This window comes from Tympanuchus pallidicinctus, unplaced genomic scaffold (genome assembly GCF_026119805.1).
Source record: "Tympanuchus pallidicinctus isolate F22 unplaced genomic scaffold, pur_lepc_1.0 scaffold2, whole genome shotgun sequence".
Taxonomy (NCBI): Eukaryota; Metazoa; Chordata; class Aves; order Galliformes; family Phasianidae; genus Tympanuchus; species Tympanuchus pallidicinctus.
In genome coordinates this window covers 4,539,085-4,640,190 of record NW_026294721.1, presented here as the reverse complement: position 1 = coordinate 4,640,190, position 101,106 = coordinate 4,539,085, and the positions used below count along the sequence as shown (strand labels likewise).

At 43.3% G+C, this 101,106-nt stretch overlaps 2 protein-coding genes and 1 long non-coding RNA gene across 4 annotated transcripts; all 3 read left to right on the top strand.

Annotated features, from left to right (window-relative positions):
• Positions 1-1,646: 1,646 nt before the first annotated feature.
• RPIA (ribose 5-phosphate isomerase A) lies at positions 1,647-16,676 on the top strand. Its single transcript, XM_052683047.1, has 9 exons — positions 1,647-1,861; positions 4,765-4,825; positions 6,466-6,521; positions 9,121-9,180; positions 10,049-10,113; positions 10,223-10,291; positions 10,783-10,924; positions 12,216-12,315; positions 15,480-16,676. The coding sequence occupies exons 1-9, from the start codon at positions 1,676-1,678 to the stop codon at positions 15,575-15,577; spliced, it is 837 nt and encodes a 278-aa protein (XP_052539007.1). The 5' UTR covers positions 1,647-1,675; the 3' UTR covers positions 15,578-16,676.
• A 7,635-nt stretch (positions 16,677-24,311) lies between these two features.
• Positions 24,312-29,313, top strand: LOC128080662 (uncharacterized). Its single transcript, XR_008206842.1, has 3 exons — positions 24,312-26,900; positions 27,078-27,396; positions 28,632-29,313. It is a non-coding gene; the product is annotated as an uncharacterized LOC128080662 (long non-coding RNA).
• Positions 29,314-30,346: 1,033 nt separating this feature from the next.
• Positions 30,347-45,533, top strand: SUCLG1 (succinate-CoA ligase GDP/ADP-forming subunit alpha). 2 transcript variants are annotated; one of them, XM_052683044.1, is made up of 9 exons: positions 30,347-30,488; positions 36,464-36,567; positions 37,473-37,589; positions 38,119-38,331; positions 38,418-38,475; positions 40,862-40,945; positions 41,779-41,930; positions 42,372-42,560; positions 43,227-45,533. In XM_052683044.1, the coding sequence occupies exons 1-9, from the start codon at positions 30,437-30,439 to the stop codon at positions 43,251-43,253; spliced, it is 996 nt and encodes a 331-aa protein (XP_052539004.1). In that variant the 5' UTR covers positions 30,347-30,436; the 3' UTR covers positions 43,254-45,533. The 2 variants fall into 2 exon arrangements, with proteins under 2 accessions (XP_052539004.1, XP_052539003.1); XM_052683043.1 differs by having other exon boundaries at positions 30,384-30,575.
• Positions 45,534-101,106: the final 55,573 nt, after the last annotated feature.

Genomic DNA, 101,106 nt, shown 5'->3' with positions numbered 1-101,106 from the left:
TCTTCTCTTTTTGTCAACCACAAGCTGTTATCTCAGCTACTGTGTAATTTCCTAACATGTAATTTCAGCCTCAGAGGCAGGATTTAGCACTTGGAATCATACAGCCATTCTCCCAGCCTGGTAGTCCATGCTTCTCTGCTCTTCAGTGTGGCATTTTGCTAGGGTTAACATCCTGTTGGACAAGGAAAACAACTGTTCAAACAAAGCAGGTTCAAGCATCTGCCTCTGTGTTGAAGCAGAGATGAGTTTGGCTCCCAGAGAGGCTTTGACAAGGGACGAACACGGGCTTGTACAAAATGATTTTGAGCCATTTGCAGATAGAGCTGGTTGTCAGTCGACTTAAGGGAAATCTACTTCTCAAAGGTCTTTTTTGAGCATAAGCAATTCTCAGCACCATACGTTAAATATTCTGGGAAAGATTGCCTCGTGCTCACTGGATTTATAACTCACTGGGATAAAATGACCAGGAAAGTTCGTTGCCAGCTAACAAACCTCCAAACCACCCTGCAGCAGTCACATGCCCTTAATAGCAAGTCACCTGCTCTGTACAGAAAGGTAAGGCTTTAATTCACCCAGATAAGCCTGGGTAATGATAATAGAGGCTTTGTTGAAAGAACACCCCATTGTTCAAAGACTGGTGTGCCTGCCCAGGGAAAACAAAAGGAAATGTTTCTAGCCTTTAAAAATCACAGCAGAATTGAAGAGGTTGGCAACAAAACAAGTCAGTCATGCATAGAATTTTTTTTTTTTAAGTCAACAGCAGCTTTTCTGTTGTGCAAATAAAAAAGAGATCGTTTTCTGCTCATTGTGCTCTGACCTTGTACCTGCAACTCCCATGATTACGGCACAGAGAAGGTTTTTTTTAATACTGAGATGCCTGCGCTTGGTCTTAACTCGGCTGCCGGGTTTGAAAACGCTGCTGCAAGTGCATCTGAAGGTTGATCTGCATCCCTGATATTTTCTCAGGAACTGTTTCAGCAGATGCCATCCTAAAAGCAGAAAAAAATTGGGTTTATGTGCTCCCTGACAGAAGACTTCCATCAGGTTTTATACTGTCTTGTGAGTTCTGCTTGGTCACTGCCTAAGTTTTTTTATGATATGGGTGGTGAGGCACTGGCACAGGTTGTCCAGAGATGTGGTGGTGCAGATCCCTTGCAGACACCCCAGGTCAGGCTGGACGGGGCTCTGAGCACCTGATGGAGCTGTAGGTGTCCCTGTTCATTGAAGGGAGGTTGGACTCGATGGCCTTTCAGGTCCCTTCCAACATCTCTCCTGTAGGGAGTGTCCTTTAGGCACTGGAAGGCCGCTGTGAAGTCTCTCCTTCAGGCTGAACACCCCCAGCCTGTCTCCATAGCAGAGGCACTCCATCCTCTGCACGTTCTCACGCCCTCCTCTGGATCCTCTCCGTGTCCTTGAGGCGCTGCGGGCCCAGGAGGAAACGCTTCCACGCGCCCTACAGGAGAGCCCCGACCCCCGCCTCAGTGACAAACCGCCGTACAGCGCTCTGTCATGCATTGTGGGAGCTGTAGTTCGCGGCTCGCCGCACTACAAGTCCCAGCCTCCCGAAAGAGGAGGAGGAGAACGGCGAGGAGGAGGAGGAGGAGTGGAAGTGAGCCGGCTCGGCCCAGGCCTGCAGCCCGCACGGGAGAGCCCCCCGGGGGCGGGCCGCGGCGGCATGCGGCTCCCCGTCCGGCTCGGCCCGCTCCGCAGCACGCCCCTGGCTGCCCGGCCGCCGGGGAGGGGCAGGGCCAGGGCCAGGGCCGGCGGGCGGAGAGCCTTCAGCCGCGGGCGGCCCGGCGGCACCATGGCTGAGGAGGCCAAGAGGCTGGCAGCCTGCGCGGCGGTGGACAAGCACGTCCAGGTGAGGCACCCGGGGCTTCTCATCGCCTGCCTTCCCTGCTTCGCACGAGTTAGGAGCCTGGTCTTGCCTCATAACTTTCCCTTTGCTCACCGCTGCGAGATGGGCTGGGGGAAAAGCTCGGGCTAAAGCGCCTGTCCCAAAGCTTGGGGTGCTCTGAGCCCTGATCAGGGGTGCTCCCAGTCCTCTGCCGGGCTGTGAGCGTTCCCTCCGTGCTCAGGTAGGGCTGGAGCTGCACAGGCTGATGGTGAGCACTTGGAGGGTCAGTGGTTAAAGCTGAGCGGTGGTTTATCTTGGTGTTTGCTGTGCAAGCTATGTTGCAACAGCAGTGATGGAAGAGCATCAAGGAGCCCGATGTGAGCATTTAGGGGAAAAAACCCTCTTCCTTCCTGCTGCCCCCAGACCCAGTTGACATTAGGCTCCGTGCTGTCCCGTAAATATTTCACTTATTTTACAGCCTTTCCTTCCTCCTGCAAAGCTGTCTGGGTGACGGGAGCCTGGTGTGCATCAGCTCCTGGCTGAAAGCAAACCTTGGAGTTGTACAATTAGGGTTTTGCAGCAAAATGCAACTCCTAAATCTGGGCTTTTGTGCTATTCTGTGGTTAAGCAAACTTATGGTGATGTTTCTGTCTGCATCCCAACTGATTAAAGTTGAGGGTCTGGTTAACGATTCAGTAAAACAGGCAGCAGTGGAAGTAGCACTGCAATATTTGCTGTGTGAGTTGGTATGAAGCAGTGGTGGAGAAGCAAGTTTGGAGTCCCTGCTGAACAGCTGGAAACTCAGCTATTGCAGAAAATCTGCCTCCTCTTCAACTAATATCAGGAGGGTGCAGCTGCTTTTTGCAACAGCTTTGTGCGCAGCCGTTGCTATCACTGTTAGCAGAAGGAGCTTTAATCTTCAAAAATGCTGACTTTAGAAGCACAGCTGCAGACTCCTTTTGGAATATGCTGCTGCGTTCAGGCTTGGTTGTGCAGGACAAGTCTCATTCTCCACTCCTATGTTGGGGCTGTTACCCTTGCTTGCACCCATCCCAAAGAGCAGCTCCTTGGGCAGCCCATGGCAGAACTTGTGAGGAACTGGGAGGATTAGCAGAGGAGAGTTTTTTGTCTCCCTTTTAAAATTTAATTAAAGGTAGGTATAACTTCCACAGTGGACTGAAGATACCTAAGAGGAAAATGAGGCTCTCACTGTCCCTTTAAGGCACTTCAAGAAGCTGTCCCAGCCCTTGGAGTTGAGGGCATGGAGTCCAAACTGCCTCATACATGGCCAAAAATGAGCCTCGCTCCTCTCCTCTTGCAGCTGCTGCGCTTGGCTCTGGCAACTGAAACCCAGAAACACTGGGTGCTATAGGCTTTCTCCCATAGTAGTGCTGCTGGCAGTGTTGCAAGCATATGGCCGTGACCTGTTCCTTTCCCCTTTTGCAGAGTCACGCTGGTTAGGAAGGGCTGGACCTGTTCTATGCTGGGTTTCTGAGAACTGTTTTATTTTTTTCTAAGCTTTCAACGTGCAGAAGAGAGGGAAATCATTAATCCTGGGGGACTGCAATGTCCTGAGCTCCACCTTTCCAGGCAGGCTCATGTCTCAGTAACATTTCAGTTGATTGAAATGCTGTAGCTGTGGCACTGTCCACAACTTGTTGCACATGGAGGATAGTTCCTAAGCTGCTTAACATCCAAGAAGTGACACTCAGCAGCTGTGTGCCTGTGCCTGCAACTCCAGCTGGGTTGAAATTGAGCATCTGAAGTCTCTGTAGCAATATTGTGTCTCCTTAAGTCAATTTCAGCTTTGGATCCCATCCAGAGAAGGGGCAATTAAATGAAAATGAGTGTACAAGAGGCAGCAGGTAGCTCTGGCTGGATGGGAGGTTGAGAGGATAATAACTGCAGACTTATATAGAGCATCCTCTTGGGAAGTAATAAATCCATGCACCCTCAGCCTGTGGCATGCTTTAGAAGCGTGTGTGTGGTGTGGATGAGGCCACAGTGATCTGTAAGCCAGACCAGAAGCAGAGAAAGCCTAGGGCTGAGCTGTGATCCTCTCCAGCACACGCTGCCAGGCTCACCCATCTTTCAAGTGTCGCTGGACTCTCTTGCAGCCACTTACACGCTTCTAGAGGATGGTGTTCATTATCCTCTAGGAACCACTACTCTCTTCTTTGCACCTGTACTGTTTGCTAACCATACTTTTGGCAACAGCCCGGCACTATTACTATGTGGCTTCTTTGGGAGATGTTATCTTGAGGTTGTTTCAGCTTTTTCCTCTGTGGGTTGTGTGGATTTCCTGGCTTTCCAACAGGAGCACTCTGGATGGAGTGCTGTGTTGCCTGCCGTTGTGCCGCAGACCTGATGGTTTCCTATCGCCTGCTTTCAGAAGGAAAAGGCTTGTCTTCTGCCAGGGCTGGGGCTTGTTTCAAAGTTGCTGCTGGCTAGCAACACTCAAAGACTGAGCTGCTAGTTCCCGTGCAAATGTGGTGATGTGGAAGTTGTGGAAGTGGTTCTCAGTCTTCTTCCTCTGCACTGGGTTTTTGTGGGGGAGGAAAAGCCCCGCTTTCTTTTTACAGCCCTCATCACAATTCCTCAAGGATTAGTTGGAATTCAAACTCTGATTAGTGGTGCTGAGGCTGCCAGTAACAAGCAGGGAGAATGCATTGAATGCCTCAAGAGCCAGAGCACAATGATGTTTAGTGACCACGTGTCCTTTAAGGAGTGGGTGAGTTGCTTAAAATCTCATAGCCACCCTCTCCTAGAGGAAGCAGCTGCCCTGCCATGCTGGAGAGAGTTCCCTTCCACGTCTGAAGCATGCTAACACGCGGTGTCCCCTTGCATGTAGCCAAAATACAGAGTCTGTTGGGAAAAGCAGAAGAAGCCCTGTTAACAGCTCTCCTCTGTCTCTCTTTGATTTGCAGAACAACCAAGTTCTTGGCATCGGGAGTGGTTCTACAATTGTCCATGCAGTGCATCGATTAGGTAGGATGCTCCCCTGCTGCAGGAAGTCCTCTTGTCCAGCTGCCCTCGGCTAATTGAAAACCAACCCTAAATGATCAGGACTGGGAGCTCATGCTTTAGGGGTATTCACCCACTGCTTTGTCCTTGAAGCTGAAGGTTCGTGGTCCAAATTGATTGCATATGGAGACATGAGCAGGGATTGGTTTCCTTGACTTTGCTTGGCAGGGCTGAGCATTGCCACCTGCTCTCCCTGGAGGGCCAAGGAATGAACTTTATTGGCACCCATCGCAAACTGGAGCTAAAAATCTCCCTTTTCGTTCCAGCTCTGCCATGTCTTGACTTGCTTTGTGGCTTTGGGCCATGCAGCTGCTCTGCTTCTGTTAACCCATTTGTATGCAGCTCATGCTGCTTGCTTACATCCTCAGTATTCACACTGAGGGTCCTGCTGAGGCGTAAGCAGAACAAGGGTTGAAATCTGGCTGCGTCTTTTTTATACCCTGCAGCTGGGTTGATCTGCTGGCCCTGGGGGACTAGTTAGCTCAAGGTGTCTTTCAGAACATTTCAGCCTCTTCGCAAAATATTCAAGAGAGGGAAATGCAATTTTGCAAAGCGAATGTGAAGATAATTATCATCAAGCCTCATTACAGAGGGTATTGAAATCTAAAGTTTCTTTTCAGCCTTGGGGCTCCTGCTTAGAAGCAGAGCTCAGAGTGTCCTACCTGCATGACCCCAGCTTCTTGGGTAGAGCTGGCCCAGAGCAGGGCTTAGAGTAGAGCAAACATGGGATCAGGGTGGGACCTGCTTGCTTGCACCCACATCACCCCACGCACAGATTTGTCTGGGAGGTGGCTTGAGAGCTGCCATTCAGCAGTCTGGGTTTGGCTCAGTGTTACAACCATTCCCCACTTCAACACTGGATCCATCTCTAAACAAATGCAACTTTTTGAGTCTACTGAGATTGGAGTTCTGACAGCACACAGCTCTGTGTATTACATTTTAACCCTGGCAGCGGGGTTGCCTTGAAGTTTACAGCCCACCTCTTTGCTCTGTTGCTGACTCTCAGGCTTTTGGCTCAACCCTAAGTATTATATTTGCTAAAATAACATTTTGTCCATAATTATATCTTAGTAATAGATTTTAGTCATTTGAGGTTAACCCGAGGGAGGAAATATTTCCTCCCATTTAGTGCAATATTTTATTAGTCATTTGCCTGCTATATATTTAAACGTTTCATAAGAAGTGGACATGATGTCCCCAAGGCAACAAGCCAGAAAACTTCTCAGACAGCTGCTGCAGCTCTGTTTACAAGGAGCACAGCAAAACCTGTCTAATGGAGCGCGAGTGGGAGTGGGGCTGAGTTCCCAGGTGATGTTTTGCTGACGAAGCACAACCCTTGCTCTATTGCTGGAGACACGAAGGTTAATGGCTGTGTGTCAGGGGCTGGGTTTTGATGGGTGTTCAAACATCTCTGTGAAAAAGGAGCCTTAGCTTTGCAGGGTGGCACCTGTTTGTGCTTTGAGCGTGACTGAGTTATTTGCAAGCCAAGCAAGTAATTGCAGTGATTCAGAGTGGCTGTTCTGAACTGAGATTTCTTAAAGAGAAAGCTGGTGTGATTTTTATTCTGCAGTGAACAAACTGAGTCTTCTGCTTTCTTCATACAGCTGAGCGGGTTAAACAAGAGAACCTGACAATTGTCTGCATCCCTACGTCTTTCCAGGTAAGCTCCTTCCTTCTTGGTTTTATTCCAGCCCGGGTGCTCACATACACGGTCATTCCTTTGACAGTGGTGAACCAAGCACATAATGCAAAAATCTCCTTTGATTCCATATCAGGCCCTGAAAGCTGTACAAATCTTGGTGCAAGCTTTTGTGTTTCCAAGAGGAGCTTGACTGAGTACATCAGCTGGGTTTTGCAAAACATTGCAGAGGAGACATCAGCTTAATTTTTCCTTCGCAGTGCAACTTTTGCAGAGATCAGTTCTTACCAACCTAGTTGTTGAGAAAGATGGCAGGGAGAGGGAAAATGTGGCTCAGTGGTAAAACATAGAGCTGCTCAGAAAGCTTTTGAGCTGCTTCCATGCCTTCAGGCAAATGGCTTTGCTCTCTCTGCCACATTTCCCTGAGGTGGAAATGTGCTGCTGATAAGCAGCTGTGCACCTTGTTCCCTTAGGGTAGGGAAAGGTGACATCACCAGCTGGCAGGACAGAGACTACCTGCAGGGTTTCAAGGCTAGATAACAGTGCCCCACTCAGTGAATTGGGCATTTATCCTTTTCTTGGTCCTGGTGTGGATTCTAGGGTTGTACCTTTGTCCACTGGAGGACTTACCATTACTTCTGTTTCATACATACACTACAGTGGCAATCTCTCTTCAATCTGTCTAAAGTGATCCCCACCTGGGGATGTCACCTGCCATTTGAACCTAGGGAAGCTCCTTTGAGTTCAGTTGTTAGGTCTTACAGAAAATATTGATAAAGATCACACGGTGAGTGTGGGCTGGAGTCTGCCTTGCCTTGAAGTATTCATGTAACATCAGAATTTCTTAGCGGTGAAACAACATGGTTGGTGGTAAAGGGTGAGCACAAATCCCCCCAGCATGGGGCTGATTCTTATCTTGTGCAGCCTCTTAGACCTCACAGAATCTTTAAGGTTGTAAAAGGCCACTGAGATCACATAGTTCAACCTCTACCAGTTAGGAGCAAAGCATTCCCAAGTCAGCAAAACAGCATCTTATTTTCGCTGTGTACAGGTGTAAATGGCTGCCTGAGGTCACTGGCAAGGAAGAATTGCTTTCAGTGGGCTTTTATTCTTCTCCCTTCCCTGTTGTAAGGTTGGGTTATCCCATCACCAGCACTAAAGCTAGTGTCAGGGTAAGTATCCATCCCTTGGCTTTTGCGTTGTTTCTTCTTTTCACCTGGATGCCTGCCGAGAGCATGGAGCGAAGCCAGTCTTGGCAACGACCTGTCACTCATCTAATCCCAAAAGGACCCACCCTTCCAGCCAGCTAATGTGCCTTGGACTGCATTGGATTCCCAGTGCTGGGCAGTGAGGTTAACCTGGTCCTTGTGGGTAGGCCAGCGCTGTGCAGTTTCTGCCGCTTTGTCCCCTACTGTGGGAGCTCTGCTTTTGATTCCTGCCAGTCTGCTCTCATCACTTTGCAAGCAGAGAGCCTGAAGAGAGCCACCTCGTTTCCACACTATTGACTCTGAGCCTGTTAAGGGTCCAGCCTGCATGTACAGCACAGCATTTTTCAGTGCTTTCAGTTCCCAGATCTTTGAAATCTTTGTACATGAACACCATATTGTGAATGTAAACCCACTGATGGCAGTCTTTTCTATTTTGTGAGCTCTTACAGGGCAAGTCTAGTGCATAGTATGATCTAGAGCCCACAGCCCACAGGTTTTAAAACTGCATGCTAAGGAGTGCTACTGTAATGTAAAAGATTGGGGTTGTATCTCACTGCTGGGACTACTCCTGGCTAATTCTTGTAATTGTTTCCAGGATGCCAATATGTATAGCTGGTGCACTTTGTTAGCAGGTAAAGCTTGGGATGAATTCTAAGCTGTGACACACGTTTCTCTGAATAGCCAAAGTTCAGTCTTGAAAAGAGTTTCGTGCAAGGTCAAACACAGGCAATGATTTGTGAGATGTAAAATTTAACTCATTTCAGGTTCTGTAAGCTTGAACTTCCGCTTAAGAAGCCAATGAATGGACCAAAGGGAGCATAACTGCAGGTTCTTTGTGTTCTATTGCTTCTAGAGGGAAACTCACAGCTACTTTGAAAAAAAATAGATCACAGCCACCAAAGAGCTATTTCAGGAGGTGTTCCACACTTTTTCTATGAGTTATGCTTTTCTTTTTTGCTTTTCTGTTGTTTGTTTCTTTTCAATATGAAAAACATTTTCATTGTTAGTCCCATATGATATAAATATTTCGTTTTCCTGCTCCGATTTTTCAGCCAAAGGAAATCAGAGGGAACTTGAGAATCCCATACCTGCCTTCATGCTTAAATACAGGTGTCTCCCACCAGGCTGATAGCCCCAAGCTGTTCAGTATGGAGAGACCTGGATGCAGCCCCATCCCTTTGCACCATCTAAGCATTTCAGTTCAAATCAGCATTATTTTGATGAAAAAATTCTGGTCTGGAAGCATCATTTCCTCCATGCCATACATTTCTGCTGCTGACTGCAGCCCCTCAGCGAGCTCAGGATGCAGCACTGCAGCCCCCATCCATGTGGCAGCAAGGAGAACGACACGACGAGTCTGATTTCCTTTCCTGCTGCTGGTAAATAGTGTTTGCTGTGTTCTTGGTGCACAGGCCCGTCAGCTGATCCTGCAGAATGGCTTAACACTAAGTGACCTGGACCGACATCCAGAGGTAAGTGGGACTGCAGGATTGAGACCTTACTGACCTCCCTCTAACCCAGTCCTTCATAAAGCTCCAGGCTCATCTGTCCTTGCTGAGGATAAAAACTGCAGAACGTGAGAGAACTGTTTTTTGTTTTTTTTTCTCCTGAATGTAGTTTCCTCAAAGCTGTGGTCTGGCTGAAAAACTGGTTTATGGTGACTTGTAGGACCCAGGCCAGCACAGAGCAGGGACAGGAGACTGTCCTCCTCCATTTTCCACAAAACAAAAATCACTGAATTGTAGAATTATAAAGTATTCTGAGTTGGAAGGGACATACAAGGACCATAGGGTCCAACCCCTGGCTCCACACAGCACCACTCAAAATCCAAACCCAAATCCTTCTTTTGGAGGCTCTCTAATATTCATATCCTTCTTATATTGTGGTGCCCCAAACTGCACACACCTCGCAGTGAGGTGAGGCTGCAGATGCTCTAAAATCCCAACTGCTGATCCCGTGAGGTGACCAAGAAGGGCAGTGCTCATCTCTGGGTGGTCACTTAAAATGACAAGTAGGGTGCTAAGCTAGTGGCCTTCTCTTCCAGCCTGGGGCTTGCTGGCAGGGGATATTGCATTGCTGAAGTGTTGTCACAAGCATTTTTGCCGGGAAACCCCAGCTGTCATGCAGATCCTTAGCTGAGAAAACTGGAGGCTGAAGAGACTTGCCTTGCAGGCCAACAGTTGGTTTTGTTTTGTTTCTTTTCTCAATTTTTGCATGCTTGTGGTTGAACTGGGGCTGGTTTCCTTGGGTGGCTGAGCAGACACTCATCTCTGGTTGGGCTGGCATAAACTCCAGTGAACCGGGTGAGGTGTTCATACTGAGTTTCTTGTCTTCCTACAGCTTGATGTTGCCATTGATGGAGCGGATGAAGTGGACTCTGATCTTAACCTGATCAAAGGAGGCGGGTGAGCCTTGCTGTCTGTATGTCTGTATGTGGCACAGGTGCTGGGTGTCCTTGAGCTGCACTGAGGAGCAGGCTAATGTTTAGTTGGTTTTTTTTTTCTTCCCTTGCAGTGGTTGCTTGACACAGGAGAAGATAGTTGCAGGATATGCAAAATGCTTCATTGTTATTGCTGATTACAGGTAAAATATTAGTATTCTTTGTGTGGAAATATTTGGATGGCCCTGTGTTAGACTGCTACAATCCTAGTGTGTCAGGGGAGCAAGAATTGGTGGAAATGAGCTTAACTCCCAGTGCTTCAGCAATTGAATTTGGTTTTTTTTTCCTTAATTGTCATCTCAGCAGGCCTGCTTAGAAGTCAGTAGAGCTTGGGGGAAAAAGGCTGCTCTGCTTTTTCTGAGCATAGTGATTGTCAGCATGGAATAAATTTACCCTTCTGTGCGTGCAGCTGCAGGGCTGTAGAAAACTTCCATCCTGCTTGTCCAAAATGTGTCGAAACAGGGCTTATGAGCAGAGCTTCGTGCACTAAGCTGATTCTTCCTACGTGAGTGCACGTGCAAACTGATTGCCATGCCCTCCAGGGCCTTACACCTGAGGGATTTGTGAGAAAGAATGTGATAAGTGCATTGTTAATGGTGGTGACAATTAACACTGATCCCTCCTCAAACCTCAGGAAAAAATCAGAGAGCCTTGGGGAGCAATGGAAGAAGGGAATCCCTATTGAAGTCATCCCCATGGCTTACGTCCCTGTCACCAGAGCCCTGACCAAAAACTTTGGAGGTGCTGCAGAGCTGCGGATGGCTGTTAGCAAAGCAGTGAGTGTCCCTGATCCCTCTGTGGCCAACAAAGCCACCTGAGTGTGGCCAAGATCTTTCATCTGATCAAATCTGTTTCCTTTAATTGTACTTAATGAACTGTGCGTTTAGATGTTGGGGTTGCTTGTGTAAGTCTTATGTCTCCCAGAGCAAGCAGCTGTGAACAGTGAGAATAAGGTGGCTGTTCTGTGTCTGAGGGCTGCTCTGTGTCTCTCCTTGGCCACAACCAACCTGCCATCCAGAGCACAGGTTGCTGTTTTTGTGGAAACACTCTCTGTCCTGCTGGGTCCTCCATCTCACAAATGCTCAAGTTGTTGCTCTGCAAGAATGTTTAAGGCTGGAGGGCAGTCTGTGCTGCCAAAGTGTATTGAGTTAGGTGGGCAGCTCTTGGAGACCCCAAGCTGCTGTGTGACACACAGAGCAAGAGTGGACTAAAAACTGAGCCTGCTTTGTCTCCACTGTCCTATTCTGGCTTGAACAGTGGTGCTTGACCAATGCATGTGGCAAAGGAAGAGAGGACTGTCTCCAGTTAGAGCTGGAGCTAACACCTGAAGGCTGAGCACTTTTAATAAGTTTAATCCCTTGGCCCAAGAGGTTGAGGAGCTATATTTAGGAGCCTGAGAAGAGAAAGCCACTTGTCTTCCATGAGCTCAAGACCAGCCTTGCCTGGGGAATGCAGATCCCAGTGCTCCAGCATGAACTGTATCCTTGGAGATTCTGTCTCATGCTGTGGTCTTACCCCCTGGTCCTTCCCAGCATGTGTGGTTTACAAACCCTGCTCGGGGTTCCTGAAACTCCTTATTCTCAGCCCCAGCTGTCTCATCTTTGTTAAAAGGACTCAACTTTGGGACTTGAGAGAGTGTTGGGCACATCTGAGGCACCAAAGGCCATCAGTCCTTCATCTCCAAAACCTCCCTGTGAAATGCAACAGCCCACCCTTATCACGAGGGTGCAGAAGTCTTGTTTGGGCTTCAGTTGCCTGTAGTTGCCTGCTAAGGACATATCTCTAGTGAATCTTGTGAAAAGGATCCTCTATCCTCTATTGATGAAATCATATCAATTTTTCCAGCTTTTGTGTGATTATCTGTGAACTGTAGGCAGAAGAACAAGGAAGGCACAGCTGCCTTGGGCAACGGGTTACAGGGTTATTGTTTGTATGGAGCAGTGGACTGTGCCCTTATTTACTCAAATGATGACCTTCTCTACACTGTTGCAGCAGGGACGGCTCCCGGTGTAAGGCTGTGCTTGGTACAACAGGAGCTTGTGGTGCTGACATAGGTTTGCTTCCCAGGGTCCCGTGGTGACAGACAATGGGAACTTCATCCTGGACTGGAAGTTTGACAAGGTTCACGAGTGGAGCAAAGTGAACACTGCCATAAAAATGATACCAGGTAATGTCTGTGATGTTAAAGACCAAAAACTGGCTAAGGCTTGGTCTGTACTAGAAATCCCTGACCTTGGGAGCTAGGAGCATGAGACTGTTTCTGTTGTTCATGAGCTGTTTCTGGATCATTAAGCCCAAGGGTGGTGACACTTCAGCAAAGCAACATACAGAGGCTTGCTCAGTCCCATCTGTATGTCTTGGCTGGATATTTTGGTGAAAGTCTGCTCTTGAATCTGGTTGGCTTTTGAGTGCATCTTAAATATTTTGAGTTTATCTCATATAGCTGTCTGCCCACTACTGTGCACAGCAGAGCTACCATTAGCTTTACTGCTTTTTGTGTCTTACCAGAGCAGGAGCAGAGTGGGATCCTTTTGCACAAACCTCCATGTCTGCACAAAGCAGCACCACGATTAGACTACAGCTTTGGGCAGAAGCCTTGGGTTTAGGCTGAGTGAAGTGTCTGTCCCTGATTACTTCAAGTGGCTTCTGTTTATTAGCTTTGCTTCCTTCAGTGCTTATTAGAAGGCTGATTTGCTGAAAACATACCCATTTCCTTTTGTCTGGATCTAGGAGCAAACTGCTGGTGTGTTACCTCTGCCTTGGCTTGTCCTGATGCCTTTGCAGTCTGAATAATTACCTGGCACTTGCTCACAGCCGACAGTAGATGGCAGGTTAAGACCTTTGGCAAGAGCTGATCTAAACAAACCAGTGTCTGATGTAAATAGACTGGTGGCACTGCTAGTGTGGGCTGTCCTGGTGCAGTGCTCTCTGTACCCTAATGCAGTTTCAGTCCATGGCTGCACAAACATGTTTTGTTAGAGTTCTTTCTGTGCACAAGAGAAACGGTGGCTGGTTCTGCAGAAACAAAACACAGAGTCTTTTCATGGCCTCCTTCTTGCATCTCTCATCCAAGAGAGATGAAGGGGAAAGAGACAGACTGGAGGTGGTTTCAGCATGCTGTGGTCTGACCATGAGCTCGTAAGTGAGCCTGCTAAGAGGAAAAAAGCATCTTCCCTACCCAGAAGTGGAAGAGCAGAATTGTTAAAGTCTGGATATACTGGTGATAGCAGGGCTCTGTGCACTTTACATATGGTTGCTTTGTCCTACTTTTTTTTTCTTCAGCCTTCTTGGAGTGTGTTCATCTGGTAGGAATTGGGTTTGAGGCTTGGCTGTGCAAGCAACCAATATGAGTGTTTACATACAGGTCCTGGATTGCAGCAGGAGTTGTTGGTGAAATGAGGGCTTGCCCAGCATACTTGGTGCTGGCTCTGAGTGTTGGTGGCCTCTGCCTCTGGGGGCCTTGGAAAGCTGAGTGCCACGTGTGTCAGCAGGCTGCCACCTGAAAGGACTCTGAGGGCTGTAGAGCTGTGCATCACTGTGAATTGCAAACATTAGAGTTGTTTAAGGATTTCATGAGCCTCAAAATAGAGGTAATGACATCCCCAGGCCATTTTTTCCTCTGTGTAAGGAAAGACCAACTGCATGAGCAACACTTTGATGCTCTTTTTTTCCCCTCTTCTTTGGTCAAAAACATAGAACCATGACAGGCTTCAAACCCATTTTGCCCTTAACTCCTCTTAATGTGATTAACTTCTCATGGGCTTTTCTGCAGTCCTAATATCTATGGTATCAAAGCCTTAATGGTATCAAAGCCTTAATCAATATGAGAAGCAGGATATTCTCCCCTCTGCCAGAGGAAGTTTCAGCGTGATTCATAGAATCATTAAGGTTGGAAAAGACCTCTAAGATCATCTAATCCACCCATCAACCCATCCCCACCATGCCCACTAACCATGTATTTCAGTGCTACATCTCCATAGCTCTTGAACATCTCCAGGGACAGTGACTCCAGACCACTTCCCTGGGCAGGCTACTCCAATGCATCACCACTCTTTCAGAGAATAATTTTTTCCAGATCTCTCCTAAGGAGTCTGGATGGGAGCAAAGCCTGCAGGTTTTATACAAACCCATGCAGCTGGCTCATGTTTTCCGTCTGCTTGGTTTGGAAGCTGCTAGCCTGGGTGCTTACAGGATCTGACTGTGGCTCAGTGACCATTGTGAGGTTAAGAGCATCCCATAATTATGTAATTAAATTCAACCAAAAGTACATCTGCTAATGGGCCACAAATTGCAGAGGTAGTATCAGATCTGCTTTGTCTTAACATTGTTCCTTACTCTGTGGAGAGTTTCCTCTGGAGTCAGCAGCAAGGAAAAGACTTCCCAGATGCTCCCTGTGTGGCTGATGAAAGATCACCCATGTCGGACACCTCTCAGAAGATTCCAGCACTGGGGTGGTTCTGGCACTAATTGATAGAATTGTAGAACAGCCTGGGTTGAAAAGGACCACAATGCTCATCCAGTTCCAACCCCCTGCTATGTGCAGGTCACCAACCAGCAGACCAGGCTGCCCAGAGCCACATCCAGCCTGGCCTTGGATGCCTCCAGGGATGGGGCATCCACAGCCTCCTTGGGCAACCTGTTCCAGTGCCTCACCACCCTGTGTGTGAAAAACTTCCTCCTAATATCTGACCTAAACCTCCTCTGTCTCAGTTTAAAACCATTCCCCCTTGTCCTATCACTATCCACCCTCGTAAACAGCCATTCCCCGTCCTATTTAGAAGCTCCCTTCAAGTACTGGAAGGCCACAGTGAGCCTTCTCTTCTCCAAGCTAAACAAGCCCAGTTCCCTCAACCTTTCCTCACAGGAGAGCTGCTCCAGCCCGCTGACCATCTTAGTGCCCTCCTCTGGACCCGCTGCAAAAGCTCCACATCTTCCTGTACTGTGGGCCCCAGGCCTGGACTCAGCACTGCAGATGGGGCCTCACAAGAGCCGAGTAGAGGGGGACAATCACCTCCCTCTCCCTGCTGACCCCCCCTTTTTTAATGCAGCCCAGAACACAGTTGGCCTTCTGGGCTGCAAGCACACACTGCTGGCTCATGTCCAGCTTCTGATCTGCCAGGACCCCCAGGTCCTTCTCCACATGGCTGCTCTCAAGGAGATCCGTATAAATACCTGCGATTGCCCCAATTGACCCAATTGCAGCGCCCTGCACTTGGCCTTATTGAACCTCATTAGATTCTCACTGGAGGCCCACTTCGCCAGCCTGTCCATTTCCCTCTGGGTGGCTTAATTGTCTCATTGACGAATTGGCTGATGAACTCTTGTTCCCAGGCGTGGTGGAGACGGGGCTGTTCATCGACATGGCGGAGGTGGTGTACTTCGGCATGGAGGACGGCTCGGTCAGCGTGCGGGAGAAGCAGCCTCGCTGATGGCGGCGGTTCGGCCCGCTCCGCTTTGCCTTCGGCCAGTTTGATTCAGCTGTCGTAACGGTGCCAACCTGACGTTATGCCTTAACGAGCAGCGGTTGTCGCAGGAGGTGGACGGGGAGTCGGTCAGAATCCGCTGATGTGATACTGAATGTCTTTTTAAAAAAACAACACAAAAAAGAGATGCTCTATTTCCAGATATATATATTTTTACTTTACAAGAATGTTGTCCTTTTTTTAAAGAATCAGTTAAACGAATTGCTTTAACATTTTTATTTTATTTTCTAAGAAATATTTACCAAAAAAAAAAAAAGAATACTTTTTGAATTCTGTTGTTGTTTTCTGTTTTTCCTTTTTTTGAACTGAACTTGAACCTTCCTGGTCGCTCTTAGTGCTCGGTGATTGGTGTTACTGTCCTAATAAATCATCCTTAACCACTCTGGCTGGGAGGATGATGTACATAATGGGAGCACATCCAGTTGGGACCGACTGATGCCTTATTTGGAACCTTTTTGGTTCAGTATTTTATGCCTTTTATTTTTCTATACCACTGTTTTTTAATAGTTGAGGATGTCTAGTTAATCCTCTGTGCATATGACAAATCTCTGAGCCTAAGGACATTGCATCCCTGTGTCTGGGACATTAAAAGGGGCCTTTTTGGGGCCTCTGTATGGAAGAGATGTTCATCCTTTGAGCCAAATTCTGTTCTACAACTGCTTTGATCTAGTACCTCTGATTAAAGTCTGTTCCAGTAGCTGGAGATATTCGGGATTTCATCCTTGTATAATGAGAGCAGAACTGGGCACTTGATGAAGTTTACAAAAGCACATTTGAGCATTTTAGGGCAGTGTTCAGTGGCAAATTATTTGGTTTAGAATGAAGGTTAATTATCACCTCTCACAGCTGGTTGATTTGTAGAAGGGTAGAGTGGAATGCAAGGGAAAACCGAGTCTTCCTGCCTAAGTTTACCATATGTAGCAGGAGAGAGACACTCGTTCAGTATCTTGTTCTCTGTGTATAGGTGCTTTGCATGATTCTGGTATCAAAATGCAAGCCCTCTTTTTGTGTAATAGACACTGAAATAAAGAGCTGTTATAACAGATGTTCATCTTAAGGTGACTATTTTGGGAACAATACAAAATACTTGTTGAGACTAACTTGTGCTCTGATTCCACTAAAAGCTTCTGTCTGCTTTTTCCCGTTACATGGGCACTGCATCCAGACCCTGTTGCATTTGATTTCTTTTCGCTTAAGGTAAATACACTACTTTATTTTACATTAACCAGATTCTCTAACCATCACTTGTTAGTTACAGCACTTGCCATTCACCTTTCTTAAATCTGATGTCTGAAACCTGTGTGTGTAAAATAATTTTGTCTTTCTTTAAATTTTGCCTTTTCTGGACATCCATTCTGTTAATTCTGAAGCACTTCACAGTGACCAAACTGGCTACCATCCAGCCAACAACTTGCTGGAAGTGCTGAAGTTTCTCTTCTCACAAATCTGATGCTGCTGAAGCTGTTCACAAAATCACAACTCTGTCTGGATTGCCCTGGGCTGTTTTCAGATAGTCTTGGACTCCTAATGTAATTCTAGATAAACAGAGAGCAATCAAGCAAAACTTTGTGCGGAAGCTTCTTCTCACACAGCACGCTTCTGAAAATGAGATTAGCAGGAGGAGTGTTGCTGTTGACTCTCTGAAGTCAGGCAGCCCCTTCTCAAAAAGCCAATGAAACCATTACCGCACCATTTCTTTCTGGCCTCAGACCAAATATGATCTCATCCAGCTCTGTGCTTTGCAGGGGCTCGTTAAATCTAAGCCTGAGCACGGCAGGTTTAATTCTTCAGCTTCTCTGGGTGCTTAAGATGCTTGTGGCACAGCCTGGTACTTCTGTGACAGCTTTCTCTGCTGGGGGAACTTTGAGCAGAGAGGCTGCATGTGCATTTCAGTGTACCACAGGGTTAGAATTAAAACGTCTGCAGTGCTGGAGAAAGATTGGTGTCTGAACTGGTTCTGGAGGTTTTGTGCAGATTTTGGCGCAAATTCCCTTCTCATCAACACAAGGCAATGGAACAGCTGCCCAGAGAGGTTGTGGAAGCCCTGTCCCTGGAGGTGTTCAAGGCCAGGTTGGATGGGGCCCTGGGCAGCCTGGTCTGGTATTAATTGTAGAGGTTGGAGGCCCTGCATGTGGCAGGGGGTTGGAGATTCATGATCCTTGAGGTCCCTTCCAACCCTGGCCATTCTGTGATTCTGTGATGCCTGGTGGGGCTTTGGGCATCCTGATCTGGTGGGAGGTGTCCCTGCCTATGACAAGGAGTTGGAGTTGAATGGCATTTAAAGTCCTTTCCCACTCTTCCCTGACACAACTCCATGCCATTCTCTGTTCTTGTTACCAGAAAACACCTCACTTCTAGGCTGTCCTGAGGCCTCCCCTCAGCCTCCTCTTCTTCAGACTGAACAAACCAAGGGATCTCAGCTGCTCTTCATACACATTACCTTCTAGGACCTTCACCATTTCCGCAACTCTCCTTTGGATGCTCTCTAGTGGTTTTATATCCTTATATTGTGTCCCCAAACCTGTTCACGATGAGGTGAGACCACACAAATGTAGCATAGCATAATCCCTTCCCTTGCTTTCCTTTCAGTTGTGTTTGCTGCATTTGATTTTAACATCTCTGGTTTTGATTTGACTTCAGCTTTTTAAGCTGCTTTCCAAAACAGCCTCAAGAAGCCTGTAGTAACAAGGCTGCCGCGTCTGCTCAGGAAGAAGAGCAGTGACATATTTGTTGAAGATGACATTGCAAAACAAATCCAAAACAAATGGCAAGAGATGTCCTTCCAGTGCCCAAGGCAGGGGAGCTGTGACTATTTAGGGTGCGATATCGCAGCATTCCCTGTTACCTTTCCCTGTTACCCAATGCTTTTCATGGTGAGAGGTTGCAATCCATCCCTGCACGCAAACCCTGGCATTGCTTTCTGCACTGTGGGTAATGCACAGCTGATTGGCCACTTGCACTGAATTATGGATTAGCTTGGCCTTGGAGAAAACAAATATGTCTAGGAAGATCAACAGCAGCAGTAAAATTAATGAGGAAGAGGGGAAATAAAGCACTAGTATCATTCAAAAAGAAAAATAAGAACAGCAACACAGATACAATAGTAGAGTGCTTCAGGTAGGACTGAATTAACCTTTGGTTAGTAGGTTATCTAATTAAGCTGAATTAACTAAGGAGAAATAAATTAAGAGTTTAGTTAAAGTGATTCACCTTGTTCCATGTTATCAAACAAGTTTTACCACCGGTCAGGTTTTTATTATTGTCTCTGTGGGTCTCGTTTTATGATCTAATTATTGTACTGTGGAACCTGACATAGAAGGAAACTGAAATAATTGAGCAGGCAGCACAGAGTATGTCTGCTCCATGTATTAAAACAAATGATTCTAACCCAAGTGATAAAGAGAACATGAGCACATTATAACCAGTAAGAAAAATGAGCTGTAATGAGTATTAATCAGGTATAATGAGAATTAATATCCTTTAAACATATAGTCAGAACCATCTCGCAAACGAGGAAAGACTTCTCTTTGCTCATCTGCATGTAATCAGTAAGTCTGGAGGAGCTGTTAATATCCAGTTCAACTTGGGATGTTGAATTAGGAATATTCTTTAATCACTCCAAATTCAGAGTTAATCTAATGCTATATCTGTAAAAATGTGCACATAAACTTGGTCATGCATAAAAATATCACAGAAGCCAAAGTATCTGCAACTGGGATCATCCCTTTTTTGTACACCAACACCAACCTCCTCGTTCCCTCATGGTACTCTTCCAGTGCAAGGCTGATTTAAAAAAAAAAAAAGCTAACATCAAACATCAAAATTGGTAATTAAGCATAAATTCCCCTAAAACATTTTCAAAGCCTTAATTTCAGTAGCTCGTAAGATATGCTACAGTGCAGAGTCTTCTGCTAATCAGGTTCTAATAAAGCATCCAGTTTAATTCCAACATAACGTATTTGGAAATGACAAATTAAATTGAAAAGCACCACTGTAGATGCAGACAATACACTGTGACACTTGTCTTACTACCTTAATTCCTTGCTTGAAAAAGGAGCTTTGCCTTCCTCTTACCCTTAATGGAGTGCAGCTTTTCAGAGAGGATCTTTCCATTTTCTTCTTGAGTTTATGTATGGTTTAGTGAGGATTGGACCAGTCTAGCAAGGAATCCAATCTGTCAGCTCCTTACCAAAATCTTGTACACCCAAATTCTTGTATAATTGAAGAGCAAGTTGTTATTTAACATTTTTCTCTGCTGAGATGGTAAGAAGTCCAACTGCCCCAAGCCTGTAGCACTGCATGGGGTTGTTGTGACCAAAGTGCAGGACCCAGCACTTGGTCTTGTTGAATCTCATATAACTGGCCTATCCAGATCCCTGTGTAGGGCATTCCTACCTGCAGACAGATTTCCTCCCAAGTTGGTGCCATCTGCAATCTTAATTAGACAATCTCAATCCCCTCATGCAGATCATCAACAAATATATTAAACAGGACCAGCCTCAGTACTGAACCCTCAGGATCACCACTCATGACAAGTCACCAGGGTATGGAAGAAAGGGCAGAGCATGTAATTTGGCCCAAAGTCTTCCACAGCTTTGGTAGAGCTGTGATGTGTTCTTCAGTTCTGTAATACAAGCCCTTCCTTACTAAGTGTGCAGTGTTCCTACTTTAAAACTTGCTGTTTTAAATCCTCCAGGTTTGGGATATTTTAGTTATAAAGGGACAAATAAGCCTCTTTAAGTCAGCGGCTGCTTAGAAGACTTCGACATTTCTGGATTAAATAAATTCTGGACCACATACTAAAAAAGAGGGAAAAGAAATCTGATTACTTTTCTGGTTTTCATTTGGTACTGCAAGAGAAATAAATAAGATGTGGTCAATGTGAGAGAGCCCATTCTGCAGGTGCTCTGTGGAGGATAGCAATGCTTTTCCTGAGTGAAATGCATTCAGTGGAGACATTCATGCCCCAAGGCCTACATTTATTGCTCGAAGAATACAGACAATATTTTAGGGATGTCATTATTTACAGGATCAATATTGCTATTTAGCCAGACAGCTGCGAGGCGTGGGCAAATACCATCTGCTCTAATACATTTCTCTGTCTATCGATCTCTCTCTGTGTGCGTTTTGCTGATCAAATAGAGAAAGCAGGAACAGGAGCAACTTATTCCTAGTTTTACTGCATCAGTAATAGCATTTGTCCATACAACTTGCCAATCGAAAGCTACGTGTGCAGCCTGAGCAAGCATGGAGCCCTATGGAAAGAGCTAAATCAGCTCATCCCATCTATTACAGACAGGACCTGACCCCTCCTGGCACACCTGCCCCAGTCCCAGAGCCCAAACCTTATCATACTGCTCTTCAGGATACAGGAAATCTTTACAGTTCATGCTACTGTTTGAATGGGTGGTAGGGATGTTTGAGTTTCCTCCTGCAGAGCTCTCATCCATCCAGCTCAGTAGAAATCTGTTAGGGTGGTTAACTCTCAGCCATCTCAACAGCTAGTGGCAGGAAACTGAACTGGAGTCAGTGGCACAGCTATTTGTTTTAGAAAAACATCACTAGGATAAAGCAAGATTAAAAAAAAACAACACAAACCCCTCAACTTATGCTGTATGATAGAATCAGAGAATCAGAGAATCAGAGAATGGCCTGGGTTGAAAAGGATCTCAAAAATCATCTAGTTTCAACCCTCCTGCCATGGGCAAGGTTGCCAACCACCACACCAGGCTGCCCAGAGCAGCCTGTATATTATATACATATATAAAGTCTTATACCAAGCTAGTAAAGTCTCAGTTTTTCATTTGAACTTGGACTTTCTCAGCTCTAGAGCTCCTAGAACTTGTTCCACTTGTTGCAGGATGTGTGCTTACAACTGAAAAAAAATAAAATAAAAAAATTACTTTGGAATCTGTCATTTATGCCTCTGTAAATGCGTCTCATTAGACCTGATGACCGGGTTTGAAGACCCAAAAGAACGACACAACACAGTGGATGCAGTGCATTAGGGATCACAGATGGCTTCTAAACTGTTTTTAATCTAAATTCTATCTCTTCTCAGTGGGAAATTGGCAGCCCAATGAGATGCCAATGGACCCTGGGCAACCTGGTCTGGTGGCTGGTAACTCTACCCACAGCAGTGGGGTTGGGACTCGATGATCTTTAAAGACCCCTCCAACCCAAGTCTTTCTATGATTCTGTGGGTCTCACACAGCCTTAAAGACCCTGCAGGCCAGGGTTAACTGCCATCCTTTATTGGGTGCACATCAGGGCCAGCAACGCTTTCTGGATAGAAATACTGTCCTGAAAATATAAAGAGTTACATTTGAAATACATTTCATGTTTAAAGAAAAAAAAAAAAAAAAAGATTTTTCAGAATTCAATAATGAGAAACTTTCCAGAAAATATTTTGAAACATTATTGGCCTCTTTTTTTCCCTCTCATAGGGAATATATTTTGTTTCTGATATTCCTTATACGTGTACTGGTGGCATTTCACTAGTTAGTGCTGCTCCCAATCCCCGCAGCATCAACAGAAGGGATGTTCAAAGACAGGAAGAACTCATTTTTGTCCTTCCCCAGGAAGGCAACTCTCTGTAGCACTGAGGCTGATCTGAGAAGACCTGGGCAGGTTGTTTACCTTGTAATGGCACCAAGAGCTTATTTCTAACACTCGCATTGATTTTACCTGATGCTGTCGGGGCTCTCTCACAGCAGTGATGCTGCAGATCGGCGTTCAGGTTAAAACTGCGCTGGTGTTTCACTCAGCAGCAGAACTCCTAATGATCTTGAAGCAGATAGATTTTCCCCAGCACTTACCCTATCCACAGCAGCATCTGGTCATAAAAAGGACAGTAACTCCATGCACCTGCAGTACACACACACAGTCCATCCATGTGAGTACAGAAGTGAAGTACAGGCGTTCATTTTTCCCACCCACTTCCATCTGCATTTTCCAAACATTACGGTCAGAGTCATCTCACTTATGGCTCTGCAAGACAAATAAGCCTGTTGGTTTTTAGGAGCATTATTGTACAGTTATTTTACCATAAGGATAGTAATGGCACTGGCACGGATTGCCCAGAGGAGTGGTGGATGCTCCGTCCTCGGACACACTCAAGGTCAGGCCGGACGGAGCTCTGAGCACCTGATGGAGCTGTGTGTGTCCCTGTTCATTGCAAGGGAGTTGGACCAGATGGTCTTTAAAGGTCCCTTCCAGCTCAAACTGTGACTGTGTGATTTTGGGGTGTTGATGCTGCTGCAGTGTCACATAGCTGCTTGGAGCCAGGATGAGCTCAGTGGGGCTTCCTGGCAGGGAACAGGGATAAATAACAAGGACACGTCAAGGAATAATTAGAGAAATGGATAAATTAACGTGAACAGATCACTGCCCATTGCTAAAACTTCAGAAAACAACACTGGATGCAACCCTTCCCAAAACCATCAATAAAATAAAATCTTTATGCAGGCAATTCAAGTTTTATATCTTTAGAATAGCTCTGTATTTTTATCATAGCACAAATGGTAACCAAATGTGATACTTTCCACATATATGAAGGCAACATCCAAATCTTTGATGAACACACGTGCCTACTTGCTCAAGATACCAAAATTCTTTAAGACAGCTTAAATAAAACATCTTAAAATAATGAATACAGTGGGAATATGACTGAAGTCCATCAAATCATTGATAAAGGGAAAGAAAATATTTAACTTTCTCATGGCCTTCCTCTTGTAAGTACATATTTGTAATTGACTTGTCATCATTGACTAATTATACTTATGAATATGACAGCTATCCGAGATACGATTACAGCCATGCTCTCCTTCACACAGTATTGTTAATTTACTTGTTTCTCTGCAGACCATTAAGATGATGCATACATCTGTGCATCAGCTATTCATTTTAGCTATTGCTTAGCTATGCACCAGCTATTTATTTTAACTATTGCTTAGCTATGCATCAGCTGTTATCTTAATTAGCTATTTTAAATCTTAGTTAATGGACATCTAATTTTTTCCCTCATCTTGGGTACTTAGCCTTAAAAGCCACATCCAAAAGACCATGACATCAACCTAGTTACTCCAGTCTAACCAAGCAGGAACAATAAATTATATACAAAAGAATAAAAAGAGCAATTTGGGGCACTGCCATCTGTTCCAATTTGCCACACGGCACTCATGGGCACAGTGGATGGTAAAAAAGGAGGAACAGCGTTGGGAGAATCACTGCAGAAGGCACAAATTTCCTATTGCTGCATGAGGATATTCAACCCAAATCATATTTTGTCATCTGGGTATGTCCAGTTGGGAATGTAGGATGAGCAGTGTGGCCCTCCTCAAGACATGAGCTTGGGTGATTGCAAACCTGTGAATAATTCCATTGATTCTGTACAGAATTAGTATTGACATTGAAGAATTAAGATAGGGGGACACAAAGTTCCTGCACCTTTCCATTTCATTTTAGGGATGGAATTAAACTGGGTTTTCCTTCAATTAATGCTTGCCTTGGAAGCAGTGTAGCGGAGTCTGCAAGACCATGTTGGTGCATGAAGAGTTTCTATGCTGATGGATGGAGTGAGAAATAATGAGAGTTCAGAGCAACCCCAGGGTTGTGTGGCTCTGCAGATGTGAGCTGTGTACATCTGGTTTGCAGACAACTCATCAGCAGTGGACTGCAAAGGAGATGTCTGCACATTATCACAGTGGACAGGTGGGAGCTTTCCTGCCTTATGCAGAAACAGAATTTAACATTAAAATGTTAAATTTTAACATTTTGTGGGATTGGGAATGGAGAAGGCATGCAAGATTTAGTGGACATGGTAGTGATGGGTTGGGGTTGGATTAGATGATCTTGGAGGTCTTTTCCAATCTTAATGGTTGTATGATTCTATTTAGATCAGCATGTGAACAAAGATACAATGCTGTGAACACGATGGAAAGCTGAAGCTGTGGAAAGCTATGGATGCTGTGAAAGGCTGTTTTGTGGGTAGGGGTTTGACCTGGGAGCTGGGCTGTTATGGGGATTAAGCACATCATAGCTCATTAGTATGAGTTCTCACCAAGTCTGGGCAGCCTGATCTAGTGGTTGGGACTGGGCTGGAACTGCATGGGCTTTAAGGTCCCTTCCAACCTTACCCATTTTATGATATGATTAACAAGAGCCCGTTAGAGGGCTAGAGAGCACAGGCATGGCAGCTTCCTTCCAGGACTGAATTCCCACTGCTGTCAGTAGCCAGTACCAAGTGCAGTGGGGAAAATGAGCTCATTTGTTTCTTTTCAAAGAAAAAACAACAACAACAAAAATTCAAATCCTTTGGAAGTTTCCAAGTGAAAAATTCCTGGCTTTGATTAAAGACACCTCGTGATGTGCTCTCAGATCTGGAAGAGAGGAGGGAGGCAGCCTTAATGCTTTGTCCATTCAGAGCTGGATTTACACTGACGTTTAAGTGTATACTTTTTAGTCAACTTGTAGATATTTCTTTAAATGGTGTTTGAATGGAGTTCACACACCTGCTCTGCTGAAAGACTCCCAGCTCTTTTCTGTAGTGCACCTTCCAACCACTCACTGGTGGTGAGGCACACCTGGAGACTTTCAAGGTGATGCTGGATAAGGTCTTGGGCAACCTGGTGTCCTTGTTCATTGCAGGGGAATTGGACTAAATGGCCTTAAGAGGTACCTTCCAACTCCAAAGATTCTACATTTGTCCCTCTCTCTCTGTAAGCATTCCTTAGAGAATTTGCTGAGCTACAGAGCCACAGTGCAGAAAGAAGGAAGCCACATCAGGAAGAAAGTTCCCCATCACCTTTATCTTGAACATTGCTGGCTGCGAGACCAAAAATCCATGCCAGAGACTGTGTGGTTTGTTAGGATGGAGTTGGAGATGAGAAATCGCTGTTAGGTTGTTGTTTCCTCCATCAGTTTCTTCCAGATGTAAATAGGGAACCTTGCTGCAGTTGCTGGTTATGATGCCAATCCTCTGACTATTGATTTCTGTGGGATGATGAGACCAATTCCCATTAAGACCTAGAAGTAGGAGTTGTGTGATGACACCATGCTGTCCCTACTTGGAAAATACATCCTCCATCTGACCCATAGACTCATCTGGCAGCTCTGACAAGAGATAGCAGTGAGAGCATGGTGTGTACTGAATCATAGAACCATTAGAGTTGGAAGAGGCCTTTAAAGATCATCTGGTCCAACTCCCCTGCAATGAACCTACATCTACAGCTTTGGGTGTAGATGGCAGGTAGGTGCTCAGAGCCCCATCCAGCCCAACCTTGAGTGTTCCAGGGATGGAAGAGTGTTGACTTTTGTTTCAAAGATAAAATTTAGAGGCTGCTTTTGAAGCAAACCATATCCTGCCAGATGCTGCTTTGCTCCAGGAGACAGGGATGCTGTTTGCAGAGGTGCCAGGTGGGGTGTCCATGGGTGATGGGCCTTCCCACAGCCTAGTAGCAGCTCCCTACAGAACAGGAGATTTGCAGCCTAGGTGGGACAAGGTTAAAGTGATGACACATGGCCATAGAAGCGAGCTCATCCTGGAAATTGTCTTTAGCTATTTCCTGAACCACATCTGACTTCTCTTAATTTTTTTTCCCACTGTTCTTATTCTTTCCCCCTTGTTTTCATTTTTGCTTTCCCCTTCAGGGAATGCTTTCATAGCAATTTCACAGGAATTCGGTTTTGGTTTTGTTTGTAACATAAGTGTTGCCAGTGGAGTGAAAACAGAATCCACAGGCGCAATTATTGGTCACAACAGAGTGAATAAAGGAATTAATTCTCTCCAGCATTGTTATGACTTTCACGTGCACAGCGATGGCACAGGCTGCTGCTCTAACTGCGGTGTCTTCAGGAGAAGGAAAATTCTCTGAAGGTTTGTGGGAGATAATTAGTTTGAACCAGCCTCCAGAAAAGATGTATCCTCCTTTGGGAACCTCAGAGCTAAACGCAGCGAATGAACAGGTTCCTATGGGTGACATGAGAGGAGACAGACATCGGGCTGCTCTAAGGAGGGAGGAAGAATACTCTTTCCCTGCCATTCACTTGGCTTCTTTGTGATGCAGTTATTTGCCTTTCTGCCATGAATAGGGCAGGGATGCAGCCAATCTCTGCAGCAGAGTGGCACTAAAATTAGCTGCCTTTGACAGAAAATGCCCTGAGTTTGGCGTCGTTATGTTTGCTTGATGTTTTTGTTATTTCTTAAATATTTCAGCAGGAGGAAGCAGGTCTTCATGAGCTCCAACTGGCAAGCATCAGCAGCACCAAGGTAAATGCTATTGGTTAATCCCAGAAAAAGTGTAGAAAAGTGACTTTTTTCCAACAGTGAAATTATCAGCATAGAGAAGGTCATATCTTTGTGGTCACTTTGATTTCCTGCCTTTAGCAAAGCTTTTTGTGCCCTTCCAATGTCCCCTTCTCCTCCCTGACTCTCTGCTTCCTGCAGGTTCCCTTCAAGCCCGACCAGTCTGAGGATTTCAGCAGGACATGAGGTCATTACTCAAGAAAAGTCAGTCCTAAAGCATCTTCCAACAATGGCCTGAGGAGAGGAGCCTGGTTCTGCTTTGCTGCACAGTCCTTGCTTTCACTCTTCAGCCAAACTTGTAACAGCCCTGGGAGAAGAGTTAAACAATGAAGCAGCTGTGACATCTAGTGGCACTTGTGGCTAATTCAACTCAGACAAAAATACCCACTCTGAATATGACCATATGTATATTTGACAATCAAAATTTCATGCCCAGCCTGCAATTTCCTCTATGATGGAGGTATGGGAAAAGTAAAAATAATCATTTTTGGTCGGTGCAGGTGTAGGGTTGTTCAGCCATCCATTGCTTTTCTGCCACAACTGGTGACGAAAGGTTTCTCAGAATACCAAAGTAGAAGAAAATGCTTTAAAGGAGGGATTTGAATGTCATTCTGTGGGTTTCCACAAGTGCCAAAACAACTATAGGAGTGAACAGGGAAAAAATGATGGGGATGGGCTGATGGTTGGCAGGAACTGCTGTTCTGTCTCTGCTGATGGCACCAACAAGGTCTCCCAGGGCACAAGAGCTGGGACAGCACATGTGTACTCATCTGGCACATAGGACCTGAATTTCCTCCCTAGCTGCATGCCATTTGGACAGCAAAGGCTCATGTCCAGTGCCTAAATATAGCTGCTGAGTGCTGTCTGTTATGCCCTATGGTACCCGAGGCACCTGCAGAAGGCTGGCTGGTTGAGTATAGGACTTAAGGGAAAACCAGGCCTTCCTGGAGGGGCAGGGAGAAGCTGAAGGGGTGATGAGAGGTGGCTTGAATTGTAATAGATGCCAGTCCACAAGCAGCTTAAATGCTCCCTGTGTTGTCTGCAACAATCTCATAAAACAAGTCATCAGGAAATCCAGGAGAGGAGATACACGGATTCTTGCATGGAAATGTGCATATGGGAAATAGGATGCTGTGTGTGCTAGGAGTGAGTTACCTGTGGGAATGGAGAAGGTGAGCTTGGCAGGCACTTTCTGTACCCATCTCAGGTTCATGGGAAAGAGAGAGTTTGATGCAGGTGACAATTCTATCCAGGTGCTTCTGAGTGCCAGTGCTTGGAGCACAGTCTGTGTATATGCCATGGAAGTAATCATAGAATGGTTTGGATTGGAGGAGGCCTTTAAGAGCATCTCTTGCCAACCCTCCGCTATAGGCAGGGAGACCTCCTTCTAGACTAGGTTGCTCACAGCTCCATCCAGCCTGGCCTTGAGTGCTTTCAGTGAGGGGACATTCACAACCTCACTGGTCTCAAAATAAAAAATTATTTCCTAATATCTAGTCTACATCTACCCTCTTCCAGTTTAAAATACCAGACTTAGGCTCTGGAGTGCAGACAGGACACCCTGCAAAACGCAGATGTGGCTTTTCTACCCCTGGTGCTAGGAAGTCCAGATGTTTAAGGGTGATTTATTTACACTGCACATTTTGTCAGATGATGGAAACAAACAAAGCATTAGCATTGCCTTTTCTTACACAGAAGAAGCCTTGGCTGGGAGAAATTGGCTGATTTCTGTGATGGCCCCAAGGAAGCGCATAGTCCCTAAGCTCCAAATTCCCACAACCAGAAGGTAAGCAAAGGAAAGAAAAACATTTTACCATTAGTTTTAAGGGAGTATCAAAAGAAGTTTAATTTTATGCTTGCAGCGAATTCTTTTCATCTAAAGATCTAGGAAAGGCAAAATGTGAGCAGGCAGTGTGATTTTATCTTATGCTCCTGCTGGAGTTCCCAGGTAAGTAAACATTAACATGACACTCTATTCCTTTCGGTTGTTGTTGTTTTTCCTATCTGAAGGTCGAGCCCTCTGCAGACATACTGGGCAGAAAGTCCTGTGTTTAACCTCATGAAGATCTGCTTTCAAACAAGATCAAAGCCCAGCTCTAAGTAAATGAGCAAAAAGATGTTTTCACTGGGATTCGGCTGTTTCTGGACGTGTGATTTCCACAAGGTTCAGCTCCAAAATCCGCATTGCTCTTAAAACAAGGTTGCACGCTTAAAAATGTATTAGGAAGACCCACCCCTTCTGCAGTGGCTGAAAAGCATTGTTCAGAGATTAAATCCCATGGCTTTTTTCCAACCCTTTGGCTGCCCCACACTGAGACAGAATTCAGTCTGTCCCAAGCGGTGCAGGGGAACTCCTGTGCCACCTGAGTGCTGCTCACTGCTGTATTGTTTCTCCCTGGGTTGAATGGATTCTTTCTACTTAGCTGATTGAATCAGTTAAATTAGCGTTGGCAGAACAGAGCGTTCTCTGCTAGGAACAAAGTCACTGCATTAAACCAACCCAAAACAGGCTTATTTCTTCTTATGTTCAAGTGAGTGGAGCTGGCTTCTGTCCCACAACACTTGTATTAGGCGGTAATGACTTGTGTCAACATGAGGGAATTGGGATTGTTCAGTTTGGAGAAGAGCGGGCTCAGGGGAGGCCCTATGGCTCTGTACTGCTCCCTGAGAGGAGATTGTAGTGAGCTGGGGATCCCAGGTAACAGTGACAGGACGAGAGGCAACGGCCTTAAGTTGTGCCGGGGGAGGTTTAGGTTGGATATTATGAAAAATATCAGAAAGAGTGGTAGTGCATTGGCACAGGCTGCCCAAAGGAGGGGAATCAACTCTTGAAAGGGTTGACAACTACAGCACAAGGGGAAATGGTTTCAAGTTGAGGGAGGGAAGGTTTAGGTTGGATGTCAGGGGGAAGTTCTTTACAGAGAGTGGTGAGGTGCTGGAACAGCTGCCCAGAGAGGCTGTGGATGCCCCGTCCATCCCTGGAGGTGTTCAAGGCCAGGTTGGATGGGGTCCTGGGCAAGCTGGTCTAGCATTAAATGTGGAGGTTGGTGGCCCTGTGTGTGGCAGGGGGGTGGAGATTCACAATCTTTGAGGTCCCTTTCAACCCTGGCCATTCTGTGATTCAGAGAGGTCCTGGGCTCGCTGTCCCTGGAGGTGGTTCAGGAACTGTGTAGAGGTGGAACTGAAGGACACGGTTAGTGGGCGCGGTGGGGATGGGCTGGATTTGGACTTGGTGACCTCAGAGGAGCTCTCAGTGTTCCCCCCAGCGGCGGGCGGGTAGCCAGGGCTCAGCGCTCACACAGGCGAGGCGCTGCGGACTATAGCCCCCACAATCCCCCGCGGGGCTTTCCCGCCCCTGAGCTCCCTTCTGATTGGCTGACACCGTGCGGAGGACCTTCCCCTTGAGCCAATCGCAACGCGGGGCTGCCCGGCGGCGCGCCGGTGGGGCAGTGCTCAGGCGCCGCGTAGGGCCGCCGTGGCGGTGTCATTGCGAGGGGACGATGTCTCACTGCAGCGCCGCGGCCGCCCGCCTCCTGGGCCGCTTCCTCCGCCGTGAGTACCGGCCCTCGTCCCTCCACGGCGTTCCGGGGTCTTCCGCGCTGCTTGGCAACCGGCTCCCCCCGCGGCCGCTGCTCCGGGGTAGGCCGCGGGGCCTGCGCTGAAGGGGAGCCCGGCCACCTCCTCCTCTTCCTCCTCCTCTTCCCGCCGCCTCGCAAGGTCACCCGGGGAGGGGAGAGCGGGGCTGAGCGCTCTGAGGAGAACCCGCGCCTCGGGGAGCTGAGGTTCCTCTGGATGGAGAAGCCGCTGCGCTCTGGGGTGGCTTTTTCTGTGGTGTGACCGTGGTGGATAGGAGCCACGTCGGGCTTTTTGGGGGCAGCGAGTAGAGCTGAAGTCTTAGTGATACGTTATCCCTTTTGGAAAGGGCGAACACGAGGACAGGCTGAGGGAGCTGGGCTTGTTCAGCCAGGAGAATTGAAGGCTGCGGGGTGACCTCATTGCAGCCTTTCAGTACCTGAAGGGAGCCTGCAAACGGGGGGAATCAACTCTTTGAAAGGGTTGATAACTGCAGGACAAGGGGAAGTGGTTTTAAGTTCAAGGAGGGTAGATTTAGGTTGGATGTCAGGGGGAAGTTCTTTACAGAGAGAGTGGTGAGGTGCTGGAACAGCTGCACAGAGAGGCTGTGGATGCCCCGTCCCTGGAGGTGTTCAAGGCCAGGTTGGATGGGGCCTTGGGCAGTCTGGTCTAGCATTAAATGGGGAGGTTGGTGGCCCTGTGTGTGGCAGGGGGTTGGAGATTCACAATCCTTGAGGTCCCTTCCAACCCTGGCCATTCTGTGAACACTGATTGTGGAGCTCACCTGCTGGTTCCACACAGCACCACCCAAAACTCAAACCTTTACGTATTCACTGGGAGACCACAAGCAATCTGAGGCTAAATTTTCAGCTTGTAAGCCTTTATATGCATTGCTTTGAAGATTGTAGTAAATAAATAATTAAAAAAAACCCCAACTTTATTTTTCTTTCTTTGTGCTTATTTTGGGCAGTTAATGCTGCATCCTCTATTGGAGTCAGTATGGGCATGTCAAAGCACAGGAGTTGTTTCTTGGAATCTTAAGCTGAGGATTTGATGTGTTAGCCTTGCATCTTGCAGCTGGCAACAAATGAGCAAAATTAAGCTTAATTGTTTTCAGTGAAACTCCTTGCAAGAAAAGCTTTATGCTTTTAATGTCCCTGACCCTGGAGGCATTCAAGGCCAGGCTGGATGTGGCTCTGGGCAGCCTAGTCTGCTGGTTGGTGACCCTGCACACAGCAGGGGGATTTAAACTGGATGATCATTGTGGTCCTTTTCAACCCAGGGCATTCTTTGATTAACTTGTGGGTCAGGGACTCCTAATGTGATTCTGCAGTGCTTTAGGCTGTGGTGCTGTGGCACACTCACCCTCCTGCAAGTGTCCTTTCCTGCTTCATGTCCCCTATAAGCACTAGTAGAGAGCTGTGTTGCCTCAGCACAGTGTCTCTGTCTATCAGTTGAACTCTTTGAGCTCACTCCTGTGAGTCCAAGAGAATTGGTTCTGTTGGTGGATGGACGTATAGCATCTCTGTTGTGGGTTAATTTGTACTCCAGCAAAGCTAATTTTTTACAGATTTTTATGTCTTTGAAACCCCACTTCATTCCCTTTACAAACAGCAGTCAAACAGATTGAAGGAAGAGTGCTTATGGTTCTTTTTGGGTCGTTAAGGGGAGAGGTGGACTGAGTGGTTCAAGAGGTGTTCTGCTTGCAACGGTTTATAGACTCTTTTAAAGAAACTTCTGAGAGATCAAATATTCCTTCATTGAAACATTTTTCTGGTTCATTGCTCTTAAATGTTAAAAGTCTGCTGGAACCTTAAATTTGGGATGTTACGTTGGGTGTGATTGAAGCCTTTGGAAAGCTCTTAGATTAAATCATGGAAGTAGATTAGGGGCATAGCTCTGGCAAAGATTGCTGTAGAAGTAATGATGCAAATGGAGGATTTGTTGGGTGTTTCAGTGTGAGCAGCACTGGGAGAGGGGCTCCCAGCCCTTCAGCTGCATGCATTCTCAGTGAAGTATATATGGGAAAAAGGTTGTTGTCTTGGAAGAACAGGAGTGCCTATTTTCTCCTTAAACTCCTTAGATTTGGAAGGAAGCTTCACTCTATGACTCCATGGCCCAGTGCAGCCATTATTGTTCTTTGCAGTGAGTGGGGATTTTTGGTTAGGGAACAAATAAGTGTTGAAAGAAATAGAAATTCTTCTAAGTGTTGCTTTCCCATTAGTCCTACTTCTGTGTAATGTGGTGGGTGTAGCATAGTCATCACATCTGTCCTTCTATAGACTGGTTAACTTATTTCTTAAACTCTTACGCTGTGTTCATAGATGGGGATTTCCATAATTAACAGGAACTTGGCAAGAGGAGAGTGAGGGAAGAGAAACTGAGGAACAGTAGCTAGAAATCCTGTCCTGAGCACATAATTCTCTTTCAGACAAGGAGAAAGATATTCTGAGCAATCCCTTGATTACGTGGGATCTCCTTGTCAGTAAGGATCATCTTGTGCAAGTGCAATTGCCACCTTGAAGGCTGAATTCTGCAGACTGATTTGAGAGAAGATGAATAATTGTTCCAAATGTGCACATGTGAATATGGCCTAATAATGATGGTCTAAACCTAAGGAAGGACTGGGACGAGAACTTGTGCCAAATGTCAAACTTCCACTCAGTGAGCTTGGAAATTTCAATGCAGCACTTTGGTCTTCACTCAACTTTTGTTGTTTCTTTTTTTATTTTTGTTTTTTTTCCCCATGTATTTTCTGTGTTGTAAGAAGCTACTCAGAACTGCTGCAGTTCTGTCCTCTTCCAGCAGAAAAACTTGGGTATTTCCACTGGTGCTCTTTGGACTTGACTCCTTTCTCTGACTTTGCCCTGAAGTCCATTCTTCCCATTTGTACTGGAGCCTATTTATTTTCTAAGGCTTTCTTTTCTTACATAGGAAATAGAAAGGAATATCTTGCTTTATCTTTAAGCTCCTAGGGCATTTCAAGAAGTGATAGAGGGAGAATTTCATTTACTGCTTGTCAGTCTCCTGGCAGTGGAACTACCTGCTCAGGTCCTTCTGGAAAGGAATCTTTGTTTCTTTCCCTTGTTTTCATGTTGTGCTATTCTGTGAGCACCTTCAGATCCTTCCTTGCCTTCCAAACTTCTTTTTTTTTTGGTCCAAGATAAATGTGGGCAAGAGAGAAGCACTCTGATTTGGATTCCTCTCTATAGCTTTAGGGAATCTTGTGAGAAGTCCTGAAAATAACAAGTTTCCAACTCCATGAAGTTTGAGTTGGGAAGGGATTGAGCCCTGCTATCTGTACTGCTGGGGTAAGCTGTACAAAGGTGACTTGGGCTCTATTGCTTTAAATCAGATCTATTTGTTTTCCTTAAATACAAATGCAAACTATCAAAAACCAAAAATTATGTGGCAGAAGCCAAAGGGATTGCCTGAGGAAGGTTACCTGGCACCGTGTTCTGCTTTTCTGAGGGTGCACTACAGGCCTTCATTGAGCACAGTGATATTAGTGTTATTAGACCTCTGATCTGACAAAATACAGCATTTTCACTGTGCTTCTGATTGGATCTGGGTTTGCAAAGTCTTGTTCTTGTGCTCTGTGGCTTGACACAAAGCCTGCACTATTGCAGCTTGGCCTGTAAGTTAGAGCTGTACATTAAAATAGGGTCAGTGATGAGGTTAGCTTTTAGTGGCTTGTTGCTGAAGCTTTGCAAGCAGAAGAGCAAATAATTTCTTGTCCTGTCTTCCTGAAGGCACATGGATTACACTGTGGAACCCTGATTTGTTCTAACAGAAGCAATTCCTTGAACAACAGTTGGAAGCTGTGAAACAAGATGAGCTGGTGAATGAAAGTCTAGCTGCAAATTGAGACTTGGCTTCTATTTCTGACTCTTACCTGCTGTGAACTTGGGTGTGCCGTTTCCATTTCCACCTGTTTTCTTCTCATCTCTTGTCTGTTAAATCTCTTGCTGTTTGCACCCAGGACTTGCAGCCTGTGCCATGTACAGCAAAACTGCATTTCCAGCCGTACTTCTGCTGCTCTGACTGTGCTGGTGGCCAGGGAGAAAGTTTTCTACTTCAGATGAGGTCACAGTGGGAAATAGAGAGCTGTATCATGCCAGCTGTAAGGGATAATAAAAATCTCTCATCCTAATCTATCCCAGAAAGCACAAAGGGTTTTTTTTTTCCTTCTTCTTTTCTTTCAAAACATATTGCTCTGCAGACACGTGTATATGCTGAGCTGCCTCTACCAGAAGTCATAGAGTCACAGAAGGGCCTGGGTTGAAAAGGACCACAATACTCATCCAATTCCAACCCCCTGCTATGTGCAGGGTCACCAACCAGCAGACCAGGCTGCCCAGAGCCACATCCAGCCTGGCCTTGAATGCCTGCAGGGATGGGGCATCCACAGCCTCCTTGGGCAACCTGTTCCAGTGCCTCACCACCCTGTGTGTGAAAAACTTCCTCCTAATATCTGACCTAAACCTCCCCTGTCTCAGTTTAAAACCATTCCCCCTTGTCCTATCACTATCCAGACCTAGTCAGCAAACTGCTCACACTCATAGCCAGATTTTTCTAAGCCAGCTGTATTTTCTCTAAACCAAGGTTACTTTGTCATTTATGAGGTATTTTCAAGACTAAATCCATAAAAAGTTTTGGAATTTAAGCAGTTTTTCAGTTATCGGTGCAGAAGAATAAATCTTTTCCAAGCTATCAAAGTGTGAAAAAGAAAAGACTTGAAAGCTTCTTATCCTTGAAAAATATATCCATGTATATGCCTGAAAGCTGAGAATTGGTCAAGTTAAGGTTTTGAAAACGTTTTTGTGAAAGGTTGTAAATATCTGAAAATGGATATGGGATGGACAGCTGATCTTGGCACTGTGGACGTGCTTTTATGGTATGGAGAAAGAAGGTCCTGCTAACAGTCACCTCATTCCTGCATCAGCAGTTTATATTGAAAAATATTCTTTCTGTGTAATAGCTTTTGCTTGCTTTAAGAAAACCTGGGATTTTGGGTCTCCTTTATCACTTTGCAGAAATGTGTAGAGGATGGGGATGAATTCATTTGTGAATGAAAGCAGTAGATAAGATGCTGGCATCTACTGTTCGTCCTGACTGGGGTTCTGATGTTCAGTGTGCTGTATGTGCATGGTCTGACCCTCAGCAAACTGGGTAAATTACCGATGTGTAATATCGTAGAAAAACAAGTCGTTACCACTTAAGAACTTCCAGAGCTGCTTTTAAAAGCAATTGGATGAATTCATCTTAAAAAAGGGTTGACCAGCATGGAGAGAGAGGTGATTGTCCCCCTCTATGCAGCTCTTGTGAGGCCCCATCTGCAGTGCTGCGTCCAGGCCTGGGGCCCTCAGTGAGGAAGGACGTGGAGCTCTTGGAGCGGGTCCAGGAGGGCACTAAGATGGTCAGAGGGTTGGAGCAGCTCTCCTGTGAGGAAAGGTTGAGGGAACTGGGCTTGTTTAGCTTGGAGAAGAGAAGGCTCTGGGGAGACCTCATTGTGGCCTTCCAGTACTTGAAGGGAGATTATAAGCAGGAAGGGGAACAGCTGTTTATGAGGGAGGATAGTGAAAGGACAAGAGGGAATGGTTTTAAACTGAGGCAGGGGAGGTTTAGGTCAGATATTAGGAGGAAGTTTTTCACACACAGGGTGGTGAGGCACTGGAACAGGTTGCCCAAGGAGGCTGTGGATGCCCCATCCCTGCAGGCATCCAAGGCCAGGCTGGATGTGGCTCTGGGCAGCCTGGTCTGCTGGTTGGTGACCCTGCACACAGCAGGGGGTTGGAACTGGATGACCTTTGTGGTCCTTTTCAACCCAGGCTGTTCTATGATTCTATGAAAACATAAATGTGTATGTACTTATTTGATAGGACATTTTTTAACGTGGAGCATAACGAGGCAGTGGATTAATGGTTTGCTTTCTCTTTTCTGCCTTTCTCTAGTGCACCAGAATGGAGTACGACACTGCTCTTACTCAGCATCAAGGAAAAATCTGTATATTAACAAAGGCACAAAGGTTATCTGTCAAGGTTTTACAGGCAAGCAGGTACGTGTATGTGCAATATTTCTATCACCCTTCTGGTGCAGAAAATTATTTGGCCATGAAATATAGCAATGCATAAGAGATATTATAGTTTGTTCTTTGTTGATAGGAAGCAAAGCTTTGTTGAAGAGATCCCTTTGGCTGTGTAGTTCTCCACTCTCCAAGTCCAAATAGCATTTTTCTTAATATCAATAAACTATAGATTTTTGTTTTTCAGTGTGCAAACTTAAAACTTTGTTTTTGAGTCAACTGTGTTGTGATTCCTGACTTGATTTTATGTTTCATTTTTATTTTTGTAGTTGGCTTTGCTCTTAAGCCTTAAGCCCTGTACAATTGAAAGGGCTTCTTTGTAAAGGGAGACTTGCTCCCTTTACAAGCTTTAAAAGCTACTTTTGTGAGACCTTACAGCTTTGAAAGTGATCTTTCACGAATGCCTTTGAACGTTGATGCCCACAGGAAAAAAAAATTGCTTTAATTTCAATCTCACATTCACTCTTTTACACATTTAAAAGGAGAGAAGACTGCTTTTTGCTTAATCTGTCTCCTGGTTATGGATGAGAATGGTAATTTCTTTGAATTTATCAGCTGCCATAATGGATGTGGAAAATAAAACATGGCTGCTACGTCTGCAGGTGTGTCAGCAACACAGGACAAATTGCTCTTCGGTGTGCCTCAGTTTAAAAGAAACAAAAGCCAAATACAAACTGATAGCATATTCTGAATTGATTTAAAACAAGTTGATGCACTCTTCAGAATAGCCGATTGTTTACTGGGGGTGAAATCACCTCATTGTAAATTGAGGTGCAATAAATTGTCTTCAGAATTATAGATGTCATCAGAATTGGGGTTTTTTTCCACATTTTATTTGTTGTTATATGCATTTTATCTTTGTTCTTTTTCTCTCATAGGGCACCTTTCACAGCCAACAGGCATTGGAGTACGGCACCAATCTAGTTGGAGGAGTTTCTCCAGGGAAAGGTGGAAAAACACATCTGGGTCTGCCTGTGTTTAATTCTGTGAAGGAGGTAATTTGTAGCAGTGACTGAAGGAGCAGACAGTTCAGTCCAAGAGCTAATGCTGCTGAATGCTTCCATTCCTCATAGTGAAGAGACAGATTTGAACCTTGGATGTCACTATGCAAGCAAGGAAATAGAAGCCTTGTGAGAGAGGCTTTCTGTGTGGTCTAGCATGAATCTGCCTTCCACTCTGATCTTCACACTCAGCAATGCAAATATCTTTTCTTTGCAGTAGGCTTACGTTTTATGCCTGTAGCTGTTTCCTGATCGATTTTGGTTTGTGTGATGAAGTTGTGGCCAAGTATTATCTAACAGTGTTTTTAGGGGAGGTCTTTCTCAGATAGTGCTTAGGTTTCAGTTCCCTGTGCTCTGTATGTCCATCTTCAGTGAATTTAACACTTGCACGTTTATGGTAAACTGTTACATATCTATCTATTTCACTTTTGCCTGTAGAGGACATACTTCAAGTGACTAGTAATCAGATGCTCTCTTTGGGCTCATTAAACGCTTGATACCTTTTTTATTATTGTCCTTGTAGGCCAAAGAACAGACTGGTGCTTCTGCCACGGTTATATATGTACCTCCTCCATTTGCTGCTGCTGCAATCAATGAAGCAATCGATGCAGAAATGCCCCTGGTTGTTTGCATTACTGAAGGGATTCCCCAGCAGGACATGGTTCGGGTTAAGCACAGACTGCTTCGCCAGAATAAGACTCGACTTGTGGGCCCAAACTGCCCTGGGGTCATCAATGTAAGTGAATTCTGAATTTGCTCCAAGGCTGAACCATTCTTAGTGATGGTTTGAATGCTTGATTTGTCTTCTTATTCTTTCTTTAGCCAGGAGAGTGTAAAATCGGTATCATGCCTGGTCACATTCACAAAAAAGGAAGAATTGGTGAGTTTTTGAATATTTATGCATCATCTAAAAGTAACGTTTGGTGCCCTAGTGTTCTTATCCACGAGGCTAACCTCATCCTACCCAGAAGACACTTAATATGCTGTGTAACACTTTGTCCTTCAGTTTGTAAGTTAGCTTTCTCATAAATCCTGAAGGCCAAAGACTTAATGATAGAGTTTGTTTCCTTAACACGATTATTCGAGCGTACTTCCAAAGAGAAGAGTTTACAAAGAACTTTCTAACCTGGGAATTCAGGCAGTAGTACCGTGGTGAGTGGAACTGACAAGCACACCCACTTCTCAGACAGGGGAGCTGAGATCAGAGAGGCAGAGAATGGTTCATAACCATGCATTAGTTACAAACCCTTTAGCATGCAAGCGTTGTATGCTGATTTCTAGTGTTCTTTGTCTTAAACTATAGAAATAAGAATAGATTGTAACTCCTGCATTGCATTATTTAAAAGGTGCTCCAAGACATACGTTGCTATCTTAATAAATAGAGCTTCAGAAACATTGCAAGCAGCATACACTGCCATTATCTGTCAGTGAGGTATTTTGTTTATCTTAAACACAGCACCTTTTAATGTTTGTAATTTTTCTGGTGGAAAAACATGTTTGCTGTGAGGAAAGCTGTTCACTGTACTGGAACTAACAGTACTCAGGGCAGTTTTTCTAACACAGAATCATAGAATGGCCTGAGTTGAAAAGGAGCACAGTAATCATCTAGTTTCAACCCCCTTGCTCAATGTGTGCAGGGTCGCCAACCATTAGTTTGACCACTTCTGACAATGGAATAAGCTGTACCTGGTGATGCTGGAATGGAGGAAGCATTAGCACTTGTGTCAAACTGGAAATAGAAAAATCAGACCACTGCAGTTATTTCCCTTCTAGATAACATTAAGCCATTGCTCTATGACTGTAACAGTGACAGTTGATATTGTCATTCAGGCTTTCTTCTGAATCAAAGTTCTTTTAAGATCTTGAGTGTCTGCTGGAGTCACAGGACCATGGAATCTGAATGAATGAATCTTTTGCACATCAAGTGCAAAAGGATGTTTTAAATCCTGATATCCTACTGCTGCTAGAAACGTTTTTGATAGTGATCCATGAGCCAGGGAGTAAAGATGTGAACTTTGCCACCTTCCCAACTTCATTTGACACTCACATTTGATGGAATGCTCCTCAGCCTTCTCTTGCTCTGAGGCATCCAAGAATCATTTGATAATCTTGGGATGTGAGCTTTGAAAACAGCCTCAAATTTTGGTCTGTAGTATCTGAATCTGAAACATAGGAAGTTCTTTGTGGGCTGTAGTAAGAAATAAACCCACTTCTTTGCTGGTAGACATCTGCACTCTTCTATGGTATAAAGAGCAGACAAAGTTAAATGTTAGTCTAATAGTGCATTTTGCCTTCTGTTTCTGGAATATGCTAATTACATTGCTTGTTAAGTGGCTTGAAATAGATGGAAGATAATGTCTGTTTTTCTTGAAAAGCTTCCTTCTTGTAGTGTTAACAAAAATCTTGACTTTAAAAAATGGATAAAAGGCATGCAAGTATTTTGTCCCCAACCTATGATTCAGTGCTTAACTTTGGCTGCAGAAAATGTAGTTAGGTCTGGCTGGGTTTGTGGTCTCTTGTAATACTGTAATATAAACATTAAATATGTACTGTAGAACAATCAGTTGCATCAGCAAGTATCTGAGGAATGGTAACTCTTTTATGTCATAGAATGGCCAGAGTTGGAAGGGACCTCAAGGATCATGAAGCTCCAACCCCCTGCCACACGCAGGGCCACCAACCTCCACATTTAATACTGGACCAGGCTGCCCAGGGCCCCATCGTGGAACACCTCCAGGGATGAGGCATCCACGACCTCTCTGGGCAACTGTTCCAGCACCTCACCACTCTCTCTGTGAAGAAATTCCCCTTGAAATCCAACCTAAATCTTCCTCCTTCAATGTAAAACCATTTCCCCTTGTCTTGCTATCACCTACCCTTTCAATGTAGCGTCTTTGGGTTCTGGAAGAACCTAATTGAGTTGCAACCCTGTTTTGAATTCAAGGTGTAAGCTACTTGTTTACAGGACAAGGTATATATTCTGTTTCCAACTTTCTTTCCTGATAAAGTGGTAGTGTGAAGAATGGCATCTCAGCCAACATTACTGCTTTGCTGGGCAGCTTTGATCTCTTTATAATTAAGTGTCAAAAATGCCAATCAAGAAATAGTACAAACGTAATCTTTTATAGAGTTTTCATGTTTTGGCAATGATAGCTGAAAAACCTGACATCTTGTGTTCAGTTCAGTAAGGTGATTTTGTTGAATTTAAGAACAGCTGCCTGTAGTCATGCACTCAGTGTCAAGTTTATCTCTCTTTGTTCCCAAAGGCATTGTGTCAAGATCTGGAACCCTGACCTATGAAGCTGTTCATCAGACAACGCAAGTTGGATTGGGGCAGTCCTTCTGTGTTGGTAGGTTTCCTCAGAAGCAGCCTGTAGACTCACTGGGTTTTTCTTCACAGGAACACATCCAAAATAATTTTCTGCAAGCCGAGAAATTGTTGGGTGGCTTATCATTATGCTGAGAAATGAGATCTCTATCTGTTGCGAAGATATAATCCTTTTCCGTTACCATTTCCACATCAGATTAATAAAAGCCTAGAAAACATCTTTGAGCAGAGAGCAGCCAACAAACATGGCATCAGTTCAGAAACAAATTGTTCTGAGAAGTTTAATATTAATGTAAAAGGACGGAGCATTCTTAGGCATTTAGTTGGGTATTCTGAGCAAGTTAGCTCATTCACTTTTTTTTTAACAGTAAAATTCTGTTGCTGGAGTCTTAACTCAGCTGTATTTTGTGTGGAGTCTCTGTATAGGATGTGATGTTTGGCTTATGGTTTGGAAGGTGAATAATCACAGAATCACAGAACGGCCAGAGTTGGAAGGGACCTCAAGGATCACGAATATCCAACCCCCTGCCACATGCAGGGCCACCAACCTCCCCATTCAATACCAGACCAGGCTGCCCAGGGCCCCATCCCACCTGGCCTTGAACACCTCCAGGGATGGGGCATCCACAGCCTCTCTGGGCAAATCATTCACAGATGTTTAACTTTGGATAGCAAGCTCTCTGTGAAGTAGTGGAGGAGAGATTTAGAGCAGATTCTTTGGCACTCCAAGAGCTGTCTGTCTTATGAGTCTTTGGGAATAACCTTCCTGTTGAAATTTGCTTTGAAACTGTTAATGTAAATGCAGTGTCATTATCTTGAGTTATTTTTTAATGCAATTTTACACTTTTTTTCCAGGGATTGGAGGTGATCCTTTCAATGGAACTAATTTTATTGACTGTCTTGATGTCTTCCTGAAGGATCCTCATACTGAGGGGATCATATTGATTGGGGAAATTGGAGGAAATGCTGAAGAAGATGCAGCAGCTTTCTTGAAGGAAAATAATTCTGTAAGTTTTGAAGAGCTTACTTCCAAATATGTTGCTGGTTAGCCCTTTTCTGCCATGTCAAGAAAGCTTGGTTCAATTTCTAACCTCTGCTGACAAAAGAGCAAAGGATACAAGCTATCATACTTTGATATAAGAGGAATTTAACATGATTAAAACTCCTAATTTCAGTTTAACTGTAGAGGATCAGCTCCAGATTTTTAATTCTATTATGATATTTGTAGGGAACATTTTGCTTTTTTTTTGGAAAGCATTTTGTAAAGTATTCCTTTTTATCAGGAGATGAAGTATTTCACACTTCTAGCTAAAGGTTCCACGTGGTCTGAGATTTCCAGCTCTTTGATGTATCAGCTAGCCAAAGATGTATTATTTGAAATCTGTTACCTAGAGTTGCTTTTCATTCACCCTTCACCATGTAACTCAGTGTCTTTTCTTTATTGACAGGGTTCAAATGCCAAGCCAGTAGTGTCATTCATTGCTGGTCTCACTGCTCCTCCAGGCAGACGGATGGGTCATGCTGGAGCAATCATTGCTGGTGGGAAGGGTGGAGCCAAAGAGAAGATAGCTGCTCTTCAGAGCGCTGGTGTTGTTGTCAGCATGTCCCCTGCTCAGTTAGGCAGCACCATCTACAAGGTTTGTTGATTGGTATATTTGTGCACTCACACTAAGCAGGAGTCTGCTTTTGAGGGAATAAGAGTTGGCAGTGCATATCAGAGCCAAATACTCTGCTGCTCGAAGCTTGGTTAATGTAGTTATGACTTAGGTGATATGCAGAAGTAGTTAAATGTAGTATTTCCTTTATAGGAAAGTGAGCTGCAAAAATGCAGAAGTGATTGCATTTTGCTGTGATGTACAACTGCTTGTTGAACTGTGTTTTCTGGGTTCTATCAGAGGAAGCAAAGAACCCAAATTAATTTAAAACAACAAAACAGTCTTTGAAAGTCAATATGGCATATAGAAATGTCTGTTAAGTACTAATTCGGAATTAGAGCTGAATGCATACAACTGAAAAACTTCTGTATGCTCTTACAGAGAATTAATGTTTTTCAAGCTAGTTTATGCTGTGTCTGGGAGCAAGTGGTTCCTTGGTATCACTGCAATCTAGCTCAATTGCTTTTCGTAGCCAGTGAGTTAATGTGAGGTGAGAGAAGGTTTGCACATATGAAGTATTTTTTAATTTAGTTTTTAATTCCTAAAATTAGATTTAAAATAAACACAAAGTAATTTAAAATATAATAGTAATAAAAGCCTTTTTTTTTTTTTTTTCTTCCATCTGAAATGTCTGTTTGCTACTTGCAGGAGTTTGAGAAAAGGAAATTGCTGTAAGAGAAGATACTTTGGAATACTGTCTCCAAATCATCAGTGCAGCACCTGACCTCTGCTTATCTTCTGTTTGCTAATCTTCAGTTGCCCAAATGACTGACACTGGTCATGGAATTTGACTTGGAAGCCATAAACCTTTAGGCTAAACCTGTTTTGATGTCTCCTCGTTTCAGACGTGATCACTGCACTGTAAATCACAGCAAATTAATAAATCTACTACTAAACCTGATTCATCTTGAATTCCTGAAGCAGAACCGTTTCTTCAGCCATCATAAAGAAACTAATCAGCCTTGAATCTTTTGTAACTTAAGCACTGCCCAGTTTAAGGTAAAGTCGCTTATAGAGATGCTTTTAAAGGTCAAGGCACTGACTTTTTATGCACACAAGACAGTTTGCTTTATTTTTAAAGATCTTTCTTGTTTGTTGCTGACAAGTATGTTTGAACAATAGGCCAAAGTTTCCGTCCACTAAACCAGAGCTGCTGGATCTGAAGGGGGTTGCTTGTTGATCCATGTAGCTGGGTGTGACTCCAGTCCAGACTTTCTTTTCAAGGCTGAGCCATGCACAGTGTAGTCCTCTGCTGACACATAACTGTTGTATGGAGAGGTGGAATTTTTATGCAGAAAAATGAGTGTAACTTCCAATGCGAATATGTATATTCACAGTTGTAACTATGAAAATGGATTGTTCTTTGGCTTACGTTACCTTGCTTTCCTCTTTAACCTGAGCTAGGATTGCATTGTTTGCGTGTTCTGAAATCCCAATAATGCTGGGACATAATGGACAAGATTGAGTGATCTCTGAAAAAGAATGCAGTGTTATCTTACTTGTTAACCACTCCAAGCACTGTAATGGAAAGCCTTTTTTTACTTTGGAAATAGCCCGAACACAGTGCCTATAAATTAGTGTTGTAAGCTTTATCAGAGTGGGCTAAACCCAAGATTGCTTTCTTTATATAAAAATCCCTGTAACCTGGCACTTGTCTAAAGCTAACCTTGTTCCATAAAGGTGCTGTTACAAAAGCTTGTCTTGTTATTTGTTTAAAACTGTGAGCTTTCTTTCTCAAGCGCCTGTGCAATTTTGCTTCCTAATGCAAGCAGTGACCATATATCTCAAAGCTGACATTTACAGTTCTGAGAGCTTAGCCCTGAGGAGATGTGTAAAAGGACAGGTCATATATCTGCTGTTCCGGATGTGTATTAGTGCACTTCACATGTGGTCAGAATTGGTCAGATGATGGGGTCCACAGGATGCAGGAGTTAGATGCTGTAAAACAGCAGCATGATTTGCTAAAATGGACCTGACATCAAGTCACTAAACAGCTGGGAGCAACACTGAACAGTAAATCATTTGATAAAACCTATGAAAGCAGGTAGGAATTGAATGCTAGATCTGCTCTTGTTTTCAAGTTGTGTTTGATTCAGTCTGAAGCAAAAAAGACAAATCAGTGCCCTTTAGCTCAAGAAATATCAGTACTAAAATGTCTCCATCTGGGAAAGAGTGCAGTTCTTCACCAGTGAATGTCAGGATGTTGCAGCCTGTCTTGTGATCCTGCATCAGAGCTGACTCATTCTAATGGTGGGCTTCTCCACAGCAGCTTTAGGGATGGGTAATGCTTCTTGATACAACCACCTGAATTTCATAGAATTGCAGAACGGTTTGGGTTCAAAGGGACCTCAAGGATCATGAAGTTCCAACTCCCCTGCTGCAGGCAGGGCTGCCAACCTCCATATCTAATACCAGACCAGGCTGCCCAGGGCCCCAGCCATCCTGGCCTTGAACACCTCCAGGAACGGAGCATCCACAGCCTGTCTGGGCAGCTGTTCCAGCACAACTGAAGCATGGTAGTTTCCTGCTAAGGATTGCTCAATGGAAGCTGTTTTAGAAGCACCAGCAACTTTATAAGTTAGCCATAAACTCCATTTTACTATTTTACTCTGAGGAGGCATTCCTCATACGTTGGTATTTGAAGGAGGGTTTGAAAGTGTCACCCTGATTCTAATGGTCACAGCAGATATTCAGGGCTACACGTTATCAGCTGCCTGGTTCTGTACAAGCCTGGGGAAGCAGACTGTGCCAGCATGAAGCAAAGGATCAGCTGAAGATGGAGAAGAAATCTGACTGTGATAGAAAGGCTTAATCTTTCCAGTTTTCTCTTGCTGCCTAAAAATGCACGCTTGTAAAAGGCTGATGATGTTTGTCACTGATAAAGACAGTGAAAAATAGATTCACATCCGTTTCATACCATATGTGCTTATGAATAAATATTTCAAGTAATCTGAACAGGAAGATTGTTCTGGTTTCTTTTTTTTTTTAAAGGAAAAAGTTGAGTTAGTGTTGAGCCTTAACCTCTGGCTACTTTATAGCTCAATAAATAGGTTTTATGTGCAAGAGAAGCACGTCTGAGGTTGCTGTTCAAATTCTCATTAGATTTTAAGAACTAATCCTCCCTTCTCCACCCCTCGTTCTCCTTGATCTACGCTGTCCTCAAATAAATATATGTACTATAGTTTGAAATTAATTAAGAGTTCTGGCACTGATCTTTCTTCTGTGGTTTTGTTGTTGTCCAGAATTAATATTTTATGCGATATTTTTGGACAAATGAGTGTTACTTTTTTAATACATAAAATGCTAGCTAGATTCTAGCAAATGGGTATTTATAACTCAATTTATTGAAACTCACTAACAAAAGAAAGCATTTGATGCCTATTCTTTTGGCTAAAAAAGATCTTTGTGCTTGGGAGCCAGAGAAGGGAGGAGAGGCTCTGAAAGATGGACGCTGAAGTGTCAAGATGTTCTTAAAACCATAGGGAATAACTGAGAAAATGATGCTGATTTTCTCAACAGCTGTTGTAGTTTCTGAGGTGTGCCCAGTCCTTTGCCCCTTTGTTATATATGTTTTATCCTCTCGGATTCCTGTTTCCTGTGGTGCTGACACAGTGCTAATTAGAATTGGATGGATGCTGCATGGAGATGGTGTAGGTGATTTTGGTTGAACTGAAGATGCAACTTAATTCTTGGTGGATCGAATGGCAGATTTAAAGTCTTAAGGTGAGGAGGGAGCACTCACTAAAGGGCCTCACCAGTGACGAGTGGGTTAGAGGTTGCACTCTGGCAGAAGGCCACTAATTAGGTGGTCTGAAAGTAGTTAAAAAATGTCCTTTGGCCTGGGGCAATGACTGACCCTGACACTGGTCCATGCAGGGCTGGTGGCTGGGTGCCCTCTGATAGGCATATCAAAATAGGCTGGGAAATGTTGGAATGTGAGCACTGAGGCACAGCACTGTGGTTTCAAGAACGGCCACAGGAGCTGGTTTCTGATTCTCAACCAATAAGCTCTTAACTGTGCTGAAACTGTGGAATGAAGCATGGCCTGCCGCTTCTTGCTGGTCAAGATTAGATTAAAGCTTTTCTTCAGAGGGACTCTCTGCAAGTCTGACACGGGCAGGAACCTGCTGGCTGCTTCTTGAGGTGGTGATGGGGAGCCCTGTGCTGTTGTGGCCACCTGGCAGCAGGCTGTACCTCCTGGGGCAGGGCTGAGGGCTGCGGGTGCTGAGCACCACGGCTGTATGGTGATGGGGAGGCTTTTAGAATCACAGAATCATCAAATCATTAAGGTTGGAAAAGACCTTTTAGATCACCAACCCAACCCATCCCCACTGTTACTACTAACCCACGTCCCTCAGTGCCGCATCTCCATGGTTCTTGAACTCCTCCAGAGGTGGTGACTCCACCACCTCCCTGCCAATGCATTACTGCTTTTTCAGGAATTATTCCTAACATCCAATCTGACCCCCCGGCACAACCTTAGGCCACTACCTCCCATCCCACCAACGAGGAGAGGAGGAAGACCTCCATCTCTCTTCAGCCTCCCTTCAATCCGCTGCTGCTCGTAGTGTCCCAAACTGATGATTAAAAACCAGCTGCTTTCTGCAGTAGCGATGTGATCTCAGAAAGAATTACATGAATCAGCCTGTTTGTACAAATTACAAATTCAGGGAACTGGGGGGAAAAAAAGCTTTCCTGTCCCATAATCACTGAACTGCACGTGGCAGTGTTTGTGCTGAGAATAGACGCGATAGCCTGTAATGATGTCTGTGCTGTGCAGATACATAATTAAAGGTCTCTTAAAATCTGTTTTGTTGCTGTAAAAGACAGCACAGTGAATTTATAGTTTCTAATGCATCTGTAAGGCTATGAGATGGCTGCTTTAAAAAACAACAACAAAACAAAAACCAAAAGACCCACAACAACCCACCAACCTGTTTTTCCATTCATTTTGCTCTCTAGGTGGCAGGTTCTGACACCAAAACAGTTCTGAGTTCCCTCTCTTAACTTGAGGTCTGAAACTGTGCCGGTGAAATAGAAGATGAAAACAAAAGCAGCACTACTTTATTCTTTCTGGATGTTGTATTGATTTATGATCATATCCCTTTATCTGAGTTGGGGAGAGGTGGTAGAGAGCCCAGCTGGTTTTCCTCCCTGTGCTCTCAGCCTGCCAACAGTGCTGCTATTTCTTGTTGTTTTTCAGTCTGGTATGAGTAATGCTGTCTGAACTGAGTGGCTTTAGCAGTCAGATGGGACCTGCCTTAGAGAAATACTGATCTTTGTTCTGATGTGGACAAGAAATGTTTTAGGCTGTTTCTTCAAGTGCTTACCTGTTGTATTTGTTGTTGTTGCTTTTATTCTGTTGCCCAAGGCTGGAGGGCTGACAAGAAGGAGACAGGTAGGGATGTTAGGGAGGAGAGAAATGAATTGTCACATATGAAAGAAAACAAAAGCAGAAACTTAACCAGTGCATAATAAACTGAGCTATGAAATAGTCACCCTCTGCTGACTCTCTGGAGGACAGCAGAAGGAGATGAGGCTCCTTGGAAGAAAAGCATCTTCTGTAGAGCCACATACAGCAGGCTGTGCACACTGAAGGCAGCCAGCAATGAGCAGTGCCATTGGGAACTGGAATAGTCCTGCTTTTTTTGTGATGTGTGGGACAAGATCAGTTTGGCTCAGGATCTGTAGCCTCAGCCATTGTGTGGAGGAGGTTGACTGTGCAGAAAGGCAGGAAGGGGTCTTGTAGCTTAGGAGCTGTGGCAATAGATGCTGTGTACGTAGTGACTGACATACGTGTGCCTCTGCACTTAGAAATGCCTCTGAGGAATCACAGCCTAAAGGGCTGTGTCTTGCCCAAGGTCATCCTCTCCTTTCTTGCTCTGCCTTTAGGCTGCAAGTCTTGCTGCTAACTACCAATAGCTGCCAGGAGAAAAAAATCAATAGGTGGGGGAAGGCTTCTCAGCAGTCATACAACTGGATTTATCTTATTATTATAACTTATTTGTCTTTTGGTAGGAAACTATCAGATGAGTTCAAGTCAGATACTGAACTTTGTCTCCCACAGTATGGATGATTTGGGAATGAATCATAGAATCCTTAGAGTTCAAAGGGACTTTTAAGCCCATTTAGTCCAACTCCCCTGCAGTGAACAGGGACATGCACAGTTAGATCAGGTTGTCCAGGGCCACATCCAGCCTGGCCTTGAATGTCTCCAGGGATGGGGCATCCACCACATCACTGGGAAAGCTGTTCCAGTGCCTCACCATCACTGTGCCACTGTAAAAGACCTTTTCCTTAAATCCAACCAAAGTCTACCTTCTTTAAGCCTGAAACCATTTCCCCTTGTCCTGTCACAACAGACCCTGCTAAAGAGTCTGCCCCCTTGTTTCCTGTAGCTCCCCTTTAGATATTGAAGGGCCGCTATCAGGTCATCTCAGTACCTTCTCCAGCCTGAGCAATCCCAGCTCTCTCAGTCTGTCCTCGTAGGAGAGGTGTTCCATCCCTTGGATCATTTTTGTGGCCTTCCTCTGGATGCTCTCCTACAGGTCTGTGTCTCTCCTGTACTGAGGACTCCACATCTGCACACAGTACTCCAGGTGAGTAGCCAACTGGAGCTTCATAGATGCCAATCTAGACTCTGGTTCCAGCCTCGTTCTAAAACACAGAAGGATTTTGGGTCAAGATCCATATCCATCTCCTAAGGTCTTCAGACATAGTAGAATTGGGTGTTTGGAGTTAAGCATGCAAGAAATGAAGCCAGGGCAGCAAAATCCCTGATGTGTTCAAGTAGATACATTTGATCACTGATCTACATTGACTAGATTTCTGGTCAAACTCTCATAAGAGAAACTCATACATCCAAAGCATGCATGATTGCAATCACCTGGGGACAATTAGGCTGGCTCCCTCTACAGCTGCACTACTGTAGCCCTTGGCCAGGACTTACTCGAAGTCACGTTTAAGGTTTCTGCCATGCCTCACCCCAAGCCAACTCTCCCAAAGCCCAGACTCACATTTCAGAAGTCACTTGAGCTTCCCTCCTGATTTCATGTCATACAGTTTATACTCAGTGTGCATGGTTACTGTGTTATCCTCATTTCTGATGCATTGGAACATAGCAGCAAATCTATATTTTTCAATTTGTCCTGTTTATGGTGCAGTCTATTTCTGTTGCAAAAACACTGTTTGTTTATTTAATGTGTCTTTTATAAATCATTTGAGAATGCCTCTATCTGATTCTTGTACAGGGAACAAAATCATACAGCATTAATCCATTCTTTCTTGCAATGATTGTAGCAATGATGGGAAACAATATAATTAGAAGCCATTCTTTCAGCATGGAAATTGTAATTGGATTGTGCATTTTATAGCAGCAGCTTTCAAAAAATAAACAAGAATTAGTCAACTAAAGAAAATATGCCTGGCTTGTTTTCCAGCCAGGGCTCTGTTCAGTGGTTAACTTAAGTTTCTGATGTTGTTTTTGTTATTCTGGTAAATAAGACATCCATAAATGCTTCTAGGCTGCTAAAAGGATTTTTCCTTCTGGAAATAGGTGTCAACACTCCTCCTGAAGCAGGCACTATGGTCATGTCCTCCTTGATCTCCACCCTGGGGTTCACTTAGAGCACCTTAGGATGTACTGGTGCTCCTGGGGAACAGATATGCTTTGAGATTTGGTTGAGAAGCCAATGTACCCTGAAGGTGAGCAATATACCAGTATGCAAAGAAATCAGGAGAACACAAAATAACCAGTTCTCTTGTAACTGGATTCAGAGAGCCTCAGTGATGGAAGAGAAAAGGCAGCATAGGAAAGATGGAAGGGATGGGGGCTGTTGTATTTACTGCCCAGCTAAAACACAGTCATGGTTGAAGCACAGAACTTAGGTGTTTTTCCTAGTGAGGCAGCCAAATCACACCTTTGGCTTACCCCAGTCCTTTCTGCCCTGTTCCCATACTAAAGCCCTCTTCAGTAGACACTCCTGGGAGACATTTTGAACAGCTTTTACCATAAGATCCAACCTCATGAAACACTGTGTTTTATTCAAGGCTTTGCTCCAAGCAAAAGTGCTGAAATTTTTTTTACCTAGACTTGCAAAGTATTTCAGTATGGAAGAGATTGCTTTCTTAGGAACTTCAGTATTTGTTTCAAGTGAAGAAGCAAAAAAAGTGCAGGTGAACTGAGATTCTGCCTTCCTCTTCCCTCCATAACCTTGGCCTCTGGCTCCCAACGGGGATGCTGCTTCTAGAGCTGTCAGAAAATCCTGGCTTCAGACAACTGATGACTGCATTGTCAACTTATACAGCAAGGCCCATTTGAATTTTTGTCAGACAATGAAATGTGAGGGTGGGTAAACACCGTGTATGGAGACTGTGTTACTTTTGGTTTACGGTTAAAATAAAACCAGTAACAACACAGCCTCATGAAAATCCTCATGTTCATAAATTTGAGATCCTCCCCTCAGTCCCTCCTTGCTCCATCACTGTCCTATCACCAGCCTGGAGACCCTCCCCTGACAGCTTTATGGCTGATTGCTGAAGAACAAACTGTTATTCCTTGCAAATTATTTTCTAGATTGCCACAAAGGTATACATCATTGTGTCACGGAGTGGCAACTATATTAAATCTGGTTAGATAGTTAGGGTGGGTTGCTGTCATAAATCAGCCTTCGCCTGCCTTGTTGTGGGGGAAACACAATCAATAGTTGCTGCAATGGTTTATACAGTTAAAAATCATTTCCTTTTGCAAAAGCATTTTTAATACTTCTCCAACTCATTAACATCCTGTCTGTTTAGTGCTCTGAAAAAAGTCAGATGTGTCATCCTCTTGGATATCCACATCGCCACTTTCATAATGCATCAGTACAAGCTTTTGGAAGTGGTTAAAGAGGGGAATTATTTCATCATGATAAAAAAAGAAGAATGAGAGCAGCTCAGCTGAAAAGATTGCTTTGTCAGTTCTGATTTAATGTGCGAATAATGCTAGTGGGGTGGGGAGAACGCCTTCTCCTGGATAGATTGTTTTTATGTTGGTAGAGCCTGCACGCCAAGATTTACAGCATGAAACATTTTTGGTGGATTGTTGTAACGAACCGAGTTTCGTTTCATTTCCTTTTAGAAAGTGAAGATCAGCTGAATGTCAGTCATGCAGTAACTTGAAGGTGGTTGGGATCGGAGGCATTCAGACTTCACTTTAGGCTGAAGGCAGCACTGAAGTCTCCCAGTAACTGCATCTGTACCAGGAGTGGCAGTTTGCTATTTCTTGCCCCATGGCTGTGGAGAAAAGCTTGAAAATCTGCCTTGCCTGCAACTAGGGGCTCAGACATTGAAAGGGAATTATGCTGTGTGCTCTGGAGATGGGTGTAGTCATAAAATCCTTTTGAATTTGGCAAAGACATAGGAATCATTATGGTTGGAAAAGACCTCTAAGATCATCTCATCTAGTCCAAACCCAACCCATCCCCACATCCCTCAGTGTTACATCTGTATCTTAAACCTCCAGGGACAGTGACCCCACCACCTCCCTGGGCAGTCTGCTCCAATGCATCACCACTCTTTCTGAGAAGAAATTTTCCCTAACATCATACCTGAACTTCCCCTGGTGCAAACAAGGAAACCTTTGTTACAGGGTTGGAACAGTTGGAAGTTGAGAGATTGAAAAATAGGGTAGAGGCTGCTCTTGGCAGTGAGCACAAGAGAAAAGCATAGCCAAGCTTCTGGCTCTGGTCAGGCCTACAAAACATCTCGTTCCCATGAGGCAGGAATACAGAGCACTGTGTACCCTGCCAGCTCAGTTTTGGGGAAATTTTGCAGAGAGAATGCAGCTGGGGCTCCTATCAATAAGAACATTGTTTGACTTCACTAAATACACCAGGTGAACAAAGAAGGTGCAATTAGCAGCCAGCTGGTGTTTGATTTGTGACTATTTTTATCCTTATTTGTTTTTATGCATCTTTTGGTCTCATTAAAGAAGTGAATTCCAGCCTTGGGATTTGAAAACCATATACTCCACATGTGGCTCTAAAGAACAGCTCATAAATGCCAATTATCCCAGGCAGCAGAAGGGCCCTCGAGGGCAGGAGGCCACGAAGTCTGACAGCTCATTTAAGCCAGGGACGACCTCCAGTTTGCCTCCTGCTTGCAGCTGAGCATTAAATCATCCCTGCTCCCTGCCTTAGGGCCAGGTGAAACCCTGTCATACAAAATAACAGCAAAGCAAACCAAGATTTGAACCACATCTTCTACAGGTGCAGCACCTATGGAAGACCTATGGGCTGCTGGAGAGCAGAGAGAGGCCAAGGGACAGCTTGGGATATCCAAGTTGACATAAGCTGGTTACTAAATTGACCACTAGGTCTCCATTGAAGGTATATCAGCCTGGTCAGCATGCTCAAACCTCTATCTGGATGTAGAGAACTCCAGAACTGAGTAGCGTTTTCAACATGATTGGATTAAAAATGAAAGGTACATATTTGAATTTTGACACAGAGAAGGGCAAGTTTTATAACCTTTAGTCCCCCAAATATTGAAGAAGTTATCCGAGCCTGGGACTATCTTACAACCCTTTTGAGTTTGATGTGAGCCCAGACCTAACCACAAGTTGGGAGTCCTGTGGAGAGAGCAGTGGCAACTGGAGGAGGAAATGCTTTTCTCTGAGATCTTAACTCTCAGTTGAGGCTTCCTTTTTTTCCTTTAATGGTTAAGAGGGCAGCTCCAGATCTGTAAAAGGATTTCAGTGCCTCTTTCCTATGCTGACATCCTCAAAACGATTTCAGGCCTCAAGGTATCTCAGCTTCTAAAGGTGCCTCTCATGCTACTGCATTTATGAGCAAAATAATCTTTGCAGAGAAGTGCTTTCTGCAGATCGTTGGCTAAACTAAAACACTTCAGCCCATGTATTTGGGAGTCAGATTCAGTGATGGGTCTTTCTGACATCTAACACCCACACACCTTTTAAATCACTTCTGTTCTGCAGAATTCAGCACATCATCTCAGTGTTCACTCCTAATGTGCTTTTTATTTCTTCTTCCGAGCCTGCAAACCCTGCTTAATAGTGCTCTGGATTTGTAATACAGCCAACAGTTATTGGAGAACTTGAATCAAAGTCTGCTATGCTACTCATGCTAAGTGCACAACTCAGCTGGTAAGAGGCGAGGGGCTGAGATAAGAGAAGATCATAAGATAATATGGGTTGGGAAGAGACCTTTAGAGGCTCAAGGTCAGCTTCGGGGTCACTGCAGTAAACTCAGGTTGGTAACAGCTTTTGTTTCACAAAGCTGGACATGAAAGCATAGCTGCAGTTCTCTGCTCTATATGCCCAACATGGTCCTGTACTTCAGTTTTCTACTCACAGACTGATTCTGCAGCACCCCTGGTAGATTTAGCTAATGTAAGCTCTTTGCCTGCATGAACACCTGAATTGTCTCTTTTTGCTCTTCAGTACACATTGCCTGGCCCAGAAATGGCACAACTCATCTTCAAACTGTCAAAAGGAGAAAAAAAACTTATAGCTTTTGCCCATTGCAATTAATATCAAAGTTGTGCTTCTGCTTCAGAACTGTACAGTATTCAGAGCTGTTCTCTCCGAAAGGAATGCTTATAAAAATCTGTCCAGTGAGTTTATTGGCTTTTCTTTCACTTGGACTCCATAAATCAAGTAAATGTAAATAAGATACTAAATGTCTTGTCTCTTTCCCTATGTGCTTTACACACTGCAAAGCTTCATGAAAGATGTCCATACAGGTACCAAAGTAAAATAACTGATGTTACAGGAAACATTTCCTGTTGACTTGAGTGGTCAGGGAGATGACGTCCAAAGCAAGACCAGAGCCTCTGTTTGCCTCTTCAATGATTGCAACAAACTCAGCAAATCCATCAGCCAGTCCCACTTTAAGGCCCTGCTAATGTTAGTGCTTCACATTCTGCTCATTCCTGATGAATTCTGTGTGTTATCTGGACTCATAGTGAAATCACGTCAGTGACCAGAAAAGCAATTTCTCCTCATTAGGCAGTAAGGATCGAGATCATTTCTTTGCATGCTTATTTACCTAAAGTGATCCATCCCTTCACTTCACTGGCTCAAAGGATGGTGAGGCACTGGCACAAGTTGCCCAGAGAAGCTGTGAGTCCCTGGAAGTGCTCAAGGCCAGATTGGACGGAGTCCTGGGCAGCTTCATCTGGTGGTAGGACAACCAGCCCATGGCAGGGGGTTGGGATTGAAAGAGCTTTAAGATCCCTTCCAACCTAAGCCATTCTGTGATACTGTGAATACTGGAAAGCTCCCCAGAAAAGCTGAGTTCAGAAATTCCTCTATGTTTGACTTGTTTCATGAGTGCAGGAGACTGGTAGGACCTTACACATTTCCCTGTCTGCTGAAGAACCTTAAAACAACACAAAGCCCCTTCTTACCTTCAAACACCAAATTAGCAAGGACACAACTATCTACACACCTACAAGACTTACATGACAAGAAGCGAGCAGGACATAGAAACAGACAAGATGATTAATGGTGTCATCCCTTCTCTCCAACTCATGCCAGCTTTGGACTAGCTTGTTTCATCAGTTCCTACACTGCCATCTCTGTCATCTTTTAAGAGGGCACTCATTCCTATGAAAAGAGCAGCACAGGCATTGAGAAGATTTAGGCAGGCCAGAATCTGTCTGTACTGTCAGCTCTCAGTGAGCATTCACAGAATCACAGAATCACCCAGGTTGGAAGGGACCTCATGTAGTTCCAACCCCCCTGCCTAGCAGGGCCGCCAAACACACACATTCAGATCAGGTTGCCCAGGACCCCGTCCAACCTGGCCTTGAACATGTCCAAGGACGGGGCATCCACAACCTCCCTGGGCAGCCCGTTCCAGGGCCTAACCACTCTCCTTACAAAGAAAGGTAGATGTAAAGAAAGGTAGATTCAGGTAGATGATCATGCCATGGAATAGAATCATAGGGTTAGAAATCATTAAGGTTGAAAAAGATCCCTAAGATCATCTAGTCCAGCTATCAAACCATCACCACTGTGCTCCCAACCGCATCCATGGGAGTGAAGTACATGAGTTGTAACAGGTCATATTTATGTATAATCAATGAATATACAGATGTAATAATTAAGAAACACACAAAAAAAGTTAAACTAAACAGCTAATTACACTAAAGAATAATAGACAGAAAGCTTACCCTTGTCCTAGGCTCACTGAGAAGACTCCAAGAAGAGCAATCTCCAAAAGAGACTCTTCCCCCATGGTAGTCAGCACTTACATGGGGGTCTAAGAGAGGTGGAGCCAGGCTCCACCCCTTCCAGTAGCACAGGTGAATTGCCTTCACCTGTGCTCCAGGGCTGACTCATTGCTTGCCTCAGGTGGTCAATCAGAGGTTCAGGCCATGAGTCAGCAGTTCCCATACATACTTACAAGGAGCCACAAAGCTTTTCCCTTTCTTCCTTTACCCTGGTACTTCTGCGCCTTGTTTTATTTGTTGCTTTATCTCTCGTTCTTTAAAAGTTTGCCTGTGCAACTTAATAGGAAACACACAATGTTTTCTATATGCCAATATTTGTACAGCAAGTGGATTCTGATACCTGTTGTTTAAATAACAGGTATGTTACAAAAAGATAAGTCTTCACTGAGTGAAAAGAGGTGTTCTTCTGTTAGAGAGAGTCCTTTGCATCTCCTAAAATCAGTACCATTTGTTGATTTATTCAAAAGTAATTTGTGTACTAGAGAGACATTGCTGCCTCCTTTGGTATTAGATAAGGGGGCTAAAAAGCAGAACTAGGGTAAAGATTTATTCAGCAGTTATCTATGTGAACAAGGACCAACCTTCTCAAAACCCAAGTATAAAACGAGGTATGGGGGGAGGAAGAAACCTGGGCTGATGGCAGCATCTGGCCAAGCATCAGTACAATGAAACTATAACGAAGACGCTAATGTTGGCAAGCTATATTTCCAGGAGAGAAATATAAATATCCTTGTAAATGTTATGTGAGTCCATATTATGACTTATATAAAACTCATGCTCAGAAGATAACATTAAAATGGAAGCCCTACAGAGAACAGCTGGGATGGCCACAGGAATGGAGAATGTACAGCCTGCAAGGTGGCCAAAATAATTTGCTTTAGAATGGCAAATATTTGAGGGAGGATATGATGTTGAAGTGTTGCCACCTAGGAAAAAGATGTCAAAATGCTGGTCTTCAAGACCACGACCTGCTAATATCACAAAACATGCAGAATCATTGATGTAGCAACATCCATGGTGTTTTCCACTCCAGGTTTAAGGATGGAGGTTAGTGGTGGTTTGTGAGAAAAACTGTGACCTTCACTATTCCACACCTGGGCTTTCTGTCTCTGAAATTAGCCCAGTGGGCAAGGAGGTACAAAATGGTTTTCTTATTCTGAAGCTCTGGATCGCCTGAGGAACTTCCTAAGAACAATTCTCTATGTAACTCCATTTGATGTTCTTTCCACTCATATGTTTTGCTTTATCTTAAGATTTCTTTGCATTTCCAGTCCCTTAATCTCATTTTGTCTTTCTCTCAATGCTCTACCATGTGCATTCATCTTGCTGACATGGTAAGTTTTTCATTTTCTACTGAGAAATGACTCACTTATTGCAATAAGCTTTCCAGCTCTTCACCGGCTGCTTACAGATGCCCTTTGAATTGAGCTTTGAGATGGGCTTCATGAATAATAACAAAAAAATAACCTGGTGATGCGATTTGACTTTAGCTCTTGGAAACCCATATATCATCTTGAACATCATCAGTTAAAAAAAGGTCCTCTGAGTGTAAGAGCATGCCAAGTCAGAAATAGGCTCTGTGCAACTTGTTTATAATTTTAAATCCAGACAAATGGAGAAGTCAGGTCATTTTAGTCACATGTAGCCTTGGATAGAGGCATCCATTGCTTTGATCACTCGGAGATGCCTACATCAAGGCTGAGAAGATGCTGTGGTCCAGCAGGGAATGGCACAGCTCAGAGGCACCAGGTACTGATGGTTACCTGGCAGTCCTGGCATCAGGCCTTAGATGTCTTCTGTCCTAGAGTGGAACACGGTCAGTGTGGTCACACATGTGAGGCAAATGCCTAGAGCACATTGCTGATCTCTTTCAGGCCTCTTTAATGGTGGGCATAGGAAGGGTGGAGGATGATGGTAGTGGTTGACCAGTGGGGTTTGGGATGTGGGGTTATCCCCATGAGTATGGGAAGATGAAGGGAATATATGTGAATCATGGGATGTGCTCTGTGCCTTTACATGCAGCTTATTTGTAAGCAAAACTTTAATCTCACTGGGCACAATCTCATGAATGCTTTGGGAATCCAGATATGGACTTACAGGTGTGGGATTGATAACACAGAGTCTCCTTCCTAAAGGAATCCTGGTCAAACTATGAAAAAGCCCTTGGCTGAATCTCTCAGTGGATCATATTGATCAAGAATTGGTTGGAGGGTCATAGCTAGAGTCTCTATGTCCAAGTGGAGGACAGACACAAGTAGTCTTCCCTAGCACGTCTGTCTCAAGACTGGTGCTCTTCAACACCTTTATCAACAACACAGACAGTAGGATTGAGTGTACCTTTGGCAAATTTGGAGATCACATCAAGCTGAGTGGTGAAGTTGATGCATTATAAAGGAGAGACACCATCCAGAGGGACATGGACTCGTTCAAAAAGCAGGCACACGAGAATCTAAAGAGGTTTAATTAAGCCAAGTACAAGGTGTAGCACTTGGGTAGGGGCAATCCCAGATATGTGTACAGACTGGGAGAAGAACTGAGTGAGAGTAGCTCTGTAAAGAAGGACTTGAGGGTCTTGGTGGATGAAAAGCTGGACATGAGCAAGCTGTTTGCTCTTGGAGCCCAGAAGACAACAATGTCTCGGGCTGCATCAGAATAGTGGTACAGGGAGAGGATTGTTTAAGGAGCTAATTTTTGCCCTTCTTCTATCTTATTATTGATCTTATTATCTTCTATCTTATTAATGATTGCCAAAAAGCAAACCAGTTTTTTTCTTTTTTTGTTCTCTCCTCCCCCCCCTTGACTTCTCTTTCTGTTTCTCTCTCTTTTCTTTCAGCCATTCAATTACTCTGAGCAATTATGTAGTTTCTAAGCAGCCTCTGAGTGAATCCACTTTTCGTTTGGAAGTGTCTACAAAAAATTAAATCAGTTTGTGATAAATACCAAACCTAGCAACAACTCAATAAATTTTACATGTGAGTAAAGGAATTAATAGGATACTGGGGAAGAATTTAATATTAAGGAGAGGGGGAACTCCTTCTTTTCAAGAAATACTCCTTTGTAATAACAGACAGAAAGACACACCAGACTGCTTTTCTTCTACTTGGTCTGAAATGCAAATGAAGACAATGGCAACGGTGAATAGAGCTCAGAGAGGTGGATGGGGAGGGATGTTTCATGATCCCCTTACACTGTGTTAGTGGGGATGGGCACAGCTGCAGCCTAAGTAGGGCATGAGTCTCAGTGGGCAATTTGAGCCCTATGTGCCTCACCTGTGTCAGCCTACCAGCTGCACCTAATGCTGATCCTGAAAGAGTTCTGATTTGCTGGCGAGCTGACTTAAGAGTCTGACGCCTCTATAACCTGGTAACATCAGCCATCTCTCTTCATTGGTTTCCAGCATCTCCTCTTGAATTATTGTGTGAGCTTTACAGAGAGAAGGGAAAGATGAAGTGTTCTGCAGCGGCTAAAGGTAAGCTTTTTCCTTTTACGTTTTTGGGTGTACAAGTTGTTTGTTCCATCAGTGAAGAGTGTTGTGAGAGCAGGTTCTTACCTGTTAGGAGCCTTGCTCTCTCTAGAGTTGGTTGCTATTGCTTAAGCTGTGGTTTTGGGAGCTGAATGCCTGTACAGCTGGTCTGGCACTTGTTACTGCAAAGTTAAGTCTTTTTGGCTGTGAAGTATATATTCTTGGAGTCTTATTGGGTGTGTGTGAAGCAAGACAGTGAAATTTGCTGGTTTGAACCATCACGGCTGTAGATTCAAGGATTGCTTATAGGCCTTTCCTTCATGGCCCAGTGAATGTAGCAGTGCTCAACAGCCACTAGGTAAATTATGATGAATGCAGCTGTATGATAATGGACTCGTTGCAACTTTGCCAGTGTCATAGATCAAACTCGGTTCAGCGTTTCAATGTTTTGTCTAAATTGATGTCCTGAAATATTGTGTCTGCTAATTGTGACTTAAATGGTTGAACTCAGTAGAAACTTGGCAGCTGGCTGTGATTAATTGCCATATTTTGGTACCACTGATGCTATGGACCATAAAGTTTGTTTCAACAAAATGCCAGCTAAAGGGAAAGTTAAAAAGTGTTAAAAGGCAGGAATGGTAAAATTGTCTGGGCAGAACACCAAGCTCAGAAGTGGCACTTTTCCCTCTGCTTTGCTGCTGAGTAACTATAATAAATTTTGAGGGTTTTTTTGCCTCATCCATACTGTGCTCAGGGAAGGGACTGTCTCTTCAGACCCATCTGTATGGTGCCTTGTGAAATGGGGCTGTAAATACTGCAGTGTATCTATTCCTGTTGTAAAAGTAATAACAGCTCAGTCTTCCCACGAACATATCTAAAATACAGTTTATGTCTCAGAGCATGTGTCAGCTGAGTGCAAGGGAAGTCAGCTGAGGAAGGTCATGGATGATGCTGGAAGAGGTTAATGTTAGTGGTTTCAAATCACCTTCTGCAGGTGTTTGCTCCCACAGGGTGTTGGGTCAGACTAATGATGGCCCAGTTTCCATGGTGTCTTTAGGGGCAACAAGAGGGAAAATTTTCACTTTTGTGAGAAAACATCTGGGGAGAAACCCGTGCTTTTACTGAATTTTAGGACTATGGACTCCTGATGTGCTTCAAAGTACCTCTCAGCATTGTGTTTTAAAGGTGACTGTTTCCATCTGATAACACTTCCCGTGTTTGTGCTGTGATAAAAGCAACAGTGGCAAATATGGGATTGGTTTGATCACATTAATGCTCTGTGTTATTTACTTGTGCTGAGTACGGTGATTAATGATGCTGTAGTTACTCATCCAGTGAGGGTGAAATATGTAGAAATTATGTAATTAGTTATCAGGTTTAGTAACTACATGGTGTAACACTGCAGAATGAGGAGCTCCTGTAGGTTCTTTGTGGTTTGTGCCTACTCCAGGTGTCTGACTCCACAGTGCATGCATTTCAGATGCACCAAGGCACCAGTTTACAGCACTGAATGTATCTCTACATCTCTCTATCCTTGTGGGGGGATCTAACACTGCTTCTCATTAAATGATTAGGGAGCTGATTAAACCCACTGAAGACTTTCGTTCGCTGCTCGTGAAATTAGCTCTAGTTCTATTGCAACTAAGTTTTCTCTTTGCTGTAGTTTCAGGAGGTGTTTAAGGCAATTAAGATGAACTGTTTTGGAGGAAAAATAAGACCTAATTTCCTAATATGGCTGTGATTTCATCACTTCCATGCATACTAGAATACCACTGGTATGGCAGAGATGTATTTTAGCTGTAGGAAGTCCTTAGCAGTGTAACTGTTTAAGCAGTTTCTAAATATCCCGTGTATTTATTGCACCTTTCTCCTGGCTGTTCATCACGGATTTGAAAGAGAAAACTGCCAATTAATTATGGTAAGAATGTTTATTATTAGCTGTAATAAGAATAATGATAGAACAGAGCTTACCATTCACATAAAATGCTACCAAATCAAGGTGAATGAAATTGAAGCTCTTTGCAAATGAGTGTGGTGAGGTGCTGGAACAGCTGCCCAGAGAGGTGGATGCCCCATCCCTGGAGGTGTTCAAGGCCAGGTTGGATGGGGCCCTGGGCAGCCTGGTCCAGTATTAAATGGGGAGGTTGGTGGCCCTGCATGTGGGGGGGTTGGAGATTCATGATCCTTGAGGTCCCTTCCAATCTGGGCCATTCTGTGGTACAGAAATTACATGGATGTTAAAGTCATAAGGTAATTTCCCTTAGTGATGTGTTATCATGTCTTCTGGTGTAATCCACAAAAATAGATGCTCACAATACAGCTATAAATATTCATATGTGCAACAAGCTTTCAGTCTCACCTCCTGCTGTTGGCTTCCCATTGCCAGCAATGGCATTATATTATTTCCTGCAAAGCTGAGCATGCAAAGGCATTGGGTGCACGATAAAGTTAGAGATTAAAACTGGCTGAAATCAAATTCACTCCTGTTGAATCCTGATAAACTACTCTTATCTCCAGAGCTGCTCTTGTGAAGAAATATTTTTATAATCTATTTGTCCATTAAAAGGAATAAGAGGGCTCTTGGACCTGTTTCATTGAGGAATAAAGGATGTGGACATGTGTGATGCCCTGTATGAGGGGCCTGACATGCTGGTGGTTGGTTCCTATTTCCTGAGTTAATGCAAACAATATTATGTTCCCTAAAGGAGTTTTATAGTTAGAAAGAGTTATATGGTAATAAGAGTTATATAGGTGCAATGCACCTGGGGTGTATAAAATGCTCAAATTGCAACCCTTTCAAAGAAGTTATCATCCTTGGAAGTGGCTATAAATATATGTGAAAAGGAACAACTGAGGACTGAAGGGGAAAAAGTCAGCTGAAGTTTTCTATGTTTCCCCTGCCCTCCTGTGAAATTCAAAGCTATATCAAAACCTATTGAAGTAATCTAGAGCCCCTATAAGATGGAGCAATGCCATCTTATGAGAAGCCACAATCTCAGTAAGAAGCCATAACCATACAAAATAAATGACTAACAAAAATCTATGAGTGCAGCTTTACACACGCAACGATATTTCATTTTTCTTTTTAAGAAAAATGTCAGGAGTCCTTCTGTGTTGTTTTAATTCATCTTATTATGTAGCTATTTATTTTCTACCCCTCAAAGGAAAATACTGAAGTAAAACAACATGCACTTGTAATTCTAATTTAAAGAAAAAAGGTGTTTTCATTCCATTTCTGCTTTTTCGCAATCAATTCTTTGAAAGCCTAAGGAGGTTCAAATATTTGATTTATTTGGGGGAAAGGAAAAGATTTTAAAGGTTACTATAAAAAAAACCATAAATTTCTTCATGGAATATAAATTACTTCTGTCAAAAACCTGCTTTCCAGAAACAAACTGGTGTATGAGTCAGTTGCCCTCCAAGCATCACAATGAACTTGCATTTGATATCAGGTTGATTTTGGAGTTATTTCCCAGCCATTATAGAAAAAGTAACTTAAGACTTTCACAAGAACAAAAAGTTTATGGGATATTCACAGAAACTCTCAGACAAACACGAAACCATTTCTTTGTTAAAGGCATGTAGAAATCTCACTAATATATACAGAATCATAGAATTGCTCAGGTTGGAAAAGACCTTAAAGAGCATTGAGTCCAACCACAACCTAACCAGAGTTCTAACAACCCTCTGCTAAATCATGTCCCTGAGCCCACATCCAAACTGTTCTTATACACATCCAGGGATGGTGACTCAACCATCTCCCAGGGGAGCCTATTCCACTGCTTAACAACCCTTTCTGTAAAGAAGTTTTTCCTGATATCCAGCTTAAACTTACCCTGGCACAACTGAGGCTGTTTCTCCTCATCCTGTCGTATAACTGGAAGGGATCTGGATAATCTTGCTTCCAAAACGCCTGTGAGCATAGCTATGAGAAGGTGGGTTTTTCTGTCACTTGAGTAATCCATTTTGAATTGTTTTTCTCTTCTCCTTCTGTTGTAGAAGGGGGAAGTAACAACTCCCAACGATCTCCCTTTACAATTTGCATTACATCATGTTTTTAAGTACATTTCACGGTACATTAGTGTTGTCATCAGTAACATTAGAGAGTTAATGTGGTATCTGACCTCCTCCCTCTTGTTTTCTTAGCAACATGCACAGAGCATGGTTTTCAAAGACATAGAAACCTATGGGAGTCCTGTTTCTCAAGCAGGCAGCTATAGCTACAGGCATACTGCTTGCAAACACGATTGCATGTGTATGCTAATTATTTTAACATGAAGCTTTTTCATTTGTTAGCTTTTTACTGATGTTTATACAAAAGAGATTTTTCTTTCTAATGAGGTTTCTGTTTTGGCTGTGAAATTACAAACACATTTGCTAGGCTGATCTTGAGAGGTTCATCCCTTTAAAATGAAACTCGTGGAGATACTGGGGGGTTATGCTTGCACAGCAACAAACCAAGCGACATTCAAGCTACTTATTTTTATTGCTAAAATCAAAATGCCTCTTTCAAAATACTCAGAAGCTTGGCAGGGTGGATGGAAGATGAATGACAGCAGTTGCAAAGCAGCCTTGGGGAACGACTCCAGAGCTGTTCTTAACAACTCTTTTTACCTCTAAACCAGGTAATGCAATATCCGTGAATTAACTATTTATGCTGTCTAGGACTCTGCAGTAAATTTGGCCTACCTTGATTTAGCATAACTACAGTCCTGTTTATGACACAGAACCTTGGATTATAATGTCATGCTTAACCTTGTGCATTGATTTCTAACAATATGAAATCAAAGCAAGTCGTCTTGTGAACCAGTTAAGCTGTAAATGTCAAATAATTTTCTGGATTAAAAACTCTCTTCTAGAATTAACTGATAAATGTGTTTCAAGGCATTTTTTCCTTGTTGCCTAATTAATTAATAAAGCCCAAATAACATCTGTGAAAGGTAAGTGATTCATACGTTCTTACTCATTAGCCAAGTGTGCTTCTCACCTAACTTCTAATAAAGCCCCTTAAAAGCCTGTCCAATCAGGCAATGCACTAATCTAAAATAAATCAGAGACAAAATAAATCCATCTCTCTTGGCTTTTGGAAGATGGTGGAAGGCACAGAGCAAGAGAAATGTTTGTAGTGCTGTCCCCTAAATCTGACTGGTGCATTCCAGGTATAACACCAGCCAGCTGGGTTGTATGTAATGGTTGTGGATGGTGAAATGATGCTCATGTTATAAAGCTATTGGTGATGTGATGTCAGTGTGTGCACTTCAGTGGGGTTTGTCTTAGACAAAGCAAGCTAGCTGTCCTAGACCAGGGTGGGGTCACCATAGGAATTGTCCCTGGTGTTCCCAGGTTTTCCCCAACTGTAATTACTTTGTGAGCCTGAGCTCACATTTGAAGATTTGAAGTCTTTTGGGGGTCTGCTGGGAAATTGAGGGAGGAATTTTTTTGTGGCTCAAGAGGAACAAGTTCTTGTTACTTGTTGCCTGTTGTAGTCAGTTTGCTGATTTGTAGCAGCGGCAGTAATGCTAATGGTTAGTTTGAGATGGTTGCATCACCTGCTAAAACTGATACTTGGGCTTTTGGGGTTTGTAACCTGGCACCTTGCTGTCCTGTCACTGAGTGTGTCAGTCAAAATCATTGTTAGGGAGTCGCTAGGAACGCTGTGTTATAGCAGTGTTTAAAGATACAATCTGGTGGCAAGATCCCCTTGCAGTGCACGAGGCTCAGATATCTAGTGCTGGCTGTATTAAGATGTGTGATGCAAAGGTACTGAGCACTGGGACAAAAAATAGAAGAGTTGCCCCTGGTCACAGTTTGTAGACTATTAAGAGGAACCATCTCTCTGGCTTCCCCAGCTTGCATTTCTCCTACAGGGCATAATCAGTGTAGCAAGTAGATCAGGTTCAGCTGCAGTGCCAGCCCTGGGGCTTTCCTCCAAATTTGTCAGTGGGGGAGCTCCTCTGCCTGTGGTTGAGCTGGGAGGAAGGTCTACCTTGCAACAAGTTCAGTGTGCTGAGAAAGCAGAGGGGCTTTGGACTCCTATTTCTCTAATGTAGTGCAAAACTAAAAGAGATGCCATGGAAGTGTGATAGAAATGTTCCTATTCTGTCTATGCAAGCTTCTTGTTCTAAATTTCACCTGATGTATTTCCATTAGACCACAATGTAAAGGCTAAATTTGATTACAGTCTGACCCACTAAGCATTACTGAAACTATCTCTTGAGGCAGGGTAACTAATTAATATTATATATCCTTTGTGTTATGCCACGAAAGCTACCTTACAGGGTCTAGCATTTCTAAGCTGAGCAATTACCTATTGCTAATTGCATTCTCCAAACAGACAAGGGGAACAGATATATACAGTTAGATGGCTCTATTTCTTTTCTTTCCAGTTCATTTGCATGCCTCTACCAGGCAAGGGCTGTTATCTGGCTACTCCTCATATTCAGTATTAACCTGTACATGAAGCAGTATGTATGACTTGATGCTTGCACTTCTGGCTTAAATATATCTTCTCATTTGAGTCTTGCCTTCCATTGCCTTGTAACTAGGGCTTAAATGCAGTTTTTTGCACCTGGAGGAATCCCAGTGAGTAAATATTATCCTGCTGACTTCAACAAAACTCAGTATGTTGGAAATGCAGTGCAGGTATCCTTTAAGCAAGTTAATAATACCAGAAAACTTAAACTTGTGGTTATAGAAAGAAAAGCTGGAAAAATGCTTGAGAGAGTCATATTCATCTTCACTGTGTCAAAGCTGGGTTAACAGAACCTCAACTTTTGTTGTTTTGGGGAATTCGGATGTGTTAAAAGCTGGGATAGGGAGGATGGGCTTCATCTCACAAGAATGCAGTGTCTGCAGTGATAAAGTTTGTTCATGTCCCTCAGGTGAGCCAAAACACTTTCTGGATATGCTTGATTTCTACTAGGTCTTTAGGAATTATCCATAGTGACCAGAAGGTTGGTAGGACTCGGCATTTTTCAATGTCTGTCATACAGCAAGCATTTCTTTGAGGGATGGACATTCTCCAGGTAGTGTGTGTTATCCACTAATGTATGGTTCCTAGGCATGATGGGAACACACTGGCTTAGGTATTTCTCAGTCTCTCTAGTGACTTCATTTTGAGGTCTGGGTACTTCTAATTACTTTTGTACCCTAAATTAATGCATAAAGAAATCTGTAGCTAATATGACTCTACAAAGTTGATGCTTAAAGCCTTATATCCACTGTAGCTGTGACAGCATTGTAGCTGCCACCAGAGCAAACAATTTGAGCCATCATCAACTCTGTTCCCTGTGGGCAAGATTATGGCAGTCCCTTGAGGTTTCAGTTGTCTTATGAAGTCACTGGAGCAGTGCAGTGAAGGATGAACGAACAAACAGAAGTTAATTGGTGTAGGTAAATCCAAAGTGGGAGAAAGAGAGCTGCTCTTATAAAAGAGCAATGAGGATGTGGTTGTCTAGTATCATGCTACAATTTGCTGGTGTGTGTTTAGGATGAGAAGTAATGGCCTCAAATTGTACTGTGGAGGTTCAGGTTGGGTATTAAAAAATTCTTCTCAGAAAGAGTGGTGACTTGTTGGAACAGACTGCCCAGGGAGGTGGTGGGGTCACTGTCCTTGGAGGAGTTAAGGATTGTGTGTTCTTCAGGATACCTATCACAGTTAGAATCCTCTGGGGGAACATGCAATGTGACAAATTGCTAAGGATGGTGACTGAGCTGCAAGAAGACAGCTGGAAAAACAATTTCCAGTTGTTTCTTGGCATGATGACAAGGTGGGTGGCTTAGATGCAAACTGGAATTGTGAAGCTCCAATAAGTGAGCTGTGCATTTTCAAGCAGATGATCCAAAATGTAATTGCTTTTTTTTCTTCCTGCCCACCTCGTCTGTTTGGCAAAGGAACAAAGGGCTGTGGCAAGAGACCTCCTGAAACCACAGCACGTGGTTACCTGGAGCATCTGAGTCAATGCCTCTCATGCGCAGTCACCCCTTGCCCTGCAAAAAGCTCAGGACAAGGACAGCTTGTTCCTCCAGGCCATCAGGCAGCTGGGATGCATGAGGTCTCCTCCCTCTGACTCTGTGTGACCTTGGCAGTGCTGGTCTCTTTGATGCTCCTTTCCTATTTGTTTACTTTCCAAAAGATGAAGTGGTTTTTGCTCCTGGGCAGTTCTGACAGCTGCCCTGACCCTGCAATCAGCATTTCTCTCCCTGCCTGGCCAAGCTGCAGTCTGACCATGTGCTGTTTTAAAGGGATGTGTGTGGGAACTGAAGGAAGAAACAAGAGGAAGCAGATGATGATGACGCCCCTAAATTCTGATCTCCAGGAGAGTTCAAAAACAATGGTGGGAGGAAGCAGGGGGAGTAGTTAGATGCATGTCTGGATTGAATCCCTCCAATTGAATTCCAGTTGGCAGTTAGAAGAAGCAATGAATCCTGGCAGCTTGAGTACAAACGACTGATTTGCCTTTCAGTTGCTCTAAGGTGTATGTTGCTCCAGAGAGCACCTTTGCAGGGGGTGGATTTAGCACCAAAAAGGCATCCACAGCCCCTCCTCTCAAATCTGTTCCGATGGCTGAATCACAGAATTGGTGGTGAGTTGCAGCCTGCACATATAGAAAAGTAGTGGCACCTGAATCACAGGAAGCTAAAGAGACTTTGGTAATCAGTCTGAGGCTTCGTGGAGAGTGTGAAGGATGGGAAGAGCTGCTGCCTTCCCAGGGTATTCACTGGGGAGAATGGTTGAAACGGTGCGAGTTCCCCTTTGAACAGGAGATCATTAGGGAAACAACCATAGTAATAGTTGGATTACTCACTGGCCCTTTGCAGAGCAGTCTGCTGAGAGCTTGCACCTGGTTTTTCCCTTTGCAGGTGGATTTTCTTTTCGTGTAGGAGCCTGTGGCTTTGGCTGTGGTTGGCAGAGCTGGGGCATCAAATCTGAATTTCTTCTGAGGCAGCGCAGCTACAAGATGTGATCAATACAGCAGCACCCTTGAATCTGCACTGCCTGATTTATGCTGTGGCTTGTCCTCAGGTTAGGTGGGCAGATGGCTTTCTTTATGGTAGCATCTCAACCCTCTGCACATCTCAGGTTGTTGTGATCTGGCAGAGCTGACCTGATCCACCCCCTGTCTCTGCCTTTAAAGCAAGTGCTTTTATGTTGCCTCAACCTCCTTCCAAATCTTCCCTGCAGCACATCATTCTCCTCCCTGGCAGCCTTGCACATTTAAAAGTTAAGGACTGAAGGAAAGAAAAAACACCTATCTAGCAAAGACAAATAAATGAACAACACACATGAAAACGGCTTGCCTTGAAACTTAAATTGCTTGTTAACTTTCTTCTGGCTTTGGCAGGGAAACAGATTATTTCCAGCGCCCCAGCCTTAGGAGCTTGGCTGCTTTTCAATGTCTGACTGGGGCTTCAGTGCTGGGAATTTTATTGTCTTCAACACCTGCAAAGGCAAAGCTAATAAGTAACTGAAGTTTCAAGGTAGTTTGACGCTGTTGGGTTTGTTAATTGAATTTTTAGCTTGATTTCCTAAGGAAACAAATTTTGCTGGCTACCTAGTTCTGTGCCTGTGCCTTGTCATTAAATTTTAAATCAAGAATTGATAAGATATGATGACCAGAGGTAGAAGTGTCCAATTAGAGATCAAAACTGATTTACAATCCCTCCCAAAAGGAAGAAAAACAGAAGTGCGGGGGCACTGCTGAATGTCTCTAGGAGAATCCACATTAAAGCATACTGCCCAAATGCTCCAGCCCACCATGGAGTCTCCATCCTGACCCTGCTCCATGTCCCACTGCTGTTGGAGCAGCTTGTAGGCTGCATCCTGCAGTTCTTTGGGACGATGAACATTCTCGGTCTCCCCTGATGAGGGCTGGGCACGGATCTTCTTCCTTCAGTTCATGTTGGCAGCACCCAAGTCCTGGTCTCCACTATGTATGGATATAAATATTTGGGAGCATGTAAGGGAGATCTGAACTGGTCTAGGTTCTCCCTAGAGAGTGGACTAGATAAGATTACAGACTGGTCTGGGTTGGAGTGGACCTTAGAGTCCACCCAGCTGCAACTCCTGCTGTGGGCTGCTTGACCCACCAGCTCAGGCTGTCTGGGGCCCATCCAACCCAGCCTTGAGCACCTACAGGGATGGGGTTCGCATAGCTCTCTGGGCAAGATGACCCAGAAAAGTTTTTCCCAGTGCTCTTCTGTAAAGTTCTTGAGTTGCCATTTCTTCTCCATGGTGCTGTTCCTCAGAGGAGTTCAGATGCCTTCAATGAAGACTGAGACAGAAGATCTAACTGTTCTCATCCTGCTCTTATAGCACACCATTTGTTTGATGTTTTTACACTTACTGGGGAATTAAGTGTATTTTTGCTTGCTTTTTGCATGAGTTAAGAAACTACTTAAGTAAGGAAGGTATAATTTTGTATAAGAATGACTCTAACCCGATTAGATATTAACTTTATATCTTTATATCTTGCAACAGGATAACAAATCCTTCTAAAACCATCAAACAAGGTTTTTTGCTTTTTTTTCCCCTCAGTAATATATGATGGACACTCAGAGCAGACCAAGGACTTTGCTATTTCTACTCATGTTATCGGATCATGAAATGGTTTGAGTTGGAAGGGGTCTTCAAGATAATCCAGTTCCAACCTTCTGCTATAGGCAGGGATGCCTCCTGCTAGAGCAGGCTGCTCAAAACCCCATCTAGCCTGGCCTTGAAGGCCTCTGGACTGGGGAGGTTATATATAAGGTGCTGGGCTGCTATGCAGAGATTAGACTAAAATGGTTGCATGAAATAAAAGCTGATGGCAGATAATTCAATAAATTTAGAAGGAAATATCTCAAATTCCTCTGAGCAGAAAGAATAAAGAATAAAAGTAACAAAACATGATCTTGTATCAGCAGTTCTTATGCATATACCCTGCTTTACAAACAGTAAATTTCCACTGTATGTGCACTTAAAGCACTTTTACTTCTGTGAGACTTTGCCCAGAGCACAAAGTTAATTACATGTCACTGAAGCTTTTGCAAAAATAGGACTAAATAAGGGTGGCTGCAATAGCCAGGAGGAATTGTGTTTGGGGAACTGATATCAGAATGTGCTGAGCTGAACTCCCCTTTCAGTTCTGCTCCTTTTTTTAGGACAGCTTCTGTGATTCTGGGGGAGCCTATGAGCACTACTGGAGGAGCAGAGATGTACACCAGGCATTGGTTGGATGGGGTTCTGGGCAACATGATCCAGTGGATGGCAACCAGGATGTAGCAGGGGGATGTAGTTGAATTATCTTCAAGGTGCTTCCTATTCTATGCTGTCACCTCTCGTCATGGTTCTCCAGTCACAGAATCACAGATTGGCCAGGGTTGGAAGGGACCTCAAGGATCACTAATCTCCAACTCCCCTGCCATATGCAGGACCTCCAACCTCCACACTTAATACTAGACCAGGCTGCCCAGGGCCCCATCCAATCTGTCCTTGAACACCTCCAGGGATGGGGCATCCACAACCTAAAGTTGTGGGTGTCAGTGGGAGTCATCCTTCTGCTCCCAGGAAAGAGAAGCCAGTAGAATACTTTGCTGGGATTTGATTCCTGGGAGAGAGTTATCCTTCATCTGTAAGGAAGAGCACTGAGCCCTTATTCTTTTCTTTGCCCTCACCCAGGTGCACGAGTTCTTCCACAAGGAAGGCATTTGGGATGAATGAGTGTGTGCCACTTCTTGGACAAATTAAATCAAGTAAACCTGTGAGGGTGTGATCCAGAACTGGCTCTTTAACATCACTGACTGCTGGAATAAAGCTGCTCTTTTTGCTGTGTATGTGCAGTACAGTGCTGCAGCAAGAACAGTGATATGACTGAGTAGCTGTGTTGAGAATGCATTTTGCAGTCTTGCTGCTTGTGGCTTCTTTAGCCACAAGCAGTGTGTACAACTCCAGTAAAGCTCTGTTGCAGGAAATACTTGGCCTTAATTTCTGTGCAGAACAAATTCTATTTCAGAAATCTCCAAGTTCAGATAGGATCTGAGTATGCTTTCTAAGCAAATCTAACTAGCAAAGTAGATAAGCCACAGTTTCCTTCAGATGGCACCAATTAATAAATATCACCCTACAAGTTTAGTGCTGAGTTTAACACCGAGTATCAACCAGATATCCTTGGGTGCTCAGAAGCACAGGCATATTGCCACTGCATTGCAATTGGCACATTTGAACAGCAGAGGGAAGTGTATCCCACAGAAAAAGCTTCCATCAGGATTGCATGGGCTATTTTTGTTCGTTGTGTTTGGAAAAACAGATTGATAGCGAGTGTTTCTAGGGAGGCAGGGCAGCCCCTCCCTGCTGCACTCAGCTCTGCTGTCAGCAAGCGTTAGCTGCTGCATTGCTTAGGGGTGATTTAATAGTGGTGTTTGTTTGGGTATGGAAAAATGTTTCTGTGATTAAATGCTCAAAACTTTGCTGTGCTGAGGTGAGAGGTTGTGCCTAAAGTTTTGTTTCCAGGTAGCCAGGACAAGTGTGTGCTACTAGCCCAAGGATTTCCAGGTCCTGTCTCTTGTGCATCTCACCTGCATCTCTTTTGTACCAGGAATTTTTGTACCAGGAAGGAGCTGAGTATGCTCAACCCCCCTCCTCCTCTGCTACTCCAGTCTCCTTGGAACAATGCACAGTCTGCTAGAGGGTCCAGGCCCCAACTGATGGGGCTCATGCCAAATTGTAGCTACTGCTCATTGCTCAGCATAGAATCATGGAACTGTTTGTGTTGGAAGGGACCTTTAAAGGCTATCTAGTCCAACTCCCCTGCACTGAACAGGGATATTTACAGCATAGTCACCAGTTCTCTTGAGCAATGTGTACTAGTGCTTCTCTACCCTTACCATAAAAAAAACAAACAACTTTCTCCTTATATGCTAGTCTAAATCTCACCTCTTCCAGTTTGAAACCGTTTCCCTTTGTCCTGTTACCACAAACCCTGCTGAATTGTCTGTACCTTCTTTCCTGTTGCTCCTGTTCCGGTATTGAAAGGCTGCTATCAGGTCTCACTTTAGCCTTCCCTTCTTCAAGCTGAACAGACCCAGTTTCTCAACTTGTCATTGTAGGGAGGTGTTCTACCCCTTGTATCATTTCTGTGGCCCTCCTGTGAATGTGCTGCAGTAGGTCTGTGTCTTCCATGTGCTGAGGAGATATAAATTGCTTTGAACAGATCAGTTGTGGGAGGGCAGAAACCACTGATAACTGGATCTCATCTGGGCTATCCATTCATCTTTCTTTCCCCTTCTTCCATCTGCCAAGGTGACTTCCCCTGACCCTGTGGAGCAAATTTGCCTGTTCCCAAGCTGCTCTTTCTTTCTTTTTCAGTAGTAGTTGAAGACTTAAAGAGGTATATAATAGTGTTTCAACTGTGCTGTGTCGCATATACACATTTCATGGCTCAGGATAAATAGTAATAATTACAGCAGAGAACGTTTCACCTTGTCATCTCAATGGTTCCGTGAAGGGGAGCTCAAAGCAGCTCATCCACAATTACCAAATCTCCCTCTTATAACTGGAGAGAATGAAAACTGGTTCAGAACAGCTGTGCTATTTGAGATAATACATGTATATTTGCACATTAATATTTGTGGATAATCTTAAATGTGAGAATTCCTACTCCTGGCTTTTTTTTTTTTTTTTTTTTTTTAAGGAAGTCAACAGATGCTAGAGGGACTGAAATAATACATGCAGAAGCACAGAGGACTTCTTAAGGATACTGGGGGAATACCAGCCTGCTTTCTTCCCTTGATTGCTGTCACACTAAATCTCGCCCTGGGACGTGTCCTCAGACAAGATGGTCTTCTTGTCTGCTTTTAGGTGAATGAGGTCAATGAACTCTTCCTTCAGGCAATAACTTTCAGAGGGACTGCCTTAGTTGTCCCCTTCTATCAAAATGCAACCTGCAGATGGTTCTTTGTAGAGCTCAGCACCTTCCTTCATGGCCTAGATTACTTGAGAAAAACAAGGTATGAGAGTAGCTTTCCGTAACTATCTTTGTCATCTCCTGGTTTAAAAAAAAGGCAGATAAATATGGAGCTGGGCACCAAGACAATCCATCCAGTTTACATGAGAAATGCCAGTGGAATGTGAGAGTCACAGATGGCTGTTGAGCTTTCAGGTTACATTTGCTTTAAACTTATACAGACCGTTTTGGACTGACAGCTTACCAAATGTATCTACTAATGAAGGTGCCTGAAGTTAATTGCATCTCCATTTATCCAAACCATAAAACCCTCTAAAAAGCCAGCAAACAATTTGCTGCTACCTAAAATGCAGTGCAGAGATGGGTAGAGGAGCAGCCACGTTTCTGTGTTGAGTGCAATTTGGACTCTTGATTTTGATTGCAAGCAACTAGGGGAGAGGTTTGAGGCTTTCACATCATGAGTGGCTTTTACAGCACTTTGCTGGTGAGTGAAGGAGATTCTGGGCACCTCTCAGGCCAATGGAGTACCTTTTTGCAAAGTTACCCAGTGATGGAAGGAATAGCAAGTGGGTGCATTTCCTGTGGAGTGGAATCAGTCAGCAGAGAAATCTCCTGAAATAGCTGGGAGAAGCAGATGAAGACCTGGGGCTGTGCTCTGTACCTATTCATTTGGCATTGGTTGAGTGCCTTGAGTTACCCCACTGCTGTCAGCAGCCTTTCTGTGCATATCCACATAGAGAGTTGGGATGAATGTACAAGTTCATTTTAGAGGGAAGGGGGGCCAAGATGCTTGTTTCAGCAGAAATGTTTTCTTTTGGTCAATTCTGGGGTTTGTATCTTAATTTTCAATAATTTCCTTATATTCTTAATTTTTGGTAACTTAGACAAACATAGGTTTCTGAAGAAAATATATATTTTTTTTAAATTGAAAAATTTGGATTTGTCTTCAACAGATGTATCTTGAGTTTGGGTGAACTGATGTTTTGCAGCCTTCTTAAGTAGAAAATCAAATCAATTGTTGAAGTTGGAAGGTACACTTAAAGGCTATCTAATCCAACTGCCCTGCAATGAGCAGGGACAACTATAGCTTCATCAGATGCTCAGAGCCTAGCCTTGAATGTTTCCAGTGATGGGAAACACCAAAAAAATCCATTAAATTTCTACTCATTTCTTACATGAAGTTAAAAGAGAAATGAAAGTGTGCCAGGGTATCTGCACAAATAGAAAAGAGAAAGACTGGAATCACTTCTGGGCCACCAGGCTGTGCCTGAATGGATTACACTCAGCTAAAACCATGGCCTTCTCTGCTGCTGACTTCTGATGCGTTCAGTTCCAAGAAGCCTTCTCTTCTTGAGTCAGTAAAGCGCATTTGTTGCTCCTGTTTCCTAATGAACTTCCTGAACACTTGCCAAGATGCTCATAACAAGAAATGTTATGAAAGCCATTTCCTAAATGGTTTGAGGCTTAATTTGATCCTTATGGCCTGAGGTAAGTTGAAGAGTTTTGTTCTGCTTAATCGCAGTTCTTCATTTTATAGTTGGAGGCCTTTGGGTCCGGCAGCAGTCATTCATTCACTTCTTGTGCTAAACCGTTACATTTTGTTCTTAATCATTGTCTTGGTGATAAAGGTGATTTATAACCTTGATTTTCCTGTTTGGAGTGAGATATGACAGCTACAGACTCTTGGGTATAGCGCACCCTCCATCAAGCAAACCATTAATTCTAGCACCTAATTTGGAGGTCCCGAGACACATGCATGTCCCCTTAGATAAATGAAGTCAATTAAATCTCCCATTAAGATTTCCTAACTTCCACAGATGTTTTTTCTTTTTCTCATATGATAATCATTAAAATTGCATGCAGTGCCATTTGTACTTTTTAACATTAGCATTCACTGCTCTGAATCTGTTGGGGAGAGCGAGGATTGTCACAGTTTTCATCAGCCTCCTTTTGCTGTCATTGTAATCCTTCCAAAGGGAGCTGCTGCAGCCAGATTTCACATTGACTAAAATGTGTTTGCACTAGCAGATGAAGAAAAAAAAAAAAAAATAAATGCCTAATCCAGGACTTTTCTGGGAGTCCATTTGTAAAATGGAAACATGTTTTCTGAGAAATTATTTCTGAAGAAATGAAGGGGACCAGGGAATACTGTGCCTGGCTGGCTCTTCTCGGATTCTGTTGAGCCAATACTTTCAGCAACTGAGAAAAGCAAATTTAAGTGTGAGAGTTCTTTGCGCTGGGATCTAGGACTGGTCAGTGCTGAGTGCCCTCAATTTCCACTTGTAATGATGAAGGCAATGACAGCGTTGGAGAACACAGTAGTGTGAAGTTGAAAGGGGTCTTGTGGGTCAGCACACTGAGCTGCCTGTAATCAAAAGCAGCACCTTGTATCTTCCTCTTCACAGTATGAAGCTCTGTCTCAGAGTCAGTTTTTCTCTTCTTTCAGTCTTGCCTGGGAGTTGATTTAATGGAACTTGTTTCTAATCGCCAGCTTAAATATATTAATGACCAATTTCACACCAATTTTTCTTTGTCAGTGTTTTCCTTCAACTTCAGAGCACTTACGTGCCTTCTCCTTATACAAACCAAAAAGAATCAGATCCCTCAGACCCTTCTTTGTCAGGGTGGGTAAGCATCCTTTCAGGAGGATTATCCCTCCTCATCTTGCCCTTTGGAATACCACTTCACACAGTGTGGTGTTGCCCTTTTTGCAGAACAATGACTGCAATTACAGCCATTGTACAAATGAATGAATTATGTCTTTATTTCTGCTTGGAAACACAGGTGCCTACCGAAAGATACAACAGAAGAATCCCATTCTTACTGAAGAGCCTACACCTAGATCTTGATGTGGGGTACAGCTCACCTGACTTCAGATTTCTAGTAGCTATGCCTTCAATCTCAGGTTTCTTTCTATTCAGTAGAGATGGACAGGGAGCAGGTATCTTCCCAAAACAATAGAAGATATATTCCAAAGATAACTACGTTGCATGTTCTGGGCATGTACCAGGCCATCCTTGAACTGAAGTAAACTGGGAAGAGTGAAAGAATTAAACTGCTTTGCACCCACAAGTCTTTGTGATTTCAGTAGACTGGTGTGAAGGACCAGGAGACCCTCCAGCAGTCTGTGGTACAAGTGGTTCCTATGGAGATGAGCATGATAACAGGGGAATGCAAAGTGTGTATACCAGTAACAGTACATCATATAGGCCTCCCAGACTTGCAGGGGAACTCCCAGGGGGACTTGCAGGTTGATAATGTCTCTCCAAAGGAGAGGTGCCTGGGATTTACAGCTCAAGGACAGCGTCTTCATCAAATCTTAATGAAGAATTAATTTTAATTCCCATTTATTTTACTTTACAACATTTGCTGACAATGAGCTCTACTGCTCTAATGAGTTATGTCCTATTACCTGTCATGTCTGCTGAAAGAGGAACAGAGATTATTCTGTATTTTTCTTCATGAGTTTTTATTTTTTATGAGTGTGAGATCATGTACTTACCTTGAGAATTTTGACTAACTAAACCAGAGGCTATTCCATTTAACTTGGCCCATTTGCAGCAAAAAGGACTATATGTCAAGAACAAATTAATATTAGCCTCAACTTGTTTTTGTTGGTGAAGAGAGCTTAATCCTCAGTAACTATTGTCTGTGATACACTAATCGAAGTGTGGGACTAGAAGCAAGGAAACTCAATCTTATTAGGGACAAAACCAAAGTATATCTAAACAATGCTCCAGCCACTTCTGAAACAGAGTTCTCTCTTGAAGAAATGTAAAGTAGAAATTAATTGCAATTTAATACCACACAATTTGACAAGACTGTTAAGTAGTTTGGGACAGAAGAAAGAGTGTTGCTCAGGAAAAAAATTTGGCATTTAATTTCTGTGTTCAGTAAATCGAAAAATAATGTACTTGGGAATGATATTCATAGCCACTCAGCAGGTGGAGAGGGAGTAGGGAATGTCAGAGCCTCCATACACCTCCTTGACTTTCTGTTGACTTTGGATGATCTTTAAGGTCTTTTCCAATTGGAACGATTCTATGTTTCTATCACTCAGCTTTCTGTTTGAAGGCAGATTTGCTGGATAGAATCATACATTCCATCTAGGCTCTTATTTTTTTTTGCCTAGAAAACTGGCCATTTTTCTTTGAGAAGACAATAGGTGACCACGATGTCTTCCTACTTCATAAAAGTCTAATAAGAGTCATTGGTCTAGAAGTGGTAAAATCAGTATGTGGTGACTTTTTCTGCAGTCTCAGAGGTTTAAAATTGCATTGGTTTGCTTTCCAAGCTCCCTGAAGCTGTATACTATTGCAGACAAGGTGACAGAGTCCTGTACATGGACCACAAGGAGACAGGAAGGTCAAATGGCTTTCTGAGTTTTAGTCTCAGCGAATGCTGGGGTAGCTGTAGCTTGCTCTATCTGCTCCATACATCATTTTTGTGCTGGTTTTTTTTTTTTTTTTAATTTATTAAAGTCTCCTACTTACCGTAGAATCGCTGAGGTTGGAAGAGATCTCTAAGATCATCCATTCCAACCATCTACCTACCCACCAGCATTACCCACTAAACCAAGTCCCTGAGCACTAAATCTACCTTTTCCATGAATGCCTTCAGGGGCAGTGACTCCGCCAGCTCCCTGGGCAGCCAATTGCAATGCATCAACATTTCTGAGAAGAAATTATCCCTGTTATCCACCCTGAACCTCTCCTGGTGCAAATTAAAGCCATTCCCTCTTGTCCTATCACTGTTACCTAGGAGAAGAGGCTGACTTCCATCTCAGTCCTTTCAGGGAATTATGAGGATGTTAAGAAAAGGCTGGCAGAGACTTTCTCTAGACTGAACAATACTGGTTCCCTCAGCTACTTCCAATAAGACTTGTGGTCCAGACCCCTCACCAGTTTTATTGCCCTTCTCTAGACATGCTCCAGCATTTTGATGTCTGTCATGTCATGAGGGGCTCAAAACTGAAGATGGAACATGAAGTGTAGCCTCACCAGAGCTGAATACCATCATCTCCCTTCTGCTGATACTATTGCTGATACAAGCCAGGATGCTGTTGGCCTTCTGGTTCACCTGGATATACTGCTGGCTCATGCTGAGTGTTGACCAAAATCTCCAGATCCTTTTCATTCACTTCCTGGGCTTTTGGTATGCTTTATGTACCTGGAGGCTAAGCAGAGGGAATTCATGCTGCTCAGCCCAAGATCATAGCTCAGCATGGTATGTAACTCTGTCACTTGAGCCATGGTGCACCAGAAGGAGATCAGCTGGTTACTGGGTTCGACAGATCTTCTCTCATTTTCATGTTCTTCACATGCCTGGACTGCTACATGCAGTAGAAGTCACTGTGAGACCTTCTGTTGGTTTCAGAAGCTTCTCAGATGGAGTATGTTAAGAGAAATGGAGTCTCTGACCTGACTGGCAGTGTAAGCTCTGGGAGGTGTCTCAAGTCAACTCTTGAACTGTAAATTTAGAACTACCTTTCATGGCTGCTGAGGTGATGCATCCCTGCAGAAGAGTGACTCTTAACATAGCCCTTTTCTGCCTTTGAGTCACACCAACTAAAAATCTCAGAAATGGCTTTTGATTTGAGACTCGGAGCTTAGGATCGATATAGTTTAGAACTGAACATTGCAGTACAATTGACTGGGCTCCTGGGTGCTTGCAAAATGCTGCTACTGTGATGGCAAATAATGACAGCCATCATCATTATGGCTTTTGCTTAAAAGATTTAATGGACAGAGTAAAAGAACTTAAATTTTGATAAACTTAATTCAGTTTCATAAATGCTGAAGTTCTGCTTTTCAGAGGAAATGTGCCCAGCGTTAATTTGGCTTTTAGAATTAAAACTGGTTTCTAAGGGAGGGATAGCCTTTCTCAGTCGTTTGTGTGGATCTCATGTGGTTTACATGCCCAGCTTCTCAGCTGTGAACTTATGGGGAATCTGCCCAGGCAGTGTTGTATTTCTTGATTTCCTTCACTCTGCACTGTGCCTTACTGCTGCGTGCATCCTGCGACATGCAGAGTGTGCCAGGCTAATGCTGTAAATTACACCATTGTGTAATTGTTCATAAAAGGCCCATCAAGCCACATGTCCCTGTGAAATGACACCAGAATGCCTGCTCAAATGGCACATAAGTCAATGATGACTGTCGGGTCCAAACTAAAATCTCAGTGGATAGAAAGAAAAATTGTTGATACTTACAACCTTATCTCCAGACCTTATTGTTTCCATGTCTTACAGCCGCAGCAAGTAGAAGGCAATTACCAGTGCTTTCATGTGACTATAAAATAAGAATTATTACCCACTGTTTAAAATGCTGTACCTTTCTGGTTATCCTCTTTCAATTGAGAATTAGAAAAAAGGAGAAAATGCAACTTGAGAACATGAGCCATTTGGGTAGATTGAGTTCTTTATCCTACTAAACTTTTCTTTGCCCTCATAGGGACAGGAGGAAATCCAAAATGTCTAATTTGTGAGGCAAATTTTAGCTGGCATAAATGTGGAAGTGTTGCTGATTTTCCTTGTCTTGAGAGCATTTTTGTTAATAGAAAGCAAAGAGTGCATCAAGACTAAAAGATGAGGATATTTGCAGTGAAGAAAATGCAGTGTGCTGGAGTGCAGCTCATTTGTGTGTATGAAGACTTTTGGAAATAGTTTTGCATTCAGGTCCTCATGCAATCAGAGCTAGCTTTGTTCAGCTGAACATTTTTGCCTATTTCTATATACAAATGTGTGAGAACCTGCCCCAAAAAGTCCAGAGTAAGAAATGAAAATGACTTAATGTTGTGGAAATAGAACCAATTCTCCTGGGAGCCTAGGGGACATCAGCTTTCCATTTTGGCTAAAATGCAGCTTCTTGCAGTTTAGCTTCGGGTAGCTCATCCATGAGTCACAGTGGTTTAATCCAATGCGTGAGTTCTTACCAGGGGCAAATGAGGGGCTGGAATGGTCATTGTGATGCAGCTCATCGGTGCACATTTGGTGGGCATGAAACAGCAAAGCAGCTATTGAAATTTCCATTGCTATGGAAACATGGATATGCATCTGTTTCTGGATGCAGACTTGCTGGCTAAGAAAGTAATCCTTATTTCTCCTGACCCTGTTGCAGTCTAAAATAAATTAGGAGAATGGAATCTATGTATTACTTTAACTGGCTTACTGCATTGGGAAGTTTTGTGGTGAAAAGTGGAAATGTGTATCTGGAGTGTGGAGTTGAGGTGTAGGATTGAAGAGAGTAGAGAGTCTGAATGAGCTGAGAAAAGGGTGGGGGAGAAAGAAGTCAAAGTATTTCAGTTTTTTAGGCTGCCATCTGATGAAGTTATGGAAACAAATTTGTGCTCTCTGCCCATTAAAGAGGAAGGAAGGAGTGATGCTGTTGGCTTGTACCATCTCCCTCTCTTTGCTGGAAAAGAGCTTCTGATGTTCTAGCAAAGCTGGCTGAGGTGCCTGAGATCCACACGACTGTGGGATCAAGATATGGCTGTGATGGAAGCAGCAAGATTTTTGTCACACCTCGGACTGCAATGGTATGCACAGGACTCCCAGACAAATCTGTGTGATGTCCTTTTCATTGCATTTTTTCCCTTTTGACCCTCAATCCTTCCTAAGTGACTGACCTATGGCTAATTATCTTTTTTATTAGTCACAATTTTTCTACATCCATGTATGTAAAGCTGCTATTTCTGATACAGTTACCTAGGTAATCTCAGCTTTACCCAGTATTGCTAATATCATCCTCCAGATCTTGCTGGACTTGATCAATTCAGCTCCCCACATGGCCCCTAATGCTCCTCTCCATTTGTTTGTGTAACTTGGCTATGCCTATCTGTACTATGTACTATCTGTAACGTTATCAATTTCCTGCATTGTTACTGGATACATTCAGCACATTCTTATTAATTCTCAGATGAGGCCAAGCAGTACATTAGGAAGGATGCTTAGCTTGATATACCAGTGCCTTGTTCTACAGCAACACATTTACAGTTTTACATTTGAAAACCGGGAGGGAGAACACCTAAGATCATCTAGCTCACCAACTGCTTACTTTGGCAGAGGTACAAACATTTAAAATGAGGAACATTTAGGTCATTGCTTGTACAATCTATACAGCTCTTGTTTAGGGCTGAGGATTTTACTGGAGAAAGGAGTGGAGGAATGATCTTGCAAACCATTTTTCAATTATCTTGTTTCCTCCCTTATTCAGTATGAATAGTTGTGACCTTCCAGAGTGCTGCTTACATAAGTCAGAATTTCTTCCATGTAGAAAATGCTCAAGGATGAAGCTTTTTAGCTATTAAGGAAGACAAACAGTGGTAACAAAGTTCTCCAAAGGTATTTTGGCTATAGATCTTAATGAGAGCAGGACAATGTGGTGGTTTCACACCAGTGGCCACACTGTCCTCTCCCCCTCCTCAAAAAGGCAAAGGACTGAGATGAGGACAGGAAGTTCACTCATCAGTAAAACGAACTCAGCATAAAGGAGATTAATGTAATTCATTGTTTACTGCTAACAGACCAGAGCTGTGAGAACTGAAAGCAAACTAAAAACACTTTCCTACTCCTTTCCATCCTCTTTTGCCTCCTCACTACAAATGGCACAGAAGAATGGGGACTGGTGAGCCTGTAACACCTCATAGAAACACCATGGTTGGAAAAGACCTCCAAGATCATTCAGTCCAACTGTTTGCCTACCACCAAAATTTCCCCAGTAAACCGTGATCCTTAGCACAACATCTAAATTTTTCTTGAGCACCTCTAGAGTCAGTGACTCAACTTCCTTCATCTCTACTGTTCCACAATGGTCACTTCCTTCCCCTGCTTCAGGAGGGAGAAAGTTTTTCCTATGTAAGAAATAAATAAAAGGTGAATCCCCCAAATCACGGGTTAGAAATTAATTTAGTGATCTAAGGTTATCCCATGCATTGAGCTTCAGAGCAAAGGCATTGTGATAATGGATGGATTTGTGCCAAATGGTGGCTCCCTTTGGGTAGGAGCTGTTGCAGCCAGACCATGGAAAGAATGTTTGGCTGTCTATAAGTGCACCTGGAAAGCATCCATCATCATTACTTATATTGTGCAGGCTCATTAACATTCAACTCACAGAAACTAATGGCTGAAAAATCAATGCTTCTTGTCAAGGAAAATGGGAAGGAAAGAGACTTTTCCTTCAGTCTGTTTGGAAGAGAGCTTTTACTACCTTGGAACACTGTCCAGAGGGATGAAAAAAATGAGCAGGAAACATGGAATGCAAGGGGAGGAAAATAAATAAATTCCAGTTGTAAGCTTTAAAGTTGTGGGGTTTGAAATGCATTTTCATGACTCAGTGGAAAAAAAAAAAATAGTGGGAGAAGCATCTCCAACCTTTTAGTCTGGTCAGAGATAAATATTGTAGACTATTCGGGCCAGAACTTCTCACCTAACGTATGTCCCAGCTGCTGGGAGAGGTGTGAGAGCCATCGCAGTGTGATTTATTTTTCCATCTACACAGATGCTCCTTTTTCTTTTCTTTTTGCCAAGCTTCTTTGGCAGATGTTACTCAACTTGTTTCAGTTATCCATTGGAGCTGGGCAGCACTAGGAGGTCCCTTCTAGATGTAGGGCCAGCAGCTGCCAGAGATGAAAAGATTGAATGTGAATAAAACAAAGAAGGGGAAAGCTTGTGAGAAAGCAGAGCCAGGTACTGGGATTAACCTGCCTCGGGCACTGATGGTTAGGATGCCACAAAGGCATAAAGTAATGAGTATTTTGGACAGCCCTGATGAAGTGATGATGTGTAGTTCATTAGTCTGCAATAGCAGCCTCTTTTTCCTGTAATGTTGGGAAGGAAATGTATTCCTGACAGCAAGCTACATCATTCTCAACAGGGAGAGATTGGAACCTCTGTAGAATAACCCATTGCATCTATTTCATTATGCCGTGAGTTATTCAGTAAATTACATTCCCAGTTAAAATGCCTAACTTTTATTAGGTGGGATTATTCTGAGTCTAAGCTACTTGCATCCTCTAAAAAGTCTCAAAAAGAAGAAAAGTGCATGCTTTTTTTGTTTATTCAGCATCTGAACACCGAGGGAGTATGGATTCTCATAATTCATTAGCAGGACATAATGTTACAGAGAAGGAACTTATATTACAGCTCACTTGGGACCCTCAAACTTTTGTGTGACTGAGTTTTCTGTGTTCCAAACTTCTCTAAGAATCCAACTTTTCCTGACACATTTTTTTTCATGAAGTAGAGCCAAGAAGAAGAAACTGATTTTGTGGCTGTAATCATGAAGGTCAGAAAAAGAAATGAAAGCAAAGCATGCAGGATTTATGCTCACTTGTTCCTCTGAGTTTCTCACAAGTAATTTGGGAGGAACTCCGTTTTGAGCGTTACAAATGTTCTATGATGAATAACGTTGCAAATGGAACATTATCAGTGTGATCTGAAGGTGCATTTAGAGATCACATACAGGCTGCTCAACAGTGGGAATGGAGCTAGTTAAAATTCAGATGTTTTCTGCATGAGTCAACATGAGACTGAAGTGGCAGGAGTTGGAATATCTGCACATCTTTTGTTATAGATAACGTAATTATTGCTTGAGCTCAACTATAAAAAGAACTCAAACTTGCACTAAAAACATTTTTACCCCTTTTCTGCGAAAAACTGCTTAGAAGAGTATTTTACACAAAAGGTTTGTTATCTTTAATAGCACTAAAATTACTTAAAGCAATTACCTGCATCGTTTTAAGCTCTAGAGAGGTTATTAAAATAGTCTCATAGCAATTGTAAAGAAATACGAAAATAAGTGGAGACTGAATTTTATTTTGTCTCAGAGTTGAGGTATGCTCAACTCAAGGTCTCAAGGTGTGAGGTATGCTTGGTCTTTAATTTATAACTATTATAAATACTGAATAAATATTCAGTAGCTTTACTGAATACCCTCCTCTTTTTGACCTCTCCTGTTCCTCAATTAGAGGTGGGCCTGACTTTAAAGCACCCATTTCAATTTCAGGACAAATAGAAAAATCCCTTTAAACCAAGTATCAAAATAAACTACGTAGCAACCTGATAACAGCATTGGACAGAAACAAATCTGAGCTTTGAAAATATTAAGACTTTTACAATGCAATATATCAGAAGCGAACTACTTAAAAGAAGGCCTACTGTCATATCTTTCACACAGCTCTGATTTTTATTTTTTCCCCTCTCTTTCCCTTTTAGTAGAAATCTCCTATAGCATCCAGTGATGTAGGGTCAACAAAAGAACTTTCCTCTACTGAAGTTCATTAGCTGTTGGTCTAGTATCCCATTGGACAGAGATAATTCTGCAAGTTAGTGCGTAATCAAAAGTTGTGCTGGTTAAGCCTTAGAGAACAATTCTTTGTTGTCAAGGACACAGTTTAACAAAATTTCATTGCTGGCTGTGATGCATCCCTCGTCACTTGCACTTGTGTTCTTATGATTTTAATCTCCTGCATCAGCATACAAGAGCTGAAAAATGGAGTTGAAGGTGTGGCTTTTTATATAATAATGATGTGGAAGGAAATTAGGATAGTTCTAATTAAAGGATGAAAGGAACAATTAATTTAGAGGGTTTTAACTTCTATGCTGGAGACCCAGCAGACCTTCTGAAGCAGGGCAGAAATTTATTCAAAACACAATACTGCAGTGTGACAAGAGCATCACTGGACATGAAAGCAAAATTAATTGAAATAATGGAAAAGTTAGAGTAATTATGTTACCATTTCATTTATTTCCACAAGTACTGTTGAGATACTACAAATGTGCTATCTGCTGCAATTAATAATCTCCACTTGCTGCACAGTTAAACCAAACAGTTATGTTTTGCTATTTTTAGTTTTGCTGAAGAGCACAGTACTTGACAACATGGAGACCTTTGTCCAAACAGGCAGAGCCCGATGCTAGGTGGCAGTTTGGCACAATGTGATGTGTTCTTCCTCAGAAACAGTGCTTAAAAATCAATTACATTCATACTGGAAGAGCTAGAAGTTGCTTATTCAAGCAGCCCTTTTCTGGCAATTTTGCACTTAAGGTTTCCTTCCCTCCCATCTTCACTGATAAGAGCTCGAATCAGAGATTAACACTTCTGGCAGCAGTAAAGCCTGAATTCAGAGATTGTGTCAAAATATTACCTGTTACTAAATGAGAAATATTTCTTTTAATTCACAGTTACACAGGCAAGCTCTTTTTCTGCCTTTTTCCTGTGATTTCATAGAATTTGAGGTCCTACCTCAGTTCTTCCCAGTGACTTTGAATCATAGAATCATTAACGTTGAAAAACACCACTAAGATCATCTAGTCCAACTATCAATCCATCACTACTGTGAACACATGAACTGAAGGCAAACGCTGTTGGGAAACAGCATTAGGGAACAGGAGTAGTGGAAGTACCACAAATATCCCTGCGGTGACAGAGAACTCACTCAGTGCTGGCTATGACCATGTGAACAGGAGGCTCCATGTCTCAGGGCTCTGTCAAAAGCTAAAATCAAAGTGAACCAACAATCCCAACAGCTCTGAAAGCTTAGGATGGTACAACCAAGGGGATATATGTATTTTTTCTCCTAGGTGTGAATCTGCTGAAGTTTTCCTTTGAGCTCTAGTCCTTGTGGTCTGCTGGTTGTTGGCTGTAATCACAAAGCAAAAATTGTGAGTATGCTTGGACATTTGGGTATTTCTTTTTGGCTGATGATATAACTGAAACTCTGAAGACCTGTCTTTATATCTGGCTTTGTCAAGAGTGCTCAAGATAATCACTTTCTTGCCCCAGTGTAGCTAGGAAGAGGTAATGTGGATCATCACAATTGTTAAGCTTGGAAAAAAACAGCGTGGAGTCAGATTGCCCAAAGCTGACTTGAGGGCTGTCTTCTCCAAAGTTGCCTTTGCCTGTTTAGCTCATTGCTAGAAGACACCAATGTTGTTTCTAAATTGAAAGTTTTCATTTAATCTCTTGAAGTCTCCCAGTGGAGTCAATAGATTGAGGGTGAGCTCCAGTTGTGCTCCCCGTTGAAGATGTTTCAGGGTATTCCAGATGCTCTGTAGCAACTGTTCCAGAAAAGTTAAGGTCTCTGTAGGCACTGTGTCATATCTGCCCAGCCTGTGCTTGCCAAAATACCCTAGAGTATCTTACATGCTTATGGTTGAGGCAGTCATTAGAACAACTGAATCCTGCTCTGGATTTCACACAGTAAGACCTTATATTGTAGATGCAGCATGTATAAATAGTGAGAGCTCTCCTGTTCATAAATGCACAATATGACAGTTGGACTAGATGACCTCGGAGGTTTTTTCCCACCTTAATGATTCTATACATGTCTATATAGCACACAAATCATATGTGCAAGCACAGATCTAGAGGATTAAAAGAATTAAATTTAGAGATTAACTAGTTGCCATCCTGGAATTTAGACAAAGCTGAGATGAGAACTTGTAAGTCAGGTGTAAGCCTTGCAAAGGTAACACTACACACCTGTGGAATGATAAACCTTCTCCATTAAAAAGGAGGAAAAAAAGCTTAGATTGTACAGATTTTCTAGTGTGACCATGATGAAAAGAGCTCAACTTACATGAATAGAAAAATTAAGAAGTGAAGATAAAGGGGACAAAATGAAAACAGACACATTACATATAATTCATTGCCATTTAACTTCTTTGGTAGATTTTTTTTTTTTTTTTTAGGCAAAATAATAGGACTGAAGTACAACAGTTGAATGAAATTCAGTGCTACGAAATGCAGTATCATTTACTTGGGAACTTGTAACAAGAATTCCTGCTGTAGTCTTGGAAACTGTCACATAAATAATAGGGAAAAAAAAGAGGACCTGTTTGTACTCACTGATCATAGGATGGCTGTGGGCCTTCAAGGTGAGAGTGAGAGAAGAAAATGGCTTGTAGGAGAATCTCATGTGGTATTTCTGGTAGAAACTGGGAATTACATGGTGCTGTGAGATCTCATTTGGAGTGGTAGCATCCACTTCTACTTGCACATTCAAGGAGGATGCACTCAAACTTGAAATGATGGAGAATGTACCTTAGTAAAAATAAATGACAATAACTTTTCTTTTTTTTATCTGAAAAACCACACTTTAGGAGAGGAATAAGGCTATACAGATACAGTTACATAAAATGACTGCAATTACATCATAATCTTTAATGCAGGATGATGTTTAATATAAGCAACTCTCCTGGCAGAAGTGGAAATAGCTTTAAAAAGACTATGACTACATTTTACCTGAATGATTGAAGGAAGCTGATAAGCTGTGGGTATTTGTAGTTCTGGAATGACTTTTCTGTAGAGACAATAGGAGTGAAAATATAGTTTGATATGGAGCCTAATGTATTTGGGGTTGTAATTTTAGCATGCATTTGTCTAAAAATGTTTAGGGAATGAAATGGCTGACTGAAGAAATTTCTCTCAATTTTGTGTCCTACATTCAAAAGCATAATTTTCTGTCTCTGATGAAACTAGCTATGGTTTGTTTGGCTTCTTTTTCCCTTTCTAACTTTTCATTCCATGACACATCTGGACTAGAATTGATTTAGTCTTTTCTACTTATATCCCTGAAGTTGATGACAATTGATGTTCTTTCATTTGGGTTTCAAAGGTGTGAACCACATGATCAATTTATGCCTTGCCACAACTCACCTCAGGACACGATATATACCTGGCATCTAGTTCCTGGGTAACAGATCTTTAGGACAGCTTAATGACTGATGCAGCTGTGCAAGTGGTGATGATGAAAAGAAAATCCATATTTCAGCTTTCGCTCAAAATAGGTGACATTCAATCAGTAATTCTGAGGGAGGACAAAGGCAGAAATGTGAGAGATTTTGGACTCTGCTTATTTTTATACCTGTCAATAGAAATAGTCTGACTCCTAGATTGAGAGAAGGGGGCAAATAACCTGTTCGTTGCTAAATGAGCTTTTTAATGCAAGGTTGATGGGGTCTGAGATGTCATTGTTAGAAGAAGCTGAAAAATGTCACTAATTTTTCTTTATAGAATCCTGATAAGAGATTAAATGAAGAACAGAAATGGCATAGGTGTCAATTCTGTGGCAAGGAAAGTAGGAAAAATCTGAGAAACAACTTTGAGGTCAATGGCCCCAATTCACCAAGCTTTATACATGTCTGACTTAAAGTGTAATGATGAGTCATATGAACTGACATAAAACTAGCCCACAGAAGCTATGGTGTCCCATTCCTGGAGGTGCTCAAGGGCAGTTTGGTTGGGGCCCTGGGCAGTCTGATCTGGTGGAGGGCAACAAGCCCACAGCAGATGTGGGTACTGGGTGAGCTTTGAGGTCCCTTCCAACTCAAGTCATTCTATGGTTCTATGATTACGATTCCATTGTGCACTGTCATGAAATGCCAACAGGAGATTTGTGTCTGCATGAATCATCATCCATTCCGACTTAGGCTACGGACTGGAAAGGTGGTCACATTGACCGAAGGAAGGCAGGGGACTGTGTTATTTTTTGTATAGTTTGAAAACCTGTGATATATTAACTTCTGGAATAGAAATCCTGTAAAATTTCTGAGAAGGACAGAGCAATACACTGGAAGTTCACATGAGATGCAATCTGCCTCAATATGCAAGTAGGAAACAGAAAAACTTCGACTTAAATGTGAAATTTGGACTAAAAAATCAAATGATGTTTTGCTTTGGATTTGTGCAACTGAGTTTTCTCTGGACATCTACTTGGTCTGGATTTTATGTTGCAGTGCAGAAGAGAGCTGGGAGATGTCACTGAGAGAAAAGCCATTATCAGTCCTTAGATCAATGGCGTGTATAAAGGGGATAATGAAAAGGGAGATATTCCCATATAAACAACACTGTTTAATGGTGCTAGTAAGAAGATGGGCAAGAGCTGGTCTAAAGATGGGACAGATAGCTTTTATTTGCTTCCCTGGGCTCTGAATGCCCATTGTGTAGCTTTGAGGATACCTGCTAGCATACCTGGTCTCACAGGTGCCATAGAGGTCCCATAGATACCATGGGACAGGATGGAGCAAGCAAATACGCTCTTTACCACAGTGAACCCCTTGCAATTAGCATCTGCGTGGAGATGTGTGTGGCCCTAAAATTGATGTTTTTTGTTCTCTGGTTTGCAATATTCAGCTGCTACACCTTGCAGACAAGTAATTGGACTTCAGTGCCTTTTCTTTGAATTGTTTGCTGGAGCACTGGAGGTTTTGCTAGGTATTATATCTTTTATGCATCATTCACATCCTTTTGGCATTTTTCCTAACATAGCAGTGATGCTTTCTGACCCGTTTCTGATTTTTATTATTATTTTTTAAAAAAGCATACTCCCTGCTGGACCTGGATTAGGAGCAGCTCTTCCTTTAAGCTACTTAGAGATTAATTTTAAGGAGCAGAATGGAAGGAAAGGAAGAAGTTACACCTGACTTCATGAGATGAAAAGCGGTATTATAATATCTTGGACGTGGGAGGGAGACCATTTCTTCAACAGAGGAGCACAGGGTAGATGGGAAAGAAAAGATTGTTCCAATCTTGTTTCGAAAAGCAAAGCTAATCTTGCAATGAGGGAAGGAAAGAAAGCAGGGAAACTTGTTGGCTAGCAAAGGAGACGAAGTTAAAATCTTTTCAGTAAACACGTGCTTTAAGAAGTGTACAGGCAGTTCCATCACCCATGGGACAAAGCCATGGCAGCTTTCAGCCAGTGCAGCATCTGCTTTATAGCAGTGAAACTTGCAGGATATCTCAGTCCCACGAATGATTCAGACTGGTGGGTGATGAGATGCTTCCATTTCAGGAAGCACTATGAAATTAGGCTTTTCATTACAGAATTGAAGTACTGGGGAAAATCTATTAAGGCAGGCCTAATTCAGCTGAGGGACTGGGTCAGCAGGCAGCACAGCGAGGGGAGTGGAAGATTCTAATTTACACAAAATATCTACCACAAGTAAACACACCGGGGGTGACATTTAAATGGTCTCTTTGCTCTAGCTGTGTTACCGAAACCAACAGCATAAAAAAAGCAATTTGTGGCTGATGCTGAACTAAGGGGAGAGTCTGATGTGACAAATGACAGAGTGGCTGCCCAGGGGATCTAGATTAATTTGAAGATAGGGCAAGCAGGAACCCCATGAGGTTTGGTGAGGGGAAGCTTGAAGCTTTGTGCTTGAGGTGGAGAGACCAGCTGAGAGCCACAAACCAGCTCCAGTGGGGAAGATCTGGGGTTAACAAGGGATGCTGGGTTGGACTCAGTGATCCTCATCAGTCCCTTCCACCTTGGGTTATTCTGTGATTCTAAAATATAATTCAGAAATGCCCTCTCACAGTGATCAGCCACATCCTGTGTGGCCGGCAAGCAAAGGAGGTGTTATTCCCCACAGCCGGTGTTGCTGAGGCTGAACCTAGAAGAACTGTTCCTACAGCTCAAGAGGGTTCAGCCAGCTAGGGCTATAACTCTTGTGCCATGGAGGTGGGCTTGCTAAGGTTGGTAAATACTGCTGGAAAGCACACCCTCTCTGAGATTTCAGGGCTCAGATAGATGAATGCAGGACTGCACAGATCTGTGCTGCTGGTGGTCTTGTTTTGAGCATGAAATTGGACTTGAGACCTGCAGAGATTGCTTCCACCTAGCATTTCTGTGACACTGTGAGAAAACCAGAAGAGTGATCTTTAAGTTCTATCCTTTGAGTGACACTATAAAGTGTTATGCTAATAAATTTTTACATTTAAGCAGCAATGATAGGGCACTGAGCTTTTTCCAGGGATTAATGTTTGGCTGGGAGAGTTTATGGCTTGAAGCAAGACTGCAAGGCATTAAGACAGTCGGTCATCAGTTTCCCAGGAAATGCCCAAGAGTAAGGCTGTTACTGCAGTTGGAAGAGCATGTTCTAAAGGATACTGAGTCACAGGATTTGTTGTCAAGTCTTATTTCATTTGTAGTGAAACAATTCCTGAGGAAACAAAGGAAGAAGTATGAAAATGATTTCTCAAAGGGGGCAGGGAGCTGAGCAAGGAAAGGGAAGTGCCTGAAATGGTTAATACTAGAGATGGCTGAGAGAGGTTTGACAAGAATTACAGGGCTTTCTGCATGCTCCCTGCAAGAGGTCATCTAATATGATTGATGCTTTAGCAAAATTTTAAAAGGTTGTACAAATGTAGCCATTAGCAACTTCAACCAACCTTGAAATGTTATTTGTAGGAATTTATCTCAAGTTTTCTGCATTTATTCATAAGCAGATCTTGCTTGTTATTTTTTTTTTTTAATGATTCTGGTTGCTATTTAAAATGATTTAGTGATGTTTTCAGTGTGAGAGCTTTTTGTTGTATACAGAAGTTAACTCCAATAGTGGCTTTCAGGAAACACTTTAGTGAATTTCTTAGTGAAGTTTTGCTTTTCTTTTCCTTGAACTTTCCTGTGTGTAGATATGAGCTGGAGAAAAAATGGCAAAAATTACTAATTGACTTGGCATAGCATATCCAGTGAGTTTGTACTTTTCATTCTGTAGAAAGAGTAGAAAGACTGAGAAGGCTGAGATGAAGAGAGACAAAATGATTGTAGCTCCTGTTATTTCTCTCAGACATCATGGTTATGTTCTGGGTCAGGGACTGCATGGCCACAAGCTCTTTTTTTTTTTCCTGCCCTCCATCCTTCATTTTGTAGAATCATTTGAGTTGAAAGGGACCTTCAAAAGCCACCTGGTCCAATTCCCCTGCAGTGAATGGTTACACTTACAGCTCCATCAGGTGCTCAGAGCCCCATCTAGCCAGAAGCTGAGTGTCTCCAGGGATGGGTCATCCACTACATCTCTGACCAACTTGTTCCAGTGTTTCACTAAAGCATTTCTGGGTCAGGATTAATTCTGACTGTGTAGGAAATGTTTGCTTTAGGAGTAATAATGGAAAACCAACATCTTTCCAAGCCCACTTACATAAATTACAGCAGTCTTTTACTCTTTGTGCCAAGTACTGTGTTTTGTTGGATTGTCTTGGACATGCATGTGAGCTGTCTATATGTGGCTTTCCAATAATTGAAGGGAGCATATAAACAGGAGGAGGAACAGCTGTTTATATGGGTGGATAGTGATAGGACAAGGAGGAATGGTTTTAAACTGAGACAGGGGAGGTTTAGGTCAGATATTAGGAGGAAGTTTTTCACACAGAGGCTGGTGAGGCACTGGAAACAGGTTGTCCAAGGAGGCTGTGGATGCCCCATCCCTGAGGCATCCAAGGCCAGGTTGGATGTGGCTCTGGGCAGCCTGGTCTGCTGGTTGGTGACCCTGCACATAGCAGGGGGTTGGAACTGGATGAGCATTGTGGTCCTTTTCAACCCAGGCCATTCTATGATTCAAAGACATACCCTGTAGCTATAGGCTTGTGTTGGCTTTTTGAGAGCAGAATTGAGTTTTAAAGGAGGATGCAACCTTCCCAGAGCTGTGAGCCAGAGAAGGTGCATCTGAGAGATCTCAAAACTGAGACACCAGGAAATGTGGAAATTTGGGTCTGGTTTTAGGAACCTAAGAACAGCAGATGTTCATAGTTGCAACAGCTTAAGTTGGAGCTTGGTGATTTTTTTCTTTCCAACTGCATGTGCTACAGTAGAAATCAGTATTGCTTTAGAGAGCTGCTTCATTGAAAGCTGGAGAAGCCCTTCCCAGCACTGCAGCTTACTGTGGTGCTTTATTCGCTTGGGCAGTGAGCAGGCAGAGTAGGAGGTGCAACCAGCCAAGACCTGTAGTTTTCAAAGAAACTGCTAGAGCAGACCCCTGCATTCAATACTTGTTCTCCCTTTCCACCTCAGCAAATGGGACCCAGACTGCTTTTCTGAATTTGATATCTATTGCTGCCAATCATGGCAGTCTGCACACCTGTGTTTTTCTTTCCTACCAATTATTTCACTGCTGCCAGATGCGTGCCAAGTATTTTTATTTTCTTCTCTTTTCTTTTGCAACATCAGGTGTTGATAACCTCTGGAGGCAAAGTCCTAGCTTGATGGACTAGTGATATGATACAGCCTGACAAAGTCATGGCCCCCGTTATTTCTGCTTGATGCTATTTCCCTGATAGAAATAGATCATTTGTCATTGTTTGAAAATCTACACATTTGTCCCCAGAAGTTTGAAGTCTCCCTTTCTTTTAATTCCCCAGGAGAGACACAGTTGCAAAAGATCTTTTTGTCCTGCTTTGTCATTTTTCCATTACTTTGTGCAAGATGAACATCCCAGTAGCTGCATAGGATTTGCTGTAACCAATCAGTGTATTTGTTTATCCAGTTCCCAGAAGAATTCAAAACCTTTTAAAATGCACATCCATTTCAGTACCTCAGTATGAGATTCAAGAATAGAGTGCATGTCACTATGATATAATTGGAGGATGTATGTGAACAAGGCAGTAACAACAATCATGAAAGCTCCTATGGAAATCCTCATCTCAAACCATCTTAAACTAATCAGTTAAACTAAACAATATTCTTAGGATGACATATCTGTGAGTATTTAATGATCATTATTTTGGGACTTGATAGGACAAGGGGAAACGGTTTCAAACTAAAAGGGGCGAGATTTGAATATAAGGAAGTTTTTAACAGTAAGAATGTTGAGGCACTGGCACAGGTTGTCCAGAGAGGTGGTGGATGCCCCATCCTGGAGGTACGTGAGGTAAAGGTGAATGAGGCTCTGAGCACCTGGTGAAGCTATGGGTGTCCCTGTTCATTGCAGGGCAGTTGGTCAAGATGGCCTTTAAGGGTCACTTCCAACTCAAACTGTTTATGATTCTATGACACAGCATAAAGTGCAAAATGCACAAGAAGTCCACAAAATCCACATTAGCTGCTCTTCCACATCTGCTCGTCTGTGCAGCAAAGCCTCTGTGCTTGGCATTAGCACAAGTGACACCCATCGCATCTCTGAGCTGTGGGTACAATGCCTGTGAGGGGTGGGACATGTCCCTCTACCTGCTGCGGCGCAGGACTCCTTGCTTGGTCATGTGGAGCATATCTGCACTGGGGGAGTGATTGCTGTGATCACTGCACACCAGGGATGCTTTTTACCTTTTTAAAAATCAGTCTTATACAAAGCTCCTTATGCTTTATCCCCTTTGCCTCCAGCACTGTTTGTGTTTTTTGCTAGCCACTGAAGTCTTTCGTGCTGTTTCCAATACCAATGGGAAATCAAATATATAAGTTTTTTTCTTGCATTGCATACAGAAAAGAATGAAGGCCTCTACTGCCACTGAATTGCCAGTACAACCGTATTGGAAATTTATTGCAACTTTGACAGCTTTTTCCCCAGTGCTCCATGTTCATCTTTTCCTCTTCTGATTTTTGCTCTTTTCAGACCTCCTTCCCCACCATCTGTGAATACTCTCTTGTCTTTGCTGCTGTCTTTTAAAATATGAAATATCAGATGAGATATCATGTGGCATGAGTAGGTTGTGTCTCTTCAGATAGTGCATTGTTAAGTCCTGGAAATCATTGTCAGATGTTTGGATGTTTTAAGCACCAAACTTTCTGATGGGTTCAAAGAACAGTTGAATAAAATTATAGAGAAAATAACCGCGGACTGTAAAGTGCCAAGTTATTTATATGAATCAGAAAGCCACAAGGTCCTTGGAGCTGGAAGAACACAGAAGGGGTTGGATTGCCACCCACCTGCCTTGCCCTTATCCACTGAAATACTCATGTTATCCATTTCCAAAAGACAATGCATTGGTCCAGAGGAGCCATCTTCAGCTCTGATCCCTTACCTTGCTCATAACACAGCTCTCTTCTGCTTGGGCACTAACAGAAATCAGTCCTTCCTTTGTTTTCTTTTGCATTGTTCTGCAAAACTTTTGGGCGGGTATCTTCAAGCTGGACTGTTGTTAGCTATCTTTTCTCTATTAAGCTGTAGATCAACTAAAAAAGAAATTCCACCTGCTGTTACACAAGATGTGCATTTTTACTTTGGTAGCAGTACGTGACAAGTAAAATAAAAATAAAGCATAAACATATACAAGCACACCCACGGATATAACACCTTGGTTCTACTGAAATTGCCATGCTTTGTTTTGGAAAGAGAGAAAGATTTCTGTGGACAGATTAATGCACAGGTCTGTGTCATGTTTTTGCTTGCCTAGCAGCAGGACTGCTCGCTGGGGCTTGAGCATGTTTTGTTTCCAACAGGGACCTTGCCTAACCATTTCGTGTACCTGTCTGTGATATTCAGTGTCGTGGATACACATGTAATTTATGGGAAAAAATGACTGCTTTGAAAAATAACAGAGAAAGAAAGATTGACACTGGGTATTGGTGGTGCTAAACTTTCAAACTATTCTTCTGAACTGAAAACTGAGCTGAAAAGACAAAAGGGAACACTAAATCCTATGAGCCACTCTCATCAATACCCTTGAATAAACCTTTTCTAATGACAGCAGAGGGAATACTAAGGTGCATAAGAACTCCCATTTTCACTGTCTACATCTTCAATTGTTTTCTAGACTGTATTGGATGCCAGAAACTGGGAAGAAATTGGAAGAGGTCAAAACAGTGTTATTGTTAGCTCAGTAAGCTGAGGCTTGGTTCAAAGCTTTTCTTTCTTTTCTGTGTTATTAATTTGGATAATTACAGCTGAAAGCAGAGTGAAGGTTTGGCTTATTCTCATGGTTTGGGAATGGGAAGTGAAGCACATTGTTGTATGGGTGACACATGTGTGTGAGCTCGCGTGTATGTTGTGTCGGTGAAGATACATTCATGTTTCATTGATGTAAAGTCCATCTACTGATGAAACAAGACGTGACAGCTTGATGGCCCTACTTTCTCTTCCCAAAATTGCTCTGTTACGTCAAGCTGCATAATGTCATATGGAAGACACATATGAAAAAGTACCCTCCATACAGGCCTGGAGGAATAAATTAATGAGCTATAAACAACAAAACAATCGTGAACGCTCTTCTGGACATCTGAGACCAGAAGCCTGGATCTTGCCATCCAAAGCCACTGGCCTGAAGCTCTTAGTTCATGGCAAATCTCTCCAACATGCTGTGGCAGCAGGTCTCCTCCTTGCTTGTCAGCTGCATTGCACTCGAGGGAGGCATCGTGTTAGAAGCCAGGAACTCTCATAAAGTTTCAAAAGCAGCACAAACCTTGCTGCCTGGCTGTGTAAAATGTGATGTGAGGGTAGTTGCACTGCTAAAATACACTGCCGGTAAACCAGTAGCTGTTGTCAATCTTGTGGGTTGGGAGACCAGTAGCTGATCTTGTAGGAGGGTGAGCTTTTCTACTCCACAGGGCTTCTGTGAACAGAAGAGTTTGACGTTATATCTCTGAATATTGCCAAGAAAGGTGAGATAGCCACAGGAAATGGCACAAATCCCAGTGCACATGCTTTTGCCTACCTCTAACGTGACCTGGACTAAATCCCACTTCTGTGGTCACATTAAGCTAGCTGGAATACTGACACGATGCATTAGGGCATCTTCCTGTGCTTTAGCAGGTCACTTTGTCACTCATTTTGTGTAACTGCTCTGCTCCTACCTCAGAGGCTATCAGCTAGAGTAATTAGTTCATGTCCTCTTGGAAGTCTGAAGGGGCTCTAATTCTGATTGCTTCTGGTCCATTAAGACGAATTTTAAAAGGAAGCATGCTCTCCCTAATGTTGTTAGTGCAAATAGTAGTGTCTTTTGTGTGAACTCTCAAGATGGACGTGCAAAAGAGCTTTTCTAAAAAGCCACTGGCCAAGGCTCTGGCAAATACCCACATTTTACCTCAAGGCACTTGCAAAAGCAGCAGAGCATCAGATCCAAAGAGACAGCACAAGTTTTGTACCAGGCAGGCAGTGCCACTGAAGTTTATTTAATCTTACCCGTGTCTGAAAATACCACTGTAATCTCACAGAAGAAAGCAAATGATCTTTGCTCCATATGGCTTGATTGAGAGCTTTGGATGAGATAGGTTTTACTGAGGGTGCACTCCATGCCTTTGCAAGGGCCTCACAGAATGGCCAGGGTTGGAAGGGACCTCAAGGATCGTGAAGCTCCAATCCCTTTGCCACATGCAGGGCCACCAACCTCCCCATTTAATACTGGACCAGGCTGCCCAGGGCCCCGTCCAATCTGGCCTTGAACACCTCCAGGGATGGACAGGGCATCCACAACCTCTCTGGGCAGCTGTTCCAGCACCTCACCACTCTCTCTGTAAGGAATTTCGCCCTGGCCTCCTTCTGTCCTGATTGGAATTTGCCTTCTGCATCTTTCCCAGATTAGGAGGATGCTGTTTTAGTTGACAGGAGCAAAAGCGAAGCTTAGCAAAACATTTCCTTCCTGTTCATAGAGTTACCTCCCTTTCTGGGATAGTGATCAAGGATGTGCTTGCTAAAGAAAAGTTCAATTTCTCTTTATTTAACACCTTCCAGGTAGGCTCCCTCATAGATGCTCTTGTTATACATCTCCTTGGAATGCTGAAGCATTTGGCACACACTTGCATGGTGGGAAAGATCATTTCTGAGGCCATGAGTGCAAAAATTTAGATGTCTGAAGCTTCTCTTTGCAGGGCATTTTCTGCCATCTGCAAAGAACTCATTCTTTGATTTCCTTTTCCCCACCTTGTTCAGGCATTGTTGTCAGGAGATTCTGCAAATGTCAAAATCATTATCAGTCACATGCAAACAGGCTCTTAACTGAACTTTTGTTCTCCTGTCTGTCTTGCTGAACTCCAAAGAAAAGCCTGAAAGACTGGCAAGGAAATGACCTTTGGAAGTCACTAAATGTTAAAAGCAACATGTAAAAAATAGAAACACATGTAATATATTTTTTCTCCACTGAGACTTTTCCTTGGTTTTTATACACGTACATTTCTATATATTCATGGTACCTGCTTGTGTTTACTTACATACATAAAAATAAAACATAGGTCTAAATGTTAGAATATGTCTTCCCCTTCACAGTTTTGCTCAGGCATGTAGCATCTCCTTGCTTGTGAAGCACACTGCTGCCTTGTGACAGGAGCCCACTGAAAATAAATAAAAAGTAGGAAAAAAAGGTGTGAAATAACAGTCTTGTTTGATGCCTTGTGCTGTCTCCATCCTTCTTTTTTATCCTTTGTTCACATTGCTTCCCTTCTCCATCTATTTTGATCGAAACATGACAGGCAGACCTGATATTCAGCTGCCTTAGTCCATAAATGTCTCTACGGATGATACCATGCTCCAAACAAAATTCAGGGCAATTGGAACAAATATCCTGAGTCCATTATTAGTTCTTCTGCTTTATTGGGACATTTTTTTCCCCTTTATGTCTCCCAAAGTTGTTATCTCAGGTCTTGTCAGGTCTGCCTTGGCTTTAGGAGTCTCCTGGATTCTACTGCATGGCAAAAGCTATTTTTGCCATTAATCACCCGAACAACTGTGAGCCATTAGAGCTGCTTCTGATTTATTTCTGGCATGCAGTCTGACTGTCCAGGCTGCGTGCTTTCATATTCTGTCTTTCACTCCACAGGAATTCAAAGTGCCTTACCAAGAAACAATCTACTCCTAACCATTTAGGACTTGAACTCTGAACCCAGTTTTAATTTGTGCCTCCATGAAGAGCCTCCCTTTCTCTTTCACAAAACATATCCAGTGCTGAACTCATTTTTAATAGTAGGCAGCATGTTCATGACTGCACAGAAAAGCTTGGGAAATCTCATTTTATGTCACGTTCAATCTTGAGGTCGCATATGAAAAAAGGCTGTTTTGGGAGTGCTGAGGTTCAAGCAGCCTCTAATTTGTGTTGTATTCAAACTGAGTGGAGGTATTTGCTATTTTGTATAGTTTTTAGAAGTAAGATAAAGTTGTCATCTGAACATGAGTTTCAGATGCTGAGAGGCTGAGTTTTGCAGTCCCCATGAAGAAGGGAATAAAAGACAGAATTGACCTTACAGTTTTTGATCCAGACATGAGCTCTGCTTTTATGAAGAGCAGGTCAGTTAATCTAATCATGAGCCTGGTCCATGCTCCTTCTTCCACAGCTTCTCTGAAGACAGTGGCATCATTGTTGATTTAACCCCTCAGCCACTTTTGCATGTAGGCACAGTATTTCCAGTTCACATTCTAAAGATTTTATAATACCAAGAAGAGTAGAGATCTGTTGGCTGAGTGCCTGCTGTTAACCAGAGGAGAAGGGACACTTCTAAAATAAAAATGCACTTTGGTATCATGGGAACTTTATTCTATAAGCTTTTTCCATGGTTGTGCAATGAGATGGTGTGCTAAGAATTAGACCTTCACCATTCCTGTCACCATCAGGTGTCAAAATCCCACTGGAGGTTGGAGAGCCCATGTTGATCAGTATGGGGGCGGCAGATGTTTTGGTCTTGTAGAAAGAAGAGAAGGAAGGGTGGTATCCTATGTGTAGCCAGGATTTTGACTTGATGGTCCTTATGAATCATAGAATGGCCTGGGTTGAAAAGGACCACAATGATCATCTAGTTCCAACCCCTGCTACGTGCAGGGTCATCAACCAGCAGACCAGGCTGCCCAGAGCCACATCCAGCCTGGCCTTGAATGCCTCCAGGATGGGGCATCCACAACAAGGAACTAATGGTTCATTTCCTGTTTAGAAGGTTCTATGTTTCTAAGGACCAAAAAGAATGATTGTGGCACAGATACCAAGAGAGTGGGATAGGTCCCGGGATGTTAGCTGTTGCTTACAAGAACAAATCCCAAACTCTGTAGGACCATACCAGGAAATTATTCCTGATACAATTCCTGTTGTATGTTTTGTTCTATTATGACATCCCACTGTTTTCAAGGGAGCTACTCTAGGCTTAACCTGATTTGGACAGAGCCAGTAACCTGGTCTTCAGCTTTTCCTCTACACTCTGACCAAACAGCCCATATTTTGGAGTACAGAGTTGTAAACAAGCAGACGAGGAAGGGAAATGGTTGGTAGTCAGCTCCCAAGCATAGCATCATTGCTGGTAGGAAGTAGTAGTTTGCTTCTATTGCTCCAGGCATGTTACACAAAGCAACAGCTAAAGCAGGTCATGCACATGGATTTTTTTTCATCTGTGCTACCCATAAACAGTAATTAAATCTTGACGTGTATTTTAATTAGTCTCCTTGGCGTTTCTCGGGTTGCAGTTCATGAAGAATTTTTCAGCTTGCTGTGGGTAACTATAGCTACCATTCATGGGGAAGAGCAGGAAGGAATATTAAATATGTCTCAGTTCTGTGGTAGGGAGCTCTGCAGTTCTTATAACTTGCATGGACTTTCAATTTTGATATCTTCTCTAAAAATCTTTCTATCACTTGATGGCAGTAGAGCTATAATGTAAATTCATAGGTACTCATGCTGCATAGCATCAAAAGAAGAAAAAACAACACCCTCGTATTTATGTTTGTCTGTATATTTTTCTATGGTCTCTCTTTTGTATTCTAATTTTTAAAAAGACATAAGGCATAGAAAATCCTTGTATTTCCACAAAGGATTAATGCAGGTGATATTTCATTCATTCACAGCAGTCATAAATAACAGCTGGTGCAACCAAACATCTAAATTTCTCCAGCTGTAGTTCTGAACCCTGCAAAAGCAAAATCACACATTTTAACTTCTGTGCATATAATTTCTTTTCGGCTCTGAGTGCTATGATAAAGGCAACAACTCCTGTAGTTGTGAGCCTGTGAGTTTCATGCTGCTGGAAACACTTCTGCTTGCTCTTTTATAGTCAAAACACTTATTAAAGACAACAATACTGGTACTGAGTTACTCTCATCTCACATTTCTTGAAATTCAGATAAGTCTCTGACAAATAGTTAAACTGTTATATGGCCAGTGGATGCTGAAGTCTTCTTTTAGCAATGCTCCCACAATCCATGTGAAAATAAACTTGGATAAAATCACGACCACAGATATTCTTTCTTCTTTGCCTTGGAAACTGTACC

What these genes read in the sequence shown, in the direction of transcription:
- RPIA (XM_052683047.1), top strand. Translation starts at nt 1,676, where the DNA reads ATGCGGCTCCCCGTCCGGCTCGGCCCGCTCCGCAGCACGCCCCTGGCT. An exon ending in CCATGCAGTGCATCGATTAG is followed by an intron (nt 4,826 to 6,465) that starts GTAGGATGCTCC and finishes TTCTTCATACAG; the next exon opens with CTGAGCGGGTTAAACAAGAG. An exon ending in AACCTGATCAAAGGAGGCGG is followed by an intron (nt 10,114 to 10,222) that starts GTGAGCCTTGCT and finishes CTTCCCTTGCAG; the next exon opens with TGGTTGCTTGACACAGGAGA.
- SUCLG1 (XM_052683043.1), top strand. Translation starts at nt 30,437, where the DNA reads ATGTCTCACTGCAGCGCCGCGGCCGCCCGCCTCCTGGGCCGCTTCCTC. An exon ending in AAGGTTTTACAGGCAAGCAG is followed by an intron (nt 36,568 to 37,472) that starts GTACGTGTATGT and finishes TTTCTCTCATAG; the next exon opens with GGCACCTTTCACAGCCAACA. An exon ending in TCACAAAAAAGGAAGAATTG is followed by an intron (nt 38,476 to 40,861) that starts GTGAGTTTTTGA and finishes TTGTTCCCAAAG; the next exon opens with GCATTGTGTCAAGATCTGGA.